At 40.5% G+C, this 123,550-nt stretch overlaps 1 protein-coding gene across 7 annotated transcripts; it reads left to right on the forward strand.

Moving 5' to 3' along the window:
• The first annotated feature begins 16,029 nt into the window (after nucleotides 1-16,029).
• On the forward strand, nucleotides 16,030-120,248 carry ripor3 (RIPOR family member 3). 7 transcript variants are annotated; one of them, XR_008387133.1, is made up of 25 exons: nucleotides 16,030-16,295; nucleotides 20,077-23,833; nucleotides 32,105-32,254; nucleotides 32,437-32,515; nucleotides 32,768-32,791; nucleotides 32,933-32,986; nucleotides 33,466-33,615; nucleotides 40,599-40,662; nucleotides 40,752-40,795; nucleotides 47,264-47,389; nucleotides 88,348-88,493; nucleotides 90,481-90,556; nucleotides 90,695-90,901; nucleotides 91,079-91,375; nucleotides 91,487-91,635; nucleotides 93,038-93,227; nucleotides 95,772-95,901; nucleotides 101,287-101,364; nucleotides 101,724-101,885; nucleotides 101,965-102,123; nucleotides 107,900-108,102; nucleotides 108,225-108,308; nucleotides 109,800-109,890; nucleotides 111,537-111,692; nucleotides 113,865-120,248. XR_008387133.1 is itself a non-coding variant. In XM_053636833.1 (25 exons), exons 3-25 carry the CDS (start codon nucleotides 23,736-23,738, stop codon nucleotides 111,635-111,637), a joined length of 2,862 nt encoding a protein of 953 aa, XP_053492808.1. In that variant the 5' UTR covers nucleotides 16,030-16,295; nucleotides 20,077-22,493; nucleotides 23,725-23,735; the 3' UTR covers nucleotides 111,638-120,248. The 7 variants fall into 7 exon arrangements, 5 of the variants coding, with proteins under 5 accessions (XP_053492808.1, XP_053492807.1, XP_053492809.1 ...); XR_008387134.1 differs by having other exon boundaries at nucleotides 113,868-120,248; XM_053636833.1 differs by having other exon boundaries at nucleotides 20,077-22,493; nucleotides 23,725-23,833; nucleotides 111,537-120,248.
• The last annotated feature ends 3,302 nt before the right edge of the window (nucleotides 120,249-123,550 follow it).

Consider the following 123,550-nt stretch of genomic DNA (forward strand, 5'->3'; position numbering starts at 1 on the left):
CAAGCCTTCCCCATCATGTGGCACGCACACACACACACACCTTATACTCTGAATGCAAGCATTAGTTTAAATTCACTAATATGGTGTCAGGCCAAAAAGATTTATTAAAAGCATTAACATTTGAATAATTATTAGTGACATTAGGCTACATTTAGCTAACGGGACACGGGCTGAATGGCGATACATGGTGGCCCATTAGGAGGTAGTTTATAAAATTGCAATGCGTTAGTGTTGTTAATAAATAAATGGCTATCGCAAACATTACATGGAGCATAACGTTAGCTGGTTTCATGGCTACAATGCCAGCTGTCTCAAACAAACATAATATAGGACCTCTCTTTCAGGTGCTTCGCCAAATTCCAGGTGTTTCCTCGCTTTGTTTGAAATGAACGATCGCATCGGTTGCACACCGGCAACCAGTACTAGCTTTCCTCTCAACGAGCTTTCCTCTCTTTGCCTCTCAATGAGTCGGGGCGGAGCTAAACTTCTGTAGTTTTTCCCATGTGCTTGTTGACATTTTTCTTCTTCTTTACCACTTGTGGAAAAGTGGTAAAGAAAGAATTGCAACCTTGGTAATCTCATTAATATCTCATTAATAACGGTACCCACACTACTGCAGAAAAACAAGTACTGTCACGTTTTAAGAATGTTGGTACTGACTTGGTACAGAAGTATCAGTTCTCGTGATAGTTCTGACTCAAGTTACTATATCTTTTCGAAGTGATCAGAATTTCGGGTACGGAAGCTCAAAGTGGCCAAAATTTTCATTGACTTGCATTAAAAATGTCTGACTGTTATAGCTTCTTCAGCTTATAATCAAGCTACTTCCAAGAAACTGAACACAGTCCTTCAGGTTGATCAGAGACTGGTCAGGCTGTATTTTTCCAAACTGATCGGACCCCCAGTATTCCCGTTGCGGATGATGAAATTTCCCCAAAATTCACATTCACACACACACACACACACACACATATATATATATATATATATATATATATATATATACATACTGTATATACATGATTAGACAACTATATTATATATTTTTGAATTTAATATATAAAATAGTTTTATTCACAAGTGTCATGTTTGTGATTTTTATTCGCTATGTAGAACATTTAGATCAAGCAATGTCCAGAAATAGGTGTATGAATTTTCTCACAAAAGTCATGTTGACCAGTTTTGTCTCGTTTTACCTCTTTTGCAACTGCAATCATGGGGCACCAGACTGGAGGCAAACAAGCTCCTGTACAAGTTCAGGACAAGACCTTGTCTGTAAACACTACAGCAAAACTAAAGGTTAGTCACTCCTTTAAAGGACAGGAAATTTACAGGATAGGCACTTGACTTATCCCACAAAAGTCATGTTGTCTATCACCCAAGGTGCGCCAGGGGCAGAGCGTTTATACATGAACCACCGGTATTCAATTCAATTCAATTTTATTTGTATAGCGCTTTTTACAATAGACATTGTCTCAAAGCAGCTTTGCAGAAACATATAAACATGGTATACATATTTTAAATGTGCAACAGTCAACACTGGAACCAGCAACAAACAGGTCATTATAAAATTATGGATAGACGGCATGTTAGAAAAAGAGAAGTAAAAAAGGTCAATGTAATGCTCACTTCATTTGGAAGTCATTTAGGAGAAAATGATCTTGGTGCTGCAGTGTGAGATGAGGAACCGAGCTGGGTTGATGTCAGTGAGGATGATTCATTGTTTGAGTCAGGGAGTGAAAAGAACAAAAGGAAGATGAAGGCGGGGAATATAGTCCTTCCCTTAGTGAGTCTTTTGTGTAACTGGGCTGTCAATTATAGTGTATCGTTAGTGGCTTTGACTGCACTTTTAAGTATTTTGAAACTTCATAATCCTTTTCTACCAAAAGACGGCAGGACTCTCCTAAAAACAGCAACTTCATCTAATATCCAAAATGTTGCTGGTGGCACATATCATTATTTTGGTATTCTTAAAGCTTTGTCCAAACCATGGAAAGAATCTGGTCTTATGTTCCAGAGGAGTATGAATTCAAACTTCAACTGAACATGGATGGCTTATCACTGTTTAAAAGTTCGTCTTTGTAGTTTTGGCCCATTCTAGGGTTACTGCAGGATTATACTAAGAAACAAGTTGTCATTGCTCTGTTCTGTGGTAAATCAAAGCCAACATCACGAACTGGCTACTTGAAAGATCTAATCAGTGAACTGTAAGGGTTAAGCAAGGGATTTGCCATAAATGGGATCCTGTGTGATGCTCCAGCTAGAGCTTTTATAAAGGGAAGTGCATCCAATCTGGTGTGTACATCAACCAATTTTTTTTTTTTTTTTTTTTAGCTGGAAACCCCCACAGATGCCTTTTCTTTCAGCAGAGGGAAACTTTGAAACTATGGCCCTGTCCCATGTTTGGGGTTTATGCATGTAAAAATCAGGTTGCTGTTGCTGCCATCCTTATGGAGGTCTGCAAACAGAGTCTCTGGATTTTCTGTCAGTCTCTTGTTTTTGTAAACTTTTTGTAAACCTCCACATTTTGGGTTTGTGTGGGCCTAGGGTTATGGGCCATTTGCACCTGTACATGGGGTTGGGTGTGGATAATTCCTGCTATTATTTTGGCCAAGACGTTTTCACACCTTCCTTTTCACACCATACATATGTAGGTGGGCTGGTCAGGTAGAGCTGAACCCTTGAAGAGCAACTGTTCAGTGGGGATAAATATGTGGTAGAAAGTAAAAGTAATAATATTAATAATTACCTAAGTAAGTAATAAAGTAGAGGACTGCATTGTGATTGGGATCCCGCGGGTCCTGCGAGACCCACTGCAAATCTTGCAGGAGCGAGCGGTTTTACCTTTGCTGCGGGTGGGAGTGGGCGGTCAAAAAATATAGCACGGGTCCCGGGATTTGGTGTGTAACAAGAATGGAGTCAACAAATGAAGTTGAGAAGAAAATTAAAGCGGCTATTTTCTTCACAAGAACAAAGAAATGCAAGTCCGACATTTAGAAGAATTTTCAGTTGTTACTGAAAGAAAGGGAAAAGAATTTAACTTTGTAAGTTGTGATAAATATGCAAAAGTATTTGTTTACAAAGGGTACAAATCTGACACCTCTGGGTTGAGGCGACATACTCGCTCCATTCTCCAGAGTGCATCCGTTGTTTCAGTGCCAAAGCCTGTCAATGCTGAAATAGCCAAATATCTCAGCACCTGACTCTCGGACAACCCAGATCCAGACAGTGTGCTTGAATGGTGGAAGTTCAACAAAGAGCGGTTTCCTGCGCGTTTCATTTTGATTATCCCTGCATCTAGTACGCCATCAGAGAGGGCATTTAGTCTGTTGTTGGAATGTTGGAAGAGAGACGCACAAGCCTGGGACTGTAGTCGAACAGTAACATTCTCTTCCTCCATAGCAATCTGGAGTAGGTTAGGCCAAGTGATTCATAATTTCATTCATTCATTAAGTAGCCTACGTTTAATGTTTTATAGTATTGTTTATTTTATTTTTGCTATATATTAATTAGCTACATAAACACCTGATATTTCTGAGATTTTATTTCTATTTATTTTACTTTTTATTTGATTTGTTTTATATTTAATTTGTTTCATATTTATTTAGGCTATTTTATAAGTAATTCAATTAAATATTGTGCCTTGTTGAGTTACCAGAGTTTAACTATTAGGTTATTGTTAGGTGTTGTTATTGTTACACCACGGCGAACTCGCGGCCACCGAGCCGGCGTGGACAAGTTCGCCGGAGTACTGAGTGCCAACACCTGTGCTCCACCCAAGGTTATTTAAGACCTTGTTAACGACAGCGCGGTGCAAAGTAACGCTCAGTTTTCCCCAAACGCTAGTAAGTTACCAAGCTTCCTACTACACTTCGGACTTTCATGGTTTAAGGACTTTAGCCTCGTTTATGACTTACGATTCCTGGATCTTGTCTTGGATTATTTCTATTGCTTCGGACTGTGCGCATTGCGCTTCACGCTTCCCTCGCCTTTCTGTCACTGCTCGGCCCGCGCTTGCCTCCCACCTGATAACGTAACAGTTTACTTCGCCTATCATGGAGGCAGCGGGCGACCCAGATTGGGCACGCGCTGGTCAGAACAAAGTCATGTGATGAGCGTGCAGCGCGAGCAGATAGCATGCCTCACCGAACAACTGGAGCGTCTCCGCATCGCCGAGGGGCAAACCGTGACCCCTCCCGCTGCTGCTGTCTTTCCTCCTGCGTCTCCCCGTGCGTCTGCTCAAGCTGCGTGCGCGGCACTCACACCAGCACCTCACCACCCGCCCCTGCCGACACCAGAGCGCTATGCCGGCGAGCCCAGACGATGCAGGGGTTTCATACTTCAGTTGGCACACTTCATAGAACTACTCACCAGATGCACCCTGGAGTGGGCCACGGCAGAGTGGGCGCGAGGAGGCATGGTCAGAGCCTCGCTAACGGAGCTCTTCGCCCACTTCCAATGCGCATTCGATCATTCCCCAGATGGCTGGGAGACCGGTCAGGAGCTCCTTACGATTGCGCAGGGCCCCCGCGATGTGGTGGATTACGCCCTGGAGTTCCGTACCATTGCTGCAAGGAGTGGGTGGAATGAGCCGGCACTAAAGACTGCTTTCCGTCAGGGCCTCCACCCCGAGCTGGTTCGAGAGTTAGTGTGCCAGGGTGAACAGCTGACCCTCGACGAGCTCATCGACCTGGCGGTATGGCTGGACCGCCTTCGCCGCACTAACTGCCACATGCCATTGAATCCCGTACCCACTAAGCCGCTACCTCCAGCGGAACCCATGCAGCTCGGCCGGGCCCAGATCCACAAGGAGGAGAGGGAGAGACGATGCAGAGAGGAACAGTGCTTCTACTGTGGGGAGACCACCCACGTCATTCGCCAGTGCCCGCAGAGAAGGCCACGATTGACCAAGGAGGGCACGACCAATGAACCCCGTCGTCCCTGGGTGAGTGCATTCCAATTACTCAAAGCAGGTTCTTTTGTATTACCCGTGCTGCTCGAATGTTCAGAGAAATCCTTTGTGCTTTCAGCGCTCATCGACTCGGGGGCAGCTGAGAACGTCATAGATGAGCAGACGGCGCAAACCCTCGGTCTCCCCATCCAAGCCCTGCTCCAGCCATGAGAGGTGCACTCCATCGACGGGTCCCCAGTAGGAGGCAGGGTCATCTCACGTTGTACGGCCCCAATCACCATGCAAGCCAGTGCCCTCCATTATGAAACCATCGTCCTGTATGTCACGGTATCTACTCGTCACCCCATCATTCTCGGCTTACCGTGGCTTGAGCGCCATGACCCACAGATATCATGGGCAGCCAAACAGGTAACCAGATGGTCCCCTTACTGCCTATGTCACTGTCTGATGGGCCCCACGGCTCCAGTAGCCGCAACCACAGTGGAGAGCCCCCGGTTCCCTGTCCCTGTCACCATGCCATCAGAGTATCATGACCTCAGTAAGGAACGAGCAAGTGGCCTACCTCCGTACAGGGCCTATGATTGTGCCATAGACCTCCTCCCCGGAGCCAGCCCGCCACGGGGTCGAGTGTACCCGCTCTCCCAAGCAGAACAGCGGGCCATGAACGCATACATTCAAGAGGCACTCCAACAGGGGTACATTCGGCCGTCCACCTCACCCGCGTCCACTGGGTTCTTCTTCGTGGAGAAGAGGGGAGGGGGTCTGCGACCATGCATCTACTATAGGGGTCTCAACCAGGTAACCGTTAAGTACCGTTACCCCCTGCCACTAGTGCCCACCGCCCTTGAACAGCTGAGGTCCACGTCCTTCTTCACGAAGCTGGACTTACACGTACAATCTGATCCACATCAGGGAGGGCGATGAGTGGAAAATGGCCTTTAGCACCACTTCCGGGCACTATGAATATTTGGTCATGCCGTATGGACTCGCTAACGCTCCCTCAGTGTTCCAAAATCTGATCAACGACGTCCTGAGGGATCTATTGGGGCACTGCGTCATCATGTACATTGACGACATTCTGATCTACTCAACGTCCCTGAAGGAACACATCAAGCAGGTCCGAGAGGTGCTGTTCCACTTGATGGAACACCAGCTGTACGTGAAGGCCGAGAAGTGCGAATTTCGCCAATGCACCATCACGTTTTTGGGGTATGTAATCAGTCCGGAGGGGGTCGCCATGGACCAAAGCAAGGTGAGGGTGGTGGTGGAGTAGCCCACGCCCTGAACCGTCAAGGAGCTGCAACGCTTCCTGGGCTTTGCAAACTTTTATTGGCAGTTGATCCGCGATTTTAGTAAGATCGCACAACCCCTGACGTCCCTCTTAAAGGGGAAACCTCTGCGCCTCGCATGGACCTCTCACACCCAGAGGGCCCTGGAGAGGCTTAAGCGGGCGTTTACCACTGCCCCCATCGTCCGACACCCGGACCCCTCCAGACCGTTCGTCGTGGAGGTCGACGCGTCTGAGATGGGAGTGGGGGCCATCCTGTCTCGGGGACAGACCCAAGCTGCACCCCGTGGCCTTCTTCTCGTGAAAACTGTCTCCGGCAGAGCGTAATTATGATGTGGGGAACCGGGAGCTCCTGGCCGTCAAATTGGCCCTTGAGGAGTGGAGACACTGGTTGGAGGGCACCGAGCACCCATTCATGATCTACACTGATCACAAGAACTTCGAGTACCTGAGGACGGCTAAGCAGCTCACACCCCGCCAAGCACGCTGGTCTTTGTTCTTCTCCCGGTTCCAATTCACCTTGTCATACAGGCCAGGGACTAAGAACACGAAGGCTGATGCTCTGTCCCGCATCAACTCTCCCGAGGGCCTGGCAGATCAGGAAAAGTACATCATACCCCCCTCCTGCATTGTGGGCGCCATCGAGTGGGCCCTGGACCAAACCCTAGCTCGCCTCCCCAGGTCACGAATCCCAGCAGCCTGTCCCCCAGGGAACAATTCGTGCCAGAATGTTACTGCGTGGAGCTTGTCACCTGGGCTCACACGACGCGAGTGACAGGACACCCGGGGGCCCAACGCACTTACAAACTGCTAGCCGAAAAATATTGGTGGCCCCACATGCCCATGGAGGTACAGCGTATCGGGTCCTCCTGCTCCACCTGTGCCTGCTCAAAGACGTCCCGTGCCTTACCCGTTGGGAAATTGGTACCACTTCCCATACCCGCTCGTCCATGGTTCCATCTGGCCCTGGACTTCCTAACGGACCTGCCGGAATCACAAGGCAACACGGCTATACTAGTGGTCATGGACGTGGCGCAAGTCCCTGCGCCTGATTCCACTTCCGGCCCTTCCCTCTGCCTTCGCCACGGCCGACCTGTTGTTCCAGCATGTGTTCCGCTACTTCACCGCAGCGAGCAGGTCTGGGAACGCGCCCATCAACAGCTGGTATGGGCCTCCCGCTCCGCCAAATGAAAGGCGGACAGGCGCCGCGGGACTCACCCCGATTATCAGCCCGGGGACAGGGTGTGGCTTTCAACAAGGAACCTCAAGGCATCTCTCTCAGGCAGCAAACTAGGACCTAAGTATGCCAGGCCTTTCCGGATCCTGAAACGGGTAAACGAGGCTCTAGTGTGAGCATAACTTGGTTGGTCCTGTCAACCGACTCTGGCGTGAGCATAACTTGGTTGGTCATGACATCAACTTCAGGCATGAGCAGAACCTGGTTGGTCATGATGTCGGTTTCAGGCATGAGGAGAACTTGGGTGGTCATGTCAACAGACTCTGGCATGAGCATAACTTGGTTGGTCGTGATGTCGATCTCAGACTGGAACTTGGCGTGGAAGGTCACATCGTCGACCCTTAGCTGGAAGTTGGTGTGGGAAGTCACCTCGTCGACCTCAGGCAGCAACTTGGCATGGGAGGTCGCCTCGTTGACTTCAGACAGGAACGAGTCTTGGGAGGTCGTCTCTCCGACCTCAGACAGGAACTTGGCTTGAGAGGTTGTCTCTTCGACCTCAGACAGAAACTTGACCTGAGAGGTCATCTCTTCGACTTCGGACAGGGACTTGGCTTGAGAGGTCACCTCGTTCACCTTGGACGTGAACGTGGCGTGGGAGGTCGCCTCGGTGACCTCGGATGGGGCCGTGGATTGGGAGGTCGCCTTGTCAAACTCGGATGGGAGAGTGATTTGGGAGGTCGCCTTATCGACCTTGGACATGTACTTGGCTGGAGAGGTCATCTTTTCGACCTCAGACAGGAACATGGCTTGGGAGGTCACCTTGTTAACCTCTAGCAGGAACTTGACTTTATGCTGGAGCTCTGGAGATAGGTCTCAGGCTGGAACTCTGGGGATGACACTGCCTCATGGGTCTCCTGCTGGAGCTCTCGGGATGAGACCGCCTCGTGGGACTCATGTTGAAGCTCTGCTGGTGAGACCACCTCATGGGTCTCAGGTTGGAGCTCTGGGGATGAGACCGCCCAGTGACTCTCATGCTGGATCTCTGGGAATGAGACTGCCTCGTGGGTCTCCTGCTGAAGCTCTGGGGAGGAGGTCGCCATGTTGACCTCCAACTTGGACTCTGGAGCTGAGACTACTTCTTGGGCCTCAGGTTGGAGCTCTGGGGAGGAGGTCGCTATGTTAACCTCTGACTGGGGCTCTGAAGATGAGGTCACCACATTGACCTCATACTGGAGCTTGGCAGGTGAAACCACCTCGTGGGTCTCAGGTTGGAGCTCTGGGGAGGAGGTCGCCACGTTGACCTCAGACTGGAGCTCGGCAGGTGAGACCACCTTGTGGGTCTCAGGTTGGAGCTCTGGGGAGGAGGTCGCCACGTTGACCTCCGGCTAGAGCTCGGCTGCTGAGACCACATAGTGGGTCTTAGGCAGGAGCTTTGGTGACCTCCAGCTGGGGCTCTGCAGAGGAGCAGGAGCTTTGGGGAGGAGGTCACGCAGTTTGCATGCTCATAATAGGTGGTGAACGGCAGGTCAGGTTTATCTGTGAGGAAGGCCTCCCCCAAAAGATCCTCCAGAACGGCCCTGGATTCTGAACTGCCGAACAGCATCATGAATAGTCCCACAAACTGAGTTACATTTTCAAGTCCCCTGGATCCCATGGTCACTAGACGCTGCGCCCACTGGTGGGCTGGGCCAAAAAACTGGGACAACGCGAACCTTAGCCATTGCCTCTCACCGGGCGTGGGGTCTGCTAGCCTTGCAAAATAGATCTGGCAGTCAGCAAGAAAATATTCAGGGTAGCTTGATAACCCATCATACGGACCTGGGAGATCTATGACAGTCCACTGAGGAAACTGGATCGAATCCACAGCTGGGACAGTTTGCTTGGTTTCTCTAGCATGACGTCTCCTCCTCTTTCCTGCTGTTTCCTTGTTGTAGGCGAAGTATTCTGTCACGTAACACATGTAATGAAGGTTAGGACGGATGCAAATGCAGAATAGAGCTTTTAATAAAGAGAGGCAGGCAGATAAATCCAAATCATGAGACAATAACATGGTCAAAAAACAGGCAATGGGTCAGGAGATCTTCAAACAGGCATAAACTAGGCAAGGCAAGAATCGTCTCGATTCTTTTATTCTCGGTGTGAGAAACAAGAACAAGATCAAGGAACATGAAACAAACCGAGGAATACGGTATAAACGCTTGGTACGATGAAAACACTAATACTTCGCAAAGAGTGAATGCCAAGAAAGTCGTTTTAAACTGTGGTGTGATTGTGTGTGAGATTGGATAGAGGTGTGCATGATTAGAATGATTGAGTATTTTGGAAATTGCAGTCCATGGCTTTAAAACAGTTCTTAAATAACTTTTAATCTAAGAAAAGAACAAAAGTTTCCATTGGCTATAAAGGAGAAGATGGAATACATTAAATGTTACCTTGAGGAACTTTCTACAGTAAAAAAAAAATAAATGAAACGCTTCATTAAAATCATTCAAGTTAGCTGAGACTCAAATCTAGCCGCTGGCATACTAAAAATGCATGTTACCACTGCACTATTCAAATACACACAGTCTTGTAATTAGAAACTTGTTTAAATTAGGTTTATCAAACGGGTTGATGAGAAACGTAATATTTTTATGTAAACCATACGTAATATTTTTTTCTTAAACCTAACTGACCACACACTCCAATTTTTCAGGCTCAACAATGTTCAATGTGCTTTGCTACTTGTTGCAAAATGGTTTTGAGAGAGGTTCACAGATCCATGGGCCAAGCACAAGCAGATCATAGGTTTAAGTACAAGAACCAGCACAGTTTGGTTGGTAAAAGAATGTATGTGTATACAGTACATGTCCAGGCAGAATTACTGCATCTACTAGGAAGCTGTGTTTATTCAAATGAAACATGACTGCCCCCTACTAGTCCTGTATTTAATGTGCCCACAACACGCACGTGATACCGCATGAAATCGTAGGATTCCGTTTCCTTCGACGCACATTTTTAATGGTCACATCTGTAACATGTTTCTAGCATGTTGCTAGCATATTTACCACCTGCTGTCATAGTTTAATATGTTGATAGGAGTGCATCACAGTGTAAAACATGTCACTTCCTGTTGCCAGCAGGTGGTGCTATGACTATAACTGAATATTGGCATGTAGATGTCTTCAGGCCAGGTTTCATATAAAACCTGTGATGTTTTGGGACAATTAGGCATTGCATGCTTGAGTTATAACAACTTCCTGTTTAGTAGCAGTAATAGTATGGTTTAGCACATAGCTAAGTGTTGCTAGCATGTTTTAAGATGTCTATCATGTTGCTAGCATGTTTAGAATTTGATTTGTGAATATGATTTCTATCCGATGAAATCTCTAGGCGGAGTTTGTTAAAGTTCGAGGCCTGGAAATGGCAAAATATAAGCAGAAATTTAAGAGAAAAATCAAAACAGCTGACTTCCTGTTCCTCAGCATGGTCTGAAGATGATGTTTGTCAAATTTGGTGAAGATCCAATGAAAGGTCTAGGACATGTTTTTCAGTAGGTTTTTCAGGAAATTCAAAATGGCGGAAAAATACTGCAATCGAATCTTAAACGTAAACGTAAGTTGTAAACGTAACCATAAACTAAACATAAAATGTAATACTGTCTTTTCATTTTAAATGGACAGCAATATATTTAATCATGTCTGCTAATTTGACAGATGTGTTTTCAAAATTAAGACATAAATATGAAGATAACATTTAATCATCTTTGAGCATTTCACAAATTTATTTGCAAACTAATTTTATAAAACTTAGGCGATATTGTTAGAGTACTATACTCTATATATTGAAGCGTTCTATGCATTTAATCACATTTTTATGCATATATTTTTTTAAATTACATCTCGAATTATTCAGCCATTCAAATTGATGTAAAAAGATGAGACTGAAAAAGATTTATTATCATGCACCTCCATCTTGTGGCCAAGATTAGCATTACAGCCCACATGTGTCACTCACTTGAGATAAATGGTTGATAGTATAGTATAGAATTTGCTGTTAGCCCCCCCAGCATCAGAAATTCATGAAATTGTGGTATTTTTTTCTGCCGTGTTGTCCATGTGTACCAAGTTTCATGAAGTTTGGACATTGCTTTCACAAGATATTAGCCAAGTAGTTACAATTTGCCACACCTACAGTATATGCGACAACCACAAATTTATGGCTCTATATATCCACAAGGATTCTTTTGAAGTTTTTGTCTGGAGTATCTCAATATGGTGCATACCTAATTTTGTGTGAATCAGACAAACGGCCTAGGATGAGTTAAAAAAAGTAGTTTTTTTCAGAAAATTAAAATTGCAGATACATTTTATATATTAAAATAAAACTGAGATATACATTTTGTAGTGCATGATCCAAGGATTCATATGAAGCTAGAATTGTATGCTATCATGCATAGATGCAGAGTTATTAGCAAACATTCATATAGTTATAGTGGTTTTCAGTTTTAGCACCTCCCATTGGCTGAATTTGACACAACTTGTTGAATGTCCTCTGAATATCCTGTTGTCTATGTCTATGTCTATCAAGTTTTGTTAAGTTTGGACATTTTTTTCATCAGATATAGCTCAATTTGTAAAAATGGGCATTGCCTGACCAATTAATGGAAATGAAATTATAGAGAACCCTGTCCAGGGTGTACCCCGCCTAGTGCCCCATGCTCCCTGGGATTGGCTCCAGGTTCCCCCCTGCGACCCTGAAGAAGGAGTAAACAGTAGAAGATGGATGGATGGATGGAAATTATAGAGGTTTTGTAGGGTTTTGTAGCGCTATCTAGTGTCCAACAGATGTGTCAATGCATCTGAGTAGTGGGTGGAAGTTCTGAGCATCCCACCAAGTATGGTGTCTTACGATCTCTGATGCCCAGACACTTTTAGGGGAGAAAAAGAATAATAATAAATATAATTATAGGGCCAAGCATGACAGAGGCAAAATAAGGAGCTAAGCAAGCAAGATTTTAGCATGGTCATTGGCCGTGGTCATATATATATAGGCCAAGCACCGCAGGTGTGTAATTAGTGTTCTTTACCTTATTATTATTCTTCCGCTCTTGAGATCTATGGCAGCCCATAAAATCATACATAGGAAAGTTATGAAATTTGGCACACAGATAGGGGACAGACTAACGTGTTACCTGAGCAAATTTGGAGTTGTTATCTCAAGCCCTCTAGTGCCACCAATTTTTATTATGTTGATGTTAATAAATTTTGAACCGTAAGGGCTAAACCAGATAGGAAAAATGTCCATTCTAGGAAAAAATGTACTTTTTCAAACTCATCCAAGATGGTTCATCAGATCTTCACCAAATTTGAAAGAGATAATTTTCATACCATGCTGCCAAAAAGATATCAAAAAAAGATATTTGATAGACCACTTATTTTCGAATAAGGCATAAACGAATTGGATGGCAAGCATGGCAAAATGGATGTGATCCTATATCTCCGTAAAGCTTTGGCACTTTTAGACCAAACTTAGTGGATGTCAAACATCATGACTTGATGATACCTGCACAGTTTTGCGATAGCGCCACCTAGTGTTCACGAGATATGGAAAAAAAAAGAAAATTGTATCAGATTATCTTCAGACAATGCTGGCAAAAAGTTATCAAAAGCTTTTTTTATAAACCAAACAGTTCTCAAATAACGCAAGAACAAATTCAATGGCAATCACACCAAAATGGATGGATGACCAAACTTATTTAAGAATTGAATTTTAAGAAATTCACTTTTCAATGATGTATAAATTAGCTAAAAAATAAAATGTTATAAAATGAGCGTCTATGTAACACAATTTAAGTAGGGCATGGAAGTAAACATTTTTACACTTTAGAAGAAAATATGACAGGTCATCTGTAGCCAGAGTTATTACTGTACATGATGCCAGAATATTTCGGGAGTCATCATTGTGCCATAAATTTGAACAGGATATATTTTTCCTTACACAATAATTTTTTTTAAATCCTAGATAGTTTTAACCAAGTATATATATATATATATATATATATATATATATATATATATATATATATATATATACATACATATATATATACATACATATATATATATATACATATATATATGTATATATATATATATATATATATATATATATATATATATATATATATATATATATATATACACACTGCCCCAGTCATGACAAGAAACTTCAGTGGTTACTTGCTGGGGGACAGAGGGTACCCCTGTCTGCTCTATATGATGACACCCTACCCTGAACCCAAGTCTGGACCACAGGCATGATTTAACCAGGCCCACAGTAGAAGACGGTCCAAGGTGCAGATGACAGTCGGAATCCTGAAGGCCAGGCTTCAGTGCCTGTGTGGGCTCAGGGTCAGACCAGAAAGGGCATGTGACATTGACCAGTGAACAGTCAAGTGTGGTTCATTGTTTCTTTATTTCCTGTAATTGAAAAAAGTCATTTGAATTTATTGATTTACCATTCAAAAATAATTGACAGAATAATAATCATCACTATGCAAATACTTTGTCCACCTTTAACCAGTGCTCCAGCCATTCAATTTCAAGCCTGGCCTTTTTATGTTCAGCTTTTTTCCCACCATTTGAAGTTGTAGAAGGTCCATCTCCATGTCACTTTTTTTAATTTGCAGATGGACCATATACAGCTCCTTTGCAGGAAGCTAGGAAGACGTAATGATAATTCAATATGATTGCTAACCAGGCTTGGGGAGTAACGGAATACATGTAACAGCGTTATGTAATCAGGATACAAGAAAATCCTGGTAACTGTAATGTGTTACAGTTACATCAAAAACAAAGTAATCAGATTGCAGGTACATTTTGTAAAAAAAAAAAAAAATGAATACTATCAGGATTTTTTTTTTTTCATTTAAAACAAAAGAAATTAATATTTTGACATAACACAATATAGACAGATGCTTGATTATAGTTTTGGTTGTCTCTTGCCAATCGTGGCTCACATGAGCAACCTCCTGGTGCATGTGCAAAATAAATTTTGCGCAAAGTTAATTTGGCAGAAATTAACACAAATTGCTCTCTGAAATGCTTTTGTTAGGGTGACCATATGTCCTCATTTTTCTGGACGTCTTCTTTTTCGGACCTTAAAAAGCATCCTCAATAATCACAGTACATCAGAACCACAGTATCATAATAAGACTGTGTTTCTCCTAAATTGTGAAGCCCTCCACAGCAATGATGAAGGCTCTTCCAGAGATGTTCTCATTACCTGTAGCCAAAAAAAGATGGGACATGCAAGTGAAGCAATGCTGCACATCCTTGAGGTTAAACATACGTGAATTGTATTTATATTTTTCTGAGACAAAGAGGAATAGAGGAAAGTGAATTGAAAGTCTGTTTTGATTGTGTCTGAGAGCAACTGCACTAAAATTATTAGGGTTTTTTTTTTTTTCTATTTAAAGATGGGTTTTGGTCACAAGAGTTTTTTTTTTCTTGGTTCAAGATGTGTTATCAAGTAGAATTATATCATCCCATTGGCAGATAATTTTGCCTCATTTAAGTTTTTTTTATTCTTAATTTGTTTTAAAAAATTATATCTTAGCAAATTTATCGAACAGTTCTTATTATGAGATGACTATATATCAAATAAAAGATTAACCAGTCTGTTTTTATATTTCTCATTTCTAGCTTTGCTTTTTTGCTTTTTTGGTTTTTTTTTCCCCTCAAGAACATTTAAACATTTTCTCTTCTTAAGGTATAGACCCCCCCCCCCCCCGCCCCATTACATAATTAACTGCTAGTAAAATAGAAAGTTGCATTTGATGAATTTGATAATTGAGACACCTTAGGACCATGAGAGAGCCATATTCTGTTGTCATTGCAGCAGGGTCAATTTATTTCTTATTCCCAATCATGACAACTGTATTTCAGCATTGTTACATGGATATTTATAGAGCAGAGCCTTGTGAAAATGAGGAATTCATTATTCATGGAAATTTTCTTACCAGATGTAATGCTATGATGTAATAGCATTTAGGTTTATGCATTGATGTGGGTATTTATGCAAATCATGGAATTGTTATATTCACATATATCAAATACATATAATTAAATATAAATAGTCTATATTATCAAGTATTACCGAAGCAACTATATAATAAATTTAAATTAGTCAACAGTCATAATGTGATGAAAATATGGAGAAATTAATCTTAGTCTTAGGATGCAACCATCTTATATAACTGTGTTATATCTCTCCACCACAAATGTTACCACACACCAGACACTGGGGAGTTTTCACATGCATATGTATAGAACAGGACTATTATATTGTACTATATATTATATTGTATTGTAATATTATATTATATTGAATTAGTACATAGGCTTCAAGCCATCCAACTAAAAGGAATCAAGCCAAAGATAAAATAATAGAATTAACAGTTTTGTTTTAATGCAGAATTAATACACTACAGATGTTGGCCAAGAGTATCTTTTGGGAATTTAAAGTTTAAAATTGTCAAGACAGCCAAGAGAGATTTTAAACTTTTATGTTTAATGACAAAGTATAGACATGACTATGGGGTAAAAAAAAAAAAAAAAAAAAAAATTAAAAGTGTGGTTTGGGAGGAGAGAGCAGATAAAGCAAGACACGAGAGGAGATAGGAATGAGGGGAGCGAGGGTCTGGGCTGTGAGAAGCATTTGATGTGGCCTGCCTCTTTTCTCTTTGTGCTGTAAAAAACAGTTCTTGGAATCGGGTGTTGTTTCTGCTTCTCAAAGCCTCACAGCTGAGCCAGAGTCATGCTATCAGGAACAAACAGATATCTGCTCATGCACACAGAGACACATGCTGCTGCAGAGATGAGCATGGGCAAGTTTTCAGAGGTAACCTTGGTCTGGAATAGGAGACTTTGAGTCTGGTAAGACAAAAATATTGCTATTATTAGTAATGCATTCTGTTTTTAGTAACATTTTTATTTTTATTATTTAGTTTTTTAAAACTTTCTCTATTTCTATTCCAAGTATCAAAAACTTGTTCCCAGTCCTTAGAGAGTGACTAGTTAATGTCTGAATAGCCAGTGCAAAGAAACATAAATGTGCATTTAAGTCCATGTCTTTTACTACTTCTTGTATTAGTATGTTGTAAGAGTTAAATTTTTTTTGTCCATGCCCCAATGCTCCTAAGTTTTGCCAAATAAGCACAAATTATGTCTTTTTTGCATTAATTTTTCCTTCATGCCTGAAAGTTAGAATGCAGTGGTATTCATTGAATCTAACACCTTAAATTATTAATCTTGGCTGTAAGATCATTGATACACTCCATTTGGCACATACACATGGAAAGTCATAAAGTACTAAATTTTGGGAGAGGGAGTACAGGAAGAGCTTTTTAAATGCAAGTGCAGGTGTGGAACATTCCATTTTTTTTTTCTTGCTTGCATTTTACCAGAATAGAATCACTGAAAGAAACTGTTGATGTCTACAATAGTTTACACTGTCCAGATGAGTTATGACAACTAATGGCACTTTTGGTCATGCTCTAAACCAGTCTTTATAAATTTCACATAATCCGAGAATTTTCACATTTATTAAGTTTGCACTCATTCACTGCCCTAATGGAGAAAGCCTGCTCACCTCATGTTTCTGCATACTGTTCTACCCATCTTAGATTAGAAGAAATTAGAAGAATCCAGAATACTGCTGTGTAGAAACAGAAGTTTTTAAGTCTTCCCTGTCTAAATTACACTCACTATGCTCCCAATTGAATAAAAAGAAACATATATTGGCATCATTTGGGGAATGTTATTTGGAGTAAGTAGGCTCATAATTGGCACACATCTTGTTGCAGAAAGATTTGTAGACAGTCTGAACTTTTTCATGCCTAGTCAAGTATTTACATTGTTATTTGACCCATGTATGCACTAACATGGGTCAAAGTTGGGTTTCCCTACACTTCACTGTATCCACACCTTTAAGGGGTTAACATAATATGCTCAGAGCTCATAATCACTTTGAATCTAAATCTTTTCATTGGTCACAAAGAGAAACAAAAAGTATGAGACCACATAAGAGATATAGACCATATAAGAGAAAATATGAGACCATCTTTATTTTTATAAATCTAGAACAGTTGCTACTTTTGCACCACCATAGCTGTTGACATGTGGTTACCTTTCAATCTCTGGTTGATGGTGATGTTACTCTGTGTATTCTAGGCATTCTAATGGGTCAGTTAACTTAATGGATGGATTAATAATATATCCTTTATTAAATGAAACCAAAGAAAACATCACTGTAATCAATTCATGTTTTCATACATTAATTCTCCACAAAAAGGTTGTTTTTTTCACATGGAGGACATCAGAGCAGACAGTATCTAAATCACACATATTGCTTGTCTCAAGGACCAAATTTCTTATGGATAAAATTATGAACAACACTTTCTTAAAGTGAACCACATTTGCTTGTATTTCTTCATTTGTAAGTTGCTTTGGATAAAAGAGTCTACTAAATGAATAAATGTAAATGTAACCAGAAGTGTAGTAGATGAGTGCTTGGTCATCCTTCAAACCATGGGCACATTTTCTTTACAGAAGAATGCATCAAATTAACAACAACAACAACAACAAAATAGCATTATTTTATTAATTTGCAAATTTAAGTATGATAAAATAGTCTACATACCACCTACACCTTACAGTTTCATGACCTCGATTTAGAATGTCCCAGCTACATTCAACTGTATGCACAGTTAACTGTCAGAGCATATGATATAAAATGAGATTTAAAAAAAACGCAAAATAATAGAATGTGCTGGATCAAGTGATATTTTAGAATCTGTCAAACAATGAGGGTGGAAGCCATATTATGAAAGTAAACCAAATTTGCAGTGATTCATGCTATAATTACAACCACGACTATTCATGCAGCAATATATTGGCAATGTACTAGACTCCTATTACAACCCCAATTCTGACAAAGTTGGGACAGTATGAAAAATGCTAATAAAAACAAAGAGGAGTGATACAGTAAAATGTATCAGTAAATGTACTTTGACTTGTATTTAAACAAAAAAAATGTATAAAGCAAGTACATAGTTTTTTGATGCATGTAACACATTCCAAAAAAAGCTGGGATTGGGGCAATTTAGGACTAATCGTGATATGACAAGTTGCAATAAGAAGGTGAAGGTGAAACAGGTGTGATAATCGTTTAATCATAATATATAAGGAGCCTCCAAAAAAGGCCTAGTGCAAGAATGGGTCAAGGCTTGCCAATCTGCCAACAGATGAGTCAGCAAATAATCCAACACTTTGTGAACAACGTTCCCCAAACTCAAATCGGTAGGATTTTGGGAATTTCACCTACTACAGTGCACAATATAATTAAAAGATTCAAGGAATCTGGTCAAATCTTGGAGCTTGGTGAAAACCACTTCTGAATGCATGTGATCTCCGATCCCTCAGACGTCACTGTCTTAAAAACCATCAGGAGTATGTAATGGATATCCTGACATGGGCTCGGGAATACTTTAGTAAACCTTTGTCAGTCAACACCATTCTCTGCTGCATCCAAAGATACAAGTTAAGGCTTTACTATGCAAAGCAGAAGCCGTATACCAACACTGTCCAGATCACATTTTTTACCCATTCTGATGATTGTAGGAACCAAGAATTATTTCATGTACAACAAGGATTTCTATATACAGAAGGAGGGTACAGCAATGGGAGTGTCATTTGCTCCTGACTATGCATGTTGTTTTATGTCATTTTTGGAACAGGAAATCTTCAACAACAATCCTTTTTCTTCTTACCTTACCTCTTTCTATAAATGATACATAGATGACATTTCTTTGATTTGGATTGGACAGGACAGTGTTTTGGATGACTTTTAAGCTACTTAAATGACCTTGTCCCAGTGATTAAGTTTAATATGGAAATAAGCTCGGACAAGATCAGCTTTTTGGATACTTACGTTTGTGTTAATGACAATCGTAACAGCATTCTTCATGCCAAAGATTTGCATCATATTCCTCTAAGGAAAGGTCTCCCCTATAGCCAATTGCTCCAGATCAAAAGAATATGGACAAATAATGATGATTTTGAGTAGGAAATTGGCAAGATGTACATTAAATTCCTTCATAGAGGATATCCTGAACAGTGGCTAAGGAAAGCAATTGAAAAAGTAAGGTCTACACCAGTGGGGTCACAATCTAAGACATCCAAAAGATCTTATATGTGTTGCACCACTTATACTGTGCATATTAAGTCGGTCATAAACAAACATTGGAATGTTCTCAGAGCAGATGACATTGGAAAGAACATCTTTAAAGAGCCTCTTTCATTCCCCTGTGTCCAGACATTTTGTAGATGCTGGCCATAACCTGAGTGAGATGAAATTTTGTGGTATTCAGAGGTTGACCTGTCCAAGAAGAGCTGGTGATTTGAACAAAAGGCTTTTACAATGTGAAGCCAAATGGATTTATTATATGGACTGTAGATCCTAAGGGATTAAATGAAGATTTTGTCATGCTTTCTTTGGATATGTTACTCCATATCTAGACCTTTGTATATTTCCTCACACATTAATTGGTAAATATGTTTTTATATGTGGACACTGTTAATTCTTTTATTTTTAAAAGAAATTTTAATATTTTTAATTTTAATAATCCCAAAGAGATCCATGCCATTTCTGTTAAAGGGGATCTTGTTAAGAGGGAGACGGCACAATGGCACAGATGGCCAGAGGATTCACCAGCTGACCACTGAGGAACATCATCATGAGTGCCTGGCCAGTAAAAAACAAGTCAACTGCAACTTTTCGGTACCAACAACTTAGATTCTCCAGTTTGACTGGCTCACTTGGTATAACCAAAAACAAACAAACAAAAAAAACAAAACAAACAAGAGTAGAGAGAATAACCTCTTCAGTAACAGCCAGTAATCACTTTATCCTGAGCATTATTTCATGGAATCTATTAGGAGACAAGGCTTTTATGCTGCTATGGGACACTTCTTACCACTAATGTTGCTGTTAAACTTTTTTAAGTTTTCTACACAAATTTAATGATAGTGTAGAGTCTACAGTTAAAGATATTTGTTGTACTTTTCCCCCGATAAAATCCTGAGTATTTCATGTCCTGCAAATATATTGTTCTGTCTATTTATATCTTGCACATGTCTAACACTGTCAAGTAGTTGCACATTAAGTAGTCTTGTGTAACATGCTACTGTATTGTGTGTTGAACCACTGTCCAGAAGAAAAGGCATTTAATTCCATTTTGTTTTAAGGAGCAAGGACAATAAAACCCACTTCATTTGACTGAACAGGGTTTTGGTGGAGCATGTCTTAAAAACACTGGTGCCTGCCAGAAATACACCCTGTGTGAGACAACAGTCTATTGCAGATATACAGATACTAAATATCATAAATATTAGTCTAGTGAATAAAACCCCCAAAAAACAGAGGAGGGCCAACCCAGTTTTAAATTTTAATGATGGAATGATCTCAGTAAAATACTAGAAACTTAAAAATATCCTAATGTCAAGTACCTATCAGGGACCCACCTATTGCCTCTGTACCAGATTCTGTCCATCTCAGAAACGAACCATGAAAGTGTTGACCTGTTTGTGGACACGTTCAGGAAAAAAATGTGCTGATTGTGCTGCAAAACGTCCAATAAAGATAAAATGACATTTAGGAAGCTATAGAAGTTGTTTGTCTTCATCTTTGGTACCTTGAATTTGTTTAGCAATGTGCTTAGAGCATTATCACGTGGGAACTTCATAAGTCAGTCTTGCTATCTGGTTCTGGAACATGCTGTAATATTATTTTGCTATTATAAAACCATCTTAGATGACTGCTCAAAAGAAAGTTGTGTGTGAAAGCACATATGAATGAGATGGATGTGTTCTCTCCTCCCTCCTAACAACTCTCTTAATGTCTTTTAAAACATAACAGCTTCAGCTTTTTAAATTTACTCTTAGATTTAGTGCTTGTTTATGATTGTGTAATGTTTAGTGAAGCTTCTGAAGCATCAGGATTGATTTTTGGATATACCTGCTGTGTAACATACTTTTTTAAGTATTAAGTATTTAAGTTTTTAAGTAAATGCTGTAAATCTTAAGTTATATGAGTGATGCCTATCAGGGATGTGAAATGTTTGTGTAATTCTACTTTGTTACTAAGTATGTAATCATACAGTGTATCATATCTTTCAATATGAAGCTCTGGATTCATTACATCTGCATATCTAACGATACAGTACATTCAAGTGACTCCATAATAAAGTAGGCAAAAGTAGGCTTCCCCAAACTGTTGCTACAAAGTTTGAAACACAAAATTGTCAAGAATGTCTTTGTATGTTCTAGCAATGAGAATTCACTTTTACTGGAACTAAGGGCCCCAAACTTCTTCCATCAGGACAGTGCCCCTGTGCGCAAAGCTAGGTTCATAAAGAAAATCGAGTGTACACACAAAATCGAGTGTAAATCCTTCCCAGAAGAGTAGAGGTTATTATAACAGCAAAGGGGGACTAAATTTATAATGGGATGCTCAATAAGCACATATGGGTATGATTGGACAGATGCCCATGTAATTTTGGCAGAGATGGAAACTCGAGTCTGCGAGTTAAGTCGCAAAAAAAAAAAAAAAGATTTGCGACTTGACTTGGACTCATGAACAACTGACTTGAGACTTGAGTCATTTTGGTTTGGCATTCCTGATTACATTCTCTCTTTACTACCCCAAATGACAGCATCAAACACCACATTCCTCATTCATTCATACCCTATCAGTATGTCCTGCATCCCGCAACTTGAGATGATGTCCCGCATTTTGATTGAAAATGAAAAGTTTTAACAGACTAAGTGTGGAAGCAGGGGTGCGCTCCAGTGCAATGGAGCGCCATTTGTGAATGGAGGGTGGAGCCAGAGAAGGTGAGTGGTAAGGATTATACACCTGCGGGGAATTACAGTAGGCCTACTGAATGTTCTGTGTTGCAGTGAGCCGAGGCGAGAATAAAAACGGGAGAGACAGGTGCCTCGAAAGACAGAGAGAGACGCGTGTGCATGCGCATGTGTCTATAAAATAAAACCGCTGAAAAGCAAAAGTAAAAGGTAAAGAATACAGTGCCTTTTGAGTTGTCATCCAATGGCTGTGAAAAAAGTATTGAAGCCATATAAATCCTTTTTGTCCCACTTAATTTTGTCATGCTGTAATGTTTCTCTTTGTTGTATTGTTTGATACAAAAGACATAAATATAAATAAATATAAATGGGCTGAGTGTACATGTTTCTTATGGTAGGCCTTTTGGTGACAGAAATTTGTCCCTCATTGTCCCACACAAACTTACTACATGCCCCACATTTGGTCCATTTCCATCTGGTCACCCTACTCCAAAGGGCACTTTGAAGGGAGAGTAATCAAACTAGTCATGCTGTAAAATTGCTTCAAACTGAATTTCCAATAAAAATGACTTAAAATTGAGTTCAGAGTGACCATTATTTTTGAGCGCCACACCTTTTAGCCTTCCAAAGCTCACATATTGGATGGTAAAGTGAAAGAACTATTGCTAAAAATAGAACAAAGACTTGAGATTTGACTTGGACTTGGACTTCAGGGACTTATGAACATATCTGACTTTTGGCAATACAGTGTACTTCATAAAAAAAATATTTTGGTCATCTCACAGGTTTTGACATATGCCTTACAGAATTTCTCCAGTATATCTTAGGCTCCATCAAAACTTATGAATATGTTATGAAGGCTCAGAATAGGTAACCTTCAGATAAATTGTTACAAACTCTTTTTATGATTCTGTAAAAAAAAAAAAAAAAAAAAAAAAACATGAAAAAATAAAGAATCCGAGAATGAAAGAAGGTTATGTAGAACTATTTTAGCAAGTTAAAGAACCTGTAAAAGAACCAATTAACAAAAAATCATGACACTGAGGGATTCTCTAAGGTCTAAATTATAAACATCTAGGTAACACCATATCTTGTCATCAACATCAAATCAGTCTTATGCAAAATTCACAAGAATTATAAAAAGTGAAAGCGGTTTTGTTGGAATTAGTACAAAGGAAGGTTTTTTTTTTTGATAGTAAAATGACAGTCTTCTCTAGTAATGAACAAATGAACATTGTCCAAAAGTGCATTGTGTTACACACAGTTACAGAAATTTACTGTAATTGTACTCAGTTTTTACGGGTAGAATTTCATGAAGTATCGACAATTAGAAACTTCAGTTGTAAAAAGAATAAAATGCAAAAGTTGTATGTAAACAAAGTGTGATGAAAGTGATTTGTCCTGTGTGTTTGTACAGTATATGTGTGTGTCTGCATTGCAGGTGTTCATGGGATGTCTGTAAAGCTGCAATTTGATTGTCCAGCAGAAGGTGGCATGATGCAGAGGAGTTGCTCCTTCACTGGAGTCAACACACTGACTGGCAGACAAAGGTAAGTTTTGTGTGTTTATACACTCTAAAAGGTTCCTAGCAGGCTGTGTGTGTATTGAAATGATTGAGTGTGTATGTGTGTGAGTGAAGACAGGGGATGTTTTAGGAAACACTTGCACCTTTCCAAACGATTCCATATAGAACAAAAATAAACTCACCGTCATATCACATAACATCTGAGAAGGTACTTTTAGAACAGAAGATTTTGAGAAGATACTAAAGTTAAGTTAATTCATTAGAGCCAGACTGAGAATTCACTGTAACAGTAATGGCTATACAGTACATTCCTACTGTCAGAATTAGGGGTTACAAATGTAACAGATTGATATTGTATCATGTGTGCAAACATTACAGACGTGCAAATGGAAAGAACCAGGTGTTGGCAGAAGCCTCTGAAGAGCAATTATAAGTTGAGCTCTTTAATGGGAAAATGGTACATGGTCTGCACTTATATAGAGCCTTTTAACCTACAAAGTTCTACAAAGCTGAATGTTTCTCATTCACCCATTCACACACACTCACATACCAATGGCAGAAGAGATACCATGCAAGGTGCTAGCCTGCCATAGGGAGAAACTTGGGGTTCAGTGGCTTGCCCAAAGACACTTCAGCATTGAACCGCCAACCCTGTGATTAGTGAATAACCTGCTCTACCACCTGAGCCGCAGCCACCCCATAAGGATAGAAACTTTTTCTGAAGCAGGTTTTTTTTATTCATCTCATGTCTGTATCTTTTGCCAGATGGAATGGTTAGAAATATGAAGTATGCTGGGTGGGAGGGGTCATTTTAAAAGCAATTTTTTTTTTAGATTTGATGTACAAAGATTGCACAAATGGGAGATCATGTCCAATTATTTTTAAGGCTATGTGCACAATCTGTTCAAGTTTCCTCTTGGTATGATAGTATTTCCATGAAATAGTGACTGCAACATGGTATAAATGTTAACCAGAAGTCACTTTCAAGCCACTTCTAAGCTGCTGCTCTGCACTGTTAAAATCCTGATTTTATAACCATGACATCATCTGACAAAATCACCATACACAAAAGTTAAAGACAACAGGTGTGCTGTGATTTCAGCTATATTTACGCGTAAAATGAACACTCAGAGAGAAAGTTAGAAGTGAATGAATGTGCTGCTCCTCTCTGCCACTCACTGAACAGAGTAGGCGCAGAGAGAGATGTACTTGCAGCAGGACAGCAGGACCTTGTGCTCGCGGAGCAGTACTGGTCACGCTCTTCTACAGAACGTAGCTAAGGTTTGTCCAAAAAATCACTAGATTTGTCACTAGGTGATTTTTTGAGGGAAAAAAAAGTCAATAAAAGGGGTCTGAAAAGTGGACCGGAGCTGTCTCTGTCAAAATGAGTGAGTGAATAGTGGGAGGAAGTAGAGGGGCTGCAGCAAGGGGTCATATTTTGAGTGAAAGGATCTATCAAAAAGAAACACTTTAAAGTTTATAGTGATTTTTATGATAGATAGATATTTATGGACTTTTTATAATTCAAGCACTTTTTAAGCACCACTAGATAAAAAAGGGCCATTTTCAAGGTTTTCCAGTACATACATTTCAAAAAGACAAATTCAAGCACTTCAACCACCTTACATGAACCTTTCAGGATGCTTTGTATGATTGTTGGGTGTAAAAAGAGGCAGCTATCTTTTCCCTTTTTAAATCTTCATATATACTGTGGTACTTGAAAGTTTGTGAACGCTTTAGAATTTTCTATATTTCTGCATAAATATGATCTAAAACATCATCAGATTTTCATCAGAAGTCCTAGAAAATAGACAATGAGAACCAAATTAAACAAATGAGAAAAAATAATCATTGGTCATTTATTTATTGAGGAAAATGATCCAATATTACATATCTGTGAGTGGCAAAATTATGTGAACCTTTCAGTATCTGGTGTGACCCCTTTGTGCAGCAATAACTGCAACAAAATGTTTCCAGTAACTATTGTTGATCCTGCACATTGGCTTGGAGGAATTTAGCCCATTCCTCAGTATAGACCAGCATCAACTCTAGGATGTGGGTGGGTTTCCTCAATGAACTGCTTGCTTCAGGTCTTTCCACAACATTTCTATTGGATTAAGGTCAGGACTACATCTGTTTTTGTTACCTCTGTTTCCTGCTTATTGGTGTCTGCTCCAGAGTTATCTACTTTTGACATAGTGTTAATTTGAATCTTCAAATAAACCAAAAGCGGATTTCTTAGGTTTTGGAGTACTTCTCTCTTTGACTCTGCTTTCTAATCCACTGCATTTTGGATATTCTCACCAGCCAAATGTGAGCCCTCACAGCTTCAGTCCCCCCAACAGTGGTGTGGCTTCTGGTAAGTCACTACTTTCTTGCTTAGTGGCCGTGCCACCAGGATCAGTTTTGGTGAGGTAGTTGCAACTGCCTCTCTGTACTAGACACTGGTTTAATGCTGTGGGCCGACTCGTTATCTCTGTCAGATTTTGATGGGTTGCCATAAAACAAAAAGCATAAAACAGACAACCTCTTAAGCCAAATTCCTGTCCGGGGTCGAACAGACGACCTCTCAAGCCAAGTTCCTGTCCGAAGTCGAAGAGGCGGCCTCCAAAGCCAAGTTCCTGTCCGAGGTCGAAGAGATGACCTCTCAAACCAAGTTCCTGTCCGAAGTCGAAGAGACGACCTCTCAAGCCAAGTTTCTGTCCTAGGTCGAAGAGACGGCCTCCCATGTCAAGTTTCTGTACAGGGTCGAAGAGACGGCCTCCCTAGACAAGTTTCTGTCTGAAGTCGAAGAGACGGCCTCCCAAGCCAAGTTTCTGTCCGAGGTCGAAAAGACGGCCTCTCACGCCAAGTTCCTGTCCAAGGTCGAAGAGACAACCTCCCAAGACACGTTCCTGTCTGAGGTCAACGAGGCGAGCTCCCATGGCAAGTTCCTATCTGAGGTCGATGAGGCAACCTCCCACACCAAGTTCCAGCTAAAGGTCAACAAGGTGACCTCCCACTCCAAGTACCAGTCTGAGATCGACGAGGTGACCTTTTATGCCAAGTTCCAGTCTGAAACTGATGTCACAACCAACCAAGTTATGCTCACGCCCGATCCTGTTGATGCGACTAACCAAGTTCTCCTCATGCCTGAAGCCGACGTCACGACCAACCAAGTTATGCTCACACCAGAGTCTGTTGACACGACCAACCAAGTCTTCATGCCTGAAACCGACATCATGACCAACCAGATTCTGCTCTCGGCCGAAGCCGACGTCCCGACCAGCCAGGTTCTGCTCACGCCTGAAGCCGACATCACCGACCAAGTTCTGCTCATGCCCGAGTCTGCTAACATGAATAACGAAGTTATTCTCACGTCCAAGTCTGTTGACTCAGACACCCAAGTCCAGCCTGCAGAGTCGAAGGAGGACGACGCTCCACTTTCCAGCTCCGCTGAGGACGTCGCTCAGCATCCCTGCTTAGCTGAGGATGCTGCTTAGTCTCCTGGTTCATGTGAAGACATTTTGCCCAGAAGGCCAGGACTGCTGGGGGAGGGAGTGTATTTTGCCGCTTCGGGAGAAGCACCCTTGGAGGGGGGAGTTCTGCCATATCACAGCAAACCAGTGACTACATTTCCCATCCTGCACTGCAGCCTACAAACATGACCGCCATGGACTGCAATTCCCAGAACACTCATTCATTCTAATCACGCACACCTGCATCCAATCTCACACACCTGCATCCAATCTCACACACAATCACACCACAGTTTAAAAGGACTTTCTAGGCATGCACTCTTTGTGAAGTATTAGTGTTATTACAGTACCAAGTGTTTATACCCTGTTCCTCGGTTTGTTTCATGTTCCTTGATCTTGTTCTTGTTTCTCGTTTTGATTCTTGCCTTGCAAGAATAGTTTATGCCTGTTTGTAGGTCGCCTGACCCTTTGCCTGTTTTTTTGATCACGCTATTGTCTCATGATTTGGATTTGTCTGCCTGCCTTTCTTTAATAAAAGTCTTTAACTGCACTTGCATCCTAACCTTTATTACAAGGATTACGTGATAATGTTCAATACTTTTTTCCTGCGTCATTCCATTTTACTACTCATAACTTATTTATGCACTTTAATCTTGTGAATTCTTTATATTTCCCGATTTCTTGAGTTAATACGAAAGTCTGATGAAAATGTCATGTGAATAGCTTCACTGGAAATATGTTTACTGAAAAAAATGTTGACGCATCCAATACTTATTTCCCCCACTGTATATGTTATTGCAAATGCAACTCCATTAACGCACTCTCTTTTTCCAATGTACTTGATGCCTCTTCTCTTCTTGATTCTTCCTACTCATGTAATGAACTGGTGTCCAACTACAATCTTCTCATTTCTAAACATTTTTGTCCCCCAAGTTATTAGATCTGTCCCTTCTTCCCATGCCTCTCCATGGTAAACCTCTGAACTTAGAGCCATGAACAGTGTCTGCTGGATGGCATCTTGAGTGGCTTCACAAGAAAACCAGTCTCATTGTTCACTCGCTAGCATACACCGAACACATGAAACTGTACAGAGATGATCTTTACCCCACCAAATCAGCCTGCTTGTCTTCTATCATTAATGCAGGCAGTAGTAAACCAAACTGCTGCTTCAAAATTTTAAATAAAATACTTCGGCCACCCTCCTCCACTCACACTGGCTCGGTAACATTTTGCAATGATTTTCTTAACATCTTCCAGAATAAAATCTATAACATTTATGAACAAATGTCCCCTCACCCTTCAACTGAGAGTAAACTTATCTGCTCCTCTCTCCCTCAGCTTAGTCCTTTTTGTTGCTTCAACCCAATTGATCCATCAGACATAAGAGATCTTTTCACTAAATCCAGCACCTCCACTTGCTCGCTCGACCCCACTTCTACTCCACTTCTGAAATCATGTTTATTCACTCTCTCAGCTTCAATTTCTAATATCATAAACACTTCTCTGGTCACAGGTTCTGTTCCTATCTCCCTTAAAACTACCACAGTTACTCCCATTCTCAAAAACCCCTCTTTGAACCCAGAGATCCTTAGCAACTATAGACCCATTTCCAAACTTCCATTTTTATCTAAGCTCCTGGAGAAAGTTGTTGCATCACAACTTCAGTCTTATCTATCAAGAAATAGTCTATATGAACCTTTCCAATCTGGCTTTCGCTCTCTACAAAGTACAGAATCTGTCCTCCTCAGGGTAGTTAATGACCGTCTTCGTTCAGATGACTCTGGTTCCATTAGCATTCTTGTCTTGATCTTACTGCCACTTTTGATAATGTTGATCACACCATACTGCTCTTCCATCTTTGGTCTCAATTAGGTACTTGTGATACAGCTTCGGCCTGGTTTACATCATATCTCACAAATCGACATTTCATTTCATCTTTATTGGCAAATTCAAATCTCCCACTGTTACTGTCTCTCAGGGAGTTCCACAAGGTTCCATTCTAGACCCACTCTTATTAATTCTCTATATGCTTCCACTCAGCTCCATTATTCATCACCACAGCCTACAATTTCATATTTATGCAGATGACACCCAGATCTATCTCAGCTCCAAACCCTCTACTTCACTTCCCCCCTCTTCCCTAATAAACTGCCTTAGCGATATTAAACACTTGATGTCAGCTAACTTTTTAAAACGAAACAGTACAAAGACTGAAATCCTCATCTCTGGAACAAAGGTTGCTCTAATTAAGGTTAATGACCTCTGTCTGACCATTGATGGCACTGACATATTTCCATCTGACACTGATGAAACCTTGGCATTATCATGGATTCATCACTGAACTTAGTTCCCATACTTCATCTGTAACCAAAACTGCCTTCTTTCACCTCTGTAATATTGCTTGCCTCCGTTCTTCCCCTAGCTTTTTTGCTGCTGAAACCCTGGTGCATGCTTTCATTACCTCATGTTTAGATTACTGAAATTCTCTGTACATTAGTCTTTCATCACATTCTCTAAATAAGCTACAGTACATGCAAAACGCAGTAGCCCGGTTACTGACTCACACTAACTAATCTGCCCACATAACCCCAGTTCTGTATCATTTGCACTGGCTTCCCGCATTCCAGTTTAAACTCCTAATTTTAACATATAAAGCACTGCATGGTCTTGCTCCTGTCTATCTTTCTGAACTTCTCCATCCCTACCTCCCGTGTCGCTCTCTCCATTCCTCTGATATTGGTCTTCTCTCCATTCTTCGCACCTCCATGTCTTCTATGGGTGACCGTTCTTTAAGTGCTACTGCTCCCAAGCTCTGGAACGCCTTGCCTCAATACCTTAGTGGAACTCTTTCATTGTTTAAATCTAAACTTAAGACACACCTATTCCCACTACATTACCACACTGCAAGCTTTCAGTAGTTCCATGTTTTACTCTTTTGTTATATGTATATGTATGTATGTGTATGCATGTGTATATTTATATATGTATGTTATGTATGCACAGTACTGTGCAAATGTCTTGCACATGCAAAGAAATGCTGTAGAGCAAATATGCCTTCAAAAATAATTAAATTAAATGTTTCTCCATAATAATAAAACAATACTATAAAGAGCAGTGAACAGTAATAAATTAAACAAAGGCAATATTTGATGTGACGACCCTTTGATTAAAAAAAATAGTCTCAGATAGAATTAGTGCAGATTTATAAGGAATGAGCCACAAGTTTTACTGAGCATCTTGCAGAACCAGCCATGCTTCTTCTGGAGACTATGACTGTCACACTTGCTTCTTAATTTTGCAGCAAATTCCAGCAGCTATCATTATGTTTTTTTTGTCTCTTAACACTTAATATGCTGTTCTCCTTACTGACATCAAATGTTTTTCTGTAACATTTAATTTTGTGCTGGAAAACTAATGTTTGATATCTAAAATGTTTTTGTACTGACTCAATAATGTAGAACTCAGAAAATAAAAATCTATAACAAAGTTTGTACAAAAAAATAATAGCATGCCTAAGACTTTTGCACATTACTGTATGTTTGTATGTGTACTGTATGTGTATATACATGTACTCACATGTAGGTGTATATGTGTATGTGTGTACATACTGTGTAAAGTGACCTTGGGTTTGAAAAAGGCGCTATATAAAATAATTACTTATTATTTTATTGTATTATCCTGGGTTTCTTTGTGACCTTTCCTTTGTGTCTTGCTTGTGGAGTGATCTTGTTTGGTCAACCACTCCTGGGGAGGGTAACAATGGTCTTGAATTTCCTCAATTTGTCTGTCTGACTGTGGACTGATGGAGTCCAAACTCTTTAGAGATGGTTTTGTATTTTTTTTCCAGCCTGATTAACATCAACAACTCTTTTTGTGAGGTCCTCAGAAATCTCCTTTGTTCATGCCATGATGCACGTACACAAATATGTATTGTGAAGATCAGACTTTGATACATCCCTGTTCTTTAAATAAAATGGGGTGCTCACTCACAACTGATTGTCATCCTGTTTATTGATAACACCTGACTCTAATTTCACCTTCAAATTAACTGCTAATCTTAGAGGTTCACATTCTTTTGCAACTCACAAATATGTAATATTGTATAATTTTCCTCAATAAATAAATGTTGATATAATAATACCTTTGTCTCATTTGTTTAATTGGGTTCTCTTTATATACTTTTAGGACTTGAGTGACAATCTGATGATTTTTTAGGTGATATTTATGCAGAAATTCTAAAGGGTTCACAACTTTCAAGCACCACTGTACATATACATCTGAGGAAGTCGAGTTTCTGTTGAGCATTCTTGATGCTGTTGGTGGTGTTCAGGTCCCACTTAAACAAGTTGATGATGTGTGCCTAGGAATTTAAATGAGTACAGTATGTGCCTGTGTTATGATTTCCCATTAACATATCCCTGTATTTCTCACGTTTTTCATTTCAGCTAATTATTTAATTGATGTCAAGTAATGAAGTTACCAGCAATATGCAAAATATTTTTTATATATTTTACCAGACTCGCTTCCAAGCCCTAAATTCGGACATATTTAAATATAAAATCTGTCTTTAAACACTGTATAAGACATTAAACTAAATATATGAACAGAGTACATACAGACAGTAGATGGCACATAAATATTCTATAGTGTTTTACTACAGAGATTTTTCATGTCTATGATTTGTGTTACAGTTAACAGATTAGAGCACTTAGTGAGGCTTTCTGACAGGGCATTCAAATCCAGACATTTTGTTGTAGGGGTCAGAGAAAAGTGAGTTACATTTTATTGCACATGGGCACATATTAAACTCTTCTCTTCTCTTCTCTTCTCTTCCCAAGGCTATCTTCTGCTCGTACTTCTCTGCGCACCAAAGGCCTTGCAGGAAAATCTACAAGAATCCCCACTTCTATTCAGGTGGTTGGCAGTATTTGGGGACCGCAGCCTGAGCAGGTGGACAGAGTTTTTCAAGCTTTACAGAAAGGACTCAAGTATGCATTAATTATTTAATTGTTATACACAGCTGGTGTGCTGACACTCTATTTAGAAACCTAATTAAGAACCCAATGAAACACAAAGGGAATGCATTTAAATAATTATTATGGGTTCTATTTAGAGGTTTACTAGCTGAAAGTAATAGCTGTAGGAAATTATATCAGCTTTCTGCTCATAGGGAGTATCTTGAAGGCCAAAAGATAGAGCTTGAATTCCTCTCATCTCAGCAGAGAAACACTATAAGAAATACAAGACTGGTAAGAATGACTCTTTTGCAGTTCCCCATTGTTTTCTTTTGTGATGGCCGTACAGTATTTCAGTATGGATTACGCAAAAATGTGAACAGTACCTGTTTGACTAAAAATGCAATTTGACTGTAATTGACCATGTTGTGTCTAATGATTATGGCATGCCACCAAGACTGTACAGACAAATCTAGTTCTAGGCCAGCATTAGCAAAATGATGCAAAATGTAAATGATTTAAAGTATTTTCCATTTTATCTTTTAGGCTTTTTTCTATGACTTAGAGAAGGTGAGTTTTTCTTTGGTTCTGCTACATGAACACATTTATTTTCCCCCCTTCTTTTTTTTTTTTTTACCATATCTTTTGTCTCAGTTTGAAGTTGTCAAAGTTGTCAAATCCAATGAATATATGTCTTTTCCCCAACAACAGGAAATAAGAGCCTTGGAACGATACATACGGCGACTGGAGTTCCAAATTAGTAAGGTAAGGCCAGAACTAAAACTTTTATTTTCATCCAGCTGTTAGTTAATTGTGACATGTCTGGTCAGATTTTTGCTAAAATGCATGCATTCTGATTAAGGTGAAGTTGTTCAACTGGGGTTTTACAAGACAGAAATATTTTGCGAGAGGAACCACTTTTAAAAGATAATTTGGCTCGGTTGAAATTTCAGGTGTAATATATCTTTGCATCTACACTAAAGGGAAAAAGCATCCAAGAAGTGATTTTAAAAATAAAAATGTTAATATTTAAGGCAATCAAGCTACCGTAGAAGGGACAAAATATAAAAAAGTAAAGAGATATAAGTAAGAAAAGCACACCCCACTAGTAAAACAAAATTATTACCTCTTAGCATGTCATACCAGCAACATACTTTTCATCTATCCTCATGGATGAAACCTCAAGCTTGTTAACTCTAAAAATTTCCAGGTCTGCAATGTGTGTGTGTTCATGTCTTATACAGGTAGAAGGGTTGTATGAGACATATTGTATCCAGTGGCGATTATGTCAAGGAGCTGTTAATATGAAGCAAGCATTTTCACTCTCTCCATCCACACGGGCATCACAAGAGAGTCTACTGCAGCTGAACCGCAATCACAGACACAGCTTGGAGGTACATGTGCAGACACACACACACACACACACACACAAACACACACACAGACACTAACATGTGCGATGCCTATAAAGTCATTCCCTGCCCTGCTACACACAGCGGCCACACTGACCTAGATGATTACGCAGCATACATCACTGGATTCATCAGTAAGTGTGTGGACGATGCTGCAATCTCTAGGACAATCACTAAACATCCACAGCATTGTATGGCTCCCTTTTTTAGAACGCCATTATTTTACATCCTTAATAGGGTCCTTGTTCAGTGAACAGGAAAGGCATTTGGAATACGGCCTGACTGTGTATTGCTGGGAGTGATTATGAATGGTTTCTGCTAGGGACCTTGTTTCTCATTTATAACTTTAGATATTGTCTCAGGCATAGTTTAAAGTGCCTTAGACAGAGCAGGGCTAAGTTTAGTATCACTATTAGCATTGTCATTACTTCACTGACATGACATTAGTCACATGACATTTGTCATGTGTTGTCTGACACATCTGAAGGCACATCTTTTTTTCTCTGGTTTCTTGGCGTGTCTTGGAATTAAAAAAAAAGTTTAAGGCCAAAAGGTCTCTAGTGGCATAATACTTTAATTACATTACAAACAGTGTGGAGTTGCATCTTAATGCAGGAAAAAATAAAGAATACACAGTCCCCTCTGAAAGTATTGGAAGCGCAAGTTTAAACATTTGGGTTTGACATCAAAAGCTGACAGATCAGACTTTCAGCTTTCATTTCCTCATATATACATCTAGATTTGTTAAACAACTTTGAACATGGCACCTTTTTTGGAACCCACCCATTTTTTCAAGTGATCAAAAATATTCAAACATGTGATGGATAGATGTTTCTTGCGGCCAATGTATGCCCTGTTAAATTGATTGCTTAAGGAATTAATAGCTCTGAGGGTGTTTTCAGACCTGTAGATCTGTGCTTTGTTCTGAAACAGGGACTTAAATTGGTACAATGTTGCATTTTCTCCTTAGCTCATTTCTAGGCAATATTTCAAAGTGTACTAAAATGTGTTTATGCAAGTCATATGTGAGTAAACTGTCCTCTCTTTGGACAGAGTGCACCTGTTTATGTTCCAGGGTTCCGCCCATAACAGTCATACATCAAGATTGAAAGACAGAAGCTCCAGGCTTATTGTGACTTTCTTTTTTTAGCTGTATTTGTTATAATTTATCTATCTTATATGTTCCACAGAGTGATTAAAGCCCATCTCCTTGAGATGCTTGTTAAACACCTTGTACAACCCCGGGCAAAAATTATGGAATCACCACACTTATAAGATCACCCAGCTTTTTTAGAAATAGAAAACTATTTTCAAGGCATATTGCCTTGAGTTTTCTATCCTGACATTTGCTGTCTTCCTTGGTCTAACTGTATGTTTTCCTTTCATAACCGTACCATTTTGTTTATACTTGCATCAAGTTTTAGACACAGCTGACTGGCAACAATCAACATCTTTTGCCACAGTTCGTGTTGGATTTCTTTCTAGTAGGAGTTTTATGATCCTTTCCATTGTTTCAATTGACAACGCTCTTGTGTGGGCCATGTTTTCATTCAAAAAGGTCTGTAAGCACTCTCTTTTAACTGCAGACTAATTTGTATTTTTAGACTTATGTTGGTATTTCTTTTAGAAATGCAAATTGCAAGGTGATTTTGTAATTGAGTGATTCCATAATTTTTTCCTTTATTTGATCTGTAAAAAAAAATATGCCATTAATTAAAACAATTTAATTTAATTTGTTTAAGGTATGTTTCACAAAGCCAGAATGTTCAGCTATTAAACCAAAAAAAGTTTGTGTCAAATCTGTGATTTTTATTTTTTTTTTAAATTTGCTACAAAGTAAAAAAAAAAAAAAAAAAAAAAAGAGTGAGCATCCTCTAAGTGTGGTGAGTCCATAATTTTTTGCCAGGGGTTGTAAACCTCTGTTTTTATGCGTTTTTGAAATTTGTTCAGAAATGTGCTCATCAGACCAAATTTCATAGCGGCATCTTAGCTCATCTTTGGTCCAAGTTAAACCGTGATTCATGTTGCGAGCCATTAGCAATACAAACACACTTTTTTTGTAACACAGTTCCCATTATGCATTGTTATACAGGTTGGTTGGTTGGTCTGTTGGGTTGTATTGCTTTCTCACCACAAGCAAACTGCTCCAGAATTTGTTTACAAGATTGCTTTGGTGCAGATCCAAGCACGATTGTTCATATATGTCTAAACTAACCAAACAAGGCAGAACATGCACCAGGTTCTGAAACAAACACTTCAAATGAGCCAGGTGTGAAAATGCCCTGAATGTCTACTCTTGTTTTGAGCCCTAGGTTTCGAATGCATTTGTTGTTAAAAAGGATAAACCAATGTAAAGACTAGAGAGCTGTCTATGGAAGAAAATCAAGCCATTTTGAAGCTGAGAAAAGAGGGAAAATCTATCAGAGCCATTGCACAAGCATTGGGCATAGCCAGTGCAACAATTTGGAATGTCCGCATAAATAAAGAAACCACTGGTGTACTGACAACCTGACATGGAACAGAATGAATGAATGAATTAATGCCTTTTATTGTCACTATACACATGTACAATGAAATTAAGAGCCACTCCTTTTTGTTCCATGCAAACATGTACATTCAATAAACAAGAAGAATAAACAGATAAATAAACAAGATAAATAAACCAGATATTGGGGTGGATGGGGGAGGTACTATGAAATGCACAGTTTTGAGACACTATATACATATGCTGTGAACTCAGTACATGTATGTGTTTATAATGGTAATAGCTTTCGGGAAGAAACTATTCTTAAATCTACTAGTCCTTGTTTTGATGCACCTGTAACGTCTCCCTGAGGGCAACAGATTGAACAGATCATAGCCAGGGTGAGAACTGTCCTTAATGATGGTTTTTCCTCTGCTGAGGCAACGGGAAGTGTAAATATCCATCAGGGAGGGGAGAGGGCAGCCAATGACCTTCTGTGCTGCTCTTACTACTCTCTGAAGCCTCTCCCTGTCTGCTGCGGTGCAGCTACCGTACCACACCGTGATACAGTATGTCAGCAGGCTCTCGACGGACGAGCGGTAGAAGATCAGCAGCAGATTGGAGTCCAGATTGTACTTCCTGAGAACCCTCAGGAAGTGTAGCCGCATTTGAGCCTTCTTGATAACCGCTGTGATGTTGTCCGTCCAGGAGATGTTTGCAGAGATAAGGACGCCAAGAAACCGGACGGTGTGGACCTTCTCCACACACTCACCATTAATGAAAAGGGGGGCCAGCTCAGTGTTGTGTTTTCTGAAGTCTACAATGAGTTCCTTGGTTTTCTTGTTGTTTAGAGTCAGATTGTTCTTCGAACACCAGGCTGCCAAGTTTAGGACCTCCTCTCTGTAGGCTGCCTCATCTCCTTTTGAGATGAGTCCGACCACTGTGGTGTCGTCAGCAAACTTGATGATAAGATTATTGTTGTGGACTGGTCTACAGTCGTATGTGTAGAGACAGTACAGGAGGGGGCTCAACACACAGCCCTGTGGAGAACCTGTGCTCAACGTGAGAGTGGAGGAGAGGTGGGGTCCGAGTCTCACTGTCTGGGACCGGTTGGTGAGAAAGTCCTTTATCCAGGCACACATGAGGCGGGGGAGGCCAAGGGTGACCAATTTGGTGATGAGAATGTCCGGAATTATTGTATTAAAAGCCGAACTGTAATCCACAAAAAGCATCCGGACGTAGCTCTGTTGCTGCTCTAGATGTCTCAACATGTAGTGGACAGCTACGGCGATAGCATCCTCTGTGGATCTGTTTGCACGATAAGCAAATTGAAAAGGATCGAAATCTGGGGGGAGGTAGTCCTTGATGTGCTGAAGAACCAATCGCTCAAAGCACTTCATGATAACTGGAGTGAGGGCCACAGGACGATAATCATTCAGGCTAGTGGTGGGCGACTTCTTTGGCACTGGGATGATTATGGCTGATTTTAGGCAGGCCGGGATGACTGCTTGGGCCAGGGAGAGGTTGAAAATTCTGGTAAAGATGTGGGCAAGCTGGTGGGCACATGATCTGAGCACCTTACCAGGTACACCGTCTGGGCCAGCAGCCTTCCTGGGGTTCACTGCCAGAAACATCCGTCTAACATCATGTTCCCTCACAGTAAGTAGAGTGGTGCAGGAACCAGAAGGGGATGGAGGCAGGGCTGGACTGGTACAGGGGCCAGATGAGGGTGGAGGTGGGGCTGGAGCAGATGAGTGCTGTTGTTGTGATGTTTCAAAGCGAGCAAAGAAGCAATTTAGCTCTTCTGCCAGCATCGCACTCAGGTCTCCTGTTGTCGCCTCACGGCCTCTGTAGTTTGTGATGTTCTGTATGCCCTGCCACACCTCCCGTTTATTTTTGCTGGACAGGTGGGACTCTATGCTCCTCTTATAGGCCGCCTTAGCTTCCTTAATACCACCTTTCAGGTTGGCACGGGCAGCTCTGTACAGAGCTCTATTACCAGACCTGAAGGCAGCGTCGCAGGCTTTGAGTAGTGTGCGGACCTGTTTGGTCATCCATGGTTTCTGGTTTTGGAAAACCCGAATGTTTTTGCCCACAGTCACATTTCCGATACAGAACTTGATATAGTCCAGTACCGTTCCTGTTAATGTTTCTAGCTCTTGATGTTCAAACAAATCCCAGTCTGTCTGTTCGAAGCAGTCCTGTAGTTTGCAGAATGCATCATCAGGCCAGGTCGTAACAGTCTTTATAGTGGTCTTGACACTGAGTCTGAGGGGGGTGTAGGCAGGGGAGAGCAGGAGGGAGAGATGGTCTGATTGGCCGAGGTGGGGGAGAGGTATGGCTCTATACGCATGCTTAATGTTGGAGTAAACATGATCCAGAGTGTTCGCCCCTCTAGTAAAACACTTAACATGTTGATAGAATTTGGGGAGTACAGTCTTCAAGTTCGCCTTATTAAAGTCTCCTGCAATTATGTGAACACCGTCGGGGTAAGCCCGCTGCTGTTCGTTTATGGTGTTCAACAGGAGAGAGAGCGCCGTGTTCACATTGGCGTCGGGTGGAATATACACAGCCGTGATAATCACTACTGTTAGCTCTCTCGGTAGAAAAAAGGGCCGACATCTTAAAGACATGTACTCGAGGTCAGGGGAACAATGTTTATCTATCATTGTTCCATTATTACACCAATTCTCATGCACATACATACAAAGCCCCCCCCTGCTCTTACCGGAGTCCTCAGTCCTGTCCCAGCGAAGCATAGTACGACCTGCTAGCTGCATGCTAGCATCGGGTATCCTCGGATGAAGCCAGGTTTCAGTAATAATCAAAACACAGCAGTCATGAACGTAGCGATTTCCAGCTAGTTGTAATTCCAAATTGTCGATTTTATTCACTAGGGATCTGGCATTGGAGAGAAACAGGCTCGGTAATGGTGGCTTGTGTGGTTGTTTTCTTAGCCTTAGCATAATACCGGACCTGCATCCCCGCTTTTGCTTCCTCTCCCTCCTCCGTCTGCGCCGCCTTCTGGACCCGACAACAATCCACGGAGAGCCCGGCAATCTCGCTATGTCGTCTGGGATGTTGTGCGTGTGATGAAACATTCTCGAAATAGGTATTCAGTGTTGGTCTCCAATATCCATAAGGTTCTGACTTGTATAGCGGATGTTCGTGGAACCGATAATGCTCAAACAAGTAATAAAGAAATAATACAAAAACAACAAAAAAGAGCACTGGAAAGGAGAGCCGTGAGCTGCAGCAATTGTGTGCGCCGCCATCTTTTGCGCCAACAGGTTGGCCCAGGAAAACAATAGTAGTTGATGACAGAAACAGTGTGAGCTTTGAACCCCCCCCCCCCCCCCAAAAAAAAAAAAAATACAGTTAGTGACATAACCAACAACCTTCGCAGGGCTGTGGTGAAGGTATCACAATCCACCATTCGAAGAAGACTTCAAGTGCAGAAATATAGAGGCTATACCACAAGATGCAAACCACTCATAAGCAGTAAGAATCAGAAGGCCAAATTTTAATTTGCAAAGAAATACAGAGATGAGCCACAGAAGTTCTGTAACCAAGATTAACCTCTACCAAAGTTAGGTAAAGGCCGAAGTGTGGAGAAAGAATGGATCTGCTCATGATTCAAAACACAGAGCCTCATCAGGCAAGCATGGTGGAGGTAGTGTCATGATTTGGGCTTGCATGGCTGCTTCTCGAATGGGCTCACTCATCTTTACTGATGATGTAACTAATGATGGTGGCAGCAGAATGAATTCAGAAGTCTAATCTTCCAATTTACAGAGAAATGCATCCAATCTAATTGGGAGACACTTCATCATGCAGCAAGACAATGACCCAAAAAGTACTGCAAATGGAACTAAAGACATCAGGGGAAAAGTGGAAGGTTTTAGACTGGCCAAGTCCAGACCTTCAACCAGTTGAGCATGCATTTCACCTCCTGAAGAGGAGACTGAAGGGAGAAACCCCTGAAAAGCTACAGTACAAGAAACAACTAAAAGCTGCAGTACAAGCCTGGAAACGCAACAAAAATGCAATCTTGATGCAGTTATTGCAAGCAAAGGATATGCAACAAAATATTAACCCCCCTATTAAGTTGTAAAAAAGTTACATCCATTATGTTATGGGTCAAAATGACTTCCACAGATTAATACACACAAAAAACAGCCAAGAACAGATTAAAACAGGAAAACTTTATTATGGCTTGTCCGAGACAAGCCATACGAAGAAATATTTGCATATAATGACCCTAAATGAGGAAAAGTAAAAAAATTTCAAAGAGAAAAAGAGAAACTAACCAGTATTTCAGACATCTCAAATGTGGACATAGGTCAAATTAACCCACAACATAACAGGAGGGTTAAGGCAGGCTTAGCTGTCAGCCTGTGGTTACTTCATAATTACCAAGATCTTTATTAGTTGTGCAAGTACTTTATAAGTTGATAGCACAGTACCATAGCAAATTTTAATAACCAGTTTATGATTATAGGATATGTGTGCAATGGAAGGGGAGTTGGAGATTCTATTGGGAGAGCTACAAATAAAAATGAAAGGTATAATAACCAGTTTATGATTATATCTATAAGTTATTTACTTTGTCTTCATTCTTTCACTTTGTGCATCTTTCTCTTTTTCCTGGCAGGTTTGATAGGCTTTGCTCGTCTCTGCCCAGGGGATCAGTATGAGGTAAATATGAGGTTTGCATAGACCTCTTCCTGTCAGTAATGGTACTTTCTATACCAGTAAGAAATACTTGTGTAGTATCCCCACCACACTTCAGTACTGTCTGCAGGAGGGATTTACAGTTTATTATTGACACCCATTATTAAACTGACAAGTTAATCTATTAAATTTTACATGCAATAAGTTATATTTTGAGTTTATACATATAGGGACATTGTATAATTTTATTTACACATTTATGTTTCCAATGCAAAAAAAGCTTGAGATCTTTTATATTTGGGGTCCAAGCAGTGAATGTACTGGAACCCTATAGTTTTTGTTAGGATTTTTCTCCTTTTTATTATTATTCTAATTCTCCACAAAAAAAGAGTATAGGGAGCAGTGACCATAAGTCATAGAAACACCAAATTTGGAGAAAAGGTACAGTATGCCCCCAACTTTTTCAGGCACATAGGCCTGATGGTGGTGGAATAGCACAACGTCTTACATTATGATTCATATCTCATGAACTGTAAGTCCTGCAAAAAGAGAAAAATCTTTTTTCCACAGGTTCCTTGGGTTCTCCCAAACAAAAAGCCTCAAGAGCCATTTTACTCTGCCCACTCTGATTTATGATCATTTGCAAAGTGTACTTTTGCAAAATAGTTGTAGTTTTATTTCTAATCTTCATACGTTTTGTGTCAAACTACTCAGCAGAGTGTGATCCTCAATAATTGTCAGAAACATGTTGACATATATAAAGAATGGGCACCACATGTCAATCAGTTCTACTGTGGCAGAACCAAATGCACTGAAGCAGCTGTAACTCATGCTTGAATGGATTTGCATGAAACCTTAGAGGCTTATACACAGGCTTGGGGATTAACGGAATACATGTAATGGCATTACATAATCAGAATGCAAAAAACTGGTAACTGTAACCCGTTACAGTTACTTCAAAAAAACAAAGTAATTAGATTACAGGTACATTTTGGATAAAATGGGAATACTATCAGGATTACATTTTTTCCATTTAAAACCAAATAAATTAATCTTTTGACACAACAGAATATAGACTTGATTATAGAATATATGGCTTGATTATAGAATATATGGCTTGATTATAGTTATGGTTCTCTCTTGCCAGTCGTGGCTCACATGAGTCACATGAGCAACCTTCTGGTGCATGCACAAATAAATTTTGCGCAAAGTTAATTTGGTAGAAATGAACGCAAATTGGTCTCTGAAATGGTTTTGTTAGGGTGACCATATGTCCTCTTTTTCAGACCTTAAAAAAGCGTCCGGCCGGGATTAAAAAATTTGAGAAAACGTCCAGGATTTGTCTTTAGTTTCATTATGATGTTATTCATTATGATGGTCTAATACTGCATCATGTGTGCACATATTTGCATTGCTTTAAACCCTCTCTGTAAATCCCACCTTCTTGCACACAAATTGGTTGATTCTAAAAGGCTTGCACCAACTATTGGCCAAATTCCCGCCTCTCAACCATTAGCCTACTCTCAGCGAACGCGAAAAAGTGGTGCTGTTGTGTACGGCGTCAAACAGTTTCTTGACAATAGCAGCAAATAACAGCTGTCCTGAGTTGAAACAATGCCCATAGCCATATAAGGTAATTTTTAATTTCATGTTATCACATTGCTTTGTATTACATGGTCATTCAAATGTGTAAATAATGGCAGAAGTGTTAGAAGGTACACTTGTGGCATGTAATATTTTATTTTATTCCATGGACATTCAAAATAATGTAGTAACTTATATATACAGTATTTATGTGATGCGAATAGTGCTAATACTGCATCTTTTTCAATGGATTAAAATTTGCGCTCATAGTAACACTGTTTCAAACGCTATTAAGACACCAGAAAAAAAAAGTTGTCCTCTTTTTGGAAAACCAGCATATGGTCACCCTAACTGTTGTTATGTAATGTTACTCACATCAGGGACAGTGAGCTTTTATTTATTCATTTATTTATTATTTTCTTAAAACAAATCCAAACATTGATCAAGTTTTTAAGCTCTAAAATAAGCTCTAAATAAAATAATTTTAGATCATATTGCTTTTCTTTTGACTTTATTTGACCTTGAATTAATCCAAAAGTTTACATTACTTTCAGATTACATTAAATCAGATTACATTACTTTCATATTGTGATACTTGGATTACATTACTGATCATTTTTTTTATGAAGTAATTTGTAACTGTAAAGGAATACATTTTTAAAGTAACTCTCCCAACCCTGCTTATACAGGACATGATTCTCAGGTCATGAGCAAAGTTTGGGGTGTGGTCATACATAAGGGGCAGGGCTATGGTAAGCTAACTTTTATTCAGGACCTGTAAATCCAATTGAGCTGACATTTTATTGGGCTGCTATCTGTGATAATCTGTAAATTTTTTGATGATGACCTAATTAATTAAAAAACATGAATACCATTGATCAATCTAAGCAAGCATTTGACAGTGTTGCCACTGAGCTATCATGGTCATGTCTCGAGATGTAACGAAGATAAGGACAGATGCAAGTGCAGTAGAAACAGTTTTATTAAAGAGAGAGACAAGCAGGTAAATCTAAATCGTGATCAGAACCGTAATCCAAAAACATGCAGAAGGTCAGGCGATCAGCAAATGGGCATAAACGGGGCAAGGTAGGAAACTATGTCGTGGTCACGGAAAACAGGGTCGATATACAAAACAAGAAACATAAACTATAGCGAGGGACTGGGAGCGGAGAAACCAGCGTGGACTAAATGAACTAATCTAAACATGGAACATGACATGGACAAAATAACTAAGACTATGACTGTGGTTAACTATGGTAAGGAATCTAAACTAAACTAATCTAAGTTTCTTATCTAATCTAACGTATAGACTCGTGTCTATTTTAATCTAATATTCCGCACCGTGTGCTGGGAGACGCGTGGTATATATGCAAACATAATCAGCATGTTAATTGCTGATGGCTGACACCAATCTAGACACACGTGAAATAACAGCCAACGACAGAACAGGGAGGAGAAATAACTGAAACATAACAAAAACGCATGTGTCCAATGTACAAAATGTCACGATCGTCAACAAACGAAAAGCAGGTGCTCGCGCACCTTGCCCGTGCACGTGCGCCCACAGGCTCTCCAGCGCGCTGCTTAAAGGGGAAACTGTGACAATCATCACAAAACTTTAGTGGTAGGTTTGATGCAATCTCACTCAAATTAGCCATTGGGGTGCTATTCAAGCACACAAAACCAACAATATCTCTTGGAAGGTAAAGCGTACAGTTACATTTTTTTTTTTTTTTTTTTTAGCTTAATTGTTTTGCTCAATCTATACAAAACAAACTCTTGAAACATTTAGCTCCACCTACATAAATTTGTGACAATTTGCATAAAATGTAAAACCTCCTTTTGCAAACTAGTCCTAAGATTGGCTTGTCTTAAAAATAACCTAATAATAACTGTTTCTCAGTTGTTTGGAGCTGCACAAAATTTAAAAGACATCTTTATGCCAATGTTATGAGGTCTGCAAAGTTTGGGATGTGGATGTAGACAGGGGTGGAGTTTTTCATTAACTGTTTTTATTAACTGAAAGCATGGTTGAGCTGAAGTTTGGTGTACTGAATTTGTCTGCTTATCTCTAAATGGATTTTAATTTCTATTGGGCTACTTCAAAACCATGGCTGCCTTCAGCCAAATAGCTTTCAGCAAAATTTGGTAAATTTTTAATCATTTCTTACTGTAGAACCCAGTGTGTGAGGGGGGCGGAGAAAGATTTGGGAGACAGGTGGAATTCAAGCAGAGCTCCGCACTTGTGTTTATTCACACAGCACTTTTCAGTGCACTTACAAAAACTCAAACCAAGTAAAAAAAAAGTCAAAAAACCAAATCAACTGAATAGGGTCCATCAAGAACTTGGCTTTTGCTCTGTTCAAGTTCATACTTCTAGGTGTGTGGGTGTGTGTGTGTTTCTCTTTTTTTTTGTGCGTTGCACACTCTGCCAGTTCACATTCTCCGGTCGAGCCATCGCTGAAAGCACAAAGAAACATGCATAAGTAGACTGGTAGTAACAAAAGACACAGGTGAAAATCATCATGCGTTAACTGCTGGTTCAACCCACGTCCTCTCCGTCTGCAGGTGACTCTTGACCATGCCCCACTGCCACATATCATCACCACCCAACTCAGGCCTGGGAGCCTGCAGGTCATGACATCCCCTTCCATCCCTGACCCCTGATAGTGGAGGTAATCCACCACTATCGTCTGTGCACCAGGCATGTAGACCACATTCAATTTGAATGGCTGAAGTGCCATATACCAATGAATGATCCACGTGTTGGCATCCGTCGTGTGGTGGAGCCACTGGAGAGAGGCGTGATTGGAACAGAAAGTAAATGGGTGCCCCAGTAGGTAGTACCAGAGGTTTTAGTAAAGTCAGTCATCAGGCTGATGTCCAAAAAATTATGTACAAACCTCAGATAAAAGTCAGCCAGCCTCAGGAACTGCCTCACCTTTTCGGTCTTTGGTCTCAGGCATGCAACAATCAGTGCTGTCTTATCGATTTGGGGATGCACCAGCCCATGGGCCAAGAGGAAGTCCAAATACCATATTTCCACCTGTCCAATTGCACACTTCTTTGGATTTGCTGTGAGTCCCGCCCATCTCAAGGATTTCAGGACAGCCCTTAGATGTTTTAAATGCCACTGCCAATCATTACATATGCCATTACTTATGCTTAATTATGCCATCTAAACAAGCAGCAGCAAATGCATTTTGCAGGGGAGTATTCTGTCAATGAGGTGTTGAAACATCTCCTAAAGTCCACACAAAAACTTACCTACTGCAGGACTGCTCTCTAGATGTTGGAATACTCCAGCTGCATCTATGACAGCAGCTGGTGGGTGGCAAGCTGGTCTTTCCTCTATAGAAAGTGGAGGAGTCAGAGAGCGTATTTCTCCTCTGACCACACATCTGTCACATGCTGGAAAAGCTCGAAGAAGGCCTCTGGATTGTCATTGGAGGTCATCTTGGTGAGCATCAGGGGTGAAATAGTGACACGGGACATAGCTGGAGATGTGGTGGGCTCCAGCAGCTTCTGGAGTGTTCGCCAACTCTTGGCATGATCCTGTATGAAGGCTTTGAAATGCCGCTGCTGCTTTTTGCACAGATTGAGAAGCATTTGTTGTTGATTTTGGTGGAGGCTGGAGAGGGACTTTATGATCTTGCCAAGCAGGGAGGCTTCCATGGCACTCTCTCAGTCTTCAAAAATCCTGGGTTTTGGCACCACTGTATTGTAGAACCCAATGTGTGAGGGTTCAGAGGAAGACTCAGGAGGCAAGCAGTTTTCTAGCAGAGCTCCAGTCTCTCATTTATTCATACCATGCTTTTCAGTACATTTAAAAAAAACTTCATGAAATGAACAAACCAACTGAAAAGTGTCCGTCATGAACTTGTGGCTTTCGATCTGTTCAAGTTCAAGTTCCTCTGTGTGTTTTGCACTCTTTGCCAGTTCAATCATTCACTCTCTCTCTGTCTCTGGTTACAGCACAGTTACTTAAAGCACAAATAAACACACATAAGTAGACGTGGTAACAAGACACAGGAGGGAATCATCATGCATTACCTGCTGGTTCAACCCGACCCCTCTCCAGCCGCAGCTGACACTGGACCACGCCCCCTCTGCCAATAATACTTATTAAGTTTTATGAGCATTACTCACAAATCTTGATAAGTATGTTCTTCTATGGAATCAATCTTGTTCTTTGTTCTTTGGCATGAATTAATATCCTTAGCAGGATTCAGTACCAAGTTTAATTTTGGTTTTATCGGGCCACACAAGATGATGCCAGCTGTAGTTCTAATGACATTTGGTGAAGTTCAGGCTCCTTATTTTGTGAGATGCTTTCAAGAAGGTCGTCTTTCTTGCAAACCTTTCAAATAGCTTGTTTTTATGAAAGTGGTGCAATCCTTCATCATCCTCCTTACTGTGGGGGGGACAGTGTGCTCAATTACATGATTATGTTTGCATTTCCTGGAAAATGTCCAACTGTTTCATACATATGAACCTTTCTGTTTTGTAACTGTTATGTAAAGGTATTTTAACTGCATATGTAGTTATTTTTAATATCCATTACCCAATTTGTGCAGGCCAAATAACCATCCGTCTCTTTTGTGTTAAAAAAAAAAAGGTCTTTATTCTTTCCAGAGGGCAAAGGGATTTTCTAAAATCATATTTATACCCAGTGAGTTTGCTGAGACTGAGAACAAATGAAAAATAATGTACTCTGATAATGAATGGTAATATGCTTGCGTTTATTTAAAATCTTATTTAGGGGTGTTAATACCTTTGCCACATATATTTTTGAGGTAAATACTAGCTTTAGACCTTATCCTGGTGGAATAATGTTATAGAATCATTTAGCCAGATAAACTATAGTTGATACACACATACACAAACCAAACCACTCTCACTATGTAGGTGTTAATCCGGCTGGGACGACAGCGATGGAGAATCAGAGGGCGGATCCAGACTGATGACAAACAGCTGTGGGATGAAGAGGAAATGGTTTTCCTCCCTCATATCCATGAGAGCTTTGAGATCAAGGTGAGTGACATGCACCCACACACACACCTGTTCAAACAGAACCTCCTCTGAAGGCCATGATGACAAAACCCTTTTTATATATTAATGATGGCTGCATCAGGTATTACATAACTGGAGAAACTATGTGAGAGACAGGGTACTGCAGCTTCTGATTAAATGTTAAACTATAAAAAGGATTTAGGGTATTTGTATTATTGTGATATTGATTTTTTTTTTCCCCCTGCATGCAATTTTCCATTTTAAAATACCACAATAAACATCGTTTAAACATCCAAAACTGAAAGCCTAAAAAAGACAGGAAAACAAGCACTTCCACTATTTCAGGTTTAAGGAGAGCAGGGGAGGGCATGATAATATTATCAGTTGTGCATTCAGGAACTGCGGCAATAGCAAAAACTCAGCTGGATGTTGCATTTTAAAAATGATTCTGATAAAATACGTTTACAAATTGGCTGTAAGCACCGCCATTAAAGTTATTTGTAAAGTGTTAGATTTGACACATGATGCTGTAGGTTTATTTATTTATTTTTGGTCTAAATTTTCATTTATCTTTTTTTCTGCTGAAAGGTGAAAGAGCAGTTTTTGATGATTTTTGCCTGAAATTTTGTGGTGGCACCCCTAATAAATATAGTTAACAGATATTAAATATATACTTGTCTAATGTTAGTTGAATCGAACATACAGTGATAGACATTATTTCACATTAATGAACTCAAGTTATCATGATATAATAAGTTGAGTGCACCTGAGATTGGGTTGAAGGGGGTGGGGCTTCCAGATAGTGTTAGTTAATATTGGAGAGATCAAAATGCTTACTTATTATATACCAGATTCATGTGTCTCCCATTTTCTTGGGGAGAAAAAGACTATACATTTGGAATATTTTTGAGTGATAACTTGCACTAGTGTACTCCGATGTTAAATTGAGGAGCAGGTCAGGTCTGGTTGGCAGGTCTGGTAATATAATATAATCGGCAAAAAACATCACTGGATATTGTGGCAGTGTAATATGGTTTAAGGATGATAAAATCTCACAATCCTACTGTATATATTATTTTACAGTCTTACAACTACCTGCAGATAATACAAAATGGGTCCTACAGAACTTTTACCTTCACACCTTGGACAATTTAGTGGTCCAGAGTGCTTGTGGAGTTGTTCGTAATAAATATGCCCCAATAAAACATGTTAAGATGTTTCCAAACATCTTGTTTTGGAGGTTTTTTGGCAGGGTATACTGAACTGTAAAAAGCGACTTTCTGTTGTAGTAATCATGTTTTAGGTGCTGATGCTGATGTCTTTTCAATTTTACACGGCACTGATGGTGTGGTTTTACCATAAGCATGACTCATGAGATCCATGCAACATAAAATCTGACTTATGGAATACAACAGGGTCATAAAACAAGAACAGCCTACTTTTACTACAGTGTAATAAATGTGCAAATTTATAGCAGAATGGATGAATGGAGCTCATTATCATTGCCCCTGGCATATTTGCTTATTATTTTTGGTTGTTTCCATACTTGAAGAATCCTTGATACAGGGCAAGTAATGTTAAGCTGTAGGTGGATAGTAATTTGAGCAAAATTAGTAACTTTATCTCCTGTGGCAAACTGTCTCAGGAAGTAGCACCTATTATAGAGGCACAGTTGCCTTTCCTGGGCCTGGAGCAATGGAGACACAATGGAATTTTGCTTACAAGTTTAGTATAACTGATCACATAGGTTCTCTCTCAGGATCCCACCTCGATTATGCAAATCCCAATTATGTGACATAGTGCCTTGCCATACTCTTCACAGAGATCATCCACAGACGCACTGCTTCTGGTTGCAATGTCCCATAGTCCACTATGACTAATATGAAACAGTACCCATCTACAGACCCATATGGCCTGACAAGATTCATACCAATTCTTTCACTGGGGACCTAGGAAAGATACCATAGTGGTATGTTTGGGGTTGCTGACATTAGACAATTATGGCAAGACACATACCACCATTGCACATCACTGTAAATGGTCAGCCAATAGAAACAAGACTTTAACTTGAGTAGTGTTGTATCTACCTTTTTCTCCATGGCTTTTTGCTACCAACAATTCAGTCATGGTTTCTACAGGTTCTGTACAGCTTGTTATTAGGGGTCAAAGTACAGAAGGGGGGTGAGGGGTGAGGGTGTAAATATGTCTGAATATAATATAAACATATAAATACCTCTATAATATATAATACAAGTACACTTATTTCATGTCTCCATCAAACAATATATTTTCTTGAATATTAAGACGGGCACATTCATGAATTATGTGTGCCACGAAACAAACACCTTTCAGTCATGCTTATCTTCCATATCATGACCCTCTGCCCACTTACTCCTAGCTTTTTTACCAGGTGGTCCAAAGTAATTTTATATCATCTCTCTCTACTTCAATCTCTCTCTTTCTTGCCTTTTTTGACTATCAACAAAAATAAGAGTGACAGCTTGTGTCAGTGCAATAAAAAAGTGGTACATTAAAAGCTCATAGTGGCTTCAGAATCTGCATAAATGACAGTAAAAACACTTTACAAACATTACATATCTCTTTATGTAACTATTGACCAAGTTTATATTTGTAATAAATAAGTAGGCTAGCATAACTGTGGATACAATACTTAGCAAGGTATGATAGTGAAAATAAATTAAGATGAATAAGGGCATTCAAAATAGATTAAACCTGGATCATTTCAGGTACATGCATATGTTAAAGTAAGTGTAAAGATTTTCAGCTCTGGTAAGACTAGAGTACCAACCATGAAATTCAACATTGTGCAAACACACGCAGAAGCGTCCCATTGGCTGCAGGTCAGGGGTCGGGAACCTATGGCTCATGAGCCATATATAGCTCTTTCAGTGATTGCCTATGGCTTAACGCCAGGAAAAAAAAGGACTCATGAAAGCTAGAGTGTCAGTTCAATTAAAACTCTACATATTACATATTTTAAAATATTACATAATTCATAACCAATGTCCATTTGTCATGTATACACCAACCTGTGGCACAACAAGCTCAAATTTCACTGGACAATGTGAAGCAGAGTGGTAATTTCCTGATTTAATACTAAGGTGAAATAGCTAAAAGAAAAACAAAGACAATGAGTATCGTTCTTTCTAGTCTGAACGGACAGCCGAATTTGTATATTTGGAAGTCGCATTCATGGTAAGTAGTGTTCAATTTACTCTCACTTATGTACTGCATCTTGTATTGATTTACCATTTGATGAAACTATCATAATTGGTTAAATGACATACAACAGGCCTATCAGTTGAAGTGCAGGCTGTTAGGTCTAGAACACGCAAAATGTCAAATGGCCTTTGCATTACCACTTTTTATAATTTTATAATTATGCAATAATAGTAAAGATAATAACTATAATAAGAAGAAGCTATATATATATATATATATATATATATATATATATATATATAATATTTATTATATATATATATATAGTATTTATTATATATATATATATATATATATATATATATATATATATATATATATATATAAACATTTTTAAAATGTTTACTTTTCTCTGGCTCTTTAAAGAAGACTTTTTTTTTTTTTTTTGCTTTTATGGCTCTGCCAGCTGAAAAGGTTCCCAACCTCTGCTGTAGGTATTGTGGAAAGTCAACATTGCGAAACCATACGGAGAAGCATTCCCACTGGCTGCAGCCTGTGGGTATTATGGCCAAACAGGAAAATCAACATTGCGCAACCACACACAGAATATCCCTGCTATACTTAAGTTTGGAATTCACATTTATGTGCTGAAATCGCTTTTGGAAAAAAATATTGTCTCCTCTTTTTCTTGTCGACAAAAATAAAAAGAGATTTTGATTGTCTCATCTTAGTCATGGAAAAAGGTCGTCGACTAACATTTTTCATCATAGTTTTTGTTAATGAAATTAACACTATGCAATTGTTAGGATTTCTTTTCTTCTTTTTCTTCTTCTTCTGCCTTAAAATGAATCATGCAGACCAAACCATAAATCCTATAGAAATGAAACTTGGTCAATAGATCAGCCTAATGGCACTACTGTATAGCACAGGGTTTTACATCTGAGGTCATATGCAAAGTTAGAGTATGGACATGTGGTCAGATAAGCTGTTTCTTATGAACCGTAACCGACTGAGCTAAAATTTTGTATGCTGCATCTATGTAGTTATCTGTAAGTGGATTTTTGAAAATCAGGCATTTGACAGTGTTACCACTGAGGTATCACAAAATTTTAATGGTAGGTTGAGGTCGGGACTCAGTCAGGGACCTTCAGTACAAGGTTCTGAAGATGTCTGCATGGTTGTAGCAAGGTTGGGGCATGGTCATACATAGGGGTGGAGTTCAAATCCAAATAGCTGTTTCTCAACCTGTGGCTCATAGAATTTAGGAGTGGAGTTTAAGTCCAAATAACTGTTTCTCAAGAACCATATGGCTGATCAAGCTGAAATTTGGTATGGTGGGTCTATGATTTTTCATGATCCCTAATTATTGAAGAAATATAGCCACCATGAGACAATCAGGTTTTAACAGGCATTTGACAAGGTTTCCATTAAGCTGTCATCATGAATCTTGATTGGTAATTTCATGATAGTTTCATAGGGGTTGGAGTTAAGTTCAAATAGATGTTTCTCAGTCTAATTTTGCTGATCTGTGAACCTGTAACTGGATTTTTAATCATCACTGAACTGATCAAATATATGGCCACTTCCCACCAATTAGCTTTTACCAGGCATTTTAATGTCAATGTCAAATTTATTTGTATAGCACCATTAAAAACAACATAGGCAAGTGCTTTAAAATAATAATTACAAAAGCTAAAAAAAATACATAAAAATAGTATCAATAAAAAAAAAAATTAACATTATAACTGTTGTTACATAGCAATCATATAACCAATTTAAAACTATCTCTATGGCTGGTCAAATGCCAAGGAAAAGAAATAAGTTTTTAACTTGGATTTGAAAATAGTTAAGGTAGGAGCAGTTCTAATGTGTAGAGGCAGACTATTCCAAAGCTTAGGGCTAGCCACAGTGAAAGCGTCATCACCTCTAAGCTTCAATCTAGATCTGGGAACCGTTAGTTGCACTTGATCACATGACCTAAGAGTTCTAGAGTGTTTTGAAATAAATTCTATAGTGCATTGGTAGCCAGTGTAATGAAGTAAGAATAGGGGTAATGTGTTCGTGCTTTTGTGTACCTGTCAGGAGGCTGGCAGCAACATTCTGGACTAATTGTAATCGGGCTATAGATGTCTGATTATTTCCAGTGTAGAGAGAGTTGCAATAATCCAGATGCGAAGAGATAAAAGCATGAGTCACTTTTTGAAGATACTTAAAAGTTAGAAAAGACGACCTTAGCTAAGAAAAATACTTGATCTGACAACCACATTAATCTGCTTGTCAAGTTTGAGATCACTAACCAGTACAACGGCGAGGTTTTTTAACTTGTGGTTTAATATAGGATGGTGGCGCTCGGCTTTACGTGACGTACGGGTTTTTCGCGGCGCCGACGTCGGATCTGATCACCACTTGCTTGTGACCTCAATCCGACTAAAATTGAAAAGAGTGGCCGGACACAACACCGTTCGGTCATTTGCCTCCGAGAAATTGAAGGACCGCGTGAACGCCGAGCACTTCCACATTGAACTCGCTAACCGATTCCAGATTCTTGACAACTCGGCCAGCATCGAAGAACAATGGGCACAGATCAAGGATGCTGCCATCGAGACGGCAGAGAGAACGATTGGTCGACGGCGTGGAACGCAGCGAGAACGGTGGATTCAGGACCGGACATGGTCGTTGCTCGATGAAAGACGGGTCAAGAAACGTCAGCGCGATCAAGCAAAGACCGAAGAGGAGCGAAATGAAGCATCGCAGGCGTACCGAGAACTTGACCGCAGGGTCAAGAGGAGTTGCCGAGCAGACAAGAAGGACTGGCTGGACCGGAAGGGCACTGAAGCACAAGTGGCTGCGGACCAGGGTGACAGCGGGACTCTGTTTCGTGTGGTCAGAGACCTCACTCGGGCCCGAAGCGGCTCCACTGGGCCGATAAGGGATACAACCGGCAGGATGCTAGTTAGCAAAGAAGAGCAGGACGCGCGTTGGGTGGAACATTTCAAAAACACCCTAAACCAGCCGGCTCCCGTAGCCACGCATGACTTTACAGTTTTTCCTCCTCCCTATGAGCTGGAAGTGGATATGAGCGACATCATGGATGCTGAGGTCGCTGCAGCGATTCGTCATCTGAAAAACAACAAAGCACCTGGTCTTGACCAAATCTCGGCAGAAATGCTGAAAGCGGGTGGTGATGAAGTTGTATGGGTGCTCACTACGCTGCTCAATGACTGCTGGCACATGGAACGTGTCCCAAATGACTGGAGACAGGGTGTCATCGTCAAATTACCTAAGAAAGGTAATCTCGCAAACTGTAACAATTGGAGAGGCATCACCCTTCTGTCTGTCCCAGGCAAGGTATTTTGTCTCGTCCTCCTCAAACGGATACTGCGAGCAGTCGATCAGGCTCTACGGGACGAATAGGCCGGGTTTAGAAGCGGTCGGTCGTGCATTGAACAAATCTTTGCTCTTCGAAACATCATTGAACAAAGCTCCGAATATCAGAAACCGCTCTTGGTCAACTTTATAGACTTTAAGAAGGCGTTTGACAGCGTCCACCAGAAATCGCTTTGGAACATCGCACGGCTATATGGCATTCCACAGCGGTTTATCACCATTTTCCAGAACTTATATCAGGATTCTAGCTGTTGCATCCGGACGGACACAGGTCATACTGCCTTTTTCACCATCGAGACCGGAGTCAGACAGGGCTGCATTCTTTCACCATTCTTTTTCCTCATGATGATGGACTTCGTCATGCGACGAGCACTAACACAGCCAGCGTCTGGAATTCCGTGGACAAGCCAGGGACGCCTGACCGACCTGGAATTCGCCGACAATATTGTGCTATTGGCGCAGAATGGGAAAGTCTTACAGGAGATGACCACTAGCCTGGAGCATGAAGCAGCCAAAGTTGGGTTACAGATCAGCACTGACAAGACCAACGTCATGGCGGTCGGCCGGATGACGCCGGTGCGGATCACGGTGAGCAACCAGCTGATCGAAGAAGTCAAACAGTTCACCTACCCTGGCAGCATTGTGGCTGCGGATGGTGGGACTAACGCGGATGTCAATCGCAGAATCGGCAGAGCATTTGCAGTCTTCCAACAGCTACAGCCGATTTGGGCTAGGCGAACTATTCACATCCACAGCAAACTTCGCCTGTTTAATAGCATCATCATCCCAACCGCCATCTATGCATCTGAAACTTGGAAGAGCTCGAGGGCAGTCATCCACAAGCTGAATGTGTTTCAGCAACGATGCCTGAGAAGAATACTCGGTGTATCATACCGTGATCGTATTTCAAATGAAGAAATTCTAAGAAGAACAAACTCCCGCAGCCTGGCAGAAATGGTCGTAGAGCGAAGAATGCGCTTTGCAGGACACATTCTACGGATGTCTGACCACCGCCACGCAAAGATCGCGCTGCGCTGGACGCCGCCACGGGGGAAGAGAAGAGTAGGGCGGCCGCATAATACATGCGACGAACATTCATGGAAGATCTACGAGCGCTCGATGTCAAGTGGGAAGATGTGGAAATCGACGCTGCCGACCGAGCCCGCTGGCGAATGCTTGTTGCCCGATGTGCCTCGCTGCGCGGACGGAACTAACTAACTAACTAACTAACTAACTAACTTAATATAGGATGCAAATTGATCCAAGTTAGGTATTAAATTTGATGTAGTGGACGCCAGACCAAAAATAGCAATCTCAGTCTTACTCTCATTTAAATGTACAACCCCAATTCTGAAAAGGTTGGGACAGTATGGAAAATGCTAGAGTGGAAAAGAAAATGGAAAAGAAGAGTGATTTTTAAATGTACTTTGACATGTATTTAAGGAAAAATCTGATAAAAGACAAGGTATTTGCTGTTTTACCTAATCAACTGCATAGTTTGGTAAACATTTATTTTGAAATTGATGCATGCAAAACGTTCCAAAAAAGTTGGGACGGAGCAATTTAGGACTAATAATCATGTGACAAGTTGAAATAAGAAGGTCATATGAAACAGGTGAGGCAATCGTCTATCATAGTATACAAGGAGCCTCCAAAACAGGTCTAAACCTTCAAGAGCAAGGATGGGTCGAGGTTTGCCAATCTGCCAACAGATGCGGCAGCGAATAATCCAACACTTTGAGAACATCATTCCCCAAAGACAAATCGGTAGGATTTGGGGCATTTCACCTTCTACAGTGCACAATATAATTAAAAGATTAAAGGAATCTGGTAAAATCTCTGTGTGTAAAGGGCAAGGCCGAAAACCACTTCTGAATGCATGTGATGACCGATCCCTCAGACGTCACTGTCTTAAAATCCATCATGAGTCTGTAATGAATATCTTGACATGGGTTCGTGAATACTTTGGTAAACCTTTGTCGGTCAACACCATTTGGCACTGCATACACATATGCAAGTTAAGGGTCTCTGGGCGTGATCTCATCTGGGATGGACAGTAGCACAGTGGATAGTTCAAATAGTTTCCTCCGGATCAAAGAGGAAAAGGACCATCCAAGTTGTTATCGGCATCAAGTCCGAAAGCCAAAAGCATCTGTCATTGTATGGGGGTGTGTCAGTGCCCATGGTATGGGTAACTTGCACATCTGTGAAGGCACCATTAATGCAGAAAGATATGTACACATTTTGGAGCAACATATGCTGCCATCCAGAGCAGGACAACGCCTGCTAAATAAGGCAATGAAGTTCCATACAGTTGCACAGCTGAAGAAATGCATAATGGAAGAACTGGGAAAAATCCTGCTTGCTAAACTTATCCAACTCGTGTCTTCAGTGTCCAAACGCTTAATAAGTTTTCTTAAAAGAAAAGGTGATGTTACACAGTGGTAAACAGTCGACTGTCCCAACATTTTTGGAGTGTGTTGCAGTCATCACATCTGAAATGATTGAATATTTTCAAAAATAAATTAAATTCACAAAGTAAAACATATAATGTGTTAATAATGTGATTTCAATATATTTAAAATTTAATTTTCAAATTAATTTTTGAAATGTTTGGGTTTTTTTTGCATTTTCCATACTGTACCAACTTTTTCGGAATTGGGATTGTAAGAAATTTTAAGACAGCCATGATATTAATACTTTTAGGCAAGTCAAAAGTGGTTCAAGAGCATTTGAGTCATTGAGGTCATGTATAATGTTTGGGGCATGATCATACATGGAGCTGAGCTGAGGTGAGATAATAATAATAATAATAATAATAATAATAATAATAATAATAAACTTTATTTTATAGGGCACCTTTAAAAGCAGCTTCTCAAAGCACTGTACACAAAATAAGCAGTAGACAGAAAAAAATGTAAAAAAAAAAAAAAAAAAGAAGAACAAGAACAAGAAGAGGAAGAAGAAAAGTAGACATCAGCAATCCAATACAAGTTTATAAAAAAGTAAGGCTTGAGTTGAGCTCTAAAAATTTCAAAGGTCTGAGCTTCCCTAAGTTCCTTCTCTAAGGAAGAGAGTTCCAAACGGCAGGAGCATAGACAGAAAAAGCCCTGTCACCCATAGATTTTAAGTGGGTTTGTGGAACAGTTAACAAATTACACTGTGAGGAGCGAAGTCTGCGATTTGGAGTGTAAGGGATTAATAAAGCAGATAAATAATGAATAGCTAAGCCATGTAATGCTTTGTATGTCAGCATCATAATTTTAAAATCAACACAGAAACTGACCGGGAGCCAGTACAAGGACTCCAAAACAGGAGTAATTGCATGTCTCGGTCCCATTCAGTATCCTGGTGGCAGAGTTTTGTACATATTGGAGTTTATTGAGTGTGGATTTAGAAACTCCGGCTAAAAGGGCATTACAGTAATCTATCCGGGAGACAACGAATGAGTTAATCAGTTTTTAAGCTACAGAGAAGTTTAGCAGATGACTTTTTCAGGAACTGTAAGTCACATCAAAGTGATATATGGTATACACCATCTACAGTATGTGCTAACGTGCAAGTGGATTTTTGATGACGGCATAATTAATTAAAAACATGGCTGCCATCAGCCAGTCAGATTTAAGCAGGCATTTTATGGGGTTAACATTGAGCTATTGCCATTTGCCAATGGTAGATTCAAGTTGTGATCCACTATCTGCGATCTCATTCAAATTGGCCACTATGTGTGCACAAAATCAAGCACAATTCTTGGAAAATAAAGTGTACTGTTAAATTACAATCTATAAAAATTGCATTTTGTACCATTTAGCTTCATACAGTTCAATTTGTGATAATTTGCATAATATGCTAAACTTACTTTGCTGAACCTGTCCTGTGATTATTGGCCTGTCTTCACAAGTATGGTGTTAAACTACTCAGCAGTATAAAACTCAATAATTATCGGCCGTCACATGACAATCAGGGGACTTTTAACTTATTTAACTCATTAAATGAGTTAAAGCCAATCAACTTTCAGCAGGCATTTAACAGGGTTAACTTTTAGCAGGCATTTAACAGTGTTAACTATCATGAAACTTGAATGCTAGGTTCCTCTATGGACGTACTAGTAAGCCAGGCAACTTACTCAAATTGGCCAATTGGGGGCACGATTCAGTTTTTTTCACACAAACAAGTATATAAATTAAGGTTAATAGTGAATTCTTTTTCCCCATAATAATCTTGGATTAACACACAAAATCTGTCTTTTTGGACCATTTAGCCACACTAGCTCAAATTTATGAACATTTGCATAATTTGCTAAATATATTTCTGCTAAATAGTCATGGAATTTTTGGCTTGTGTTCACAAAATTGGTGTCAAATTACTCAGCAGAGTCTAATCCTCATTAAAAACATGTTGAGATTTGCAAACAACTTGTCCCCATATATCATTCCTAGTAGGGCAAAGTTTGATTTACAAACACAGCTGTAACTCAGGACTGGTTATATAATTCCGAAAGTCATTTTAAGGGTGATGTTATTAAGAGATGTGCAAAGTTTGGGGTATAGAGGTCAGTGGGGGCAGATTAAGTTCAAATAGCTGTTTCTTTGGAACCAACTGAACTAAAATTTGGTGTGCTGTATTGTCCTGATAATCTGTGAATTTGCTGTAGGTGCCTGAAAGGTATTTGATTGCTGATTGCAACTATATTTAGAGGGCCAAGCACGTATTGCTTGGAACCCCATTGTTTTCGTTAGGCTTCTTGTTCTTGTTTTTCTTCTTGTTCTTGTTCTTCTTTGTTACAACTGATAGTGTAGACCAAACAAACTCCTACAAACTTGGTCAGTATGTACAGTAGTACTCCTTCCTGCTACACAGACAAGAAAGATGAGCCCTAATTGACCTAATAGTGGCACTATAGTGAAGAGTTTTATGTTTTGGCTAATATCTCAAATATAACTCTACATTATTCCTTAGATTCTCCTGAACAAAAAAGTCTCAAGAACAATTTAGCTCTGTCTAATTTGCATGATATGCAAAATGTTGTTTTGAGAACTTGTCCTCTGATTTTTGTTCTATCTTCACAGTTTTAGTGTCAATGTACAATAATTACAAAAACATTTGCAAACAATGTGGCCACCACATGTCAGTCAATTCTAATGAGGTGGAGCATAATTTACTCAAACAGCTCTAACTCATGACATTTTGCATGGATTTGCACAAAACTTGAATCATACATATATGGAAGTGTCCCACATAACAGGTAGTGCAAAAAGTATGTGCAAAAAAGTAACAGTATAATTTTTAAAATGCTGTGAATGTAAACACAACATGCTATGATTTAGTATGCTATGATGCATGCAGCTTGTGGTGTAAATGTCTATTATGGATGGAAAAGAGGCCCCAGTGATGATCTATGCTGTTCTCACTATCTGCTGCAGGGACTTGCGATATGATACGGTGCAATTTCCAAACCTGGCAGTGATGCAGCTGCTCAGGATGCTCTCAATTGTTCCTCTGTAGGAAGTGGTGAGGGTGACAGGCGGGAGATTGGCTTTGTTCAGCCTTCTCACAAAGTAAAGGCGCTGCTGTGCTTTCTTGGTTATGGAGCGGGTGTTGAGGGACCAGGTGATTAATAATAATAATAATAATAATAATAATAATAATAATAATAATGATAACCCCAATTATCTGCGGGTTATTATCTAGCACTTTAGCACCTTTAAGGACATGTATAAAAAGATATTATGTAATATAGTGCAAGCCTGTAAGTACCAAAATGAGAGAAAAAGCTAGATAATTTTGAGAAATATTTTTATTCCAATGGAATCCATTGTGTCTGTGACTGCCATTTTTGTTAATTTTTTGTTTTGATCACTGTAGTGCCTCTGTGTGGCTGATTGAGGCGAGACTGGAGGAGTATTACCATCCCTCAAAATTTCAAGTCTCTAGGTATCAGTTTTAATAACAATTATATAGCTGCAAGCAGCGATGATGGGCCCAAGCACTATGGTGCTATTGCCACCCTGGTGGGTGTATGAAAACAATGCATAGTGAAGCTAGTGCTGTAGGATAACTTGTTTTGTGCTGATGTGTTAGGTTAAGTCCAGGTCTAAGGCAACAGCTTCCATGTCCAAACATACAGCTCATATTTGGTTATATAATGAATGAAGATGATGTTGTATCCTTATTAGCCATTAATTAATTGTAGTGAAGTAATGTGTAGTGGGCACATGCATTTAAGGGGGTGCAATATAGCTTTGTTTATGTGCCTTTCTTCTAGTTTTTCATTTGATTTGAATTACATTGTAACAGCTATGCAAAGATTAAGTTGAATTATACTCGCACTTAAGCGGGTAAACATAAGAAGACTATTTAAAAGCCTGTTTTAAGTTATTCGCTTTCTGCTGCCAGTTGGTGACACTATGACTGTGACTGCCAATAGTCACATCCATGTGCTCAGCCCCTGTGACCAAACATACAGCTCAAGTTTGATCTAAATCACTCAATGCATAAAGAAGATATGAGACACTTTGTGTTTCCCTTTTTTCAACATAAATTTATTGTCATGGCAAAACCATTCGAGATATCACAAATCTCTTTGTAATTTAGCATCTTCAGTGTCTTGGCATAATATTGACCAAGTTTGGTGACAATCATGTGCATCCCCTAGGAGGAGCCCGGGCCAAATGGCCAATGACTCTGACATGTGTGCTGAATTTCATGAGTTTTTGAGAATGGTAAAACCTTGAAATAAAAACTGTTAGGAAAACAATAGGGCCCTGCCCAATTTCAGGGCTTGGGCCCTAAAAAGAATAATCCTTAGGAAAACAATAAGAGCCCTGTGCACTTTCAGTGCTTGGGCCCTAAATTATAATCAGGGTTTAAGCATTTTAGGGTCTTTAAGGGCATGTATAAAAAGATATTACTTAATATTGTGCAATCCTATAAGCAGCTAAATGAGAGAAAAAGCAAGATAATTTTAAGGCATAGCGGGCTTTATTAAGTTTTTCTAATTGCTGCTGAACATTGATTGGCCATGTTTTTCAAAATTCACAACTGTCTTCATAGACTTTGATGGGACCTTGGACAAAGACACTTTGTGTAAGATTTCAAGTCGATTGGACCAATGGGTTCCATATTTAGCAAAATATTTAATATTTTGTCCTGTTATAGCACCACCAACTGGTCACACTCAGTAATTTTATAAATCTGGCCACAGATTGAGCTCTTACATAATAGTCCCAAGATTGATGAAAATATCTCATTCCATTTAAGAGTTATAGCCATTTAAGTAAAAGTATCCACACCCATTTCAAGCATTTTGATGTGCCCTCGTGAGGTTAAATCAAAAGTTATATTTTTTAAAAATAATTATTCATAAAGGGACTCCATAGAATCTTTCTGCACTGGTCTGGTTCCAATCGGATGAACGGCCTAGGACTAGTTCGCAAAAGAACGTTTTGCAAAAAATCCAACATGATGGAAAATTTTTCATGGCAGAGATGAAATCAGAAATGAAAATATATATGTTTTATTCATCTTGAGCCCAAGATTCAAAATGTTCAAAAGTTACACCCATTTTTGTAAATCTTTTTGTTTGATCAGTGTAGCGCCACCATGTGGGTGATTGAGGTCAGACTTTGTGCCAGTGTAGACTCAAGGAGTACTACCATTCCACAAAGTCTAGGCCTTATGGTTTTGTATGGACGATAAGTTTTAAGGCAGAATAATAATAATAATAATAATAATAATAATAATAAATATAGTCGCAAGCAGCGATTATCAGGGTTTACTTTAAGTGCATGCATAAACAGATATGTATTATTTAGCATGCATGTAAGCACTTAAATTGGAGATGAAACAAGACAATTTTCATCAAGTTCAGGTAATCTAACATATAAATATAGCATTTCCATTAACAGTTTTTAACGGTTATAGTGCTACCTATTTCCCGATCTCTATAGACTTTTGCATGCCTCTTTAGAATCATAAAATGCTTACCTCATTTCATGAAGTTCTGAGGTTTTGCTTACGAATTATTGGCTTTTGGGGATACTTTTTCAGGCTCACATGTTTAACTGATTCTGACATCCAAAGACTAAAGTTAAACTTTTTTTCAGAATCATTGACATAGGGAGTCCAGCAAATTGTACTACAGTCCAGATAATTGTACTTGTTGAGGTTGAGTGAAAAACATAGAAGTTGTCCGCAAAAGCAGCTTTTTAAAATAATCACAAATATTTAATGATTTGATTGAGACCTGTGGTTCTTAGGTATTAGTATTAGGAGGTCTAATATATTTTATGAATAATGTATGTGTGAAACATTGCTGTTAGATTTCCAAGTATCTCAGGAATCTCATATTTATATCTTCAGATCTCCGTCAGCCCTTTCAGCCTGTTCTACAATTATTTACTTCTATTAACTTTTAGTTCTGTGCTGCTATGAGCTAGATAGTATGGTTTTCCTCAGAGCATTTCAGATCTGGGGAGCCTAAGTGAACACACACGGACACATGCATGCTCACGGAGAACATCCGAGTTTATTCATGCAAACCAAGCGTATTTATACACTTTGATAAAAAGCAGTGCGTAGACAGTTTCTACTGGTGCAGGGGCCAGACAGATTTAGACAAAACACACAGCACCCAGGGTCATACTACAAAATAAGTCTACGTGTTTCAGCTATATTAAAGGATGGCAGTTGATCAGCTTATTCAAAGAGGTAATTCAATGTATACATTCATCATAGGTATTTGAGAGTACATGATATAAGATCATTTCCTTTCAATTGCACAATATACAATCATTTCTATGCAGGTAAAAAGTGATAAGACCTCCCCATGGCCAAGTTCAAATACAGCATCTTAACACCCAATCCAAAATGGCCTACATGGTAAAATTGTATATCATTTACATCATCTAAATATAAGACTTGCATGATTCTAGGACAAATTTTACAGAAGTTATAAGCAAATTTAAAAAAAAAAAAAAAAAAAAAAAATCTCATATCTCATGACCAGTAGGTGGTGCTGTTCTGAAACTGCTCATATACCCTCAGGTCATGGTTGTTATAAGACACACCAAGTTTGGTGTCAATAAGCCAAAGCATGGAAGAGATATAATCTCACATTCATTTTGGCATGCTTGCAGTCATATTCGTTGACCCATTGTATGCAAAAAAAAAAAAAAAAAAAAGGTCTGCATTGTCTGAAGACAATCTAAGCAAAATTTGGTGAAGCTCTGATGAATGGCCTAGGAGGAGTTTGCAAAAGTAGGTTTTTCAACAAATTCGGAATTTGGTGAGGCATACCTAGTCGAATGATGTACAGTTTTACTATGTAGGCCATTTTGGATTGTGTGTTAAAATGCTGTATTTGATCTCTCCCATGGGGAGGGGCTATCACCTTTTACCTTTTATAAGTGATTGTATATTTTGCAATGTGCAAAATATATGCACACATTATTCATATAATATATTAGACCTCATAATACTTTGTCTCAAGAACCACTGGTCTCAATGAGATCATTAAATTAAAACAAGATGGCACCATCCTAAAACTTTTTTAAAACATGGTTCTGATGACACCTACCAGTTTTTGTCATTTTTGACAAGTCTTTCATAAAATATAGCATAAGACTAAATTCAAAATTGCTGACCACCAAAATGGCTGACATATGAAACTGTAATATCGAACGACTTGTTATGCCCCACTGACTCTGTAGAGACCAGTTTCATGATTTTAGGACAAACCATTCATAAGTTATAAGCAAAAATGATCTTTTTTCATATTTCATGGACAATAGGTGGTGCTGTTCGAAAACTGTACATGTACCCTCAAGTCATGATGGCTATGACATGCACTAAGTTTGGTATGAATACGCTAAGAAGCGTTTCAGAGATATAACCTCACATCCATTTTGGCATGCTCTCTATCAGATTCGTTTGTGTGTTGTTCGAGAATGGTTTGGTCTATCAAGAAGGTTTTTGCCAGCGTAATCTGAAGATGATCTCTTTCGAATTTCGTGAAAATCGGATGTATGGTCTAGGAGGAGTTCGAAAAAGTAGGTTTTTCAGAAATTCAAAATGGCGGAACATCTAGTCAGGCAGAAATTAAATGGGGTCTATTCGACTCAACACAAGCCAAGGAATCAGGGAATTGAACCATTATTACGCTAATAACAGTTCAAAAGTTATTAGCATAAACATGAGTGCAATTTTGAACTGTTGGTGGCACTAGAGGGTTTGAGAAAGAGACTCCAAAATTGCTATGGTTAATTTTGAGACTGTCCTCTATCTGCGTGCCAAATTTCACAACTTTCCCTGAAGCAGTTCTATAGGCTGCCATAGACTCAATAGCGGAAGAAGAAGAGAAAGAAGAAGACGAAGAAGAAGAATAAAGAACACTAATTAAAATAATATGTGCCTATACACCTTCAGTGCTTGGCCCCTAAATATAGCTGCAAGTGGCAATCAGTGGGGTCCAAGCAGTATGGCAGAGTGGACAAAATGTCTAAAACAAATCAATTTGAAAGAATTTTTTGTGTTGTGTATAGGGCATGAAATTACTTGATGGGAAAACTTGGCATGGAGAATAGGCTACAATGAAATGTTTAAAGGGATATGTCTGTTTTTTATTTTTATTTTTTTATTTTAGTTTTTTTTTTATATATAGTTTTTTTTTTGTTAATAAGCAGAATAATTATATTAATTACATATGAGGGAAGAGACCTACACAGGCTGTTATGAAGTCAAGTGCTTGGATCTTTATTAATAATGGATGATAGTAACAATGGTAGACAATTGATGAAACACAGGTAAGTATACCAAGCTGGATGATTATCCACAAGAAGGATGACAAAGGACCACTACGGAAGGGCAGTGCAGTCTGAGCAGTCCTTGTTGAGACTAGGCAAAGAGGTGAGTGTGAGATGATTATTTTTGGAGCCCTTGATGAACAGGATAATTAATGGTAGGTTTGTATTGTTGGTAGTCCAGAGAGGGAGTGCGGAAAGTGGGAGGAAATCAAGAGTCTGGTGGAGGAGTGACAAGAATTACATGGGTTATATGAGAACACTTTTATCCATGGGTTATATGTCTGAACACTTTTATCTTTGTACCTCAGCACATAAGTGTTCATTTTATTATTGCTATTGACACAATAAATAAATGTGTATACACAAATATGAATCTATATATTATATTAAAAAGGCAATAATATAGTCCATCCGTTCAATCAATCTTCAACCGCTTGTCCATTATCGGGTCGCGGGGGCAGCAGCTCCAGCAGGGGACCCCAAACTTCCCTTTCCCGAGCCACATTAATCAGCTCTGACTGTGGGATCCCGAGGCGTTCCCAGGCCAGTGTGGAGATATAATCTCTCCACCTAGTCCTGGGTCTTCCCCGAGGTCTCCTCCCAGCTGGACGTGCCTGGAAAACCTCCCTAGGGAGGTGCCCAGGGGGCATCCTTATCAGGTGCCCGAACCACCTCAACTGTCTCCTTTCAACGCAAAGGAGCAGCGGCTCTACTCTGAGTTCCTCTCGGATAGCCGAGCTTCTCACCCTATCTCTAAGGGAGAAGCCAGCCGCCCTCCTGAGAAAACCGATTTCGGCTGCTTGCACCCGTGATCTAGCTCTTTCGGTCACTACCCAGCCTTCATGACGATAGGTGAGGGTAGGAACGAAAATTGCCCGGTAGATCGAGAGCTTTGCTTTCTGGCTCAGCTCTCTTTTTGTCACAACGGTGCGGTAAAGCGATTGCAATACCGCTCCCGCTGCTCCGATTCCCCGGCCAATCTCCCACTCCAATGTCCCCTCACTCGTGAACAAGACCCCGAGGTACTTGAACTCCTTTACTTGGGTTAAGTACCATTCCCTACCCAGAGTAGGCACTCCAACGGTTTCCTGCTGAGAACCATGGCCTCAGATTTAGAGGTGCTAATCCTCATCCCAGCCGCTTCACACTCAGCTGTGAACTGATCCAGTGAGTGCTGAAGGTCACAGACCGATGATGCCATCAGGACCACATCATCTGCAAAAAGCAGTGATGAGATCATCAGGCCACCAAACCGCAACCCCTCCCCACCATGACTATGCCTCGATATCCTGTCCATGAATATCACAAACAGGATTGGTGACAAAGTGCAGCCCTGGCGGAGACCAACTCCCACCTGGAACGAGTCTGACTTTTTGCAGAGAATCCAGACACAGCTCTCGCTTTGGGCATACAGCGATTGGATAGCCCTAATAAGGGAACCCCTCACAACATACTCCCTCAGCACCTCCCACAGTAAACCCTTGGGGACCTGGTCATATGCCTTCTCCAGATCCACAAAACACATGTAGACCGGATGGGCATACTACCAGGCCCCCTCCAAGATCCTTGTGAGAGTAAAGAGCTGGTCCGTTGTTCCACGACCAGGACCGAATCTGCATTGTTCCTCTTCAATCCAAGGTTCAACTATTGGCCGAACCCTCTGTTCCAGCACCTTGGAGTAGACTTTACCAGGGAGGCTGAGAAGTGTGATACCCCTATAATTGGCACACACTCTCTGGTCCCCCTTTTTGAACAGGGGAACCACCACCCTGGTCTGCCACTCCTTGGGCACTGTCCCCGACTTCCACGCATTGTTAAAGAGGCATGTCATCCAAGACATCCCCTCCACACCCAGAGCTTTCAGCATTTCTGGACAGATCTCATCAATCCCCGGGGCTTTGCCACTATGTAGTTGTTTGACTACCTCAGTGACCTCCACCAGGGAAATTGACGCTGATCCCCCAAAAGCCTCCACCTCTGCCTCTACCATAGAGGGCGTGTTAGTCAAATTCAGGAGTTCCTCAAAGTGTTCCTTCCACCGTGCAATTACCTCCTCAGTTGAGGTCAACAGCATCCCATCCTTACTGTACACAGCTTGGATGGTTCCCCGTTTCCCCTTCCTGAGGTGGCGGGTGGTTTTCCAGAACCACCTTGGTGCCAACCGAAAGTCCTTCTCCATGTCCTCTCTGAACTTCACCCACACCCGCTGCTTTGCCTCTTTCACGGCAGAGGCTGCAGCCCTTGCAACTGCATCCGGAGTCCTCTGGGATAACACATTCTGGAAGGCCTCCATCTTCAGTCGGACTTCTTTCCTGACCACCGGTGACCACCACGATGTTCGAGGGTTACCGCCCCTTGAGGCACATAAGACCTTAAGACCACAGCTCTCTGCCGCAGCTTCAGCAATGGAGGCTTTGAACATTGCCCACTTAGGTTCAATGCCCCCAACCTCCACAGGGGTGCCAGAAAAACTCCGCCGGAGGTGTGAGTTGAAGATCTCATGGACAGGGGCCTCCTCCAGACGTTCCCAGTTCATCCGCACTACCCGTTTGGGCTTTCCATGTCTGTCCAGAGTCTTCCCACACCAGTTGACCCAACTCACCACCAGATGGATATCAGTTGACAGCTCTGCCCCATCTCTTCACCCCGAGTGTCCAGAACATGCGGCCTCAGATCAGATGATACGATTACAAAATCAATCATCGACCTTCGGCCTAGGGTGCTCTGGTACCATGTACACTTATTAGCCTCCTTATGTTCGAACATGGTATTCGTTATAGACAGTCCATGACTAGCACGGAAGTCCAACAACAAACGTCCGCTCGGGTTTAGATCAGGGAGGCCGTTCCTCCCAATCATGCCTCTCCAGGTATCTCCATCATTGCCCATGTGTGCGTTGAAGTCTCCCAGCAGAACTAGGGAGTCCCCTACTGGTGCCCCATACAGGACTCCATTCAGCGTCTCCAAGAAGGCAGAGTACTCTGAACTGGTGTCGGCCCATATGCACAGACAACAGTCAGAGTTTCCCACCCCCCCCCCCCCACCCCGTAGGCATAAGGAGGCGACCCTCTCGTCCACCGGGGTAAACTCCAATGTAACGGCGCTCAACCGGCGACTTGTGAGCATCCCTACACATGCCCGGCGCCTCACACCCTGGTCAACTCCAGAGTAGAATAGAGTCCATCCCCTATCCAGGAGTAAGGTTCCAGAACTGAGACTGTACATAGAGGTAAGCCCCAGCAGATCTAACTGGTAGCGCTCCACCTCCCGCACAAGTTCCAGTTCCTTCCCCCACAGAGAGGTGATGTTCCATGTCCCCAGAGCCAGCCTCTGCCGCCCAAGTCTGGTCCGTCGAGGCCCCTGACCTTCACTGCCACCCATGTAGCAGCGCACCCGACCCCCACGGTTTACCCCACGAGTGGTGGGCCCATAGGAGGGAGAGAGGAGTGCCATGTTGCTTTTTCAGGCTTTTCTCGGCTGGGGTCCGTGGCAAACCCAACCACCAGGCACTTGCAGTTGGGCCCTCCCTCTGGGTCTGGCTCCAGACGGGGACCCCGGGCTTCCTCTGGGCAGAGTAACTCCTCCTCTCTTCCCTTTCTTCATGAGGGTTTCTTTGAACCATTCTTAGTCTGGCCCCTCCCCTGAGACCACTCTGCCTTGGGAGACGCTACCAGGAGCACAAGGCTCCAGACAACACAGCCCTCGGGTTCATAGGGACACACAAACCTCTCCACCATGTGACAGTTAAGGTGACGGTTCCCGGAGAGGCAATAATATAGTCTTTTCATTTTAAATGGACAGCAATATATTTAATCATGTCTGCTAATTTGACAAATGTGTTTTCAAAATTAACACAAAAATTAAGATAATATTTAATCATCTTTGAGCCTTTCACATATTTGTTTGCAAACTAATTTTATAAAACTTGTGATATATTGTTAGCGTACCATGGCTCTATGCATTTAATCAAATTTCGATGCATATTTTATATTACATGTTGAATTACTCAGGCATTCAAATTGATGGAAACTGATTCGACTTAAAAAGATTTATTATCCCAACATTAGCATTACAGCCCACATCTGTCACTCACATTGAGATAAATGGCTGATAATATAGCATTTGCTGTTAGTCCACCGACCATCAGAAATTCATGACATTTGGAAATACATTTCTCAGACTATCCTGTTGTCCGTGTGGACCAAGTTTTATGAAGTTTGGATGTTACGTTCACAAGATATAACGATTCGATGAATCAAAATTCCATTAATAAATTTTTGTCTGGAGTATCTCTAGATGGTACATAAATAATTTTGTGTGAATCAGACAAACGGCCTAGGATAAGTAAAAAAAAAAAAAGTAGGTTTTTCAGAAAAGTAGAATTGCAGATACATTTTATATCTAAAAATAAAAACAGTTTGTAGGGCTTGATGCAAGGATATTTGAAATATCAAGATCAATATCATGGCAAGGCAAAAGCATGCAAAAGTTATTATCAGTTTTAAAAATGTATTTTTAAATATATCGTTATATCTTCCTGAAACTTTTTGAGTTCCTTCAAGCCATCGTGCCAAAGACAAATACTGAGTTTTTTTAACGAAACGGTAATGCGTTTGTAAAAAATAGCATTTTACAACAAAATTCAAAGTGGCCGACACCCAAAATGGCCTACATTGGAAAATTGTATATCGTTCAACTTGGAATGCTGTAACACATTTAAAAAGACTTAAATGTTGTGATTTTTGGTCAAACTATTTGGAAGTTATAAGCAAAAATAGCCATTTTTCACATCTCCTGACCAGTAGTTGGCACTGTGCCGAAACTGTAGACACACCCTCAAGTCATGTTTGTGAGGATATGTACCAAGATTCATCTCAATATGCTAAAATGTTGCTTCGCGTTCATTTTTAAGTGCTCTGTCAAATTCGTTCGCACGTTATTCGAGAACGGTTTGGTCTATCAAAATGCTTTTAATAAATTTTTGCCAGGATGATCTCAAGATGATATGAGCCAGTTTTGGTTCAAATTGAACATACCCTCTAGGATGAGATGGAAAAAGTAGGTTTTAGAAAATTCAAAATGGTGGAAATTTTTTAATGAAAATGACATCACAGGGTGCAGTCGAATCATCTTGAGCCAAGGAATCAGAGAGAAAGGAATTTTTTTTCAAGGCCTTATGGTTCAAAAGTTATTAGCATAAACGTAGGTCAAAGTTTGAGCAGTTGGTGGTGCTAGAGGGTTTGAGACAGAGACTCCAAACTTGCTTGGGTTAATGTTGAGAAGAAAAAGAATGATAATAAGAAAACTAACTGATACAATAATTACAGCCACAAGAGGGGAGTTTGGAAAGGTGGAGAGAATGTCTAAAACATTCCAATTTGAAAGAATTTTGTGTTGTGTATAGGATGTGTTGTCCATGTCTACCAAGTTTCATGAAATTTGGACATTGCTTTCACAAGATATAAGCAAATTAGTTATTATTTGCCACACACACACATATATAGGCCTATAACACCACAGCCATTCCATGAATCATAATTCTTTTGATAAGTGTTTACTCAAGTATCTCATTTTGTGTGAATAAGACAAGTTAAAAAAGTAGGTTTTTCAGAAAATTAGAATAGCGGATACAGTTTATATATAAAAATAAAATGAGATTCACATTTTGATTGATGCAAGGATTCATATGAAGCAAGAATTTTATGCTATATGCACGTATGCAGAGTTATTAGCAAAAATTCATCATATGGGTGTGTTATACTAGTTTTTCAGTTTTAGTGCCCCTATGGGTGGATTGGATGCAACTTTTTTGTGTCCCCAGACTCTCCTGTTGTCTAAGTTTTGTTAAATTTAGACATTGTGTTCAGCAGATATAGATCAATTTGCAAAAATGGCCATTGCCTGAACAATTAATTGACTTATATTTTTGCAACAATTTGATACAATTGCCTGATGGCAAACAATTTGATTATTTTGATCAATTTTTGTCAGGAAGGTCAGGGGGTGATGCACGCCAAGTTTCATGCAAATCGGATGAATGGCCTTGGATAAGTTCGAAAAAATAGGATTTTCAAAAAATTAGAACGGCGCATAAACGTAGTAGAAATGGAAATTAGATTTGGCATTGTTAGGGTTTAAAGCCAGGATTCATACGGAACAAGACTTTTGATTGTATCACACACATTTTGTACTTAAGTTTCATTATATTATTAGAGATTATTATAGCACCACAAAAGTGCACAAAATTTGGTATAAATATTTGACTTCATATGATGTACAAACATCCATTTTCCATATGGCAGGCAATTCAGATTTGATGTTATTAGCTGCTGAAATTTGATTGGCTGTTGGCGAATATGTTTTTTATGTATCTGAACCATATTAGACGATATGTTATAAAGTCTACGAGAGAAGATGCCTAGCAATTTTCAACTTCACTGATCATACGGTTGGGGAGTTATGGTGTTTTTTTAGTTGAAGTGCCCCTTTATAGGCAGAATTTGATGAAACGTGGGCATCCTCAGAATCTCCTGTGGCTAAGTGTATAAAGTTTCATTAAGTTTGGACATTGCATTTGGAATATATAAATCAATTCATAAAAATGGGAGTGATCTGACCAATTAATTTGCTTACATCATCTTTGCAACACTTTAACAAATCAAAATTATTTTGATTATGTTTTGTCATGAGAGTCTGTGAATCATGCACGCTGAGTTTCATGCAAATTGCATGAACGGCCTAGGAGGAGTTTGAAAGAGTACTTTTTTCAAAAAATTCTAAATTGTGCAAAAATTTTCATGATGGAAATGAAATCAGAGATATAGTTAGATATTATATTATATCACTTATTATAGCACCAACTAGTGTCCAACAAACATGTCAGTTTGCCTGAGTTGTGAGTGGGTAGTTTCTGACCATCCAACCAAGTTTGGCGTCTCTACGACTTATGGTATCTGATGCCCAGACACTTTTAGGGGAGAAGAAGAAAAAGAAGAAATCAGTATAAATACAATTGGGTTCCAGAACTTTGTGCTTGGCCCCCTAAATATAGCTGCAAACAGCAATTATGGGACCAATAACAACAGAGGCAAAGAAAGGAGATAAGCAAGCATTATTTTAGAATGGTCGTGATTTTATGACAAACCACACAGAAGTTATATGCAATAATATGCTTTTTTTCATATCTCGTGAACACTAGGTGGCACTGTTCTGAAACAGTATCTCATCATGACGTGAGAGTAGCTAAGTTTGTTCTGAATACGAGAAGGTTTTGACCACTCAACTTCAACTCCATAACTTTTCACCAGCATGGTGTGAAGAAGACCTTGGTGAAAGTTGCAATGACAGACCAAGGCATTCATAAAATATAGCCTTTTACGTCTAATTCAAAATGGCCAACACCCAAAATGGCCAAAAAAAAAAAAAAATTCAGATCATTCAACTCAGTATGTCACATTATGTACATATGTCCCATTATGGTGAGCTCAAGCACACCTGGTGCAACTAATGAAGCCCTTTATTAGTTGCATCAGGTGTGCTTGAGACAACACCTGTTTTGCATATTTGTGCTGTTGTGAGGGATTCTATTCAGGGGTTGAATAATTTTGAAACTGGAGAAGTCATTATAAGTTGCATTTTCAGTTGAATTTGGGGAAACCACTTGAAGCATTCGTTGTGTTTAACTGTGAAGTCAATCTGTGAAGTCTTCTCCAGCACATCTGAAAGACTTTCAATGGCATTAAGATCAGGAATCTGTGGTGGCCAATTCACGTGTGAAAATGATTCCTCATTCTCCCTGAACCACTCTTCCACAATTTGAGCCTGGTGAAGCTTGGCATTGTCATGCTGGAATATGCCTGTTCTATCAGGGAATAAAAAAAATATTTACAGATAACCTGGTTATTCAGTACAGACCTGGTACTCAGCTGATTTCATTTTATTGCTGCATAATATTGCTGAGCCTAGACATGACCAATTGAAGCAATCCTAGATCATAACACTGTCTCCAGAGGCTTTTACAGTAGGCACTATGCATGGTGGGTGCATCACTTTATGTTCTTACCTTCTTAACCTTATGCACCCATTGCTTTGGAATATTTAAATCTGGACTCATCAGACCAAATGACCTTTTTCACTTGTGCCACAGTCAAATCTTTATGTTCCTTAGCAAATTTAAGTCGTTTTTTTCTGATTCGCCTCACACTGATTAGGCCACACAGCTGTTTAGTCCTCATCACATTGTGCATGTGGAAATGCTCTTACTTACATTTACATTTACATTTATTCATTTAGCAGACGCTTTTATCCAAAGCGACTTACAGTTGAGAAAATACAAGCAAAGCGATATCAAGCAGAGAACAATACAAGTAGTGCTACCATACAAGAACCATTAATTGAGTTCCAGAAGAAGCAAAGTGCACAGAGTAGAGGTGTAGGTGCCAGAGTAAGGATTTTTTTATTTTATTTATTTATTTATTTTTATTTTAGGGGTTGGTTAGGTGTTCACAGAAGAGGTGGGTCTTTAGTTGTTTCTTGAAGATGTTGACAGATTCTGTGATCTGGATTGAGGTTGGAAGTTCATTCCACCGCTAAGGAACAGTTAGTTTGAGGGTTCTTGAAAGGGACCTTGAGCCACGCTGAGTAGGTACTACTAAGCGTCGGTCGTTGATTGATCACAGATTATGTGAGGGAACGTAAGCCTTCAGGAGAGAGTTGAGGTAGGAGGGTGCTGTTCCAGACAAGGTCTTCTTATAGGTGAGCATCAAGGCCTTGAATTTGATGCAGGCAGCTACAGGAAGCCAGTGGAGGGAGATGAAGAGGGATGTGACATGGGTTCTCTTGGGCTGGTTGAAGACGAGGAGTGCTGCTGCATTCTGAATCATTTGATGGGGTTTGATGGAGCTTTCACTATTAAACATAGCCATGAGTTCTACTGATGTATGATGTGATTTCACCAAACGTTTTAAAGATCTCCGGTCATGATCATTCAAGATTTTGAACATTAATTTTTCCGACCACATTTTTTCCTCAAAGTTGACAGTTCACCACTCTCCTTCCAGGTTTTATTAATGTGGTGTACAGTTCTTAACCCAATTCTAGGGATTTCAGCAATCTCCTTGGTTGTTAACTTTGCTTGATGAAGGCCAATAATTTGCCCCTTCTGAAACACTGTAACCTCTTTTCCACGACAATGGGATACGTCTTTCGACATGGCTGTTTAAGAAATGAGAAGCTACACACTGCATCGGTTAGGGTTAAAAGAATTGTTGCCAGCTGAAACACATTAGTCATTGCAATAATCATCCAATCATAGACTCTTAAGTATTTGTTCATTTAAATCCATACAGCGATCTGTTTTTTGCCAGGCAGTGTTTATGTTTAGAAGTGGATAGAGTAGCCAAAGGTTTTACTCAAGTACAAGTAAAACTACTTATAATTAGTTATATAATATTACTTTGACTGTTACTTGAGTAATAAATATGAATAATTACTTGAGTAAGAGTAAAGTAAAGTATCCATTGAGAAGACTCTTTGTGCCGTTGTAGACCAGGGGAATACTACCATCCCTCAAAGTTTCAAGTTTCTTGGCCTTACTGTTTACAGAGTGAACTGGCTCACCTGCAGCTTGTGAAAAATGCAGCAACTAGATTTTAAACAGGGATAAAAAAAAAAGAGGGATCACATCTCCCCTGTTTTGGCATCTCCTCATTGACTTCCTGTCAATTTTAGAATTGATTTTAAAATTCTTATTTATGTATACAAAGCTCTTTCTGGTCTTGATCCACAGTACATTACTGACCTTCTTTACCCTTACTCTCCTACCAGAAAACTAAGATCCTGTAATCAAACTTCTTCTATCTGTACCTTGTTTTTGTATTAAGACAAAGGTGATCGAGCCTTTTCTGTGGTTGGTCCCAAACTCTGGAGAAGTCTCCCCTTTCATTTGAGGTCTGTTCCATCTTTCGCTACTTTTAAATCTTCTCTTAAAATTATTTTTATTCTTTGTCTTATGATGTTATTTAATGTAATTTTATAGTATTCTTTATACAGCACTTTGGATCAACTACTGTTGTCTCTAAATAAAATTTGACTTGACTTGAGTAATCTGACACCACAGTTCGGAAAAAATCCTAGGAATAGTTTGCAAACGATGGGTTTGCATATTAATCAAATTAAAGGAAATTTTATTTGGCAGGGCTAAATGTTCTAAATGCATTTCAAATGCCGCCATGCAAGTAACTGCACAACCCATCAAAACGCTGTATACAAGCTTACCTTTCCCAACCACATTGAAAAATTTGGCATTGGCAGCATTTCGATATCTTGAAAACTGCGGGACTAGATAGCAGACAAATATTTTGGCAGAAAAATAATAATAATAGTAACTACATAATGCAGTTCCTGCAAAAACTGCGAGTGTGTTGAGATGTGAGTGTGTTGCACCCTTCAATGTTGGTTAATTGTTACACACACACACACGCACACAGACATATCCATGTACATCTATGTACTCTATCTACTGTATGTACCAAATGTAGAGTCTACACACGATGGAGGAAATAAGTGGCTGTTGCTTAAAGGACCCAAAGAGGATGCACCTACAAATTTAAAGCACCATCTAAATTGATACCAAATCTTAAGTGTGTTAAGGACAACTTGATTATCAGTAAATAGAGAGCATTTTGTAGGTAGAGAGGAATAAAATAAAGCAGGTATAGAGGATTCCCTACAATATGATTCTAATTTACACCAAGAAGATCCAGGAGATTTTATCCAGTAGCAGAGTTTATGGATGTGCGCAGACCAGTAATAGAATAGAAAATTGGGTAATGCAAGTCCTCCAGTAAGTCTACATTCTGCAGTTAAGTTTTACGAACCCTTGGAGGCTTCCCACCCCAAATAAAAGAACAAATTATTTTATCCAATGAATCAAATAATTGTTTTGGCAGAAAAAGAGGAACTTGCTGGAACAAGAAAAGAAACTTTGGTAATATATTCATTTTAACAACATTGATTCTGCCAATTAGAATAAGGGGGCGGTTACCCCAACTTTGAATGTTGGATTTAACCTTTGAAATAAGGGGAGTGAAATTAGCTGATACAAGATTAGATAAAGAATGTGTCATGTTGATACCTAGGTATTTAAACCCTGACTGACTAATTCGAAAAGGTAGATCTGACTGTTGGAGAGAAAATGCTGCAGTATTGACAGGAAAACAGTCGCTTTTCTCCAAATTTAATTTATAACCCGAGACAAAACTGAAGGTTTCCAGAACACCTAAGACAGCAGGCATAGAGGCAATAGGATCGGTTACATACAATAACAAATCATCAGCATATAGCGACAATTTGTATTCGACACTGTATCGGACTATTCCTTTAAACAAGTGGGAAGATCTTAATACGATAGACAGAGGCTCGATAGCGACAGCAAAAATCAGGGGATAAAGGACAGCCTTGGCGACACCCTCATCCGAGAGCAAAATAATCAGAATAAATATCATTCGTCTGAAGCCTGGCTTCAGGGGATGAGTAAAGGAGGCGAATCCAAGAAATAAATTTATCCCCGAATCTGAACTTCCTCAAAACTGCAAACAAATACTCTCACTCAACCCTGTCAAATGCTTTTTCAGCATCTAAAGAAATGACGATCTCAGGAAGCTCAGCCGAATGCTTTGAATAAATTATATTAAAGAGTGTATGCGTATTGAAAAACAACTGACGTCTCTTTATAAAACCGTTTTGCTCTTCAGATATAATATAAGGGAGCACGTTCTCTAAGTGAGATACAATTACTTTTGCCCACACCTTTACATCTGCATTAAGCAGAGACAACGGTCTATAAGAACCACAGAAGGCTGGATCCTTACCCTCCTTAAGAAGGGCACAAGCTATAGTGGCTTGTGTCAGAGTTGGAGGCAAAGACCCACATTCCAAGGATTCGTTGAACACAGATAAAAGCAATGGCGCTCATTCTCCAATAAACGTTTTAAAAAATCTAATTGGAAACCCGTCCGGGCCAGGGGCTTGGTTAGAGTGCATAGTTTTAACTAAATTTAAAATTTCTTCAAGTGAGAGTGGGGAGTCCAGTTGCTTGGTAGTATTAGAATCAATAACAGGGTTACAAAGGTTTTGAAGAAATGCATTCACTTTTGTATTGTCTGCAGGAAATTCGGATTTATAAAGAGAAGAGTAAAATGATTTAAAAGTATTAATTTCCATGGGATCTGTAGTGACAATATTATAAGTGTTTTTAATAGTAGGTATGAGACGGGAAGTGGCCTGTCGCCATAGCTGATGTGCCAGTAAACGACTCTGCTTGTCGCCATGTTCATAGTATGAACCACACGTACCTAACAACAAATGTTCTGCTTCTTTAGTCAAAATAAGATTCAATTCTGCCTGTAAGTTGAGACGCTGTTTAAGCAGTTCTGGAGAAGCGTTCAATGTATATCTTTGATCGTGGTTACTGATCGTAGATATGAGTTTATTAAGCCTAGCAGTGCGCCTTTTATTAGAGAGAGTGGAATAAGAAATAATCTGCCCTATAAATAATAAATAATATAGGATTTAAGTGTCTCCCATAACAATGAATAAGAGGTGGAGTCATTCTGATTGAAGAAAAGAAAGTCATCAATAGAGGTTGAAATGAACTCGCAGAATTCACTGTCTGCCAAAAGAAGAGAATTAAATCTCCAAGGCGGTGCGCTATGTTTATAAATAGAAAGATGAATATCTAATTGTAGAGGCACATGGTCAGAAATTACAATACCCAAATAGTCAGAAGAAACTATACAAGAATTAAGAGTACTGTCTATAAAAAAAAAATAATCAATCCTTGGATAGGAATGATGTACCTGAGAGAAGAAAGAAAACTTTTTAAGAGAGGGGTTACAGGATCTCCATGGATCAACAACACTGTTCTGACACATAAAATCAGAAAATGTTTTAGATATAGCAGATTGATTCAGAGTACGGGGATTAGACCGATCCAAGTTTGGGTCAAAAACACAATTTAAATCTCCACTGAAAATCAACAGGTGACTATTTAAAAAGTGGAGGTTGCTCAACAATCTTTTAGCAAACTCCACATCATCAAAGTTTGGAGCGTATACATTTGCCAACAAAACCTGTTTTTTTATTATGGTACCAGCAACTATAATATATCTACCATTCACATCAGCAATAACGTTAGTGGATGAAAACTGTGACCTTTTGACAATTAAAATAGCGACCCCTCTTGCCTTCAAATTAAAGTTCGAGTGGAAGACTTGACTCACCCAAGGGCAGTGTAACCTATGATGATCTTTAATACGTAAGTGACTCTTCTGTAAAAATACTATATCAGAGTTTAAACGTTTCAAATGTGTAAAAACCTTAGAACTCTTGACAGGATTACCCATACCTCTGACGTTCCAACTAATAACTCTTAAAGGTGTGCCTATCCCAGCTGTGCTGGGATCCATATTACTATTAACCATTTAAATAAAGTAAACCACAGGGATACAAATAGCCAATTAGAGCCGAAGTGGGACCCCCTCCCCCCAACAAACCCCTAAACACACACACACACACCCAAAGTCTCCATGAAACAAAAAACAAAGGAGACAGCAGTGTTTCACACAATAACCAAGTTGACCACAATGTGAAAACAACTCAGAGAATAAGCTGAACTAACCAAAAAATATTACCAAAAAATAAAAAAAGTCTCAGTAAGAGAAAAGGCCCCTACTGACTTCAAGACTGATAAACAGTCTGCGTGCAATAACAAATGTAATATATTATCTATTAAAGACTTGTTACAAATTAGACGAAATACTGATAACGTAACAGTGTAACATGTAAGGCAGAGGAAAAAATGCAAATAAATTTAAACAAACAGAAACTCTAACCTAGTCAGAGCATCGAAACCGAGAACCACATTATTTCAGAGGTAGATTTAAGAGGAGTGAATCCACCGCTGTCGTAGGTGATGCAGCTCACTCAGATATCAAGAATTTGACATAGTCCCGTGCTTCCTCCGCTGAAACAAAGTCCTTCTGAACACTGTTATATGTAATACGAAGCCGAGCCGGGTGAAGTATTCCATAGCGAGCACCCTCAATGCCACGAAGTTGACGCCTAACCTCGTTAAATGTGGCCCGAGCCCGGGCTATCTTGGCTGTGTGGTCCAGGAAGACTGAAATGGTCAAATCCCTCACATTAATCTGTTGGAGCTCTCTCGCGCGGCATAAAATGTCAACACAGTCACTGTGATAGTGTAATCTGCACACAATAGCTCATGGTCATTCACCAGGCTTGGGCTTAGGCTGAAGGGTCCGGTGGGACCGGTCCAAAACCGGTTCCTTCTCCAGACCAAATGCCTCCTTTAGCAAGGCCTCTACAGCTGCAGTTGTACATGTGTCAGGGCCCTCTGGAGCTCCCACTATCCTAATGTTATTGTGCCGTGACCTAGCCTCCAGGTCCTCACATTTATTCTCTAATTTGGTTACGGTAGCAGTGAGAGACTCAACAGTAGTCTTCATCTGAGCTATGGCATTAGTGCAACCGGAGAGAGCGTGCTCCATTTCCCCAACAGTACCTTTCAGTGTTGATATGGTAGCATCGGTAGCAACTTTATCACTGACCAGCTGTGTTTTCACAGCTTGCAGGTCAAGCTTGATAGTTGACAGAGCATTCCCGAGAGTCTCCTGGAGCGCCTTTTTAAAAATATCTGCAATGTCCTTCTTCAGCGAAGCCAGCAAGTCATGCCTGAGGGCAGCGAAGTCAGAATCACCGTGCAGCGATGTGGATTCAGGGGAAGAAGGCGACTCGCTCGCGGCACGCACACTAGGCCTCAGTTGTACCTGAATAGTACTATGGGCGTTCATGTTTTTTCCAGACATTTTAAAGTACCACAAAGTTAAACGTGCAAACAAAGAAAACGGAGTAGAATAAGTCAAAATCTATTGTATGACCGAAAAGAGCAAGTTAATTACAATTTTAATCGAAATCAGCAGGAGCCTCCAACTTTGCGTCCTATTCCATTGGCAGCTCAGCAGCGCCCCCTACATGTGTTTTTTTTTTTTTTTTTAAAGCTGTTGAGGCAATAAACAGACAGGATGGTATTTATATTTGAGTTTAGGGCAATTAGTGGTCACAGACAATTTTATATTCAGGTTTGGGGAATTTCAACTTACATGTGTATTTATTTTAGTCTTTTGCAGTGATAAGGTTATTTATATTTGGGTTTCAGGCAATTATAGATCACAGAGATGTTTACTTTTTGGGGGGTGTTTGGGAAATTTGCAGGCACAGGACACGCAGACATTTAATTTTGGAATTTGCAGCAGTTAGCAGTTAGGGTGATATTTATATTTCCATTTGGGGCAATTAGAGGTTATGTGGTCCGGGCATTTATTTATTTAGGGTGATTTAGAATTCAGTGGTAAGTTTTTGGGGGGTTTTGGATGTATTTAGCAGTCCAACATAGTATTTATGGGTGCAGGGGCATTTAGCAGTCATTGGGGTAATTATCTTTTGGGACAATTAGCAGTTATGGGGCATTTATCTTTGGGCTTTGGGGAAATTAAAGGTCAGGGAGATATTTATTTTGTGTGTTTGGGACAAAAAGCAGTCAGTATTTAACATTGTGTTTGGGACAATTAGAGAAAATGGGAATATTGGGGGGGGGGGGTTTGGGGTAATTAAAAGGAAGGTTGATACTTATTTTGGGGTTTGGGCAATTACAGTTTACATTTATTTAGTTGAGTCACAATGCAGCATTTTTTGTTAACCCTTAAATGCATGCATGTTTTGCCAATCATTATTATATATTTGGGTCGTTAGCGACCCGGAGTTTATATGTAACGCGGATGGATCTCTATACTGCCCCAATAATATAAAACTGTCCTAATATTTTATTAACAATTACAAACTAATAAAATACAGCATATTTCATTATATTTTGTCAATAAACATATATAAAAAGATATACACTGTTAAAATTATGCAATTATAATTCACACAGTAAAATAGTGAAAGTATTTCATTCAATAATTTCAGTCACCATAACAAAAATTAAAATCATTACAATATTTAATATTTTCATAATTAAAGTAATTTTATCATGTATAATTTCCATGGCTAAAAACAGGGCCTATTAATTATCTGGGGCTGAGCCCAGATTCTTCTCCACACATTTTTTTCAGCTCAGCTAGTAGCCTTCCATAAAGTTTTGTTTTATAGAAGCTGTGGTAACTTTGGACAAAGTTGGATTTATCATATAACTGGTGTTGTCACTGTTTGTAGGACTACCAGACCGATAAAATATAAAACTTTTCTAACTAGGCTGGTTTGGTGTTGCTAACCAAGGGGAGGCACAACTAAGCTATTTAGCTGCTACAGTGCCATGCAAAATACATTATCTTTATGCTCTGCTCATATCATGTTCACGTAAACTGGAACTCATATAGACATTTAGACAACTTCTTTTCCTGCTCAGCATCAGAGGATGTTGCTGTTTCAGTTTCAACCCATTTACTGGTTAAAAAAAAATCACCATCATGTTGTTGATGCCAAATTCTGATCTGTGTGCCTCAGCAGAAATTGAGATTTATCAGTCCAGGCAATGTTTTCTAGTCTTCAGTTCTTCAGTTTTGGTGAGCCTGTGCTCACTGCAGCCTCAGCTTTGTGTTGTTGGCTGAAAGAAATAGAACCCAATGTGGTCTTCTGCTGTTGTAGCTCATCTGCCTCAAGGTTCGATGTGTTGTGCATTTTATTCAATTCAATTCAGTTCAATTCAATTTTATTTGTATAGCGTTTTTAACAATGGACATTGGCTCAAAGCAGCTTTACAAAAACACATAAACAGGATACAGATTTTAAGAGTGTGAATTTATCCCTAATGAGCAAGCATGATATGAGGAAGAAACGTTCAAAGGAACCAGACTCAGAAGAGAACCCATCCTCGAGTGTGAAAGTAAAGGAAAGTTCATTGCGGTTTTAATATGAAGTCTGTTTTGTTGAACTAGTCCACTGTTCACTAAAGGAGACCTGAGTGCAAAATTGTAAGTGGTAATTGCAGTCCTAAGGCCATAGCAGCAATCATAGGCCCAGCAAGCATTCTGAAATGCTTTTCTGCTCAGCACAATTGTGCAGAGTGGTTATCTGAGTTACTGAAGCCTTTCTATCAGCTCAAACAATTCTGGCCATTCTCCATTGACCTCTCTCTTTAACAAGGCTTTTCTGCCCACAGAACTGACGCTCAGTGGATGTTTTTACTTTATTGCATCATTTTGAGTAAATTTGTAAATTACAGCAAATAATCTGATGTGGATGTCAAAAATGAAACCTTATATTAATGCCTTTTATCTTTGAAAGACAATGGGGGGGGGGGGGGGTTAGACTGTTACTTCATTTATACCTGATGCCCCTTCTCATCACCATAGAGAACAACATCCACACATGAAGCATGGTGATCATACCATCATGTTGTGAGCATTCTTTTCTTCTTCAGGGACTGGGAAGCTGGTCATGGTTGAGGGCAATATGGATGGATACAAACAGATGGAAATCCTAATAGAAAACCTAAGAAATTAGAAAAATAGAAATTCTGTGGCAGTCCTCGATCCAATCTGATGAAACTTGAACTAAGAAGAATGGGCAAAAAATATAAGGGTACAGATGTGCAAAGCTGATAGACACATATCCCAGAAGACCTGCAGCTGCAGTAATTGAAGCCAAAGGTTGTACTACCATGTATTGGCCCAAGGGAGTGAATACTTATGCAACTATTCTGAACTATGTCTGATTTTTTGTTTAGTTAAACTTTGTGTCACAATAATATTTTGTTTTCCCAAATGTTAGACATATTGTGTAAATCGAAAAGTAAAATCTGAGTTCAAGGGGGTGAATACAGTGCAAAGGCACTGTATGTGTTGTATCTGTATGTGTCAGCTTGTTGAGTGGCTTCAACAAATGTGCTGGGTTGGTGGCACTGAACCCATGCGAAGGTAAGAAGTTGAGTGACAAACTGTTTCAGTTCAAGGACCTTCTCTCACTGCTTTGGGTAAGGTCTTGGCCAGTGTCTGTAGGTGTTACGACACGGTGAAATCGGTGTGGCAGCTCACAACGTGTAGTGCCGCCCAGGGACATGGCAGAGGAGGACTACACTTCCCAGTCATACCCGCGCTCGAGTTCACCGGAGTTCTAATTACAAACACCTGCAAACACCTAAGGTTATATAAGGCCTCCCTAGCATTAGCCGCTTGCGAAGTAACCGCTCAGCAGCCTCGTCTCTTTTTGTTTACCAAGCCGATTTTCATAGAAGTGTTTTCCCTGGTGCTCGACTTAACACTCGTCTCTCACTACGCTTTCGCCTACACCCCTGATACATAGCTTACCTGCTCTGTCCCGATTCGATTCTCGTTCTGTGTTCATTCTAACGTCATCTCTCCGCTTGCCCACGCTTGTCTCCGTCTACGCTTCGTAACAGATTACTTCGCCGTACTATGGAGGCAGCGGGCACCCCGGATTGGGAACGTGTCATCCTGGAACAAAACCGCGCGCTAGCGGTGTGCCGGGATGAGATATCCGCGTTGCGTGCCGAAGTCTCGCGACTGAGCGTTTCCGCATCTACCAACGCCGCACCACCACCGCCGACCGCCCCAGCGCATGTTCAGCCGACACCAGCTGCGCACATTCCAGCGCCGGCTGTTCACACTCCTGCGCCACCAGCGCACAACCCGCCTCTGCCCACACCAGAGAGATATACTGGGGAGCCAAAGCGATGCAAGAGCTTCATGTTACAATGTGCGCTGTTCTTCGAGAGTCACCCAGAGATGCCTGAGGTCCGTAAGTTGACCCAATTTATGGAATTACTCTCCGGAACAGCCTTGGCGTGGGCCATGGCGGAGTGGGAGCGAGGAGGCGGTGTCAGACCCTCATTAGATGACTTCCTCGCCCGGTTCCAGCGTGCCTTTGACCATTCTCCTGATGGCTGGGAGACTGGTGATGAGCTCATGCAACTCAAACAGGGCTCTCGTACCGCAAGAGAGTACGCGCTAGAATTTCGCACTATCACTGCCCGAAGTGGCTCGAACGAACCAGCCCTTAAGACCGCGTTTCGCTGTGGCCTCAATCCAGAGTTACTGCAAGAGTTGGCCTGTCAGGGTGAACAGCTAACTTTTGATGACCTCGTGGATCTGACTATAAGGCTGGATCGTCTGCGCCATACCAAACGTCCCATACCGCACGGTTTACTGCCAGCTGAGCCGGGCACAGCGAGCAAACCCATGCAGCTCGGAAGGGCACGGACCTGCGAGGAGGAGAGGGAGAGAAGACGCAAGGAGTCCTGGTGCTTCTACTGCAGTGAGGACACCCACGCCGTCCGCCAACGCCTGCACAGGAGGCGCCGAGGGAACGGGAGGTGCACTGACAACCCACCTTGTCATACCCGGGTGAGTCCTAACCAGTCATGTACATCTCACGTATTTTCTGTACCAGTTGTGATAGAACATTCAGGCCATTCTTTTGTTCATTCAGCACTCATCGACTCCAGAGCAGCGGAGAACTTCATAGATGAGAAGACCGCGCAGGAGCTCGGCGTAATATCTCACAGCACACACCCTGTCTGCCTTCAGGTTAGCGCCCTTCACCACGAAACTCTGGTCCTTTACCTCACGGTCTCCACCAGACACCCCGTTATACTTGGACTCCCCTGGCTGGAACTGCACAACCCCCAAATTTCCTGGACTGACAAGCAACTCACCCAATGGTCCCCGTATTGCTTGCATAATTGTTTGAGGGGCCCCACGGTCCCTTTAGCCACCACGACTCTGGAGAGTCCCCTGTCGCCTGTCCCGGTTAAAATTCCCCCCAAGTACCGCGACCTCCATGAGGTGTTCAGTAAGGAGAGGGCCAGTTGTCTCCCACCTCATAGACCCTACAACTGTGCCATTGACCTCCTCCCCGGGCCAGCCTACCTCGGGGCCGCGTTTACCCGCTCTCCCAAGCGGAGCAGCAGGCCATGGAGGCGTACATTCAGGAGGCTCTCCGGCAGGGGTACATCCGACCGTCCACATCCCCTGCGTCTGCCAGGTTCTTCTTTGTGGAGAAGAAAGGAGGGGGCCTCCGACCATGCATTGATTATCGGGCCCTCATACAAGTGACCGTTAAGTACCGATATCCGCTGCCTCTCATCCCCTCAGCCTTGGAACAGTTACGGTCCGCCACCCTCTTCACTAAGCTGGACCTCCGAAGCGCTTATAACTTAATTTGTATTAGGGAGGGGGGCGAGTGGAAAACGGCCTTCAGCACCACCTCTGGACATTATGAGTACCTGGTCATGCCGTATGGGCTCGCTAACACCCCCTCCGTGTTCCAGAACCTGATCAACGACGCTCTGAGGGACATGCTAGGAAGGTACGTTATCGCCTACATTGACGACATTCTGATTTATTCGACCTCCCTGGAGGAACATGTCCAGCATGTCCGGCGCGTACTGCAACGCCTCCTGCAGTACCAGCTTTACGTAAAGGCCAAGAAGTGCGAATTCCATCAGCACACGATCTCTTTCCTGGGATATATCATTAGCCCAAAGGGAGTCGCCATGGACCAGCATAAGATTCAGGCGGTCGTGGAGTGGCCCGCTCCGCGAACCGTCAGGGAGTTGCATCGTTTCCTTGGCTTTGCAAATTTTTACCGAAGATTCATTAGAGACTTCAGTAAAGTAGCGCAACCCCTGACGTCGCTCCTGAGAGATAAGCCCAGGCGACTGCTGTGGACCCCAGTCGCCCAGGAGGCTCTGGAGAGACTTAAGCGGGCTTTCACCACGGCTCCCATTCTCAGACACCCGGATCCCTCCAGGCTGTTTGTCGTGGAGGTCAACGCGTCGGAAGTGGGAGTGGGAGCAATTCTATCGCAAAGGTTTGGCGAGAGTCCCAAGTTACACCCCGTGGCCTTTTTTTCCCAGAAGTTGTCGCCAGCAGAGCGCAACTATGATGTGGGGAACCGTGAAGTTCTGGCCATCAAGCTGGCCCTAGAAGAGTGGAGACACCGGTTGGAGGGGGCAGTACACCCATTTGTTATCTTCACGGACCATAAGAATTTGGAATATCTACAAACCGCCAAACGGCTCACTCCTCGCCAAGCCCACTGGTCCCTATTCTTCAATGGTTCAAAGAATACAAAGGCCGACACCCTGTCTCGCATTTATGCCCCAGAGCGGCCAACGGAGCAAGAGAGTTACATTATGCCTCCCTCCTGCATAGTGGGCTCCCTGGAGTGGCCCCTAGAACATAACTTAGCCCGTATCCCCAGCGCAAGAATCCCAGCAGCCTTTCCTCCCGACAAACAGTTCATGCCTAAGCGGTACCATCTTTAACTCATCACCTGGGCCCACACGACTTTGGCCATGGGCCACCCGGGGGCCCGCCGCACTTACCAACTGCTGGCCGAGAAGTACTGGTGGCCCAACATGCCCAGAGAGGTTCAGCGCACTGTATCCTCGTGTTCCTCTTGCGCTCAGTCCAAGAGACCACGTGCGCTCCCGGCTGGGAAGTTGGTGCCCTTACCCATACCTGAACGTCCATGGTCCCATCTGGCCCTCGATTTCATAACCGACTTGCCGAAGTCGCAGGGGAACTCCGCGATACTGGTGGTCGTAGATCGGTTTTCGAAGTCCCTGCGCTTAATTCCATTACCAGCCATCCCATCTGCCTTCACCACAGCGGAACTCCTGTTTCAACACGTCTTTCATTACTTTGGCATCCCCGAGGAGATTGTGACCGATAGGGGGCCACAGTTCACATCGCGGGTTTGGGCCAGCTTTATGAGGAAGATGGGGGTCGCCATTAATCTCACTTCTGGGTACCACCCCCAGGCCAACGGACAGGCAGAATGGGCCAACCAGGAAGTCATATGGTTTCTTCGGACCTACTGCTCTGCCAACCCAGGGGACTGGAGTCAGTACTTACCATGGGCGGAATAAGCCCAGAACTCGCTACGGCATTCCGTCACCCAGCTCACCCCATTCCAGTGTGTCTTGGGTTACCAACCACCATTATTCCCCTGGAACGCATCTCACATGGACTCGCCAGCAGTGGATGAGTGGTTCCGCCGAAGTGAACAGGTCTGGGAGCGTGCTCATGAACAGCTGGTGCAGGCGTCCCAAATCGCTAAACGAAAGGCCGACCAGCGCCAGAGGGCTCACCCTAATTATCGACCCGGGGACAGGGTGTGGCTCTCCACAAGAGATTTGAGACCCCTCACGGGCACAAAACTTCAACCGAAATATATCGGGCCCTTCCGAATTCTGAGGCAAATTAATGAGGTCACGTATAGTCTGGACCTTCCGAGACACAGTCGCATCGCCCTGTCTTTCCACGTCTCACTTCTCAAACCTCTAATCTCGGGCCCCTTGGCCACAGCAGTGCCGAAGGATTCTCCACCGCAACCGTTGGAGATAGAAGGCCGCCCAGCCTACCGCATCCACGACATTCTAGCCTCCAGACGGAGGAGGGGAGGACTTCAGTATCTGGTAGACTGGGAGGGGTATGGACCAGAGGAACAGTGCTGGGTCCCAGCCCGAGACATTCTGGATGCAGGCCTGCGTAAGGACTTCCATGTGGCTCATCCAGACAAACCGTTCCCCCCCCCCGGGGGCCTCGGGGAACTTCGGCTCCTGGAGTGAGCCCTTTGGGGGGGGCGGCTCTGTTACGACACGACGAAATTGGCGCGGCAGCTCACAACGTATAGTGCCGCCCAGGGACATGGCGCAGGAGGACTACACTTCCCAGTCATACCCGCGCTCGAGTTCGCCGGAGTTCTAATTACGAACACCTGCAAACACCTAAGGTTATATAAGGGCCTCCCTAGCATTAGCCGCTTGCGAAGTAACCGCTCAGCAGCCTCATCTCTGTTTGTTTACCAAGCTGATTTTCATAGAAGTGTTTTCCCTGGCACTCGACTTAACGCTCATCTCTCACTACGCTTTTGCCTACACCCCTGATACATAGCTTACCTGCTCTGTCCCGATTCGATTCTCGTTCTGTGTTCATTCTCACGTCATCTCTCCGCTCGCCCGCGCTTGTCTCCGTCTACGCTTCATAACAGTAGGAGTCACAGAACTTCTGGGTGAACATGAAGGGCTGGTCCCCTTCTTCCAACACTATTAAGCAGAACTAAAGGCAGTCCCTCTTTGCGGACAAACCACCCCTGCACAAACACAGCTCTTCTGACCGCTGGATAATCCAGCTGATTCTCAGGTGGCAGACTAAAGGCTTCTCTCTCTGGTGTGAAGAGTCTGGATGAAGAGCAACCCATCTATGTTCTATCTTCTAACTGAAGATGTTCAGGTATGCCTCAGCATCATCATGGAGATCATGTGGACGAGGGACAGGGAACTCTTTGGTGAAGTAATGAGAGCGTAGGAAGGGGCTAGAGGCTCTTTGTCATTCCATGGCTTGCTGGTCCATGATTTACAGAAGCTGTAATTTCTATGCTAACCAATTTCACTGAAAGTGAAAATGCAGAATATAAGTGCTTAATGATCATTATCATATGACACATATGTTGGCATGCATTACAAAGTAACAGAAGCACCATATGATATCATGTGTCCTTTAGGTAACAGAGGTGAAGGGGCTGAGCACCATCTTAGTTGGAATGGTGACATGTAAGTGCGCAGACTTCTACATTCCACATCGACAAATGATGGTTGTTGACATTACGGAACTGGGAACCATCAAACTCCAACTGGAGGTAGTCTGGAAGTAAGTTGTACTTTGCAAAACATTGTCTTAACACATCTGGAAATATTTATATAAAAAAAGGAAGAGACATTTATGTGTGCTTATTATACTAGATACTGATAGAGGCACTCATATACACATGCATCACACAGGACATGCAGTGCTGTGAAAAAGTATTTGATGATTACTTTTGTATTTCATATCTCTTGTATCTCATAAAATAGTTTTAGATCTTCAAATGAAATACAACATAAAACAAAGACAACCTGAATAAACACACAATACAGTTTATTTATTAATTAATTAATTAATTTATTTATTTATTTATTTATTTATGTTTTATTGAACCAAAAAAAGTTACACAACACCTGTCACCCATGTGAAAAACTAACTGACCCCTTAAACTTAAAATCTGGTTGTGCCACCTTTAGTAGCAATAACCAAATGCTTCCAATGACTGGAGATCAGTCTTTCACAGCACTGTAGTGGAATTTTGGCCCACTCTTCTTGCAGAAATGCTTTCGGTCAGTCACAATGGAGGGTTTTGAGCTGCCCACTTAAGGTTCTAACACAGCATCTCAATTGTTTCAAGTCAGGACTTTAACCAGGCCACTCCAAAACTTTAATTTAGCTTTTTTGAGGCATCCATAGGTGGACTTACTCTTATGCTTTGGATCATTCTTTTGCTACGTAATCCATTTGTGCTTGAAGTTCCGGACTGAAGACAGGACATTCGCCGGACATGTTTCCCTCAATTATTGCAAGTTGCCCAGGCCCTGAAGCAGCAAAGCATCCCCACACCATTACACCTCCACCACCATGCTTGAACGTAGGTATGATGTTCTTTTTGTGGAATTCTTTGTTTGGTTCATGCCAGATGTAACGGGCCCCCTGTCTTCCAAACAGTTTCCACTTTCTACTCGCCAATCCACACAACATTCTTCCAAAAGGTTAGACGATCATCAATGTGTGTTTTGGCAAAATTCAGAGGAGCTTTAATGTTCTTCTGGGTTAGCAGTGGTTTTTGATTTGCTACTCTTCTATCGATGCCATTTTTGCCCAGTGTCTTTCTGATAGTGGAGTCATGAACCATGACCTTTATTGATGCACTAGAGGCCTGTAGATCCTTTGATATTGTCCTTGGCTCTTTTGTAATCCTGGAAAAGTAGTTCCTGTGATCTTGGATAAATTTTGGAAGGTCGGCCATTTCTGGGCGAGTTATTCCATTTGGAGATAATGGGTCTCACTGTGGTTCTTTGGAGTCCCCTTTTTTTTTTTTTTTTTTTTTTTTTTTTTTGCTTTAATAAATAACATTATCATTTAAAAACTGTATTTTGTGTTTACTCATGTTGCCTTTGTTTTACATAAGATTTTGTTTGAATTTCTGAAACAACTTGTATGAGACGTACGAAACCAGAAGAAATCAGGATGGGGTAAATACCTTTTTCACAGCACAGAATGTCACAGTATTTTTGCAAGCCAGATGGAGGGTATTTTCATGGTTTGTTATTACAGCCTCCTTCCAGCATTAAATGGTAAATGGTCTGCACTTATATAGCACCTTTTAACCGTAGCAGTTCTACAAAGCGATTTACACCATTTCTCATTCACCCATTCTCACACACACAAGTGCTAGCCTGTCGTTGAGAGCAACTTGGGGTCCAGTGTCTTGCCCAAGGACACTGCAGCATGTGAAGGCATGTGGGTTGGGTGTTGAACTGCCAACCCTGTGACCTGTGGGTTACAGCAACATTTAAAACCACTTCCTTAACACAGTTGTGATCCCAGTTTAGCAGCTCATACCAACTTATTTATGTCTTTATTTCAAGCCATCAGCTGATATTTTATGTTTCAAACATTAATTGCCACTTGCCTAAGACTGCAAATTGCAAGCTATTGTCATTAGTACAGTCCTACTCAATTTAAGATGATTCAATAGTTATTTTTGGACTACACCACTACAGTGTTATATATCAATCTTTCTTACACACCGTCACTTTATATGTAGTCCTTTTGACACTGGCGTGGCGAAGAATCTGAAGTCATCTTCCAGTCGGCAATCTACCCACAGAAGGAATAGACCGGTGAGTAGCTGTACACCTCCTCACACTCCCACCTTCACAGAGAAATACTTTTAATGAGTCTGTAAGACACACCTACAAATAGACACAACATGCACAGTACAGAAAAACTTGAAACTAAGGTCATGCATCTCTTCACAGTCCATGATGCGCCAGTTTCAAGATGGCTCTTTCTCTGTTGGCTCACATGAATCCAGGGGTGTGTCTCTGCATAGCTACCTGTCTGACTCTGCCCAAGTACTCTCTCCATTTGTCTATGAAAGGCCCAGTCATCCTCCAATCTTGCGTTACCTTTCCATGGATTGTCAGTCAGTGGATGATGACCTTTTACAGACACCCATTGGAGAGGTAGAATCAATGCAAAACTAGATTAAAAGATTATATATTTTTTCTAAACACTGCATGATCTTCTAAATTTCAATTTGCAATCTTCATGGTGATGAAAGTGGTGAATGGACTTCAGAGCCTGAGACTGGCTCTCCTAATCCAGGGGACAGCAAGCGAGACACCATAATTCTTTTTCAGTGTTACAGCACTCCTGACATTCTTCAGCAAAATAGTGTGGTGGCTACCAACCAAGAAGTGAAGCCAGTGAAGTTGAAAGTGGCTACAGATTATCTCATACGAGAGGAGGACGTAGGTGTTGAGGAAAAGCCAAAGGCCCTAGTGATGGGTGTAGGGAATTCCCAAAGAAGAGCAGTGGCCATGAAGGTTGGCCTGGTGCAAGCACAGGTTGCTACTATTTTGCAGGAGATGAGTTTTGCCAAGGCAGAGATAAAGCATCTGAGTCTACAAATACAGCAGCTTAACCACGTCTTAAAGGTGATCTCCTCAATAATGTCTTAAAAGTGTTACATTTACTACAAAATCTAAAATAGATGTTTAATGATTGATCACCCATTTGTGTCCCATTTACTCAACTTTGGTTCTTAGAGGGACATCTACATTCTTCAGACCTCCTCTAGTGATGAACTAGATATAGAGGAAGAGGAAGTGCTGGGCAGTTTTGACTTTCTGTCCATTGACTTCAACATGGATGACAACAACTCCTGCATAAGTAGCAACAGACTCATGGACACTAGGTAAATTAGAGCTTATTTACTAATGGTAGCATTGAGTTTGTCAGTCACTTAATGTAGGTGATGGCAACTGATCAAAAATCACAGACATATACATAAACTGGACGGCATACAAGGACTACAACTTAAATGTCTTACTCAGTTAAAAAAAATAGAATTTAAGATCACAGTAATTCCAGTATTGATTCAGTAAATGGTAAGTTTTTGTTGTTGGCCAGAAAAAAAATGGTACAAAGATAGAGGTGCTGTTAATCTCTCTAAAATACACAGTATTGAGCATATTTGCAACTTTTCAACAAATACAAACCAACAGCAGTCTGACATAATGGAAATACAGAAATTTGGAAAATGTATTAATTAGTTTCAGTTTTATCATCATATACTAGAAAACAAAAGGATAGAGTGAGACGACAAAATATGCAGGACAGTCATCCAATGACCAAAATTCAAAGCATCTCGTAAGCATCATTTGCCAGATTTTCTTCCTTTCCAAAAAAGCAAGTTTGAAGCCATGGATTTTATTTAAAGGGGTCATATGATATTTTAAAAGTTATTATTTTGTTTATTGTAATAGAATGGGTTAACATGCTTTTAATGTTCAAAAAACACATTTTTCCACATACTCAACATTATTGCAGTACCTCTTTTCCCAGTCTGTCTGAAATGCTCTGATTGAGTTCCAGTTTCTCCAAAGCTCCTCCTACCGAAAAGCCTAGAGTCATTGGCCATCTGACCCATACTCTCCCAGGTTTAGGAAGCTGTTCTCCGTTAAAAGCAAACGTATTGCTTTCGCATCTAAACACTTAGCGTCTCCATGCCAATTCACTGAAGCTTTGCCTTCTTTCTTCATGGCTTCCTTTGGGCTGCATTATGCTGATATTTCAAATTGTAACAGATGTTTGTGGAAGTAATATCTGGAGTTAGATCAAGGCGTTTTAGGCAGGTGTGGAGCAGTGTTCTCTGTTAAATAGAATAAATCCCTTTGTGGGAGACTATGAGCTTTGTAAGTTTGCAGATCTTATACATGCACCAACAGATACATTATGCACTAAAGGAAAAGGAAAACATTAAAAAGCATCATATGAACCCTTTAAAAAAAATGTGGAGAATGTCAAGTTATAAACAATTAAAAATTATTCCATATGATATTGATTGCAAATCATTTACATCATTGGTACTTTTATTAACAGAAATTTGTTTATGCATGTATTAGTAGAAATTAATATTTAGCTACACTATATCTTAGTATCCAGTCAGGACACAATGTTTCAGTGTATACTTTGGATTGGCTTTGATTGCCATCTTATAGTAGATACTAAAGCAGTATACTGTATCTACATAGCTCTTTGCAAATGTTGCTGCTGCAGTAATTATACCAGATTGAGTCAGGTTTGGTTTATTTCAGGTTCAAAGGGAGCACTGTGACAAGCCAGGAGGGGATGTCAGAAGATACAGTACTATTGTCAGAAGAGCAACATACAGGGCACGTAGCAAAAAGAACAGACAGTGAGGACAGAAGTCCACTTAGCACTGGGGAGTACACTCTGGATCAAGCCTTGGAGATCCACCTCAATATCTGTTTTGAACTTCTGAGAGTAAGAAAGCATAATATGCCTGTCAGCCCATATTGATATACATGAAACCAATATTCAATTCAATTCAATTTTATTTGTATAGTGCTTTTTACAATAGACATTGTCTCAAAGCAGCTTTACAGAAATATCAACATGGTATACAGATATTAAAGGTGCGAATTTATCCCAACTGAGCAAGCCACTGAGTGGCGACGGTGGCATGGAAAAACTCCCTAAGATGTTTTAAGAGGAAGAAATCGATATCTGCAACATCTTTTCCAAACTGTTAGTATATGAGTCAGTTCCAGTAATTACAGTATAGTGCCATGTACATATTATGTTTTGTAATTAAAGCCGTTGGAAATACAACAGGTCCACCTTTATTACTGTCATAGTAATATTGTACATTATATCCTACCTGGATGCATAAGTACTTCTTCTGGGTTTGGTGAATGGTGAACTCCGTATTTTTGTTTGTGCAACAGAAACTTGGCAGCTTTCCAACAACTTGGTTCAGCACACCTTAGCCCCATTCACAGACAGACAAAGTGATAGACAGACAGATAGAAAAAAAAAAGAGAGAGGCCAACATGTTACATAAGCATTGCCAAATCAGTCACAGGTGTGCCACGTTAATTTGCTCATTCCCCCATACTCCCGCTGCAGACTCCTGCTGAACCACACCCCCACCACACTCTATGCAACTATGACTATGTTTACATGGACAGCAGTAATCTAATTATTGACCTTAATCTGAGTAAGATAATAATGTGATTAAGGTGTTTACATGAGTCGCTTTTAGAATACTCCTGTCATGTTCCCGTTTTACATGTTTTAGAACATAATTAGATCAACAGCCCGCGTCATTACGTCACCGCGCCACGCCGTCCGACGTCCCTCCAGAATTTCACGCATCAACATACAGTTTGTCTTCGTTATGGTACCATGTACAGTTTTGGGTGTTTTTATTTTAAATTTTTTACGAACGCTTTAAGTGCAGTTAATTATTTGTCATGCTATACGTGCTATTAGACAACTGCTTGAAGCGGTGGGTGTGTCCCAAATCGCATACCGTCTACCGTCTATATAGTAGCCGAGATACATGTATTTTTCCCCACTACAGGCCTATAGTTGGAAAGTATGCGATTTGGGACACAGCCGAACTCTATTGTTCGCCGTAAAACATAAATCTGCCGTGTGTGATCATGTCCTGTCGCAAAATGCGGTGAAAACTCCCACACGACGTTCATAATGTGATTAAGGTGTTTACATGTCACTACTACACGTCCATAATGCGACTAAAACAGTAGTACTCCACCTGTCTTAATTAGATTATTGCTTACTTCGATTATGACCTTAATTAGATTAAGGTAAATAAAAATTGCTGTTTACATGGTAGTTTCTTAATTAGAGTATGGTCTTAATCGGATTAAGAGTGGATTATTGTTGTCCATGTAAACGCAGCAAGTGAAGGTGTACTGACACTAGGCGATCTGTACTGTGCCCGAGTACATTTGATTCCCCAAAGTCCAGTTCGTTTGGCTCTCACCAAATCATATTGATGAACGGGAATTGTAGTCAGCGAGTAAATATGCAAATCCATCCCTCAACATCAACATCCCTCAACATCAGCTGCCTCTGTAAAAATCTTCTTATACGTACAGCACAATTAAGTGAAAATTGCTGCGCTGCATAAGTGATGAATCTGCATGTGAGAGGGCTGTGTGTCAACACACCCCAGATAACTCCAAATAAGCCACAAAGTAAGTAAAGTTACAATAATGGACTCCATCACACTGTGTAGGAGCACTTTTCTTCCTGTGGGGAAGGGGACAATCATACTTGGGCATGGTACAAGGCAACCGGGCCTAATGTGAGTACACCCTGAGTGGGCTGTATACAGAGTGAACTGGCTGAAGAGCATTCCAGTATACTGTCCACTGTCACCCAGTGTGATGTTACCACAATATGCCATACTAAAATGTATGTTTTGCCCTTTAAGCCTCAAATAACATTTCATAGTTTTAATTAGTTAATTAATTAATTAATTAATTAGATCTAATTAAAAATTGTTTCCACAAAAAGTTTTTATTTGCACAGGAAAGGCAGAATCTTAATTGGAGACATTTCTTGTATTGAGGACCGCATTTTTTATGAATTAAAATATGAACATCTCTAACTTAAATTGAGCTACATGTGTAATAGTGTAAATGAAGATAAATGCTTTGTTAGCTTATCCTTCAAACCGTGGGCATATTTGTTTTACAGGAGGGCACACAGAATAAACAAAAACATAGCCAATAATTTATTAATTGGAAAAATAGCAAATTAAAAGCATGTTAAAGTAGCTTACTTCCTGTGCACATTTGGCAATTTCATTACCTTGATGATGTATTTCATGGTTACATTAATTTGTTCACAATTAACTGTCAGCACATGATATAAAAGTCATAAAAAATATCAAATAGATAAAGCTAGATAAAATAGATAAACCAGATAAAGCTGGTTTGAGCTGATTGATGTTGAATTATTATCCAATGTTAGTCATATTGCATTACCTTACAGGCACTGAGGGTATCTAATTTGGAGTACGTGCAACAGCATATATTGGAAGAACTATCACGTCAAAATGAAGTGCTTGAAAAAATTACCACTTTTACACAGAGGAAGACTCATGATATCTCAGCAACAGATTGTAAGTGCCTAAACTGATATTATTGATTACTGATATCTATTCGCTTGGAATAATTGTAATTGCTTTACATCAGAAATTGTGTTCTACATCTTGGTGGTTTTGCTACTTATAACTAAAAAGCAGCAATCAATAAATATTAGATTAATGTTTAATCAATTCATATTAAACATAGAACAAATAATCATTGTAAGCAAAAAATTAGAACACAGATTAGAACCTGCTTAGGGAGTGCAGGTGGAACCTGTCTTATTTATACCCTACCCATACCTAGTGTCTGGTGTTTCATTTGTTACTGAGGTGTGTGGCGTCATCATGCCAAGATCTAAACAGTTCTGTAAGGCCTTCAGAGAAAAGACTGAGGAAGCCTATGAGTCTATCAAGGGATTTAAATAGATCTCCAAATTTTATATATACAATATCTCACAAAAGTGATTACACCCCTCACATTTTTGTAAATATGTGATTATATCTTTTCATGTGACAACACTGAAGAAATGACACTTTGCTACAGTGTAAAGTAGTGAGTGTACAGCTTGTGTAACAGTGTAAATTAGCTGTCCCCTCAAAATAACTCAACACACAGCCATTCATGTCTAAACCACTGGCAACAAAAGTGAGTACACCCCTAAGTGAAAATGTCCAAATTGGGCCCAATTAGCCATTTTCCCTCCCCAGTGTCATGTGACTTGTTAGTGTTACAAGGTCTCAGGTGTGAATGGGGAGCAGGTATGTTAAATTTGGTGTCATCGCTCTCACACTCCCTCATACTGGTCACTGGAAGTTCAACCTGGCACCTCATGGCAAAGAACTCTCTGAGGATCTGAGAAAAAGAATTGTTGCTCTACATAAAGATGGCCTAGGCTATAAGAAGATTGCCAAGACCCTGACACTGAGATGCAGCACGGTGGCCAAGACCATACAGTGGTTTAACAGGACAGGTTCCACTCAGAACAGGCCTCGCCATGGTCGACCAAAGATGCTGAGTGCACATGCTCAGCGTCATATCCAGAGCTTGTCTTTGGGAAATAGATGTATGAGTACTGCCAGCATTGCTGCAGAGGTTGAAGGGGTGGGGGGTCAGCCTGTCAGTGCTCAGACCATACGCCGCACACTGCGTCAAATTGGTCTGCATGGCTGTCATCCCAGAAGGAAGCCTCTTCTAAAGATGATGCACAAGAAAGCCTGCAAACAGTTTGCTGAAGACAAGCAGACTAAGGACATGGATTACTGGAACCATGTCCTGTGGTCTGATGAGACCAAGATAAACTTATTTGGTTCAGATGGTGTCAAGCGTGTGTGGCGGCAACCAGGTGAGGAGTACAAAGACAAGTGTGTCTTGCCTACAGTCAAGCATGGTGGTGGGAGTGTCATGGTCTGGGGCTGCATTAGTGCTGCCGGCACTGGGGAGCTACAGTTCATTGAGGGAACTATGAATGTCGACATGTTCTGTGACATACTGAAGCAAAGCATGATCCCCTCCCTTCAGAGACTGGGCCACAGGGCAATATTCCAGCATGATAACGACCCCAAACACACTAAAGAGGGTGAAGGTGATGGACTGGCCAAGCATGTCTCCAGACCTAAACCCTATTGAGCATCTGTGGGGCATCCTCAAATGGAAGGTGGAAGACCACAAGGTCTCTAGCATCCACCAGCTCCGTGATGTCGTCATGGAGGAGTGGAAGAGGACTCCAGTGGCAACCTGTGAAGCTCTGGTGAACTCTATGCCCAAGAGGGTTAAGGCAGTGCTGGAAAATAATGATGGCCACACAAAATATTGACACTTTGGGCCCAGTTTGGACATTTTCAATTAGGGGTGTACTCACTTTTGTTGTCAGCGGTTTAGACATTAATGGCTGCGTTTTGAGTTATTTTGAGGGGACAGCAAATTTACACTGTTACACAAGCTGCACACTCACTACTTTACATTGTAGCAAAGTGTCATTTCTTCAGTGTTGTCACATCAAAAGATATAATGAAATATTTACAAAAATGTGAGGGGTGTACTCACTTTTGTGAGATATTGTGTGTGTATATATATATATATATATATATATATATATATATATATATATATATATATATATAAGATAAAAAGATAAGTTAAGATAATACTTTATTAATCCCCAGATGGAGAAATTAGGGATAACCCTAACCTTGCCCATCTCAAATACCCCCACAACATTTCAATGGGATTCAGATCTGGTCAGATCAAATTTATCTTTCTGAATGTAGACACATGCACATGACACCAACAGTTGCAAGACTTACTAGCAGATCCTTTGATGATATTTTGGGTTCTTGGAGACACTTGGGCTGAATTTTCTGGAATGGCCAGTCCTGGACAAATTGGCAGTCTTTTGAAAGCTACGCCATTTGTAGATTATTTTCCTTACAGTGGAATGATGGTATTTCAATCATATCCTGACTCATATACACTCACAACCTTTTTTCTGAAGGCCTTATAGAACTCTTTATATCTTGGCATGATGACACCATACACCTCAATAGCAAAGGGAACACCAGACACTAGATATGATAGGGGTATAAATAAGATAGGTTCCACCTGCATTCCCTAAGCAGGTTCTAATCACTGGAACCCAATACTGAACACCTGATTTTAATTTTATAGATTGGAAGGTGCGATAAATGTAGGGGTGTACATACTTTTTCCATGTGACTGGTATGTTTTTCGTTAATTTAAGTAGTGAAAATGTCGATTTTATGTGTCATTTGATAGTGTTTCACCCTTATGAATTGTACTAAACATAAAAACAAAATATCAGATTCACCATGAAATCTAAAGTATTATATTGAGTTAGATTTACTTTGTTTGGAAACTCGCGTCACACTGGCTAGTCACACTGACTGGTGAAGTTTTGGAAATTAGTTTAAGTTTTGGTGAATGAGTGGAGGTGTAGAGGGTAGTGGAGGTAGGGATTACGGTCTTCCTGTTATGGGCGCTGTGAATGGGCTGGAGCAGCAGTGAGGCGGGACCCAATGGGCATGGAGCAGGCCGAGGGTGCTGGCGGAGGTGCAGTGCAGCCAGGGAGCTTCATCTCTGCTGTCGGCGTCGGCAACTGGTGGACAGAGAAACAATCACATGAAACATGTGGTCGGAGAATGCACTCACCCCTCTGTGCCTGCCATCTCTCTCCTGCAGGATGGTCAGGAGAAGCCGCTCCACTCATCAGCTGCCAGGCATGTGTGTTTCTACCACCCCACCTTGCAGCCACGAGCTTCTTTGCTGTCCAAAAGAAATGGGGTGCTGAAATGGCACTGTCAGTTCAACACCCAGCCAGCAGTTGTGCTAGGAATGCGGTGCATGTTGTGTCATAGTCTTGGTACCCCCCCATGCTCTGAGCCTAATGCCAGTGAGAGTTGGGTCCAGACGGAAGCTAGAGAGGAGAAGTTAGGGATGAATCTTCTGTAGTACCCCGCCAGCCCCAAAAAGGCATGTACTTGTTTTTTGATGTTAGCCAGGAATACCCTTTCACCGCCTCCAGCTTCTTCTCCTGTGGCTTCAGCAAGCCCTTAGACAATGCGGTACCCCAGGTACTGAGCCTTTGTCAGCCCCAGATGGCACTTCTTTGGGTTGGCCATCAACGTGGCCTTCTGGAGGCCTCCAAGTACCTCCCTGAGGTGGTAGAAGTGGTTGGTCCAGGTGGAAGAGTGGATGATGACATTGTCCAAGTAGGCAGCCACGAACTAGCAGTGTGGTCTTAGGACGATGCTCATCAGATGCTGGAAGGTTGCTGGTGCCTTGTGTAGGTCAAAGGGGAGAAACCAGTACTGCCAGTGGCCTCTGGTGGTGCTGAAGGCGATCTTGGGCCTTGTTCCTGAGGCCAGGGTGACTTGCCAGTAGACCTTTGACAGATCCAGGGTGGAGATGAACCAGGCACTCTACCAGGTCATTGACTCGGGGAAGGGGGTAGCTCTCAAACTCCGAAACTTGTTCATTGCAAAGATGGATGTTACCATCGGGCTTCCACGATGGGGCTGGACCAGGGGCTGGTGGACTCCTTGATTGCTCCATCCTGTAGCATCCAGCTAACTTCCTATTCAATAGCCTGATGGTGAGCCTCTGGGACACAGTAGGGCCACTGTCTAACCACCACTCCCGGTGTGATTTTGAATTCATGTTGGACCAGGTGGGTCAGGGCTGGGGAGAATGAAAAAACGGCTAACTGATCCACTAGCTCCATCAGCTCTTGGTGCTATGTGGGCATGAGGTCCATGGTACGCTCGCCAGACCCTGAGGGAACAGCAGAGAAGGCAGACAGCGCTGGGGCATGGACCCATGTTTGCAGTAGGTTAGTGTGGCATAATTGGGTGTCTGTGCACTTACCTATCTGTTGTAGGCAGTAGTTCACTGGGCACACCCTCTTGAGAACTGTGTAGGGGCCCTGCCAGTGGATCAGGAATTTACATGAGGCATTTGGGAGCAGTAAAATCACCTGATCACCTGGCTGAAATTCTCTGCGTTTGGCTGGCTGGTTATAGGCCCACTGTTGTTCTTGCTGCGCCGCCTCCATATGCTTGTGGACTATTGGGGTGACCAGGTCGATCTGCTCCTGCATTTCTTTAATGAATTCCACCAGGGAGCAGAACGGCGAGGGCTGTTCTTCCCAAGCTTTGTGGACCACATCCAGCAGTCCTCGAGGTCACCACCTGAAGAGGAGCTCAAAGGGTTGAACCCCATAGATTAATCGTGGGTATCCCAGATGGTAAAGAGGACATAGAGAAGGAGGATGTCCAAGTTTTGGCCCTCTTCATCTGCCACTCATTCGAGCATCCACTTGAGGGTCTGATTGAACCGCTCCACCAAGCTGTCATTCTGGGGGTGGTAGACGGAGGTCCAGAGGTGTTTCACCTGCAACAACTGATACAGACCACTCATAAGATTAGAGACAAAAGGTGTACCTTGGTCTGTTAAGATGTCCTTGGGGATCCCCACACTGCTGAACAAGAGCACCAGTTCTCTGGCAATGTTCTGAGAGGTGGCTTCCCCCACAGTGTGACTGCCTCGGGGCACTTGGTAGCATAGTCAAGGACTACCAGGATGTATTCATGACCTTGGGGAGACTTCGAAAACAGCCCTACCAAATCCATGCCTATCCTCTCGAAGGGGATACCAATAACAGGGAGAGGGATGAGGGGCATGGGTGGTGGGTTTTGGGGCTCCATACGCTGGCACTGAGGGCACTTTAAAAAAAAAAAGACCAGGTTAGAGGGCAATGTAGGCTGGCCAGACCTAGTCTATGGTGTTGGGTGACTTCTTTTTCTGCTGTCGGTGTCTGGCAGACAGAGAAACAAAACATGTGTTATCAAACATGTGGTCGAAGAACGCATTCACCCTTCTGTGCTTGCCGCTCCCTTTTATAGCCACCTGTCTCATGCAGGATGGTGATGAGAAGCCGGTCCACTCATCAGCTGCCAACCATGTGTTTTTGCTGCCCCTAGGTTTGTATGAGACAGCACATTGTTTTCCTTATGACCGATTGCATAGTGGACTAGCTAGTCATGCAGTTAGCTAGTGCAGATCAACTACTGTAATTTACTGGTGTAGATTAACTTGTTTGATTAAGTAATAGATGATGAAACATAGTGGCATGCTTGCATGAAAGTGTTATCTTATTTGAAACTCTACACATGAATGACATACCAACATACTAAGAAATAACATTGAAATGACATATAAAGTTGTTATTTGTTCATAATATACTATTAGGTTTAAGCTCAAAGAGACGTTCATAATTGCTTTTAAAAGAAATAATGAAAACAATTCAATCTGGTTCTGTTATGACCTGATTTTCCTTTAGTGTGGTCTGGGGCACCAAAGCTGAGAAATGTTATGATGATGTGGGAGGAGTGCTGTGGATGTGCCCCAGCATTTTGTTGCACTGCTGACTCATTTCTCAGGATGCTACGCAGGCGGTTCATTCACGAAGTGAAAGCCAAGTTGCCAGGCCAGGCTGATACAGGTTTCTATTCTATTCTATTCTATTCTATCCTATTCTATAGAACTAACTTAGAATTCATTCTCCAACCTCTTTCTCCCAGTCTTTGCTCAGTTGTTGCAGCAGGTCCAGTCCTGTTCTATGATGGTCCCACTAGCAGTGTGCACAACAGATCTAGTGTCTTTGTTTCAGTTACATGTCTACCTCAGCCGTTGGAAGGTCACAAACTTTGGCGAGCATATCTCTCACATGTCCAGAGAAGGTAAGTTCAAAATATACAGTCCCCTTTGAAACTATTGGAACAGCAAGGCCAATTGAATTATTTTTGCTACAGACTGCAAACATTTGGGTTTTAGATCAAAAGATGAATATGAGAAGAGAGTTTAAAATTTCAGCTTTTATTTCCTGGTGTTACAGTATATGTATGTGTTAAACCACACAGACAATAACACATTTTGTATCAGAATACCCTTTTGTAGGTGAGCAAAAAAATATTGTCTGACAGGTGTTTCTTTTTACCCAGGTGTGTCCTGTTAGATTGATTGTTTAAACAATAAATAGCTCTGAATATCTACTCTTGGTTTTAGCCTTCAGTTTCATCTGTGAAGACTTTTTTTTTTGTTAAAAAGGATAAGCCAACATGAAGGTCAGAGAGCTGTCCATTTGAGAAGTGTATGCCATTTTGAGAAAAGAGGGAAAATTAATCAGACATATTGCACAAACATTAGGCATAGTAAACACAACAATTTGGAATGTCCTGAAAAAGAAATAAACCACTTGTGTACTGAGCAAAAGATACCAAATGGGTTGGCAAAGGACGACAACAACAACAGCTGATGACAGAAACATTGTTGTTTTGGGGGGTTTTTTCACAGCTCTAACAGTCAGTGACATCACCAATAACCTCCACAGAGCAGGGGTGTAAGGGTCCACTCACTGGTCCAACAACGGTATCCAATGACGTGGTAGAAGGATTCCCACATGTTTCTGTCTTTTCAAAGCGATATGAATACATTTAGATTATCAAATTTGTCATTCCAATTCTGTTTGACTCTCTCTTAAATTAAATCTGACTCCAATTGTAAAAACCTCAATGTTGTATTTGTTTCCTAGGTATTTGTATTTTGATACTTTGGATATTTTACATTTGATTAATTCTCATTTATTCTATACTTTAAATTGTGCTCTTTCATTCGGATTCCATGTCGCTCAGCATCTCGCACCGGCCGTGTACACGGATCTCACGGTCACAAACTCGCCAGTCAGTCATTAGTCAGAGGTAATTGACTAATACTATTTAGATGGCCACCCATGCTTGCCCTTTTCTAAAAAAGTACTTTGTTTAGGCCCCTTAGATAGTAACACTTAATTATAGTAATGTTATTTCTTGTCAGAGGTCATGACCACTAAAATTTACAGAGATAGACCAATAATATCTGTGTTAAAATTAGCTTTATATAATCATGCCATAGTTTCCTATGTACACTTAACTAGAACAATATTACACTAACCAGAGGTTTAGACTTCATCCTATTTAGACTTGGTCTATCAACTTTGTTGTCCTAAATGGAAATTCCATATCGAGCCTGTACACACTAGGTGCACTTAACTTAACGGCAAGTTGTTAGCCTGGACTCTAAAATCTCAGTTGGAGTGCCCCAATGCTCCACCTAAACCTGGATTTTAGCCTGTACTAACGTGTTCGTAGATTTGCGGTAACAAGGACTTAACGTAATCTACTAGAGACAATAATTTCAGAATAAGTCAGAATATAATCAAGTCTAATAATTTATTTAACCAGGTATGAACACATCCAAATCCAATACTACTATTAATAATAGAAAAAAGAATTACATTCTGCATTACATTACCAATCAAATTCACAACATAATAATACAACATAAGAAAGTCAAAACTTGCATACCTGGTAGAGAAAAACTACACACAGTAATCGTGCAGGAGATCTGTCTACAGATTCCCTGAATCTTTGGACAGCTCTCCCCTAAATACCCAGATGCTCTGTGGATCCACCAAACAGTGTTGTTTGTGATGATAATTTGATGTCTGTGGAAGGATGTACCTAATTTACATACAGGTGGTAATTTGAGTGAGGGACCCTGGGAGGGTATGCCTTTAACGACATGCAATATTTTTATTTGAACTGCTGTTGAGGGAATGACACCATATTTTCCAGTCACACTGAGACCTTTTGTATAGTATCAAACATGTATAGTCAACATCTCAATCACATTAAAACATGTTATGTAATGATTACAGACCTTGAGTGTGTTTAAGGTCGACACAGAGAGAGAAGGGCGTGAGGAGAGAGGAGGAGGGAAACAATGTAGTGAGGATCTCCTAGTCTCCACTCAGCATGATGTGCTAATTCAGATGGAGATGCTAATTCTGTGAGATAGAGATCGAGTGTTTGTTCTTGTAGTACTTTGTCCTCATATAGTAGTTCTCTCCAGCTTCAGACATCTCGGTACCAGCCTTACAAGGATCTTCAGTCTCCACTCAGCATGATGTGCTAATTCAGATGGAGATGCTAATTCTGTGAGAAAGAGGTTGAGTGTTTGTTCTCGTAGTAGTCCTTTGAGTCCTTTGAGAGTAGTTCTCCCTAGGTTCAGACATCTTGGTACCAGCTTTACAGGGGTGAAGGTAATACAAGCCACCAATTGAAGAAGACTTCAAGCACTGAAATATAGAGGCCATACCACCAGATACTAACCACTCATCAGCAGTAATATTCAGAAAGCCAGACTGGAATTTGCAAACAAATATAGAAATAAGCCAAAAAAGTTCTGGAACCAAGATTCCACCGAACCTCTACCAAAACAACTGAAAGGCCAAAGTGTGGAGAAGGAAAGGATCTGCTCATGATCCAAAACATACAAGCTCAGAAATATGGTGGAGGTATTGTCTTGGCTTAGGCTTGCACGGCTGCTTGTGGAGCAGACTCACTAATCTTTATTGATGATGTAACTCATGGTAGCAGCAGAATGAATAATTGAAAGTAAATGAAAAAACAAAAAAGAAAAATAGAGGCCAGGGGGAGCATATACAGGGAAAACAACACCGGACCAAGAATTGATCCCTGCGGAACACCACAACCAAGAGGTATGCTGGAAGAAGAATGATGTTCTAGATGGATATTAAAACACCTGTGTGACAAGTAGGAGCAAAACCACTTTAATACAGTGCCACGAAGACCCACACATGTCTCCAGGCGAGACAGGAGTATGCCATGATCAACCAAATCAAATGCAGCACTTAGATCTAATAGTACTAGAGCCATGGATTTCCCTGTATCAGTCATAATAAGGATGCCATTTGTAACTCTTAAAAGAGCAAATTCAGTGCTATGTAAAGGTTTAAAACCTGATTGGAAAACTTCATGGATAGAATTATTTAACAAGAAAGATTTTAATTGAAACAGTAGAACTTTCTCCATGATTTTTTAAATAAAAAGCAGGTTTGAGAAAAATTAGACAGGGATGTAGGATCAATAATAGTTTTTTAAAGATACGGTGACACTACAGCATGTTTAAGACAAGCAGGAGTAATACCAGTGTAAAGACAAACACTTATTGATTATTGATAACAGACCCAGGCCAAACGCATCTATAATTTATTTGAGGAAACACGGTGGAATAATGTCCTGGGGACAGTGTGGGCTTAAGATGATCAACAATTTCCTTACAGGAATGCAGATTAACAGGTTCAAACACAGACCATCTAGAGGAGTATAAAGAAATGTCAGGTAAAATATATCCAGTATGAGACAACTGCGATCTTATAACTATGACTTTGTTTGTAAAGAACTTCCCAAAGCTTTCACAAAGAGACGTAGAAGGCTCAGTAAAGAGTTTTGCAGGAGGATTTAAAACAGAATTAATGGTGGAAAAAAGAACTTGAGGTTTATGACAGTTTTTGATAATCAGTTCAGAGAGTTATTTGCACTTCACAGCATTAGCTGCCCTCTGGAACATAGTGAGAGAATTTTGCATGATTTCATAAGAAACCTGAAGTTTATCCTTCTTCCATTTGCGCTCAGCTTGCCTGCAAGCCTGACTGAGAGAGCATTTAGTGTCATTATGCCAAGGAACAGGCCCCGGTTTATGCTTTTTAAGCTTCAATGGACCAATGGTGTCCTGAATAGAGGCACATGTAGAGTTGAAGTGACTGAGATGTTCATCAGCATCCAAGTTGTGCAGAGTAGATTTCATTACAGAAGTATCCCATACTTAATGGTATGCTGCAGAGAAATCTTCACTGGAGCATGAAGTGAAGGTATGAGACAGATGAACTATGGATTGTTTTCTGAGGTTTTGACCAGTGTATGGCATAGAAAATAATACAGGCATGTGAGCAGAAAAGGTTGCGTTGCTGATAATAATAATGTCCAAAACAGATAGTCCATGAGTTAAAATCAAGTCTGGAGTATGGCCCTGTAAATGAGTTATGCCAGATACCCACTGAAAAAAGTCCCATGACTCAACAAGATTTAAAAACTCAATGGAAAATAGTTTAGAAGCACAACTGACATGAATGTTAAAATCCTCCAGCAGCAACGTTTTATCATGAGCAGTGATAAGATCCCCCGCAAATGCAGCAAATTCGGTAAGAAAGTCTTTGTTTTGCTGGGGTAGACGATATACCAGAACAATAATAACAGGGTTTACCATCACAATTTGAAATAGTTGCACCTCAAAACTGTGATATGACCCAGTGGGAAGAGATAGACAATGAAAAGTGTTTTTAAAAAGCATCACTAGGCCCCCACTGTGACCAGAAAAACGTGGGGAGTTAAACAATTTACAGTCCTGTGGAAACAGTTCAGAAAGTGAGCATAACTCACCAGGCTTAATCCAAGTCTCTGTGATGTATAGAAAATCCAGTGCTTACGAAGTAAAGAAGTCATTTAAAATGAAAGTTTTATTTACCAGGCACCGTGCATTAATGAGGGCCATATTCAGCAGTAATAAATCGAAAATGGTGGGGGAGAGACATGAGATCCACTAACATCACTGTGGATGTTAAGCAGTGTTAGGTGATCATAAACCAAGGTAGTGTTATAGTTTGTGATTAAAAAACAAACAAAAAAAACAGAAACAAAAATAAGACCTAACAACCAGTCATCGAACAGGTCGACCAATGAAAACAGCAGCAGTTCATTACAAAAATATTGTGAGAGCGATGAAATAACAAACAAGCACAACAGTCTGTAACATCACCAAAAACCTCCACAGGGCAGGGGTGAAGGTATCACAATCCACTATTTGGAGAAGACTTGAAGAGATGAAATATAGAGGCCATACCTCACGATGTGTTTCTGTTCCAATACTTTTGCTCACCAAAACATTTGGTGGTCTGCCACCAAAGGTGCCATGTTATAAGTTGTTTAATACTATTGGATAAAAGTAAAAGGACAAGGAAGCTGAAATTCTGATCCACTGTCTCATATTCATGTTTTGATCTCAAACTCTGTCTGCTTGACAACCCAAAGCATACAGGCCTGAGTGACCCAGGCAAAACCCAGACTTCAACCCACAGAACATTTTTTGAAGAGACCTGAAAATGGCAGTTTACAGATACTCCCCATCCAATCAGATTGAGCTTTAAGAGGATTTGCCATGTTAGAACGAAGAGACTGCCCAAATCCAGGTTTATAAAACTTGTAGATGGTTAGCCAAGAAGACTGGAAGCTGTAATGCTGTCAAAGGACTTCTACAAAATACTGAATAAAGAGTGAATATTTACCAAAGGAGTTACCTAAAACCTTTGCTTGGCTGTGGGTTATTGTGTGCAGTAAATTGAATCAATTTAAATCAATTCTATAACAAAATAATTGTGCAAAAATCAAAGGTGTCTGAATATTTCTGAACCCACTGTATATACACATACTCACACATCTTTCACATTTCATATTCCATGTGTGTGGTTATTCATGTTTCAGTTACAAAGAATCTAAATGTACATATTTAAAGGAAGAATATCTTGTTTTTATGTTTTCCCCCTCTGCTTATCTGTTTTAGTGTATTTAGTATCATGTCTAGATTCTCCAAAGAGGAGGAGGGTTCTCAAGAAGCTGAGGGGAAGGAGGATTTCGAAACTTCAACCAATGGGACAAACCCTCCAACTCCTGTCCAAGTTACTTACAGATGATAGTCACAAGGTTGTGGTTTCAGCAACCTCCTGCCTCTGTAGGGCCTCAGGCTATAAGTGCTTCAGGTTAAAGGTATGGAAAAAAGCAACCCACTACAACTTATTATTGTTCTAAAGCATTCATATTTGTTTATATTTCAAGATAAAAATATAAATCTAATTATTTAAAGATACAGGCTATGTTGACCTTGACAGGCCCTGGTTCATTATACATGGCTGTTGAAAGACAATGACATTCAAGTGCAGCAGCAGGCTTGTCTGGCCCTGAAATGCTTAAAGGTAACTATTTTCATTTTCACTGACGTCAGTGGCAAAATTTCTAACAGGTTATTAAAATATTAAAAAGATAATGCCATCTGATCTGAATGGATGATCTGACTTGTCATTTCTATGATAACAGCAATGACTGTATAATCTATTGCAACTACAACTACACTGTCCAGAACACCTGCTCATTTATGCAGTTATCCAATTAGCCCATCATGTTGCAGCAGGACAGTGCATAAAATTCATGCACATACAGGTCAAGAGCTTCAGTTACTGTTCACATCAAACATCAGAATGAAGAAAAAGTGTGATCTCTGTAATTTTATGACATGGATGTTTGTGCCAAATGGGCTGGTTTAAGAATTTCAGAAACTGCTGATCTCCCAGGATTTTCACACACAGCAACCTCTAGAGTTTACACAGAATGGTGCAAAAACAAAAAACAGAGTGAGTGAAAGTTCTGTGGGTGGAAATGCCTTGTTGATAATAGAGCTCAGAAGAAAACTGCCAGATTGGTTTAAGTTTCCAGGAAGGATATAATAACTTATATAATATAATCACTCTTTACAACTTTGGTGAGCAGAAAGCATCTCAGCATGCACATGCAGCAGTGGTAGGCAGAACACAGACATAGACAGAAGTGGGCTGGTGGATAAGAAGGCTTTTATTTCCTTAAGTGAGGGGAAAGAGGAAGTATGGGAGTGCAGAAGGAGCATGCGACGCTATATCCAAGGTCAGCAGGCCGTGAGGGATGTGTTCGGGTGGAGCATGGTGGTGGTTGCTGTGGGCCAGGTGGAACGGTTTGGACCGGCAGCTGGGTGCGGCGGCGGCATGAAGTTTGTGACTCTCCTATGTGCTGCCCAAAGGGAAAGCACTGGGGGGGTATGGCTCAGTGGGCATGGGGTCATTCAGTGGTGTGGCATAGTTGGGAGGCTCCTCTGGGACCTGCCAGGGCCCTGGTGCTATGGTAGGCCAACTGAGCTTCCCCCTAGAGGAAGGGCACTATGACCTGGGCCAAGTCCCTATTAGGCCAACCTTCTTGGGCTGCAATCTGTTTGAAGGTGTGCAGCTAGGCCACTACATTATTGTCCAGAAGGGACTGAGTGTCCTGGCAGGGGTCAGGGAGCACAGAGCTCTAGAGCTTGTTCCTGGGTGACCCCTTGCTGGTGCAGGTTGGTCTCGAGCAGATGCTTTAGTAGGGGGTGCATGGTGAGAGTGGGGTCTGAGTCCATGCTCAGGCCTGCATTCTCCACCAGTGAGACTTGCAACAGTGTCAGGCAGAGTGTGAGCATGTTAGGGGAAAGCATGGGGGCGGTTGCTGTGGGCTGGGGTGGAGTGGCGCGTATTGGCGACAAGGTGTTACAGTGGCATGAGGTCCATGACACTCTCATGGGCAGTGGGGGTGAAGGACCTTGGTCAAGTACAAAGGATGGTTTACAAAAAGCTCAGATTAAGATTGCGATTGAGATGAGTAAAGATAAAAATTTGTGATCTATGTCCTAGGCCCTTGAAAGTGCTGAGCAGGTGGCTGAGCTGTGGCACTCCACAGATGAAGAGTTAAGGAACACAGCCAGAGAGACCATTCTTTCATTCGGTAACCTTTTAACCTGATGCCACAAGTATACCTAGTATTTTCTTAAGAATAATTACAAACGATAGTGAAATACAGCATTCTGACTGAGATGCTCTAGTAAGAACAGTAATTATAAGATAGTAGATACTGTAGATATTCAAGCAGAGCTTTAATTTAGCTCTAAAGAGTATTATACAGAATGAAGTAGTCATTCATTTTTACATTTTTAAATGTATTTTTTTAGGCACAAGTTTATACCTAACTACCTACACTCACCAAACATTTTATAAGGAGCACCTGTACACCTACTTATTCCTGCAATTATCTAATCAGCCAATCATCTGGCAGCAGTGCAATGCATAAAATCAGAAATCATTAGATATGGGCCAGCAGCTTTGGGTAATGTTCACATCAAACATCAGAATGAGGAAGAAATGTGATCACAGTGCTTTTGACCATGGCAGGATTGTTGGTGCCAGAAGGGCTGGTTTGAGTATTACTATAACTGCTAATTACCTTGGATTCTCAAAATCCCAGGAGATCAATAAAGTGCAATAAAGAAAAAACATCCAGTGAGCGGCAGTTCTGTGGACGGAAATGCCTGTTTGATGAGAAAGGTCAACAGAGAATGGACAGACTGGTTTGAGCTGACAGAAAGGCTACAGTTACTCAGATGACCTCTCTGTACAATTGTGGTGAGCCAAAAAGCATCTCAGAATGCAGACCATGTTGAACCTTGAGGAAGATAGGCTGCAACAGCAGAAGACCACATCAGGTTCCTTTTCTGTCAGCCAAGAACAGAAAGCTGAGGCTGCAGTGGGTACAGGCTCACCAAAATTGGACAGTTGAAGACTGGAAAAACATAGCTTGGTCTTATGAATCTTGATTTCTGCTGTGGCACACAGATAGTAGGGTCAGAATTTGGTTCCAACAGCACGATTCCATGGACCCAACCTGCCTTGCGTCAACAATCCAGGCTGATGGAGGTGGTGTAATGCTGTGGGGAATGTTTTCTTGGCACACTTTGGGCCTGTTAATACGAATCACTCATGTATGCCACAGCCTTTATGAGTAGGTATCCATCTTCTAATGGTTACTTCTTACATTAATTGCACCATATCACAAAGAAAATGTTGTATCAAACTGGTTTCATGAACATGACAACGAGTTCAATGTTCTTCGGTCATCTTCCCAGGCACCTGAGCAGAGTCTAATATAAGATCTTTAGGATGTGGTAGACAGGACACTCGCAGCATGAAAGTGCACCTGAAAAACCTGCAGGAATTGTGTGATGTCAACATGGACTGGAATTTTAAAGGAATGTTTCCAGCATCTTTTGGAATCCATGCCACGAAGGACTGAATCTGTTTTGAGAGGCCCTACCCAGTATTAGTATAGCGTTCCTAATAAAATGCTCAGTGAGTGTATAATACTATACGACCATGTTACTTATAATATTACTATAATTTTTTTTATATAAAAATTTGAAAAAAAATTGTCTTTAGTTACTTAAAAATAGACAGGAATTGTAGGATAAATTTGAAAGAAACTTTTATCATATCAAATGAAAATAGGTTGACTTTAGCACCTCAACAACTCTTTACACACATTAAATCAGAGTTACATTGACTATCATTAATATTATCTATACTTCCATTTTATTGCAGGGGAAAAAGGCCATGAAGCCTTCAAGAGAATGGACCAGATCTGCACTGAGTTACAAGAGGAAATTTATAAAAACCTAAAAACAGAAATCACAATCTTCTAGTGATTGCATGAATTTGGCTAATTATTTTGCTGATGATCAGGAAACATCAAGAAGAGTAAGCAATTATGAAAAAAACTAATAAAAACAAAAACAAAACAGTGATAAGCAAATTCAGATCCTGCCAGATATGGTGTCTGGTTAAAAAAAATCACTTAAAGGACATATACATTTCAAAGTAAAAAAAAAAAATAATAATAAGTAAGAAAGTACTTTTCTTCACCTCCTTTTATTCAATAATGCATCTCTAAATGAATATAGACAATATGCTGAATGAAAAAAAAAATCACTGTTTAAATGCAGCTGTTTAAGCACTCTGCCACTGGTGGTTGTATTACTACATACTACTAGCCTCTAATTCATATAGACACTGCTGTTGAATTGCTGTTTTCTAGCAAACTACTTTCTGCTGAAATGCACAGAAAATCCAAATATGTAATTCAATTACAGAATTAAAAATTCCTGTCAATCAGTCATACAGTATACACTCTAATCTAGTCCAGAATTAACATTTCCTCTTACCGAGTGAGATATTACTTTTCTCAATTCAAAAGATAAAATTTCCTCTTCCTTGCAAAATTCAATGCAAAATGGCTGATACCGAGACCTATCGGCTAATAGTCACTGTACAATCACGCAGTTGAAAATACAATGGCAAAACAGTCGACTATTAGAAGTTTCTTGCTAAATGCAAGCGATTTTTATCAGCCTAATCGAGATTGTGAGGAACATGTTGAAATCATGGAGACATATGATCCTAGTCCAGTTTGTGAACCCTTTAGAATTTTCTACATATCTGCATAAATATGACCTGAAACTACATCAGATTTTCACACACGTCCTAATGGTAGACAACAAGAACCCAATTAAACAAATGAGACAAAAATATTACACTTGGTCATTTATTTATTGAGGAAAATGATCCAATATTACATATCTGTGAGTGGTAAAAGTATGTGAACCCCTCAAATTAGCATTTAATTTGAAGGTGACATTAGAGTCAGGTGTCTTCAATCTGTCACAGCTCAGTCCGATCAGAACTCAAATTCCCAAGATGCAACACTCACTTCTCATGCACGCATGCGCTCACCATCCCCGGAGTTCTGATCAGACACACCTGGCACCAATCACACACACACACACACACACGCTCACACTCACTGCTAGTACTTAGGGAAGTCATTCAGCCAGAATCTACGCGAAGTATACGCTCAGTCATTCGTTTCTCTGCGTTACCAAGCCGGTCTAGTTTGTTTGTTTTCTCGTGATCCTCTACCTTTGTTTCCGGTTTCGACTACACTCTCTGCCTGACCCCGTTTGTGCTGTTCGCCCGATCGCTTGACCCTTGCCTGTCCTACGATTACGTTTCTTGAACTTCCCGATACGACGCTCTACACCCGCCGCCCGCTCTTGCTTCCGTGCCGATTCGAGGTTCGTGACACAATCAATGCGATGACGATCAGCCTGTTTTATTTAAAGAACAGGGATCTATCAAAGTCTGATATTCACATGTTTATGGAAGAGTATCATGGCACAAACAAAGGAGAATTCTGAAGACCTAGGAAAAAGAGTTCTTGATGCTTATCAGGCTTGAAAAGTTTATAAACCTTTTTTGTAGTGTTTGGACTCCACAGTCAGACAACAGTTACCGGAAATGTTTAGTTGCAGTTATTGCTGCACAAGGAGGTCACACCGAATACTGAAAGCAAAGTTTCACATACTTTGTTTTTTCTCCCATTTTTTGGAAATATTGGAAAATTTTCCTCAATAAATGACAAAGTATAATACTTCTGTCTCATTTGTTTAATTGGGTTCTTGTTGTCTACTTTTAGGATTTCTTAGGAAAATCTGATGTTTTAGGTCATAGTTATGCAGATATATAGAAAATTGTAAAGGGTTCACAAACTTTCAAGTGATGCTGTACAGTATGTCATAGATTTGAGAAAATGTGTTGCAAGGTAATGTTCAGGTGCTTCTTTAAATACATTTAAATCTAGTTAAAAGGAAGATAAAATGTTATTAGCAGTTGTCAAAGCAATATTTTTTTTGTTAGCAGAAAGTTCTTTTGTTCTGGGATGTTTGTGTTCATAGGCCTGTTGACTATTTTATTTAAGTTTATTTAAGTGTTGACTGTTTGAAAAAAAAAAAGTTAATTAAATGCTAGTTTTACTTGATGCCATCACTCTTATATAGCCCAAAATCTCAATGTTTGTTTGTTTTTTTTTGTCAGCAGAAGTAATTAACATATGACCGGAATTACAGTATATTGGTAAACTGAATCGTTCCTGGACACTGTGACCAGCACCAAAAATTCAGAGTGGAAACTCTGATACACTGCTACAAACAGAACAGATGATTTTTTTTTTTTTTTTTTTTTTTTTTTTTTTTTTTTAATTTCTGCAAGCTGTCAACTTCAATCTTGTCTATTACTTGTGATTAAAATACATTTGGATTAAGTTACAATTATATAAACATGCAAAAAAATATATAAATCCTTTGGCTCAATTTAAAAAAAGTGTGTCAAAAGGGCTTTCAAAAAGTGACATAAATAATCAAGTACATAAGTAAGAAGATTTTTGCCTTCATCTATGGAGTCAAGGTGTGACAGTGGTTTGGGACAATAGATTTTGGTGGAGCAGGACAGCATAGTCTGAAACAAAATTATTTGAAGAGGCTATCACTCTAAATGTATGCTATTGGCTACTATCTAGTGAATTTTTCAAGTAACCCTGTAATAGACCATTGAGAGTCGACAGCATAAAGTATAGCAGCTCGATTTGAGCCGTTTTAGATGTACATTTGTGCACATGTGCTTCATATAGTAGGTGTGTGTCCCATCACAATGTGCAAGGCATACACATTTACCAGGCACATACATGGAACAGCTATTTACATTTGGCTGTGACACCCACAAAACTTTATAAAAAGTAAAACAAAAAAATACTTTACCAGAGGTAGAAATGTGAACGCTATTTTGACAAATTTTTATGCTAATAAAAATATATACATTATACAACAGCTGTTGTATGTCAGTCAGTCTGTGCGTTGCATGGCAACACGCAAAGCTCTATCCAGCTGTGGGAGCTATTTTTGTTGACGGAGCAAAAATAAACAAAATATTTGGCCATATTGTGCCTGAAATGTCAGTTACTCTATATTAATTTCTTATTCAAAGTCATCAATAAGGTGAGAACCAGACCTGTTATACACCCAAATATTCTGTTAAATGTAACGGTCGCATCATTGATGTCATGATTCGAGTTCCATGTCTGAGTACACAGTATGGAGCGATCACACTAGTCCAACGAACTAGACTTTGGGGGTCAAATATGCTCGGGCACAATACAGATCACCTAGTGTGATTACATAGTCAGTACACCTACTGCCCCACTCAACAGAGGATGCCTGCTATCTCTGACCCAATTGGGCAAAAGAACAAGTATGGAAGAATGCTGTTTATAGACTTCAGTTCAGCATTTAACACAATCGTCCCACAACAACTGATAAAGCTGAGCCTGCTGGGTCTGACCAACTCCCTCTGCAACTGGATCCTATACTTTCTGACTGGCAGACCACTGTCCATCAGGTCAGTAACTTCACCTCCAACACCACCACACTGAACACTGGTCCCCCCCCCAGGGTCTGTGTGCTCAGTCCACTGCTGTTTACCCTGATGACTCATGACTGCTGCAAAATATTTCTAACCATGCTAGCACCAGCCAGCCAACTAGTACTACAGAAGGAAGCAGCTCTGTTAGTGAAGAGAGTGCAATCACCATATCTGAGGATAAGGTTTAGAGGGCTCTGAAGCATGTGAACATCAGGAAAGTGGCCAGCCTTGACAGCATTTCTGGCCATGTACTAAGATCCTGTGTTGATCAGCTTGCAGCTTTATTCACTTCCATTTTCAATGAGTCCCTAGCTAAGTCTGCGGTCCCCACCAACTTTAAAAATCTGTTGTCATTCCTGTGCCAAAGAACAATAAATGACTAACAATAAGTTGCCTAAATGACTATCGTCCTGTACACATCTCTGTGGACCTGACCTGAACGCATCACACTCCAAGCTCAGGTGAACAAACCAGACAATAGTTGTACCATCTGAGACTGCTGAGGAAATTCAGGCTCCTGAAAATGGGGCTATAGAAAGTTCACTGACCCTGGTAACTGTCTGTTCAACCTGCTGTAATCGGGCAAGTGCTTAAATTGTCTGATGGGTAAAATTGAGGCTCAGGAGGAGCTTCTTCCCTCAGGCTATCAGATTCCTCAACACAGATATGTCCACCACACAGATCCCTTTAGAATCCATAAAGAATCTGCACTCCACTGACACTCCGCACCCAACACTTTGTGTTGTTACTACACGTAACGTACTTGCATATTTCTGTACAAATATTTCTTATTAATTTCTTATTTTTAATTTAGTTATTTAAATGCACAGTAGAGAGAGTTATGGTTTGTATGTTTCATCAAACCTAATCTTGATAGGTGTAGGTCAAAAGGTCATCACCAATCAAATGTATCTTGACAGATGAAGGTTAAAGATAAATAATGTTGTGTGTGTTCCTACATATAAATAAGTCCAATCTGTTGTGTTTCCACACACCTGTTCCTATAACACTGATCAAAAATGATAAAAAAAAAATAAGGTCATGGGGGTATGATTCACGTATACTTTAAAACCGAATCTGTTCCCAGGGCCGGAGTGGGACACATTTTCAGCCCTGGAGTTTCATGCCTTAGACCGATCCACTTTAGTTCACGACTGACTATATTAAAATAGTGTAATTAAAACCTCAGTATATAAGTCTGCAATAGTGCACTGTTCTCTACAGCCTTGTAATTCATTGTTTTTTAAAAAATATGATCATTTCAAATTCAGTGCAAATACAGTAGCCCAAGTGTTGTTTCACAGTGAAGATTTATTTAACAACAGTATTCTTTACAACAACACAATGTAATGTTTAACAGTATCAGAATCTATTTTCTGTAAAAAAAAAAAAAAATAATAATAAAAAAATGTGATAAATATGTAAACCTTGAAATGAAAAAAATATCAAATAAATACGAACATAAAATAAAAAGAAATAAATAATAAAGAATAAAATAAAATGTATTGCACTTTCTAATGACACCATCATCTCTTTTTCCTTTGCATAAGTTAAGGAAACAGCTGCTTTACAACTTCAACACAAATATGAGAACATTAGTTAAAGGGTAAATATCCAACACTATTCTTTAAAACATCACAATGTCCTTTTCTGCAATATCTAAATATATACTCTCTGCAAAATTTTTCACAGATATCCAATCCTTAAACACAAATAAATAATAAAAACAAGTACTGCACTGTTCTCTGCAAGAATTCTTTTCACAGTATAACTTTCTAACGATGGCTTCATCATCAACACCGGCCCTCGCAGCCCAAAAAACAGACCGGACCAGTGACGGTGCTCAGAACAGTCCAGTGCTCCCGATGAGCCAATCCGGGCCTGTCTGTTCCTATAATGCTGATAAATGATTGTCAATAGTACATGTATACTTTGAAACCGAATCTGGTGTGTTCCCACACACCTGTTCCCATAACACTGATTAAAAAAAGGAAGGTCATGGGCTAATGATTTACATATACTTTAAAACTGAATCTGTTGTGTTCCCACACACCTGTTCCCATAATGCTGATAAATGATTGTCAATAGTACACATATACTTTAAAACCGAATCTGTTGTTTCCACACACTTGTTCCTATAAAGCTGGTAAAGGTGGGCAATGCATTATTGCCCATTCTTGTTCTCAACACTGGCGCCCCACGGGGTGTGTACTTAGTGCACTTCTTTATATTCTCTATACAAATGACTGTCAGAGTCCAGTCACCACCATTCATTACTTTAAATATGCAGATGATACTACCATTCTTGCATTGCTTAATAAGGAAAATTATTCTTTTTTGGACTATCAACACTCAGTAGCACATTTTAGTACATGGTGTGATGATAACTTTCTCTACCTTAATATCGCAAAGACTAAGGAACTGGTTTTTAGCTCTTCCAAAACACTGACCCATCCTTCCAGTATTACCATTAATGGAGAGATGGTTGAAAGGGTGGAAGGATTTCAGATATCTGGGCATTACATTGGATAAACATCTCAACTTCAATCAGCACACTCTAGGTATTTACAAGTGCTGTCAACAGAGACTTACAGTTATTCGTAAACTTAAATATCTGTCTGTTCAGGCTAGTCTGCTTCTTCTTCTGTATCACAGTATTATTGAACCGGTTCTTATGTATGGTGCCATTTGTATTTTCCATATGCTAACAGTTACCAATAAGAACAAACTCTTGAAGATAACTAATTTAGAGAGAAAAATTATTGGTATTCCCACCCCCAATTTAACGGACTGTGTCAGTTCATATACGCTCCGGAAGGCACATAAAATTTTAAATGATCCAGACCACCCACGTTATCAATATTTCAACCCACTTCCTTCTGGCCACAGGTATAGACTAACCATGTGCAGAAAGGCCAGCTATGGTAGGAGTTTTGTTCCTATGTGTAGCCCACTAGAAAATGTATATAAATAAATATTTAAAACCGAATTTAAAACAATATAGATTAATTAAAAATAAAGCAGAATGTAAACCACCATACTTTCAAATACGTTATTTGAACCAGTTAAAATGTTTCATGTAGATAATTTCGACCAATTAACACCATTCGACACGTAGATCCCGCCTTGATTGACAGGTGACAGCGGGAGAGTTTTTTTTTTTTTGGACTGCGCAGACGGCACACAGCCAAAGCGAGGAGGGAAAAGGAGACAAAAAAAAAAGAAAAAGAAAAAGCCTAAATTATAATTATATATTATAATTAACTGTTGGAAAGAGTGAAACCAAAAGTCGAAACAATACTACTGCCAGTTGGAGTGCTGAGGAACTTCGGTTTGTAGTTTTATCCGACGTGAAACTTGGTGAGTTAGGTGTTGAGTGCTATGCTAACCTAATACAGCTATGACGCAGCATGTTGCATTACTTGGTTATTTTCTTCTCTTTCAATTTGCCATGTAAATAATGTGTCAATTCGAATTTAATTCCAAAAGTGTTTTAAGTCACATTACTTCTGAGTTATTAAATTGTTAAATTGCATTGTATAAATGTGAGCTGTATTCAGTTATGTCAAGTGTTGGTTGTTAACGTGTTTCAATGCACGTAGCTTTTCCTCCATTTTGTTTGAGTTGTGTAAAAAACAGACATGTTAAATACAAAAGGCATTTTATTTTAATTGTATAAAAAGGATACTGGCTGCAATTTATAATTTAAAATACTTAAACCGTGGTGTGTAATATGTATAAGTTTTGTACATACATTTCATTTTGTTTTATTCTGACACTGTTTATACAGGTCAGGTTTTTTTTATTCCATGGGAAGAAGCTTTACAACAATTTTTCAACAGTTTGATGGTGAGCCACCCAACCAGAACCACTGTGTCTTGAAGGACGGTATTTTTATTTTATATTATTTTGGTTTTTCTGCAAAGGACTACAAATGAAAATACTCTAGAGGAGTGCCTTCATTCAGAGTAAAAAAATAGCAGAGACATTGAAAAAGACATTTTAATTCTGGATGTGATTTTTATTTTATTTAAGTTTTGTTATATTCCGTGTATGTATATATTTTATCTTGGGCTTAAATTAGAGGGTGCACCCTAGGGTGTTATGTATGTATTGTACATGTTTACATTTATTAATTTAGCAGACGCTTTTATCCAAAGCGACTTAGAAATGAGAAAATACAAGCAAAGCGATATGTCAAGCAGAGAACAATACAAGTAGTGCTAACCTGCGTGAAGTTGCCCCCCCCCACCATCGCAAAACGTCAGCAAAATATTCTCAGTCGTTTGTGCTTCGTTTGTGCTGCTTTCGTTTTTAATATATTAGGCATTTAATTTTGGTGTGGTGACGTCACCAGCCCCACACATGCTCCAAGTTCATTCAAAATAGTCTCAATTGTTTGTGCTTCGTTTGTGCTGGTTTGTGAAGTAAAAATTTTCATTTGTGCTGCTTCGGTTCAGGAGATATTAAAAAAATATTTAAAGGTCATTCTGGGGTCACTCATCCCCCTCACATGCTCCAAATTAACCCAAAATAGTCTCAATTGTTTGTGCTTCGTTTGTGCTGTAAAAAAATTCGTTTGTGCTGCTTCCGTTTAGGCATTTAATTATGCATTAAATTAGGCATTTAATTATGTTGCGGTGACGTCACCAGCCCCACACATGCTCCAAGTTCACTCCAAATAGGCTCGTTTGTTTGTGCTGGTTTGTGCCAATAAGCGCTTCGTTTGTGCTGCTTCGGTTCTGGAGATATTAAAAGAATATTCAAAAGTCATTCTGGGGTCACCCAGCCCCCCCACATGCTCCAAATTAATCCGAAATAGTCTCAATCGTTTGTGCTGGTTTGTGCCGATAAAAGTTTCGTTTGTGCTGCTTTCGTTTTTAATATATTACAGAATTATAGGCGCAAGTCTCCTCTGTGTGAGCACACTTTTAGAGTCGAACTGCCGAAGACTTTTCAAGAAAAATCATATCATTTGTTCAATAAACAATTCTCTTTACTTCATTCACTGGTCTCTCATGATTGAACTTTTCATTTATTTACAAGGAGAATAATCTGTTACACTTCACTGCCACCACTAGGTGTGACACTTCTGTTCAAGATGATCTTGTGGAAATTAGTGGTGTTAGTATAGGAAAAGTCAACACAGTTACTAAATCAAAATTCTGGCCAGTGTAAGTACAATTTTTTAACACTGTCAGTTACGATATTAGCTAAATTCAATCATAATGGTACAACATTCAAGAGCGCTAAGATTGTCAATGTTTATTGAACAGAAAACTCATTGTACAGAAAACTCACTAATACTAATATGGCTAATGGAGCTATGAAATGCTAATTACAGCTACACATGGTACCCATGTTAGTTTTTTTTTTAATACGTTGTGCATCTAGGGGTCAACATTACCATATTGGTCCTAATACGAGTTATAATATCCTTATATATTATTACTAGATTATATTTTCCTTGTATTCTGGCAAATACAGTAATACATGAAAACGAGTTTATACTGTATATGACATTTTTTTGCATCAGGATTATTTAAGGGGGTAATTATGTTTTGCTTATGCCAGATGCCCAAGCAACCAGCAGTGGACAGGGATTCAATTTTCAGTCCTCTGTTCATCAAAATCGGTCACAGTGTCCCTCTGCATTCAAAACAGTCTCTACCTCAGGAAAAGTGCTTTGAAAGTCATTGTGTTCAGAGGAGGCTTAACCCAGGATGTTCTTGGACATTATGTGGCCTACTGCAGGAGGTCTCCATGTGTCTGGGAGATGTATGATGACCTGAGAAGTGGAGTGCCAGGAATGTCAGAAATATATATAGTATATATTTAATATATGCTACAATTTTGCGAGAGCCAGCTAGGACTTGGTGCTATTGAACTAATAACAGTTAATCTTGAACATACATACCATTGTGAAAGCTATTATACCATTAATAACATGGAAATAATTGAAGAGCGGGGAATTAAAATTCCAAACTCACAGATAATCAGTGGATTAACTAGAACAGAGATAGATGAAGAACTAATTGATGTTTTGAAAAATATGATTCTATTGCTCGACAAATTATTATTAGTAATCCCGATTCACCGTTTCACCGAGACGAAATACTCGAGTTTCAAAGTGGATCAGCCCTAAAATCTCTTGAGCCCAAATTACCTTACATTCATCAACTGTCAAGTGATCCTAATGTAACTTATCATGTAAAATCACTGTCGAGCATCTACTTAAAGCAGGTAGGGTGCAGCGCCACCCAGAGTTACATTGATGAATTGAAGGAAGTTGCAAAACTTAGTGGTAAAGAATTTGAAGTAGTGTTCAAGGAGATGCTCACTCAGATGAATGAGGCTGTCACGCCCACTGAGTCCAAAGATGATGCTGGTTTACCTGAGGTGTTGTCGGAGCCATCATCAGAGGTTACATCCATGACTCCTGCATCAGCTCCTAGAACATCTTATGTTGAGACCCAACTACCACAAACATCTTCAAATGTGAATGAAACCACTGTACTCACCACACATGTACTTACCCTGCCTGAAGTCCAAAAGGTGACAGTAGAACATATAGTGAGAAGTGGAGAAACTCCTCAGTTAAGTTCACCTGTGAGGCTCAGAGCATTTTCAGGAAAATTTCCTCAACCCAATAGTGAAGCGGACTATGACACATGGCGGTCTAGCGTTGAACTGATTTTAAAAGACCCAGCAGTGTCCGACCTACACAGATCTAGAAGGATACTTGATAGCCTCCGGCCACCAGCAGCCGATGTAATCAAGCATTTAAGTCCTGAAACTCCACCTTCAGCTTGCATTCAGCTGTTAGATTCAGCTTTTGGCACCGTTGAGGACGGAGACGAACTTTTCGCCAAGTTCATGAGTACCTTACAAGACTCAGGTGAGAAACCATCTGCCTACTTGCACAGACTACACGTAGCTTAAAAGCAGTTAAAAGATAAACAACGCCTGTGGGAAACCCAAAATAGTCACTCATCTGCAGCTTTAAACTAGAACCAGTTCCTGTCGTGGGACAGACGGGGACTGACACGAATATGAAATGTCCCAAACCGAGCCATGTCCCATTAAAGTGTCAAAAAGCTAAAAAACGAACAAGACTACCTAAAGGGTTAATAGGTACAAAATGTACTGCACAAGTCAATATAGCAGGTAAACCATGTAGTTGCTTATTAGACACTGGTTCACAGGTCACTACAGTTTCCCGGTGTTTTTATGAGCAACATGTTGTGGATAAAAATGACATGAAATAAACATGAGGGAGACTTAGTATGAGTAATATGTAATTTTATTGATAATTCACAGGACTGGTGGGTGCGTAATCTTGAGGAGAGTGGTGGGGGGAAGAAAATGGGGTGCGTCCTGGGGACATGGGATAGTCAGCGAAGGTGAAGTGAGAGGACCACTGAGAGTGGGGCGGACTGACAGGTGAGAAGAGGGAAGAATGGTCGGGGCCCAGATCAGAGAAGGTGACATCTTCCTCAGACTGAAAGCTGGAGGGGGGTTTTGGCTGTGTAGAGGCGTCAATACACACGTTCACGGGGCAGATTCTGTATCGGAGGGGGGGGACCCCGCATTTCCATTTCCAGAGGGGGTGCTGCGAAGAAAGTTAAGTAGCACCATGATATCAGCTTGCGCATCTCACTGCTGATAATGAGTATCCAGATCCAGTAAAGGGGAGAAGAAGGACTGACGATGGGCACCTAGACACACAGAAGCGGTATTAGGCGGATATTGACAAATTGGATTTACACTTTAAAGATCTTTTAAGAGTACTACACTATGGTTTATTAGTCGAAGAGTCAAAAAGAAGTATAAGAGCTGAGGAGCGCTAACACACACACACACACACTCTCGCACAGTCAAGGGCGGGCATGTAGACATAACACACACACACATTATAACTTTATAAGAATAATAAAAAGGAGTATTAAGATATTATAAGGGTAATATCTTATAATAATAGAAAACTCTTTATAAAATACAGAATAGTAGGATATGTAGGACAGTAGAAGGGTAATATAATGATATTATGAAGTAGGAAGTACAGTAACCCGTTTTTCAAGCAGTATAACTATATATAAAATAGAGATATAGAGCAAATATGAAAATAAATTATAAACTAGAAATACAGAAAAATGTAACTTACTCATAATTCAGATGGTGAAGATTCTTGTCTCGCAAAGAAGGCCTTAATTTTAAGAGAAAACCATGAGGAGCCATTTATAAGGGTAGCTGAGTCAAGCTGCCCCCCCGCGAGATAATAGTAAGACCAAGGTCACTCTAGATTG

This window comes from Ictalurus furcatus, chromosome 11 (genome assembly GCF_023375685.1).
Source record: "Ictalurus furcatus strain D&B chromosome 11, Billie_1.0, whole genome shotgun sequence".
In the NCBI taxonomy this organism is placed as follows: domain Eukaryota; kingdom Metazoa; phylum Chordata; class Actinopteri; order Siluriformes; family Ictaluridae; genus Ictalurus; species Ictalurus furcatus.

Coding starts and splice junctions, on each gene's coding strand:
- ripor3 (XM_053636833.1), top strand. CDS start 23,736: ATGTCTGTAAAGCTGCAATTTGATTGTCCAGCAGAAGGTGGCATGATG. Junction 33,616..40,598: donor ATCACAGACACAGCTTGGAG/GTACATGTGCAG, acceptor TTATGATTATAG/GATATGTGTGCAATGGAAGG. Junction 40,796..47,263: donor GCCCAGGGGATCAGTATGAG/GTAAATATGAGG, acceptor CTCACTATGTAG/GTGTTAATCCGGCTGGGACG.